This window comes from Lotus japonicus, chromosome 4 (assembly GCF_012489685.1).
Source record: "Lotus japonicus ecotype B-129 chromosome 4, LjGifu_v1.2".
NCBI classification, from domain to species: Eukaryota; Viridiplantae; Streptophyta; class Magnoliopsida; order Fabales; family Fabaceae; genus Lotus; species Lotus japonicus.
Window position 1 is genome coordinate 65,755,472 of NC_080044.1, and position 121,896 is coordinate 65,877,367.

The 121,896-nt window shown below is 36.5% G+C and overlaps 14 protein-coding genes across 20 annotated transcripts; 5 read left to right on the top strand and 9 right to left on the bottom strand.

Annotated features, from left to right (window-relative positions):
• Positions 1–9,870: 9,870 nt before the first annotated feature.
• LOC130713169 (inactive poly [ADP-ribose] polymerase RCD1-like) lies at positions 9,871–13,092 on the bottom strand. The gene is made up of 6 exons (XM_057562960.1): positions 11,853–13,092; positions 11,482–11,771; positions 11,028–11,143; positions 10,313–10,456; positions 10,137–10,232; positions 9,871–9,930 (listed from the first exon to the last, which is right to left on the bottom strand). The coding sequence occupies exons 1-6, from the start codon at positions 12,863–12,865 to the stop codon at positions 9,871–9,873; spliced, it is 1,719 nt and encodes a 572-aa protein (XP_057418943.1). The 5' UTR covers positions 12,866–13,092.
• A 13,828-nt stretch (positions 13,093–26,920) lies between these two features.
• On the bottom strand, positions 26,921–29,804 carry LOC130713170 (inactive poly [ADP-ribose] polymerase RCD1-like). The gene is made up of 6 exons (XM_057562961.1): positions 28,786–29,804; positions 28,453–28,706; positions 27,973–28,088; positions 27,352–27,495; positions 27,175–27,270; positions 26,921–26,968 (listed from the first exon to the last, which is right to left on the bottom strand). Exons 1-6 carry the CDS (start codon positions 29,802–29,804, stop codon positions 26,921–26,923), a joined length of 1,677 nt encoding a protein of 558 aa, XP_057418944.1.
• Positions 29,805–46,714: 16,910 nt separating this feature from the next.
• Positions 46,715–47,699, bottom strand: LOC130714509 (50S ribosomal protein L10, chloroplastic). The gene has a single exon (XM_057564407.1). The coding sequence runs from the start codon at positions 47,634–47,636 to the stop codon at positions 46,953–46,955; it is 684 nt and encodes a 227-aa protein (XP_057420390.1). The 5' UTR covers positions 47,637–47,699; the 3' UTR covers positions 46,715–46,952.
• Positions 47,700–52,209: 4,510 nt separating this feature from the next.
• On the top strand, positions 52,210–53,519 carry LOC130714812 (temperature-induced lipocalin-1-like). The gene is made up of 2 exons (XM_057564768.1): positions 52,210–52,710; positions 53,093–53,519. The coding sequence occupies exons 1-2, from the start codon at positions 52,339–52,341 to the stop codon at positions 53,273–53,275; spliced, it is 555 nt and encodes a 184-aa protein (XP_057420751.1). The 5' UTR covers positions 52,210–52,338; the 3' UTR covers positions 53,276–53,519.
• A 1,718-nt stretch (positions 53,520–55,237) lies between these two features.
• LOC130711675 (glycerophosphodiester phosphodiesterase GDPDL7-like) lies at positions 55,238–59,616 on the top strand. Its single transcript, XM_057561385.1, has 10 exons — positions 55,238–55,383; positions 55,685–55,820; positions 56,005–56,286; positions 56,698–56,810; positions 56,955–57,453; positions 57,546–57,581; positions 57,689–57,970; positions 58,063–58,199; positions 58,428–58,911; positions 59,117–59,616. Exons 1-10 carry the CDS (start codon positions 55,366–55,368, stop codon positions 59,407–59,409), a joined length of 2,280 nt encoding a protein of 759 aa, XP_057417368.1. The 5' UTR covers positions 55,238–55,365; the 3' UTR covers positions 59,410–59,616.
• Positions 59,617–66,284: 6,668 nt separating this feature from the next.
• Positions 66,285–69,104, top strand: LOC130711381 (heavy metal-associated isoprenylated plant protein 36-like). The gene is made up of 3 exons (XM_057560965.1): positions 66,285–66,425; positions 66,541–66,619; positions 67,751–69,104. The coding sequence occupies exons 1-3, from the start codon at positions 66,402–66,404 to the stop codon at positions 68,407–68,409; spliced, it is 762 nt and encodes a 253-aa protein (XP_057416948.1). The 5' UTR covers positions 66,285–66,401; the 3' UTR covers positions 68,410–69,104.
• Positions 69,105–69,294: 190 nt separating this feature from the next.
• Positions 69,295–70,992, bottom strand: LOC130711382 (ABC transporter I family member 1). 2 transcript variants are annotated; one of them, XM_057560966.1, is made up of 2 exons: positions 70,889–70,992; positions 69,295–70,370 (listed from the first exon to the last, which is right to left on the bottom strand). In XM_057560966.1, the coding sequence occupies exon 2, from the start codon at positions 70,238–70,240 to the stop codon at positions 69,548–69,550; it is 693 nt and encodes a 230-aa protein (XP_057416949.1). In that variant the 5' UTR covers positions 70,241–70,370; positions 70,889–70,992; the 3' UTR covers positions 69,295–69,547. The 2 variants fall into 2 exon arrangements, with proteins under 2 accessions (XP_057416949.1, XP_057416951.1); XM_057560968.1 differs by lacking the exon at positions 70,889–70,992 and adding an exon at positions 70,813–70,874.
• Positions 70,993–71,027: 35 nt separating this feature from the next.
• LOC130711380 (pentatricopeptide repeat-containing protein At2g33680) lies at positions 71,028–74,718 on the top strand. Its single transcript, XM_057560964.1, has 3 exons — positions 71,028–73,331; positions 73,649–73,731; positions 74,028–74,718. The coding sequence occupies exons 1-2, from the start codon at positions 71,117–71,119 to the stop codon at positions 73,696–73,698; spliced, it is 2,265 nt and encodes a 754-aa protein (XP_057416947.1). The 5' UTR covers positions 71,028–71,116; the 3' UTR covers positions 73,699–73,731; positions 74,028–74,718.
• A 1,183-nt stretch (positions 74,719–75,901) lies between these two features.
• LOC130712366 (uncharacterized) lies at positions 75,902–78,886 on the top strand. Of its 4 annotated transcripts, none has more exons than XM_057562201.1 (3): positions 75,902–76,042; positions 76,834–78,125; positions 78,241–78,886. In XM_057562201.1, the coding sequence occupies exons 2-3, from the start codon at positions 76,858–76,860 to the stop codon at positions 78,548–78,550; spliced, it is 1,578 nt and encodes a 525-aa protein (XP_057418184.1). In that variant the 5' UTR covers positions 75,902–76,042; positions 76,834–76,857; the 3' UTR covers positions 78,551–78,886. The 4 variants fall into 4 exon arrangements, with proteins under 4 accessions (XP_057418184.1, XP_057418183.1, XP_057418186.1 ...); XM_057562200.1 differs by having other exon boundaries at positions 75,908–76,042; positions 76,721–78,125; XM_057562203.1 differs by having other exon boundaries at positions 75,914–76,042; positions 76,916–78,125.
• A 1,466-nt stretch (positions 78,887–80,352) lies between these two features.
• LOC130714423 (wax ester synthase/diacylglycerol acyltransferase 11-like) lies at positions 80,353–84,814 on the bottom strand. The gene is made up of 7 exons (XM_057564320.1): positions 84,613–84,814; positions 83,063–83,638; positions 82,210–82,276; positions 81,967–82,076; positions 81,524–81,733; positions 80,823–80,960; positions 80,353–80,590 (listed from the first exon to the last, which is right to left on the bottom strand). Exons 1-7 carry the CDS (start codon positions 84,790–84,792, stop codon positions 80,423–80,425), a joined length of 1,449 nt encoding a protein of 482 aa, XP_057420303.1. The 5' UTR covers positions 84,793–84,814; the 3' UTR covers positions 80,353–80,422.
• Positions 84,815–90,905: 6,091 nt separating this feature from the next.
• On the bottom strand, positions 90,906–92,355 carry LOC130713487 (uncharacterized). The gene has a single exon (XM_057563251.1). It carries the CDS (start codon positions 92,251–92,253, stop codon positions 91,192–91,194), a length of 1,062 nt encoding a protein of 353 aa, XP_057419234.1. The 5' UTR covers positions 92,254–92,355; the 3' UTR covers positions 90,906–91,191.
• Positions 92,356–98,155: 5,800 nt separating this feature from the next.
• On the bottom strand, positions 98,156–106,676 carry LOC130710307 (RNA polymerase II C-terminal domain phosphatase-like 4). 2 transcript variants are annotated; one of them, XM_057559523.1, is made up of 9 exons: positions 105,756–106,676; positions 105,230–105,296; positions 104,313–104,386; positions 103,481–103,599; positions 102,818–102,998; positions 101,848–102,122; positions 100,132–100,317; positions 100,012–100,050; positions 98,156–99,878 (listed from the first exon to the last, which is right to left on the bottom strand). In XM_057559523.1, exons 1-9 carry the CDS (start codon positions 106,555–106,557, stop codon positions 99,849–99,851), a joined length of 1,773 nt encoding a protein of 590 aa, XP_057415506.1. In that variant the 5' UTR covers positions 106,558–106,676; the 3' UTR covers positions 98,156–99,848. The 2 variants fall into 2 exon arrangements, with proteins under 2 accessions (XP_057415506.1, XP_057415507.1); XM_057559524.1 differs by lacking the exons at positions 104,313–104,386; positions 105,230–105,296.
• Positions 106,677–108,903: 2,227 nt separating this feature from the next.
• Positions 108,904–120,619, bottom strand: LOC130710306 (RNA polymerase II C-terminal domain phosphatase-like 4). 2 transcript variants are annotated; one of them, XM_057559521.1, is made up of 10 exons: positions 120,527–120,619; positions 119,717–119,762; positions 117,082–118,516; positions 114,655–114,719; positions 112,853–112,965; positions 112,189–112,369; positions 111,345–111,634; positions 109,870–110,055; positions 109,749–109,787; positions 108,904–109,623 (listed from the first exon to the last, which is right to left on the bottom strand). In XM_057559521.1, the coding sequence occupies exons 3-10, from the start codon at positions 117,918–117,920 to the stop codon at positions 109,192–109,194; spliced, it is 2,145 nt and encodes a 714-aa protein (XP_057415504.1). In that variant the 5' UTR covers positions 117,921–118,516; positions 119,717–119,762; positions 120,527–120,619; the 3' UTR covers positions 108,904–109,191. The 2 variants fall into 2 exon arrangements, with proteins under 2 accessions (XP_057415504.1, XP_057415505.1); XM_057559522.1 differs by lacking the exons at positions 119,717–119,762; positions 120,527–120,619 and adding an exon at positions 115,458–115,524 and having other exon boundaries at positions 117,082–117,265.
• Positions 120,288–121,650, bottom strand: LOC130710308 (uncharacterized). Its single transcript, XM_057559525.1, has 3 exons — positions 120,968–121,650; positions 120,722–120,841; positions 120,288–120,640 (listed from the first exon to the last, which is right to left on the bottom strand). Exons 1-3 carry the CDS (start codon positions 121,517–121,519, stop codon positions 120,629–120,631), a joined length of 684 nt encoding a protein of 227 aa, XP_057415508.1. The 5' UTR covers positions 121,520–121,650; the 3' UTR covers positions 120,288–120,628.
• Positions 121,651–121,896: the final 246 nt, after the last annotated feature.

The following is a 121,896-nucleotide window of genomic DNA, read 5'->3' on the forward strand; positions in this document are numbered from 1 at the left end:
CGCCTTCAGTCATGGTCAGTTATATGCAGCTCTCTCTAGAATACGCTCAAGAAAAGGTCTTAAACTTTGCATACTGGATGAGTCGGAAAAACAACAGACCAGTATTTAAGGAAGTTTTTGGAAATGTTTAATGTAAACAACACAATTTCATTTATTTATTTCATTTTTTTCTTCATATATTTTAACATTGTTGACTTATATACGATTGACATATTTATAATTTTAAAATACATATATATACTACTTTATTTATTAAAAACTTCAAACACAAATCGCACTAGTAGACTATAGTCTTCTGAAGAGGATATATTATTCTAAAATGAATTTAATAAATTAAAAACTACGAAGAATGAATATGTTCTAAGTCAAAATAATTTTAAAGATCATGGAAAAAAACATTTTTAGAAAGTGATTGTAAAAGAAATTTGTTAAGAGATTGATTAGCCAGTTTGGTTTGTCTCGCTTGTTTGGACATTTTTTTTATAATAAAGTTTGATTTTCAAAAAAAAAATTGTAAAACATAAAATTTAGAAAGAATTTGAGTTTAAATTTGATTTTAAAATTTTGCAATTGAGAGATTTTTTTTTTGAAACTGAGAGATTCTTATTCTCATATAATGTGTGAAATTTACCATGCAATGAGAGAAGTGAGATGATGTGAACTATAAAAGTTCAATGTTGATATGGTTATAATAGATAATTTTAACACAATGAAAGAACAAAAATTTGTATTGAAATAATATTTTCTTATTTAGAGCATATAAATATTCATTGGATAATTTTTTATTATTTTATTTCGGCCTCCAACAAAATAATCATGGATACACCCCTATACGTAGATTACCTTTTATTTTGTTGGATGTCAATAGAAATTTGGTGATGACTTACATCATTTGCTAGCAATAGGGATCTATAATTTGGAAGTCTCGTGCTAGCAAGCAAAACCCTTAACTTGGAGATACTATAAGCATAATAACTCCAAGTCAGGAATATTGCTTGCCTCAGCCGAGAGTGACCAAACTAGTGCTTGTAAACTGTGAACAAAGGATTGTACCTCATTGTCAATTTTGCATTGACAGCCAATATTAGCATCGGCCATGGGCGACATAAACATTATGATTCTACATCACACATAGTGTTGATCAGTCTATTTGACCAACGCTAGTGTTTATGAATTTGCTTTGGCTGAAATGCCAAGTGGGGTGCATCAGTTTAGAATCAGCTAAACTATGATGATAGACTCTAAACCTTTAGCTACAGTCCATTTAACGTGAGTCACGACACTGACACTAAGTCAACGCTAATTAGCGCATTTCTTGCAGTATATATATAATAAAAAAATGAATAATCATAAATATGAAAAATCCAATATGAATTCATTATTTGTTACTTAGACCAAATGCAATGGTGGCGTTGAGAGGGGAGTTGAGGGTAGTTGAGAGGGTGTAGTGCTGTTGAGAGTTGTGTTGAAGATGAGGTGGAGGAGAGAAGGTGTTGAGAGTTCTCAACATGTTGAGAGGGGTAACCGGTGCCACGTGGCACGTTCTGGTTCGTTGTCCGGATTTTTATCATCTTAATCTTTTGAACTCAATTATTTCATTGCAAAAAAAATTTTCTGGAAATTATTTTTTCACCAAAATTCATGATTTTTTTCCTCTATAAATAGAGACTTGGTTCGTTTGATTTGGACACAGAAAAAAAAAAACCAAGTTTTTCACTATTTTTATTATCTTTCTATTAGCCATTGTTTTGAAATGGATCCCAACAATAAAATAAAATAAGTTAAGGAAATAAAATAAATTATTGTCTATATTAAAAAAAAAAATTGTTAAGTGTTTATTGTTTTAATTTAATTTAAATCGATAATTGTAATTTTATGTAAATCATAAAAATAAAAATATAAAATTAAATAAAAATATGAAATAAAAAAGTGGTGGGGTAGGGTGTTGGTGTTGAATGAAAATGGGTAAAAGTTGAATGAGTGTTGAATTGGAGAGAGAAAATGATGTGGAATATTGGGAAGAGAAAAAGCGGTGTTGAGGGTGTTGAACCATTGTAAATGGTCTTATAAAATGTACACCCTCCAGTCACATATATAAGTAAAAATAACTTTTTAGGTTCATTCATCTAATGAATGTATCTAGTCATTATTGATGAGTAGATACATTCATTAAATGAATGAATCTAAAAAATTATTTTTGCTTATATATGTGACCGGAGGGTGTGCAGTTCAATATTCTAATAGTTTAAAGAATTTGATGCTTCTGGTTTAGAATTCATAAGCAGTTACTTAAAAAAGTTATCTCTGTCAGGTACATATATTTCAGTGCTTACTGGAAAGATAAAGACAGTATTGGAGCCTAACAAAGTCTATTAATTAAAAGTGAGAGAATAAATCATAAAAAGAATGCTATCAATTCTGCAATTTAGTGTTAAAACTAAAATCTAAAATCCTCTTCTTAAAAAGAGTCATACACAGAGTAGAACAAAAATTTCTAGTTTTCCAAATAAACAAAAATTAAACAGTCCTTGGATTGCATGTACATTTGTATGAAAATTTGAAATAACATTACAAACATCAAGAAACAAAGCTCGAGTATTTGTATACAGAGTATTGCATTCATAGCATTCCTCTAAACCTTAATACATAGAATTGGTTGTATGTTCCATAACCAGAATTCATTTTCATGATGTTGTATCCGTGTTGACATTTTATCATGTGCAATCATGCTCAGAAGTAAGTGATACGGAATTACGAACTAGGAATTGAATTTCTGTATTTTACTTGGGTTTTCACTTTTCAGTTCAGGATTGTTTTTTATTACACCTAAGTTTTGTTGCTTTCATGGAAATATGACTGATATTACTGCTAATTCAGCTTTCTGAATCATGAAGCAGCGAATTTCCAAATGTCCTGGTAAGCTTAAAAGAGGGATGATACTCATAAGCAACAACGGTTGCATCCTCTTACAACTTTAGTTTATTAAGGATTTCAATAATAAAGTACTGGTTAATCAAGTGAATAGGGTGGGGGTGTTCTTGATCCATGTCATTTTGCTTAGACTCATAGGTATGAAGCATGTTCAAGAAAGTGGGATTGTTCATGCTATTGCTATGTACCAAGCATACTTCAAAAAGCATGCAAACACTTTGAATGTGAAGGAAGACAGTAAGATGGAATGACCTTCCTAAAAAAATTAGCCAAGTTTGAACATTTATGTTTACTTCCTATGTTCAACTCCTTCTCTCACAAAATGTAGCTACAACTGGGACAAACTCATTTGATGAGAAATCAGAACACACTCAATGACAATATCCAGTATAACATGGTACCTTTGCCAATAACCTATCAATTTGATGAGAACGACCTCAAATTGAACTTCAAAGTCCATACTTACACAAGAATGCAAGTCTTTGGAAGAGCTTATGTAAATAGCTTATTATCTTACAAATAAGTTGTTTTGATCAAATTCCCAAAACCAGCTCAAATTAGCTAATGAATAAGCGCTTTATACCTACCTATAATATATTTTGAGCTTATTTCAGTAAGTTTCTCAAATTAGCATATGAACAAGTATTTATGCGATAAACCCCCCTTAATAGTTTCCTCTACATAAAGCCTCACTTCATCAACCAATAACAAAATTATGGCAGGCTACACAAAATACCAGCACTTCAATGAACAAGGGGGGAAAACAACAGCACAATGCTCAATGCACAGAATAACTAATTATAACAAGAGAAATTGCATCATTCAGTGCGAACAAGTTTTCAAAGCATCCATCCCTAAGCTAGCAGCAAAAATTTAAACTTCGCATCATTCTAAACACATCAATGTACACATTAACAAGATAAACAAACCAGCTCAAATGCAACAAACAAAAGGGATATAAAACATTCAACTAAATCAAAACAAAACAACATTGAAAACTTATCTATTGCGCCTGTTCTTCGAGATTCTTCACATGTGCCTTGAGAACCATGACAAGTTCCCTAGCTGGTGCCTGAAGCGTGCTAACCAGAGCAGAAGCAGGGCTTTTTCAAAGAACCAAGCAAATTGGCATAAACTTTGTTCAATCATTTAATTTGAGTAAAAAAACTACCTGCTCTTCATTTTACTGCACATAACTCATGAATTGTGTACTTTATTCCAAGTAAACAAAATCATATTCCTTTATACCAACATAGAACATGAAATTTTAACATGAAGTGCGCTCATTTTGAAGAGAAAAAAAAAACAATAGCGAATATCCTACTAATGAGCTTTTTATATAAAATCCTAATATAACGAGATATAAGGGTTAAGAGAGCATCTAACACATGAGTTACAAAACAAACTACAAAATTCTTGAAGCACGCGCGTGCCGTAGTTCCAAGTAGAAATAAATCACACAAGATAGTGAAAAAACAGGAGTTTACGTATGAGCAAACAATATCGAAATTTCACATTGACAGTATGACAAGAAGTTGACGGAAGTTAACTCCCCGTGCAAAGTTCTTCACCTCCTTATACAAAGTCACCCTCAACCATCATTTTGGTTTGAACCTTCTATTAGAGTAATATAGTTACTGCTATGTTAGTGTTACTGTTAAGTGTCATTAGGTAAATGCTGACTGTGTTCTGTTCAGTTAGTTGTGCCTAGCTGGCAGGTTTGTTAGAGAGTTAGTTACATGCTTAGCTGTCAAGGTTAGTTAGAGTTAGCTTCTTCTGCAAGCTAACAAATCTCATAGTATAAATACTGTAATCTCTCATGTATTCATCACCTTTTCAATCAATGCCTATAAAAAAAAAAAAAAAACCTTTTCAATCAATGAAATTCAGTTGAAGATTTTCAACATGGTATCAAGAGCTGAGTACGATCCTTGAAGATCTCTCTCTCTAGATTTTCGTTTTTTCTTCTTTCTTCTTCATCACCATGGCTGATGAAGGTCATGCACCAGAAACTGCAGTTCCTGAAACTTCAGTTCCTGTTCCAGTTGCGGTTCTTCAACCACAATTGGCCTCTTCTTCTCTGGTTCACAAGCTCGTTCTGAAGCTTGATGATTCCAATTTTCTCTCATGGAAGCAGCACGTTGAAGGCATCGTTAGAACTCATCGATTGCAGAATTTTCTTGTTCATCCTGATATTCCTCCTCGATTTCTCAGTGAGGAGGATCGCGTGAATGCAGTAGAGAATCCTGCATATCAGGTATGGGATCAACATGATTCTGCTTTGTTCACCTGGCTTCTCTCGTCTCTGTCTTCATCAGTGCTTCCAACCGTTGTCAACTGCACTCAGTCCTGGCAGATCTGGGAAGCTGTGCTTGATTTCTTTCAAGCACAATCGCTTGCACAATCGACGCAGCTGCGATCGGAATTGAGATCCATAACCAAGGGATCGAAGACTGCTTCTGAGTTCCTCAAGCGAATCAAGGCCATCGTCAATGCTCTGATCTCGATCGGAGATCCTGTATCGTTTCGCGAGCACCTTGAAGCGATTTTTGATGGTCTTCCCGACGAGTATAGTCATCTCATGACTATCATCTACAGTCGCGAGTTCCCTTGCACGATCTCGCAAGCTGAAGCTATGGTTATCGCGCATGAAGCGCGTCTAGGGCGTTCTCGCACGCGTCAGTTGAATGCGAATCCTCCGTCAGCGCTCCTTTCTCAAGCTGCGCCACCGGCGACGCAACCTGCACCGGTGTCGTCGTCTTCTTCATCAACGTCGTCGCCGGCGACCTCTGAGGCTAACTATGCTTCAGGTTCCTCTGAAAACTCCTACAATGATCGTTCCTACGATAATCGCGGCAGTTATGGCGGTTCTCGTGGCGGTTACGGTGGTCGCAACGGCAGTAACAACTCTCGTGGTGGACGAGGAGGAAATTGAAGTGTTCAATGCCAGATTTGCAAGAAGTATGGGCATGATGCTAGTATTTGCTACCATCGTGGTTCATCATCTGGTTCTACTGGTTCTACTGGCATGTTTGGCTTGCAGCCAACTGGTTTTGGTATGCCACTGCCTATGCATTCTCAGATGATGCCTCAGTTTGGATTCTCCCCATTTTGTGGTGTTCCACAATTTGGTGTACCTTCTCAGTTTGGTACATCACAGTATGGAGGCTTTCCAAACATGTTTGGTCAATTTCCTCAAGGTTTAGGCATGGGAAATTTTGCTCAGCAGTTTGGTTTCCAACCATCTGGAGGTTCACAGTGGAACTCTTCTCAGTTTTTTGGTGGATCAAGACCTGGAAATCCTCCAGTTAGAGCTCCACAGGCTATGCTTACTGGACCTACTTCATCTACTACTGGTACTAACACTCCTGCTGCAGCAAATCTTAGCTCATGGTTTCCAGATTCTGGAGCTACACATCATGTTACCAATGATGCCTCAGTTGTTTCTGACAGTGTTTCCCTAAATGGTAATGATCATATCTACATGGGAAATGGACAAGGTTTGCCTATTATTTCTGTTGGACATGCCTCTTTTCCATCTCCTTATCATAAACACACTACACTCACTATGAATAATCTGCTTCTAGTTCCTAACATCACTAAGAACTTAGTTAGTGTAAGCAAGTTTGCTCGTGATAATCATGTCTTTTTTGAGTTTCACTCATCCTATTGTGTTGTCAAATGTCAGGAAACTTCTAGGGTTTTGCTCAAAGGAACTATTGGTCCTGATGGTTTATACAATTTTGAAGGGATGCATGTTCCAACCCTTTCTCCAGCTTCATCTGTTTCATCTACATCTGTTTCACCAGTAGCTGCTCCATCTGTCTTTTCTGCTTCAGTTCCTTTGTCAAATGTACCTAGTGCTAGCTCATCTTCAAGTGTACCTAGTGCTAGTTCATTTTCTCTTGTGTCTTCTGTTAATAATGTAGATCCTACTACCTATGACTTGTGGCATTGTAGGCTAGGTCATCCTCATCATGAGGCTTTACATTCTGCTTTGTCCAAATGTAATATATCATTGTCTAATAAAGCAAAATTTTCTAAATGTTCAGCTTGTTGTGTAGCAAAGTCTCACAAGTTACCCTATTCCTCTTCTACTACTGTTTATGCTACACCTTTAGAGCTTGTTTTTGCTGACTTATGGGGCCCTTCCTCCATTGAGTCTTCTTGTGGTTACTCTTATTTTTTAACTTGTGTTGATGCTTACTCTCGTTTCACATGGATTTATCCGCTTAGGCACAAATCTGAAACTTCCTCTGTTTTTCTTAAGTTCCAAGCTATGGTAGAGTTAAGGTTTAATCTGAAAATAAAGGCTGTCCAAACAGATAATGGCACTGAATTTAAACATTTACAATCTCATTTTGATAAGCTTGGCATAGTGCATCGATTGACATGCCCCTACACACACCATCAAAATGGTAGTGTTGAAAGGAAGCATCGCCATATCATAGAAACTGGCATTTCATTACTTGCATTTGCTAAAATGCCTTCTCAATACTGGGATCATGCATTCCTGGCTGCAGTTTTTCTTATTAATCGTCTTCCTACTGCTGTTTTGGCCAATGAGAGTCCTTATTTCAAGTTGTTCAAGACTCTTCCTGATTACAAGATACTTAGGGTGTTTGGTTGTGCTTGTTATCCTCACTTAAGGCCTTATACACACTCTAAGCTGTCACTCAGGTCCAAGGAATGTGTGTTTGTTGGTTACTCATCATCTCATCAAGGGTACAAATGCATGGATGGTGATGGTAGGATTTTTGTGTCAAGGGATGTTATTTTTGATGAAGTTAAATTTCCCTATCCTACCCTGTTTTTCTCTGCTGGGTCTGATTCATCTGCACAAGGAATCACTTCAGAAATTCCTGTTTTAGCTCCTCAAGTTCCTGTTCAGCACTAGCAGCCTTTTCAAGGTCAAGCCTCAGTTGCAGCCTCTTCTTCTGGGAATTTTTCTCAGAGTGAAGCTTCTGTTCAGCAACAATCTCCACCTACACCAGCAGCTACTGCCACTGAAGTAGCTTCAACTGGTTCTTCCTCTTCTGCTCCTATTCCTCAGCCAGTGGGAAATACTCACCCTATGCAGACAAGAGTAAAATCTGGCATAGTCATGCCCAGATTATTTCCAACTTTACTGCTCACTCAAGCTGAGCCAGCTACCACCAAGCAAGCTCTCAAAGATCCTAAGTGGTTAGCTGCAATGAAGGCTGAATATGATGCATTGCTTGCTAACAATACATGGACATTGGTTTCACTTCCCAAGGATAGGAAGCCAATTGGTTGTAAATGGGTTTTTAGGGTGAAGGAAAATGCAGATGGCACCATCAATAGGTATAAGGCCAGACTTGTGGCCAAAGGTTACCATCAAGTCAAGGGGTTTGATTATTCAGAAACCTTTTCCCCTGTGGTGAAGCCTATAACTATTAGGCTCATTCTTTCCCTGGCCATTACTAAGAGGTGGCATATTCATCAACTTGATGTGAATAATGCCTTTTTAAATGGAGCTCTTCAAGAGGAGGTATACATGCAGCAACCAAGTGGATTTCAGCATGAAGACAAATCTCTTGTTTGCAGACTTAACAAAGCTCTTTATGGCCTTAAACAGGCCCCAAGAGCTTGGTTTGACAGATTGAAGTCAGCCCTTGTGAAGTATGGTTTTAAACCAAGTAGATGTGATCCATCTCTCTTCACTTTCTACACTCCAACTTGCTGCATCTACATACTAGTCTATGTAGATGATATTATCATTACAGGCAATTCCTTGCCTCTGGTTCAGAAAGTAGTGCAGAACCTCAACTCTGAATTTTCCTTGAAGCAATTAGGCCAACTTGACTACTTTCTTGGTGTTCAAGTGCATCATCTTCAGGACAGGTCCTTGCTTTTGACACAAACTAAATATATAACTGACCTTCTTGAAAGGGCAGAAATGGGAGAGGCCAAGGGGATCTCTACTCCCATGGTTAGTGGAGCAAAACTCAGCAAATATGGAGCAGATTACTTTGCTGACCCAACTCTCTATAGATCAATAGTTGGTGCTCTCCAATATGCAACTTTAACAAGACCTGAGATTAGCTTTGCAGTTAACAAGGTCTGTCAGTTTCTAAGTCAGCCTCTAGAAGAGCATTGGAAGGCTGTTAAAAGGATCCTAAGATACCTTAAGGGTACTCTCTTTCATGGCCTGCACCTCAAGCCTTGTAGTTTGCACACTCCAGTCCCTCTTGTAGCCTTTTGTGATGCAGATTGGGGATCAGATCCTGATGACAGGAGATCCACCTCAGGCTCTTGTGTCTTTTTTGGTCCCAACCTTGTCTCTTGGAGCTCAAAGAAGCAAACCCTGGTGGCTAGATCGAGTACTGAAGCCGAATACAGGAGCCTAGCTAATACCTCTGCTGAACTGTTGTGGGTTCAGTCTCTTTTGCAGGAGTTGCAGATTCCTTTTTCTCCTCCTAGGGTGTTTTGTGATAACATGGGTGCAGTGGCTTTGACTCATAACCCAGTTCTTCACACTCGCACTAAACATATGGAACTTGACATCTTCTTTGTGAGAGAAAAAGTTCTCAACAAGTCTCTTTTTGTGCATCACATTCCTTCTGTTGATCAGCTGGCAGATTTGTTTACCAAGGCTCTATCACCACTTCGTTTTGAAACTCTTCGTGGCAAACTCAATGTGATTGAGAAATCACTTTCTCCCCCACCTTGAGTTGGAGGGGGCCAATTAGAGTAATATAGTTACTGCTATGTTAGTGTTACTGTTAAGTGTCCTTAGGTAAATGCTGACTGTGTTCTGTTCAGTTAGTTGTGCCTAGCTGGCAGGTTTGTTAGAGAGTTAGTTACATGCTTAGCCGTCAAAGCTTAGCTGTCAAGGTTAGTTAGAGTTAGCTTCTTCTGCAAGCTAACAAATCTCATAGTATAAATACTGTAATCTCTCATGTATTCATCACCTTTTCAATCAATGAAATTCAGTTGAAGATTTTCAACACCTTCCAATTCACCATTTGATGGTATCTGCAAGCAATCAGTTAAACTTTAACAGGCATGATCACATTAGAGAAGATTGTACATGATAACTCACAATTTATGTCTTAATTAAAGAAATGATAATCATAATTCTTAAACAATAGGTAATTTCATCGGGAGGTATAACCACAGTAGATACACAAGCAACATATTTCAAAGGTATATTAAATATTCATTGAATGTGGATTTTATACCTTGAATTGGAGACTTGTTATTATAGCTCTTAATATAGTATCTCCAACTATCAACCTCATCTCCTTCACAAAATTATCACGAGAAATCTGCTTTGCCTAAACCAAACAACATAATGTATTAGAGACTTCTCATCAATGAAGACAGACATGTAAGAATGGGAGCTAAGTGTACATACCTTAAATAGCTCATAATGTGCCATAATAAGACTCATTTCATCAGGAGAAACCTTGTCACTAATAGCAGCAATAAGCATAGGAAAAGGAAGCCAAGGTGATTTTGGAATTTCAAAGGTGCTAGCAACCCCATTGTTATTTGTTATCTAAGGTATCCCACATTTAAAAAAAAAACTCTTTAGATAAGCATTAAAGCTAAACATTATAGGATTTAAAACCCCATTGTTATTTGTTATCTAAAGGTATCCCACATTTAAAAAAAAAAAAAACTCTTTAGATAAGCATTAAAGCTAAACATTATAGGATTTAAAACAAGAAGAAAATTATAAAAAGCACAAAGCCCCTACAAATTGTACATCAACACATTAATATTTTCATCAAGCAATCAACCTCACACACATAAAACACTAGAGGAAACAAAATGAGATAGCAAAACAATGACGAACTTAAAGAGCTTTTTTTCCTTTCTGAAAGTAACTTAAAGAGCTATATTCCTTTAGGATCAAAAGAATTAAACGTACTCAATCACAAATAAAAAAAAATTGTATGATCATGTCTCTTAGATGTTCCACCCATAAGTTATTCCCCAAAATTAAGGCAAACACTTCTAATATTTTTAGAATAGAACAACAAAGTTTAAATTTTGGTATTAACATTGCTTTTACATAAAAAAACTTGGAAAAACATAGGATGGAAAACTCATATCAAATAACTTACATTATCCACTAAAGAGGTTGACTGAAACAAGACACAAGAACCATGACTAGTTGAATTGGCTTGAGAAGAATTAACACTAGAATCATTATTCTCTCCCACAGCTTCACGAAAATATCCTGTAATTATCAAAGTATCATGTACTATAGTGATTGAGAAGAAACTTTTTCTCTCAAAAAGAATAACACCATATAGCTTAGCAAGTTGGTTGTTTTATATTGAACCAGGGTGAATTTATCAATCTATTGAATGTAAGAGAGACCAACTATAATGAGATAACAATCTATGGATTCAAACCCTATTTCCTGATACCAAAATCTCTTAAACTTTTTTGCCAAATGGAAACAAGAAATCATAGATATAAATTAGTTTTTCCTTTGATCAACACATTGAACACTAATTATATAATACCAAACTGTACAACTTCTAGGAAAACATATGTCAATAGAAAACACACCCAAAAAAGAAAAACTAAAGAAACAATATATATTACCTTCAGCATCCCCAAAGACCTCGAAACTGACAACAAATTCTGGATAGATGTGAGTGTTTTTATTCATATTCCACACTACATAGTATCTTGGACATTGAATGTTATCAACTCCATTATCATATTCAAGGCTGCTAGGTTGAAACTGAACAGTGTCGGAGCCAGAGGCGGGATGAATAACTTCCATGTTCCCCATTATTACACGACAAAGGGCCAAGTGTCGAACACCATTTTCGTCAATATCACAATAACGAGCACTATAAATATGAAGAAAAAATAATCTTATTATTAATACGTAAAAGATAGTATTTTTTAAAGTTGATCATATGAAAACTAACCTGGCATATGGGCATGTAACAGCTGCAAGATGAACACCAACGCCATATGTGCTTTTTGTTACACATGGCGCACAATGCCCAAGTTCATACTTCATCATTGTAGATAATTCTTCTTTATTAAAAGGAAGCCAAGCATATCGAACATTTGCATCCTTGTGGATTATTTTTGTTATTTCAACTTGTGCCTGGAATAGCTTCAACCGTGCTTGCACTGATGCACCTAAACAATAGTATGTTTCCACTATCTCAAAATGAGTATTGCCAACATTACTCATTCCATTAAGGAATATCTTATGTACATAATCCAAATTTAATTTTCCTTGTACATACTTAGTGTAAGGAACTAAACCTACTTCATTTTGCATAATGGATTCACCTCGATTTCCACAGTCCAAGATGTTCATCTGATTTTCAATTTCTACTTGAGTGTCCTTAACTAACGCATTTGATTCCCTGCTACAATTCCTCAACTTGGATTCACCAACCCCAATCATTTTGATTTCAATAGGTAATTCCATACCCTCTTGTTTGCATAAATTAGAAGATTCTTCATATGAAGCAACACAGACTTCAGGGAAAAAGCAATGCCCAACCTCATCAATCCATGCTAAAGGTTGTTGCAAACCAGTATTAAAGTCCACTAGACACATGTGTAAAAAATCTAGCATAACATCATGACCATTTAACCATATTTCCACAACTGGCTTTTTTATTTCAAAATCATTTTTGACCAAGTCAACAACACATCTAGGATAGTCAAACCATTCGTCATTACGGTAGAACATAACGCGTTTAGCTCTTCCACTATTCTTGTAGTTCAAGTAATACATAAGAAAGAATTTTGCCGAATGAGGATCAACATTTGTCCTTTTGCTTTCATTGTCACATAATCTCATTTTTTTAACAACCTTGCTTGTGGGTGACACAGGTGATTGTTGTTGATATATAACTGGCCGTGAAGCTCTCTTTTGACAGGTTCGCTTTTGCTTAATTAATTCAATTCTAGTTTGCATTTCCGCGTATTAGATAAACACACAATATTAAAAATCGGATGCAACGGTCAAATAAGACCATATACCTCGAGCAAGTTTTAAAGATATGATATCCAAAAAAAAAAAAATTAAAGACATTGTGGCATCGATAGCAAAGACAATGACATCAATAATTTGGCCGTTCTAGGATGTTGAAAACTTTCGAGAACATTGGACTAATATGATGTATTGATGTATAAGGTTTTTTTTTTTGAAATTCTTGATGTATAAGGTTGATAAAATAGAAAATGAGGAGTTAATTAATAAAAGCATTCCTTGCGTGGCAAAGCAAATAATATTAAAGACTTTGCACATATCACATATGAAAATCTTATAAAAAAAATATGAAAATCGCTAAAGTACTAGCTATAGCATCTAACTTAAAGACAGTGTCACTTCATTCTAGGCAAATGCTCAATACTATACATACCAGCACTGCATTTAGAGTTCAAACTCTACGGTCTACATGCCTTTCCAGAAAAACAACTCTGCTACTAGTTATGGGATATATACCTATAAAAGTTGATTTTTGTTTTCCAAAAAATAGCACTTTGTGTAGTTAAAAAAGTCGTAGTAGTGTACTAATGTCCAACCTACACCTCAAAAAATAAAATGAACAATCCCCAGAAAATTTCCACACTCATGTATCAACATCGTTTTAAATTGCAAAATCAGCTCCCCCATGAAATGCAAAAAAAAATAAAAAATCTTAACACGTAAAATTGAAAAATGAAACAACACCAAAAGTTTGCAAAACAAAAGAAGTTGATCAAACTGTGAATGGAATAATTTAATTTAAAACCCAAGGGAACGCTTTGGAATTTTACCTGAAACTCGAAACACTGAAAAGAACACGCAGAATAAATCTAGATAAACCTTTCACCACTTACCCTTCACCCTAACTGTTTTGAATTGTTCGTAGAATCAAGGGAGCAAAGGTCGTATATTTATACAGAAAAACCTTGAGGGTGGGGTCGTCGACGAATATGCTAATCCCCTCTATGGTTATGTTATGCTAATCCTCTACGTACACTTAATTAACCTTCCAGTATAACCTCCTTTTCATTTTTTCCCTTTTTTGTTTCCCCAACTTCTTTATTTTCTTCTGAAGGATTGTTAGCAGACTATTTTTGACTTTTTGTATTTTCAAATTATCATTAACTACTATAGACTATTTTTGAAATACATTAACTACTATAGACTGTTTTTAAAATTATTAAATTCTTTTTAGAATAATATATCATTTTCAGAAGACTAGTCTATCGTAGTTAATGTATTTCAAAAAAATTCTATAGTAGTTAATGATAATTTTTAAAGAGCTATTTTTAAAAATATATTCTTAAGAAGTAATTATATTTTTTTTTTGATGACTTAGAATATATTTTTAGAATATAATTACTGCTTAAAAAACTATATAATTAGTTCTTTAAAATTTATTTTTAGAATACATTAAAGAACTATTCATTCAAAAATATATTTTAAGAAGAAATTATATTCTAAAAATAGTTCTTTAATGATTTTACGAAGTAATCATTTTAAAAATATATTCTAAGTCATCAGGGAGAAGTGCTCCTTGCCTAGAGAGAAGAAGGCGGCCAAAAGGGGACGGTCACCGGAAGGGCCCAAACCTCGTACTCTCTTCATTGACGGGCTTGATGACTATGTGTCCTACAATATGATCAGGGAGACTTTCTCAAAACTGGGAAAGACAACTGGAATCTTCGTCCAGAGAAGAAAGAAGATGCATAGGAAGAGCAAGTTTGGTTTTGTGCGTTTCCAACAGAACAAGGATGCTCTTCTTGCCATTCAAGCTCTACACGGGTCAAAGGTTGGAAATAACTTCATTCAGGTATCCTTTGCGAGATATCCCTTCTTTCACGGGGACAATCGTCAGACTAGTGGAGGAACTGAAGTCAAAGAAACAGGGGAAGCAAAAATGACTTGGAGAAGAAAGACGATTTTGGGTGCAGAAGCGAGGAGCAAACCAGGAGAACCCATCCTCTCTTCGGAAGGGATTTATCAGATGAAGGGAGAAGACAGGGAGCGCGTGGGAAGATCGATCTTAGCAACCTTACGAGGTATTCATTGCTTGCAAGAGGTGGAAGATTTCTTGCACTATCAAGGATGGATTCAAACCAAAACAGCAATGCTGGGCGCAAGGGAAGTAGTAATTGAATTTACAACCCAGGAAGAGATGTTCCAGTTCCTCTGCGATGATGGTGAACTGGGTAACCTTTTCTCTGTGTTACAACCAGCCACAGTTTACGACAAACCAACTAGGTACTTTACCTGGGTTAGAGTTTGGTTTGCGCCCCTGGGACTGTGGAGCAGGGATTTCTTTGCTTGGGTAGCGAGCTTTGCAGGAGATTTCATATGCCTGGATGCAAAGACGGAGGATCGCCGGAGACTTGACTTCGGGCGAATGCTGATAAGCTCTCCTACACCTTTCGTCGCGAAGAGGAAGGTGGATGTCACGGTTGAAGATCATATCATATCGGTGTTACTCGAAGGTGATGGTGTGGGTGAAATTGAGGCCCAACTACGTCAACACCAGTGGAACATGGAGAGCTCTAGTTGTGACACCCTCAAAGAGCGATATTCAAAAGAGACGGTGGTTGAGGATTCAGTGGTGGTTCGCGACGACGGCTCAACGAATGAAATCTCATCGGAATCCGAGGTCAACGCTTTACAGGTAGTAGGGAAGGACTGTGTAGACAGTAGAAACGGGTCAGAAGCAACAGAGCAAAACATAATCCTTTTGGGAACTTTTTTTGAAATAATGCAGAGGAGGCATGATGCTGATTGGTGCCAATATGATTTTGGCCAGTTAGCAATACTCTGGGGGGACAACACCAAGATTAAAATGGATATAACAGGGATGTCAGGGTTGTGGGAAAGTGTGGCAACAGACTTTAAAATACAAATTGGTGTTTGTAGTGGCCATAAGCTTAGCTACAAAGAAACAGGAATTGTCAGGTCTGTAGGGAACAACAAAAGTCAAACCTCTACCAACCTGAAGTGGAATTTGGCTTGGCCTTACACCCTGGGATACAAACAACTGAGCCCAATGGTACATCACAATAACAACTTTATTGGGCCGCTACCCCCTTCTGATCTGTGCTCACTAGACCTTGGGCTGCCACAACATCTCACTCTATCATCTCAATCATAAGCAGATGTTGTGTTGACACCTCTTGTGGCCTCACCAAAAAAGAAAAGGGGGAGACCCAGGAAACTCCCTGAGATAAATCCTTCTAGGTTACCCCCCTCAAGCACGAATACACCAAAGAAGAGAGGGCGAAAACCCAAGGCTCTAACCACTGCCTCAAATTCAACTGAAATAGGGGAATCAAACCAGGGAGGCCGGGTTTCCAAGGGGAGATACTTCACGAGAGCTTCAAAGGTGTGGTTGCTGGGAAAAGTGCTTGGACTGGAATACGAAGGTTCTGACGATCAAGCAATCTCTGCCCTTGAAAACGAGTTGGGAGCGTTTCTACCAAACCCAGAGTCAAGGAATGGAGAGGAGCTGGTTGTCGTGGAATGTCAGGGGGCTGGGTATGGCAGAGAAACGTCGGGAAGTCAAAGATGCTCTGAGGAAAGCTCATCCGGAGGTGGTGCTGCTTCAGGAAACGAAACTAGATGCTCAGAAGGAGAAGATCGCTCGGAATTTCGCAAAAGCCCTGAATCTTGAGTGCGTCTTTGTGCCAGCTATAGGGTCGGCTGGAGGATTATTGACACTTTGGAAACCATCTGCTTTCACTCTGATTCAAACTCAACAAGGTGACCGGTATGTGTTTATTGTTGTCAAAGACCACAACCTGAATTTAAACCTGGCAATTGGAAACTTTTATGGACCTAACAGTGAAGGAGAACGAGAAGTTTTCTTTGCTGAGGTGGGACTTTTTCTGAGTACCTGGGAAGGGGGAGTTGTCTTAGGGGGAGATTTCAACGCTACCTTAAGTCCAGAGGAAAAAAGCGGAAGAATGGGGGGAACTGAGATATCATTTGCAAATTTTGTAAATGATTGGAATCTGATTGATCTGCCTCTACAGAACTCTGAGTTTACATGGTTCAGTACTAGAAATGGAGGGGTCTCAAGTCGAATTGACAGATGGTTGCTTAATGAGCTTGCATGGTCGATCTTGGAGGAAGCTATTCAACGTGCTGAAAACTGGGGACTTTCAGATCATCGAGCAGTTTCACTGGTTATGGGACATTTTAGTTCAGGCCCCAAACCATTTATGTTTTACAATAGCTGGTTAATGGACAAGGAATTCGATAGGATGGTAAAAGAATGGTGGAGCTCCAATGTGGTTCAGGGATGGACTGGCTTTGTATTACAGAAAAAACTGAAAGACCTGAAGGTAAAAATCAAGGAGTGGAAAGGGCACTCTGCTACTCGTGATGAGGAGAAGATTAAGGAATTGGAAGGTGAACTACAAATTGTTATGGGAAGACTAGAGGAGGAAGGGGCGACAGAGGAATTGAGAAATAAAAGGACTCAAGTGCTCAGTGGTCTGTGGGAGGGTTACAAAAAAGAAGAATCCAAATGGCTGCAAAAATCTAGAGTTAGGTGGTTGAAGGAGGGTGACAAAAATACCTCTTTCTTTCACCTTGTGAGCAAAATAAGAAGATCAAGAAACCATATTTATAGACTCAGAGTTGCAGGACATGAGACAACTGACCCAACAGTGATAAAAGAGGCCATTAGGGAACATTTCCTCTCCTTTTTTACCCGAGTGGAGATGGTCAGACCTAAAGTTTGCTGTCCTAATTTGAGGAGATTAAACTCGGAAGAAAAGGCCAGACTAGAAGATTGCTTTTCTGAACATGAAATCTGGAATGTGGTCAAAGATTGTGATGGAAACAAATCACCAGGACCTGATGGGTTCAATGTCAATTTTTTCAAACATTATTGGCCCTTGATCAAAACAGATGTGTGCAAGTTCTTTGAAGAATTCCACGCGAATGGCAAGTTGGTTCGTGGTCTAAACGCATCATTCTTATCTTTGATCCCCAAAATTTCATACCCTCAAGAAGTAGCTGACTTCCGCCCCATAAGTCTTATAGGAAGTATTTACAAGCTAGTCTCAAAGGTTTTGGCAGCGAGACTTCAAAGGGTGATGCCAAGGCTGATCACTGCAAACCAATTTGCTTTCACTCCCGGGCGACAAATAACAGATTGTATCTTGCTTGCTACGGAAGTGGTGGACTCGCTCTCGAAGAGTCAAAGAGGAGGCTATATCCTCAAAATCGATTTTGCTAAAGCCTATGACACAATAGAATGGAAATTTCTCCTTGATTTACTAGCTGAAATGAATTTTGGAGACAAATGGTTACTTTGGATCAAAAGTTGTGTGACAACAGCATCACTAGCAGTACTGGTAAATGGTTCACCATCACTATTCTTTGACATTGAGAAGGGTTTGAGGCAGGGTGACCCGCTATCACCTCTCTTATTCAACATCTGTGCAAATGGCTTTTCTTGCATGTTAAATCAACTCCTCGGTGAATCAGGCATCAATCTCTTCAGTGGGGTTAAAATGGGAGGTGCGGAGGCATTGAATCATTTACAGTTCGCTGACGACACGTTGTTATTCTGTGAAAAGGATGATCGACAACTTGAGCTCCTTTGCTACACACTGTTTTCTTTTCTCTTTGCATCGGGCCTAAAAATCAACATGGACAAATCAGTTATTATTGGATGCAATACTGAGAATTCAGAAGTGGTAAGAGCAGCACAGAAGTATGGTTGGGTCGTGGGAGCTCTACCGATTACTTATTTGGGGGCTCCTCTTGGTGGCAATCCAAGAAGAATTTCCTTTTGGAGTCTAATGCTCGAGAAATTAAGGAAGAAAGGGAGGTCCTATAACTCAAAGTACATCTCCTTGAGTGGCAGATTGGCAATCTTGAAGGCTGCTCTAAATTCAATACCAGTGTTTTGGATGAGTTTATATAAAGCGCCAAAGGGAGTTATAAAAGAAGCAGAGAAGATTTTTAGAGCTTTCTTATGGGGGAGGGAAGACAGGGGAAAGAAAATGGCGTGGGTCTCATGGGAGCTGGTATGCAAGTCCAAAGAAAAAGGAGGGTTCGGTTTGGGGCACTTAGAATGGAAAAATAAGGCTCTATTACTGAAATGGGCTTGGCGGTATGGGACTGAGGAAAATAGCTTATGGAGGAGAATAATAGCAGGAAAATACCAATGGGACAGTAGAAGGTTATTCCTACACTCGGTGTTGGAAGAGGGAGGCTCTCTCGCACCAATTCTTAAAGACATTGCCCTGGTGCTTAAGGAAGATTCAATACTGACTTTGGGTTTTAAAGATCAGCTAATGTGTGGAATTGGGAATGGAAGGAACACCAGATTCTGGCTAGATCCCTGGATTGGGAACAAAGCTCTAAGCTGTCAATTTCCGAGACTTTTTGCCAATGCTACCTGCAAAACAGCTTATATTGAGGAGGTAGGTCTATTTGTTAGAAGTAAATGGGTTTGGGACATTCCTTTCAGAAGACATTTCTTTGGTTGGGAAACAGAAATATACACTGAATTTTTGAACCTGATCAATGCAAAAATCCCAGCAGCAAAATCAAATGATTTTCTGATCTGGTGCGGGAGTGGCAATGGTTATTTTACAGTGAAAGGTTTATGCAGTTGGGCTGATGAGAATCTGGCAGAAGTAGAAGAGTTTGTGATCCCAGAAAAGATCAAGAGAATTATTCCCCTGAAGGTTGGTATGTTATATTGGCAAGCCTGTCAGAATAAACTTGCAACGAAAATGAATTTGTGGAGTAGAGGTGTAATACCAGAAGAGCAGAGGATATGCTGCTTCTGCAATCTACAAGATGAGACCAATGACCACCTTTTCCTGACTTGTGTGTGTGTTCATGACATCTGGAACAGCATTATCAGAAAAGAAGGAATATCATGGGCTTGCCCAAGCACTTTGATTGCTGTACAAGAAGAATGGGATAGCTTCCCTTCAAGTATGGACAAATTAATTTGGAAACTCTTACCTTACTCACTCATTTGGTCATTGTGGCTGGAGAGGAATAACATCATCTTCAAAGGTAAAGTGGTAAGTATGCAAGAGGTGAGGGACATGCATCTAATCAGACTAGCTTGGTGGATAAAAAACTCGTGGCCTGGCTGTCCCTTTGAGCTGGATCAGATCACAAGAAATCTGGAAAGCATCATGTTCCCTTGTCCCCAACGCGCGCCCAGAACTGTATCTTGGGCTCCTCCTGAAATTGGTTTGTTGAAGCTTAATGTAGATGGAGCTTCCAAAGGCAATCCTGGCATCAGTGGAGTAGGTGGGGTTATAAGGGATTCTCACAAAAAGTTTTTGGGTTTTTTTTGCATTAGGAATTGGTTTTGGGTGGGCTCATGAAGCTGAAGTCAAAGCTATGCTGTATGGACTGCAGTTTTGCCAACAGTTCCTCCTCAAGAATGTAATTCTTGAGAGTGATTCGAAAATGGCTATTGGATGGGTTCTTTCTCGAGAAAAAAGACCCTAGAAACTGCTCAATGTTTTGAACCAAATCGACCTTCTCATGGATGAAATTTACTGTTTGGAAATAAGGCATACTTACAGAGAAGGAAATGACGTAGCTGACCATTTGGCAAACTTGGGTTGTGAGGGACATGATCCTATTTGGGTTCTGTTAGAAGAGAATAGGGATCAACTATAAATGTTTCAGGTTTTTAGATTTTAATTCCCTTTTTATTCTTTATTTGTACCTTGAACGCTGTAGATTGGATTTTGGAACCCCTTCTCATGAAGGGACGGTTCCTCTTTTGGGATAGTGCCCTGGTTCATTCTTGAACCATCTGGCACTATGTTTTTTGTACTTTGTCTCTCTTGATTCAATAATATTTGATTCTTCAAAAAAAAAATATATATTCTAAGTCAACAAATTTCGTAGAATATAATGAATTTAATATTTACGGAGAAAAAAGTTCTTAAAAACAAATTTTTAAAAAAAAAACATCATTTTAAAAATCATTAAAAAACAACCTTTTTAGAAAGTTTTTTATTTCTAGAAAGTGACTGTAAAAGAAATTTGTTAAGAGATTTTTTTTTTGAAAGTAAATTTGTTAAGAGATTTATTAAAAGTCATTTAGAAAGAGATGTAAAAATATTACGTTTAAATGTTATAAATTAATTTTAAATAATTAAACTAGAAATTTATAGTATATTATATATGTAATTTTGTTCATAAATTAAAACAATGAACAAATTATTATACTGTAAGTAAAAATCATTTAAAAGTTCTTGAATTATTTTCACCCATATAGAAAATTGTTTTAATTGAAAGCAATTCAGAAAGAGTTTAATTAATTGAAAGATTGACTAAAATTCATTTATGTAGAATAATAAAATTATAACACTTAAAACTTTCTAAATTTTTTTATTTAAGTAATAAATTTCAATTCTAAAATAATACATGTAATTTTATTACTAAACCAAAACTAAGAAAAAATTAATTATATTGCAACTCAAAATTATTTTAAAGAAGTTTTAAAAAATTAACCTTTTTAGAATTTTTTATAGAAGGTAATTGTAAAAGAAATTTATCAAAAATATTGATTAAAACCATTTAAAAATAAATATGGAATTATTACACTCATAAGGATCGCTTCACATGAGCGATCCCCTGACGTAGTTGAGCTCATTTGCAAGGATGTTTTCCGTAAGTTAGTTTGTCTTTTAGCCTTCCTCTTGTAACCAAAAAAACTTGTGGAACTTTTTTCCCCGTAAATTAATTGTAAAAAAAAATCGTGAAAATAAAATTATATTAAAGATCGTTTAAAAAAATTAAACATTCTATAAAGTTGTTTTTTATAAAGTAATTTTAAGAGAAATGTATTAAAAGATTTATTAAATATCATGTATAAGTACGTATGAATTTATTGCATTTAAAATATGCTAAATTGATTTTATAATAATAAAAATAAATTATATTTCCAATAGAAAAGAAATGTACTATCTTTAAATTTCCTTTTTGGTACCTAACTATCTTAATAATTTCAAACATAAAGAAAGTAATTATATCGTAAGTTGACCTTGAATTTTTTTTATCCATTTTCAAAACTTGTTTTATGGAAAGTAATTGTTGAAAAAAAAATCTTACAAAATGTAATTAAAATTAGGAATAAAGTAATATTCTTTGGAAATAAAGTTATGTAATAGTATTACTTTTTTTTTTGGTCAATGATGCTGGAATAAAAAACCAAGGATTACCAAACGACACTTACATCAAGTGAGAGTAAATCTCAAAGAGCAATTCGCAATACACACAAATAAACAAATTAAGAACAAGTATGCATACTTAAAGCTAAGGTTTTTTCCCACTGGGTTTTCCTTAGTAAGGTTTTAATGAGGCTTACTTGCTATGTTTGCGCGCCTACGAGAGGGTTACAGTAGTTTGTCTGTAAACTGTAATCACGATGATATATTTGGCACTTTCAATCAATAATACAGTATTCTTCTCTTTTCAAAAAAAAAAAGCTGCAACAGTCAGCTGAAACCAAGATGTAAAACCCTAAAGGTCCGTACAAAAGCCTCTAAAACCCCAAAATAACAGATAGCAATGTTTTCGGAGCGGAGAAAATTTTATCCTCAAATTTAAGCAGCGCTAGCTTCTCTTCGCGCTCTTGTTTGTTAGCAGTTCTCGCTCTTCGGGACCTTGCCCCTCCATGTTACCAAAAAAAAATATTACTTGAAAGTTATCTGTATAAATGAATTCGAAACACTTCAAATTTTATTAATATATTTTAAGTTAAGTACAATAAATTTTGTTTCGGTCGCAGGATGAAATAAAAAATAATAATTTAATATAATTATATTATTATTTTTTATAAAATTTTGTTAACTTTCTTAGATATAAAGTTTAAAATAGTAGCTTTTTCTCTTTTAAAAGCTACTTTTAAATTAAAGTTTAAAATAAGAGTTTTGTTTTCAAAAAAGTAAAAGTCGGTTGTCAATATTTATTTTTTATAGTTCAAAAGATAGTTTTGATTTAAATATTATTTGTCATTTTGTAAATTCACAACAATGACTGGTCACTCGACACGATGGTAGAAGGTTAGGTAATAGAGGTGGTGGATGTCAGTACTATCTAATGGCGGCAGCTGAAGTGGCGATGGTTACCTAGTGGTAAGGGCGGTGGTGGTTATGACAGAGGTGGTGGCAGCAACAATGGTGGTATTGGAGGGTGATAGGTAGTGGCAGCGATGATGGTGTTGTGGCGGTGGTGGTAACAAGGGTGGTGGCAGGGGTGATGATGGTGGAAGCAACAGTGATGGTGGATGCGGTCGTGACGACAATGGCAGTTGTGGAGGGTGGTGGGCTGGTGGCAGTGGTATTGATGACATGGATGGTGGAGGTGGAGGGGGCAGCGATAGTGGAGGGTGGTGTTGGAGCTACTAGTGGCGGTGGAGATGAGTGTTACCAGGTGATGACAGTGGTCGAGGTAGTGGCAGTGACAATGTTGGTGGTAGAGGGCGGTGGTCTTATTGATGGTGGCGGTGGTGGTGGCGATGGCAATTGAGGGTGAAGGTGGCAATCTACGAGGGTATGATGACGATGACAGTGATGTTCGTTGCAGTGGCGGTGGTGATGACAATGGTGCTGGTGGTGGCTATGATAATGGTGGTGATGGTGGCAACAATAGTGGCGACAATGTCGGTGTGGTGGCAGTGGTGGTGGTGGAGGACGGTGGTCTTATTGATGGTGGCAGTGGTGGTGGAGGGTGAATGTGGTGATGAAGGAGGTGATGGTGGCTACGACGGTGGTGGTGGAGGTGGTGGCAGCAGTGCTGGTGAAGGGTGAAGGTGACGATGAAGGAGGCGACAATGACAATAATGGTGTGGCAACGACAATAGTGGTGGTGGTCGCAATGATGATGAAGGAGGAGACGATGACGACGATGGTGGTGGTGGGGGGCGGTCATCTTATTGATGGTAGAGGTGGCAGTGGCTATGGTCACATATGGTGAATATGGCGATGAAGGAGGCAGTGGTGATGATATGACGGTGGTGGCAACGATGCTAGTGGTGGTGGTGGTGGCAGTGAAGGTGATGGTAGAGAGACCGCGTAAAGAAGAACACGACACTTTGACCTCCATACAAAAATAAGTTGTTTATTTTAAAAAAGCTCCTCGTAATACCTTTTTTTCTAAAAACTCATTATCATATTTTTCTTCAATAAAAATTAATTACTTATTTTTCAAATAAAAAAAAACTGGGCAAGCGAGATAAGAAACAAATGTGTTTAGCCAAACTTTTACTTTTAATGAGTTTTAAGTGTAAAAAAAAAAACTGGGCAAAACATAGTAAATTTTGTAAATTTGATTTGAGGGTACATTATATGAGTTTAATTTCTATGCCGGTGTAAATTTTTTTTACACCGTCAACCAATCAGATTTCAAGAATGTGAGAAAATCTCTCATTTTATTTAATTTCATTAACTGACGTGGCACAACCTTGAAATCTGATTGGTTGACGGTGTAAAAAATCTTTAAACCCTAAAAAAACTTTACATGTCCTTACATCATCCTTTTTCTCGCCGGGATGGTTTGGTTTGTCTTGCTTGTTTGGACATTTTTTTGTTTATTAATAAAGTTTCATTGTCAAAAACAAAATTTGTATAAATATTAAAACATAAAATCTAGAAAGAATTTGGGTTTAAATTTGAATTTAAAATTTTGCAATTGAGAGAAGTGAGATAATGTTAAGTGTTAACTATAAAAGTTCGGTGTTGATATGGTTAAAATAGCACTATGAAAGAACCAAAATTTGTACTGAAATAAAATTTTGTTATTTAGAGTATATAAAATATTCATTGGATAATTTTTTATTATTTAATTTCAGCCCCCAACAAAGAAACATCTTGGATACGCCCCTATATGTAGATTACCTTTTATTTTGTTGGATGTCAATAATTTGGTGATGACTTGCATGCTAGTAATTGGGGTCTGTAATTTGGCAGTCTAGTGCTGGCAAGCAAAACCCTTAACTTGGAGATACTATAAGCATGATAACTCCAAGTCAGAAATATTGCCTAAAGTGACCAAACTAGTGCTCGTAAACTGTGAACAAAGGGTTGTTCCTCATCGTTATTTTTGCATTGACAGCCAATATTAGCATCAAAATTTTCTAGTTTTTCAAATGAACAATAATTAAATAGTGTCATTGGATTGCATGTCACATCTGTACACAAATTTGAAATAACATTACAAACATCAAGAAACAAAGCTCAAGTTTTTGTATACAGAGTATTGCTTACATAGCATTCCTCTAAATCTTAGTACATGGGATTGGTTGTATGTTCCTTAACCAAAATTCATGTTCATGAAATTTGGACAACAATGATGTTGGATCCATGTTGACATTTTATCATGTGCAATCATGCTCAGAAGTTAGTGATACGAAATTACGAACTAGGAAGTGAATTTTCTGTATTTTACTTGGGTTTCCACTTTTCGGTTCAGGATTATTTTTAATTACACCTAAATTCTGTTGCTTTCATGGAAATATGATTGATATGACTGCTAATTCAGCTTTCTGAATCATGAAGCAGTGAGTTTCCAAATGTTCTGGTAAGCTTAAAAGAGGGATGGTACTCATAAGCAAAACCGGTTGCATCCTCTTACAGCTTTAGTTTGTTGAGGATTGAAATAATGAAGTCCTGGTTAGTCAAGAGAATAGGGTGGGGGTGTTGTTGATCCATGGCACTTTGCTTAGACTCAGGTATGAAGCATGCTAAAGAAAGTGGGATTGTTCATGCTATTGCTATATACCAAGCATACTTCAAAAAGCATGCAAACACTTTGGAATGGTGTTTGCCTGGTTAATTATCAAATCATCTAATTTCATAAAGAGTGTCTCTGATCCAAATCCTGTTGAGGTAGCTATAGCCTTATTTAGGTGGAGAATTCCGAGTGGTGTTTGCCTGGTTAATTATAATGTATTCTATTCGAATTTCTGGCAAAGTTGTTGAGTTTATGCATAGTTCATCATTCTCGGGAAAAAGTTACTGTTTCTTAATTTTACCTCTACTAGATGTTGCAAATTATGTATGTAATACAGGCACCAAGATAGTCATTTTAAGTTGGACAACTAAGGGGTCGACACCCGAAGGGAAATTTTCTTATAAATTGTGATGAAAATCCATTTACGATAAACATTGATATTCAAATTCAAACACACATTATGTAGCGTTTTAAATCAACAAGGAACAATGTTGGATTGGATGTTAGCTGCAATATAACAAGACATAAATCTATGATTGAGTGGTTAAAAAAAAGGCTTAAATACTTGATTCAGATTTCTAGCAAAGTTGTCGAGTTTATGCATATATTTCTCATTTTTCTCCAAATAAAAAAGACTGCATTTTAGTTTTTACCTCTGCATGATGTTTCGTATCTCTCTGCAAATTATATTAATAACGAAGGCACCTATTTTAGTCATCTAACTTAGACTATGATAGGATATTAAGATGTAAAATCCCACCAATGAATCAGTAAGTAGGGTTAGAAGAAATTGGCAAAAACAAAATAAAATTTGGAAATACAATGCTCAATTTTCTGGTAAATTTTATTATTCATCAACCTACACTTTAATCTAAGGACAACCATACAAGTTGTAAAGTTCTATTAACTTAAACACTCTAGAACATAAAATATAATCATTCATCCACTCTTTTTTTTTTTGACAAAGTGGATTGTTTCCATCCGAAGGGCTAAAGATCAATAACATTTTTTATTGAAAGGAACATGATTCTATTAAATCAAACTGGCATAGAAGCCAAACAATCATCTAACAACAGAGGGGCTAAACCCGGCGGACCTTCCTCAACCCAAACCTCATTGGTAAAGGTAGAGACATTACAAGACCCGATAGTGGCTCTACAGAACCATACTCTCTCAAACCCACTACATACAATGTCGTGTTTGTTCACATTGACGATAAGACAAGAAGTTGACGGAAGTTAACTCCCTGTGCAAAGTTCTTCACCTCCTCATACAAAGTCACCCTCAACCATCATTTTGGTTTGAACCTTCCAATTCACCATTTGATGGTATCTGCAAGCAATCAGTTAAACTTTAACAGGCATGACCATATTAGAGAAGATTGTACATGATAATTCACAATTTATGTCTTAATTAAAGAAATGATAATCATAATTCTTAAACAATAGGTAATTTCATCAGGAGGTATAACCACAGTAGATGCACAAGCAACATATTTCAAAGGTATATTAAATATTTATTGAATGGGGATTTTATACCCTGAATTGGAGACTTGTTATCATAGCTCTTAATATAGTATCTCCAACTATCAACCTCATCTCCTTCACAAAATTATCACGAGAAATCTGCTTTGCCTAAACCAAAACAACATAATGTATTAGAGACTTCTCATCAATGAAGACAGACATGTAAGAATGGGAGCTAAGTGTACATACCTTAAATAGTTCATAATGTGCCAGAATAAGACTCATTTCATCAGGAGAAACTGTGTCACTAATAGTAGCAATAAGCATAGGAAAAGGAAGCCAAGGCGATTTTGGAATTTCAAGAGTGCTAGCAAGCCCATTGTAATTTGTAATCTAAGGTATCCCACATTTAAAAAAAAAAACTCTTTAGATAAGCATTAAAGCTAAACATTATAGGATTTTAAACAAGAAGAAAATTATAAAAAACACAAAGCCCATACAAGTTGTACATCAACGCATTAATATTTTCATCAAGCAATCAACCTCACACATAAAACACTAGAGGAAACAAAATGTGATAGCAAAACAATGACGAACTTAAAGAGTTTTTTTTCCCTTTCTGAAAGTAACTTAAAGAGCTATATTCCTTTATGATGAGAAGAATTAAACGTACTCAATCACAAATAAAAAAAAAAATTGCATGATCATGTCTCTTAGATGTTCCACCCATAAGTTATTCCCCAAAATTAAGGCAAACACTTCTAATATTTTTAGAATAAAACAACAAAGTTTAAATTTTGGTATAAATATTGCTTTCACATAAAAAACTTGGAAAAACATAAGATGGAAAACCCATATCAAATAACTTACATTATCCACTAAAGAGGGTGACTGAAACAAGTCACAAGAACCATGACTAGTTGAATTGGCTTGAGAAGAATTAACACTAGAATCATTTTTCTCTCCCACAGCTTCACGAAAATAGCCTGTAACAAAGTATCATGTTCTAGTGATTGAGAAGAAACTTTTTCTCTCAAAAAGAATAACACCATATAGCTTAGCATGTTGGTTGTTTTATTGAACCAGGGTCAATTTATCAATCTATTGAATGCATGAGAGACCAACTATAAGGAGATAACAATCTATGGTTGAAACCCTATTTCCTAATACCAAAATCTCTTAGAACTTTTTTCGCCAAATGGAAACAAGAAATAGTAGATATAAATTAGTTTTTCCTTTGATCAACACATTGAGCACTAATTATATAATACCAAAAATGTACAACTTCTAGGAAAACATATGTCAATAAAAACACACCAAAAAAAAAACTAAAGAAACTGTATATATTACCTTCAGCATCCCCAAAGACCTTGAAACTGACAACAAATTCTGGATGGATGTGAGTGTTTTTATTCATATTCCACACTACATAGTATCTTGGACATTGAATGTTATCAACTCCATTATCATATTCAGGGCTGCTAGGTTGAAACTGAACAGTGTCGGAGCCAAAGGCGGGATGAATAACTTCCATGTTACCCATTATAACACGACAAAGGGCTAAGTGTCGAACACCATTTTCGTCAATATCACAATAACGAGCACTATAAATATGGAAAAAAAAATCTTATTATTAATATGTAAAAGATCTTATTTTTTAAAGTTGATCAAATGAAAACTAACCTGGCATAAGGGCATGTAACAGCTGCAAGATGAACACCAACGCCATATGTGCTTTTGGTTACACATAGCGCACAATGCCCAAGTCCATATTTCATCATTGTAGATAATTCTTCTTTATTAAAAGGAAGCCAAGCATATCGAACATTTGCATCCTTGTGGATTATTTTTGTTATTTCAACTTGTGTTTGGAATAGCTTCAACCGTGCTTGCATTGATGCACCTAAACAATAGTATGTCTCCACTATCTCAAAATGAGTACTGCCAACATTACTCATTCCATTAAGGAATAGCTTATGTACAGAATCCAAATTTAATTTTCCTTGTTCATACTCACTGTAAGGAACGAAACCTACTTGATTTTGCAGAATGGATTCACCGCGATTTCCACTGTCCAAGATGTTCATCTGATTTTCAATTTCTACTTGAGTGCCCTTACCTAACGCATTTGATTCCCTGCTACAATTCCTCAATTTGGATTCACTAACCCCAATCATTTTGATTTCAATAGGTAATTCCATACCCTCTTGTTTGCATAAATTAGAAGATTCTTCATATGAAGCAACATAGACTTCAGGGAAAAAGCAATGCCCAACCTCATCAATCCATGCTAAAGGTTGTTGCAAACCAGTATTAAAGTCCACTAGACACATGTGTAAAAAATCTAGCATAAGATCATGACCATTTAACCATATTTCCACAACTGGCTTTTTTATTTCAAAATCATTCTTGACCAAGTCAACAACAGGATAGTCAAACCATTCATCATTATGGTAGAACATAATACGTTCAGGTCTTCCACTTCTTTTATAGTTCAAATAATACCTAAGAAAGAATTTTTCCGGGTGAGGATCAATCTTTGTCCTTTTGCTTTCATAGTCACATAATCTCATTTTTTTGACAACCTTACTTGTGGGTGACACAGGTGATGGTTGTTGATATATAACTGGCCGTGAAGCTCTCTTTTGATGTGCAACATGATAGGTAGTCTGTTTTTGCTTTGATTCAGTTCTAGCTTCCATTTCTGCAAGATAGACGCACAATATCAAATAAGATCACCATATACCTTGAGCAAGTTTAAAGACACTGTGGCATCGATAGACAATTACATCAATAATATTTGGCAATTCTAGGATGTTTAAAACTTTCAAGAACATTAAACTAATAATATATAGGGTGATGTATAAAGTTGACATAATAGATAAGTTAAATAATAAAAGCATTCCTTGCGTGGCAAAGCAAATAATATGAAAGACTTGCACATATGAAAATCGTTAATATATACTATCCCCAAAAAGATTTGAAAAACATGTCTAACCTCCATATAAAATATACAAAAAGAGTACTCTATAGCATCTAACTTAAACATAAACAATTTCAATAAACAAGATTATGTCACTTCATTTAGCGTTCAAACTCTACATGCCTTTCCAGAAACAACTCTGCTACTGGTAATGGGATATATACTATGAAAACTGATTTTTATTTTCCAAAAAATAGCACTTTGTGTAGTTAAAAAAAAGGTCGTAGTAGTGCACTAGTGTCCAGCCTACACCTCAAAAATAAAATAAAAAATCCCCAAAAAATTTCCACACTCGTGTATCATCATCACTTTAAATTGCAAAATCAGGTCCCCCGTGAAATGCAAAAAAAAAAAAAGGATCTTAAAACGTAAAATTGAAAAATGAAACAACACAAAAAATTTGCAAAACAAAAGAAGTTGATCAAATTGTGAATGGAATAATTGAATTTTAAACTCAAGAGAATGCTTTGGAATTATACCTGAAACTCGAAATACTAAAAAGAACACGCAGAATAAATCTATATAAAGCTTTCCCCACTTACTCTCTCTCTCACACTACACTAACTGTTTTGAATTGTTCGTAGAATCAAGGGAGCAAAGGTCGTATTTATACAGAAAAACCTTGAGGGTTCTTTTCCCCACTATGGTTATTATGCTAATCCTCTACACTACCCATTTTCCAAGCAAACTAAACCGAGCAGATTCATCAAGTTTGATACACTTACCCTTCCACCATAACCTCCTTTTCATTTTTTCCCTTCTTTGTTTCCTCAACTTCTGAAAGTTTTTGAATTATTTTTACTTACATAGTAAATTGTTTTAATAGAAACAAATTATGTCGAATGAATTGAATAAAAATTATAGCAAGTAATTAATTATTATGAAACCTCACACCATGTAATTAATTATAAATTTAATTATGTTAATATATTATAGCAAGTAATATATTCTTATGAAACCTCACTCTAAAAATTATATTAGAGATACTGGAAAAACTTTAGCAAATTATGAATATTACAAATTGTGAATAAAATACTTATAGAAAGTAATTAATATATTATAAATTGTGAATAATATATTATAGCAAGTAATATATTATTATGAAACCTCACTCTAAAAATTATATTAGAGATACTGGAAAAACTTTAACAATTTTAGAAATATTTTATTCTAAAATATTATTTTGAATGAATTGAATAAAAATTATAAATTTAATTATATTAATATATTATAGCATAAAGAAAGTCATTATATCGCAAGTCAAACTTGTGGAACTTTTTTCCCCGGAAGTTCTTTGTAAAAAAAATTGTGAAATTAAAATCATTTTAAAGATCGTTTAAAAAAATTAGACATTCTTTAAAGTTGTTTTTTAAAATTAATTTTAAGAGGAATGTATTAAAAGATTTATTAAAGATCATTTATAAAGTAAATATGAATTTATTACATTTAAATTTTGCTAAATTGATTTCATAATAATAAAAACAAATTGTATTTCCAGTAGAACAGAAATGTAACTATCTTAATAATTTCAAACATAAAGAAAGTAATTATATAGTAAGTTGACCTTGAAAAAATTTATCCATTTTTAAAACTTTTTTTTATAGAAAGCGGTTATTGAAAAATATTTTCTTACAAAATATAATTAAAATTAGGAATAAAGTGAATTCTTTGGAAATAAATTTATGTAACAAAATATTACTTGAAAGTTATATGTATAAATAAATACGAAACACTTCATATTTTATAAACATTTAAGTTAAACAAAATAAATTTTGGTCACAGGATGAAATAAAAATAATAGTTTATTATAGTTTGTTTTTTAAATATAATTTTGTTTACTTTCTTAAATATATAAATTAATATAAATTTAACATTTTAGTCTGTGCATTGCATGCAGTGCACATATAATGCACGGAATTTTTTTAAAAATATTTGAAATTATAAAATATTATTAGTTTCAACTATGATTGTGGCATTTAACTTTATTTTCCTTTTATCCCTACTTCTATTGGGTTGAAGTACCTCTTGTACTCTTTCTAATATATATATATAGAAGTAGGAATATGATGAGTAACTTGAATATAAGTTGTGTATCTTCTTTGTTCTTACATGTTTAAGCTGGAAAGAATCGGGATCTATACTATGAGTACACTTTGGGACTTAAGTACTATTCCGATTTAGAATTTTTATCTATAGCGGAGGCATTCGTCTGTAAGCCCTGTATGTTTTGGGCTTCTTTGTCTTTTTGGCCATACTATAGATAAAATTTGACAGATCTGAACAATATTTATTTCCTCCGTTTAAACACTTGTTTTTTAGTGGCTTTAGTATGATCTTGTCTTTATTTCCAGCCTAAGAATTAAGAACAACCCATAACATAACTTATAATTCCAATTTAATTATCTATTTCTATGTAACCAAGTGATGGTGATGATATTAATGGGTAAGGAAGATTTATCTTTCATCATGCTATGCTCCTTCTCCAAGCTTTCTTTCAAATCTTCCCAACCCTCCTCATCTTCACTCAACGAAAATGAATCTCATAATCATTCAAAGAAAATCTTCAAAGAAGAAATTCATTTTGAAGACATTAATCAGGATCTTGATAATTGGGAAATTCCAAGAATATCTCATAACGAGATCTACAAACCAAATGGATCCTTTTTCAAAAAATCAAATTACGTCATTAGAACTGTAGAACAAAAATACAAAATTCAAAAAGAGGATGAAGAAATTCATCTGCTCTCTGAGAAAAGCATCAGAGAACATATCCTCAAAGGTTTTAACTACCTGCACATAGGTAGTGTTCAAATTGGTATGAAACCTCTTACTAGAGGTTCACTAGACGCCGTCGTTCTTCTATGTCTAAGAGATACTAGACATAACAAGTTTCACGACTCTCTCTTAGGAACTATTGAATCTAGCTTGAGTCATGGACCAATCTTCTTCAACTGTTATCCAGACTTAACAGTAAGTCTGGATGACAAGAACATTCTTGATGTTCTATTCCTTAACATCAAGCTTCATGGCTATGATATGAAGGAAGGATCTATTCCAATCACCTTAATCTACAGAGTTCAGTATAAGGTTATGAACTCAATCAAATCTCATTTCCTTAAAACAGGTTGTGAAAAGTCTGGAGAAATCACTTTGTTTCTCACTGATAATAAAAAAGCTAATATTATCGTCCCAAAAACTATTCAATGGAATGATATTACTCTACCAGAGAAATGGTCAATAGAAAGAGCTACACCGGCTCAACCTATTGTTACCCGTGACTTCCGTGATGTTGTCCAACACCAAACTGGGCAAGTTGATTTAGTCTTTGATAGGAGGAACTCATTTTCCTTACCTAGATCGATCAGAACTAAAGAAGACTTTAGATCTACTATGTCTGGAAGATCTTTTTCCATGTCTCGAACCAATTCCATTAGTAGAGCTCAACCTGAACCCTTCCATGATGGATCTACAATCCACCTTACTGGTTTTGAGACTACAGCACCGGTAAAAACAACCTACCAAATGGATAATGACGACCAGAGATCTACTTTATCCCCAACTTACTCCTCCATTGAAACCCCAAATTTCATCGGAGCAATCAATATAGAGTTCACTATTGATAAAGAATCTCTTAGAAAAGATTTCTATTCCGAGGAATGGACTCCTCAAAGAGAATGGTTCTTCAAAAACTACCGAGGCCAAAATAGAAAGAATATCCAAGAGCGATTCTATAGGTTTCTTGAACTCGTCCAACAAAATATCCCTTTCTTCAACTGGTTCCATGCTTATACCATCAAAAAAGGGATTAATTACCCTTATCAAGTCGATGTCATAACCTGGCAACTAAGCGATGGAAAAACAATACAATCAGATGTACCTCCCAAGGCACCTTTTGTGGTTAAAAATGCCCAAAACCTTCGTGTCCTAGCATCCCCGTTCAAAACGAAAAGTGAGGAAGCGTTACATGGAAGGATATCAAAGATATCATGGAACAGGCCAACCACACAAACAAATACCTTCAACAATTAGGTAATGAGGCCTATTTCCAACTTTTGAACAAAGGAAAGGTTAAGATGGAAACTCCCTCTACCTCAGGGATTCAAAAAGAAAATCACAAAGAAAAATCCTTGTTTAAACCTTACCAATTAACGAAAGGTGCTAAACTAAATCTCCAAAATACCCAAGCCAGAAAAGATGCAGATAGCAAGCTTCTTCGCAAGGTAGTTGAACAACTCAAACTTCTCAATACTGTTGTCCAAGATACACCACTAACACCAGAAGCATCTGTAAATAACATTGAAGAAGTAAATTCAACAGAATCTATTGAAGATTCACCTAAAATCAATCCTGTCATGCACAATCCAGGAAACAATTGGAGAAAAGGAACCAAACTCTATTACAATAGGGCTACTGCTCCTGACTTATTATTAGAAGAAAATGATTCTTCTAATTTCAAGAGCTTCAGTGCCAACAATATCTATGAATGGAACATAGACGGTGAAAATGAATATGGGATCACCAAAATCCTCCAAAATATGACAATGGTTGCTACAACATACTCTACTTCAAACAACTGTCCAGAAACCCTAATTGTAGAAATCCTCGTAGCAGGATTCTGCGGCCAACTCAAAGGATGGTGGGATAACTATCTTACTGACGATGAAAGACTCCAAATTCTGACAGCCATCAAACATGATGATGAGGATAACCCCATCAGGGGAGAAGGTGGAGAATATACATCTGATGCTGTCAATATTCTCATCTTCATTATAGCCCAACACTTCATAGGAGACCCCTCCTTGATCAAAGATAGGTCTGGCGACTTATTATCCAACCTTAAGTGTAAATCTCTAGGAGACTTTAGATGGTATAAAGACACCTTCCTGACTAGGGTCTACACTAGAGAAGACAGTCACCAAGCCTTCTGGAAAGAAAAATTCCTTGCAGGTCTTCCCAAATCCTTAGGCGACAAGGTTAGGGAAAAACTTAGGAGTCAACATCCAGGCGAAGAAATCCCTTACCAAACCTTAAGTTATGGTCAGCTTATAGCTATAATCCAAAAGGTTGCTCTTAAAATTTGCCAAGATGACAAAATCCAGCAGCAACTCTCAAAAGAAAAGGCCCAAAATAGAAGGGATTTAGGAACCTTCTGTGAACAATTTGGATTTGGAGTTCGTTGTGAAAATAAAGACAAACCTAAACCTAGGCATGATCTTCCCAAACCTCAGCATAGAAGAAAACCTAGACAAACCTACAACAATAGGAAGCCTAAACCTAAAACTACTCAACCTATTGAAAAGCCTTATGCGAATAATAACAATTCTCGCAATAAAACCATTACCTGTTGTAACTGTGGCAAGCCTGGTCATTATAGCAAGTATTGTAGGCTCAAAGGAAAGATTTATGAGCTTAAACTTGACCCTGAATTAGAAGACAAACTCAACAATCTCCTTTTTCAATCTTCTGATGATGAAGAATCACATTCTCCTAATTCAGACAAATCTGAGGACCTTAATCACATCCAGGATGATGATTGGTCCCAATCTTCCTCTTCTATTAATGTCCTAACCAATGAGCAAGATTTGCTCTTTACAGCAATTAATGCCATTCCTAATCCAGAAGAGAAAAGGAAATATCTTGAGAAACTCAAATCTACCTTAGAAAGCAAACCTCCTAAGGATCCTCTCACCACCAATAAATTTAATCTTAGAGAAACTTTTAAGAGGCTTGAGAAATCCAGTATTAAGCCTGTTACCATCCAAGATCTCCAATCGGAGGTCAACAACTTAAAAATTGAAGTCAAAAGCTTGAAGCAACAACAGGCTAGTCAGCAACTCATCTTAGATAGCTGGATTGAAGAAAAATCGTATGATAACCCACAAACCTTCAACATCTAAATTACCTAACAATGATGATAACAATTCTCCTGAAAATGATATTGAAGATTTCTTGCAAATAATTAATACTGTTACAATCCAAAAGTTCTATATTGATGTCAAAATCATCATAGGAGATTTTAGCTTTAAAACTGCAGCTCTTTTTGACACTGTGGCTGATTCCAGCTGCATTTTAGAAGGACTTGTCCCCACTAAATATTTTGAAAAAACTACTGAAAAACTCAGTGTTGCTGAAGGTTCCAAGCTTATTATCAGATATAAAATCTCTTCGGCTATTATTCAAAATGAAAACCTTAAAATAGAGACATCTTTCTTGCTTGTCAAAAATCTGAGTAGTAGGGTAATTATTGGAACACCCTTCATAAAAAAACTCTTCCCTTATATGACAACCAAAGATAGCATTACTGTCCAACATCTAGGACAACCTATTACTTTCAAATTCTCCAAACCTCCGATTATCAAGAATTTAAATGTCATCTCATATAAAGAAAGACAGATTAATTTTCTCAAAGATGAGATTTCGTTCAAAAACATTGAAACCCAATTACAACATTCTTCGATCCAAGCTAGGATTGAAAACCTTCTTAAAGAAATCCAATCTTCCATTTGTTCGGATTTACCAAGCGCTTTTTGGGAGAGAAAACGCCATATGGTTGATCTCCCTTATGAAAAAGATTTCAATGATAGAAAAATTCCCACCAAGGCTAGGCCAATCCAAATGAACGAAGAACTTCTTCAATTTTGTCAAAAGGAAATCAATGATGTACTAAGCAAAAAATTAATCCGCAAAAGTAAGAGTCCATGGTCTTGTTCAGCTTTTTATGTTAACAAGCAAGCAGAAATAGAAAGAGGAACTCCCAGACTTGTCATTAATTACAAACCTCTTAATCAAGCCCTCGGTTGGAATAGGTACCCTATCCCTAACAAAAAGGATCTTCTTGCAAGACTACATGATGCTAAAATCTTTTCTAAGTTTGACATGAAATCCGGATTTTGGCAAATTCAAATCAAAGAAGAAGATAGGTATAAAACCGCTTTTACTGTCCCTTTTGGACAATATGAGTGGAATGTTATGCCATTCGGATTAAAAAACGCCCCTTCCGAATTTCAGAAGATCATGAATGATATTTTTAATCCTTATTCAAAAATTTTCAATTGTCTACATTGATGATGTTTTGGTCTTCTCTCAATCCATTGATCAACATTTCAAGCATATCAGCATTTTCATTTCCATTATCAAGAAAAATGGTCTTGCTGTTTCCAGATCAAAGATTAGTCTCTTCCAAACCAGAATCAGATTCCTTGGACACAATATCCACCAAGGAACTATAATTCCTATCAATCGTGCCATTGAATTTACAGACAAATTCCCTGATCAAATTATTGATAAAACTCAATTACAAAAGTTTTTGGGTTGCCTCAATTACGTTGCTGATTTCTGTCCACAGATCAGCAACCTCATAAAGCCCCTTCATGATAGACTCAAAAAGAATCCTCCTCCATGGTCGGACATCCATACCAATGTTGTCAAACAAATAAAGGCTCAAGTCAAAAATCTTCCTTGTCTTTATTTACCCAATCCCCAAGCTTTTAAAATTGTTGAAACTGATGCTTCTGATATTGGCTTTGGAGGCATCTTGAAACAAAGAATTTTAGACAAAGAACAAATTATTACTTTTACTTCAAAACACTGGAACCCTGCTCAGCAGAATTATTCTACTGTCAAAAAAGAAGTTTTAGCAATTGTTTTATCCATCTCAAAATTTCAATCGGATTTGATAAATCAAAAGTTTCTAGTCCGCGTAGATTGTAAATCTGCCAAGGATATATTACAAAAAATGTTAAAAATTTAGCTTCAAAACAAATTTTTGCTAGATGGCAAGCTATTTTAAGTGTTTTTGATTTTGACATAGAATATATCAAAGGCTCAGCAAACTCTCTCCCTGACTATCTCACCCGTGAATATCTACAGGGAAGAGGATAATATAGCCTCCAGAACCTCTTCCTCCAGAGGAAGGGGAAGCAGCAAATCCAGAGGTAAGAATATTTCTTTAAATCAAAATGGGTCATCCACCCTAAACCAATCTGGGATATCCACCCAAAACTTTGCCCAATCCAAACAAACTAAGGAAGACTATGCCTTCCCAATCCAAACCCTTCAGGCCTTCCAAGAACAAGGTCTAACCACACTTCCAAAAAAGACTTGGGTTAGCATTGCAGATGATGATAGTTACCAAGACCTACCATCACTCCAAACAATAATCCAAACCCAGAAATCCCAAGTCATTCAAGCCAATTCCAAACCAATCCAATCAACCCTTCCCAGACAAGAATATCTCAAAAAACCAATTTCCAAATTAGTCATGTTGATAGAACCAGAGTATTGGGACCAAACTAGCGGTGAGCTCGTAGCTGATAAAACAGCTTCAAAAGGCTTTCCGACATCAAGCCACCTTGAACCAATCAGCCACAACAAAACCCAAAACTTCTATGAGTTTATTCTTGTAGATACAGATAGTGTGGCAAACAAACACTTTAGGGATAAAAATGATGAATCCCTAATAACCCATTCAACTTTCCAAATTATGAGAGTTCTTAAACCTTCAGACTTTGGTAACAATCCCAACAAAACCAAGAAATTCTCCAAGAACTTTGACCCAATAGGTTTTAATTATTGGGACTATGTCAGAGCCTGGGAAAATATCATCCTCGGCTTCCAAAATAAGAATCTCAAACATTCCTGGCTTATCTATTTCAAGAAAGCCACCAATTACTCTTTTCCAAGTTGGTTCCACTCTTGGTGGGATTTCTTTGGACCTACAAAAGATATTTTTCCCCCCGAAGTACTGGAGGGATTCAAACTTTTTTCAAAAAATTGGAATAAAGATTTAAACAACTATCCGGTTAGTTTAAATTTTTATACAATCTTTTCGCTGTCTTGGATTTTTGCTAGGCAGTACCTCATTAAAACCAAAAATCTTCCTGAGCTCCACAAGCAAACCTCAATCAAATGGTGGAAAACCTTTGATGCTTCGATGGTTTCAAAAGAAAATACTGATCTTTGGTTCAGAACAAATCAGAAATATCTGAATCATGCAAGTCCTCAATCTTGCCTCCTGCTCAACCAGAAGGCCCACATCACTGAATCACTCGCAGGTGCCTCTTCAGAGGAAGGTTTATTGAAAAGCCTCCAAGTTGCTCTTCAAATACTACAAAATAATTCAAAAGACAATCAAGCATCTTCTTCAAAGGACCCTTTGCAGAAAAAAGAAAAGCATCGGATACACTCTCAATCAGAATATGACGCCAGTTTTGTCCCAGACAGCCTGGAAGACAGTGAAGATGATCTCCTTTGATTTTCATCTCAATAATTGTACTTTTTACTGTAGCAAAGTTGACTTTTTTACGGTAGCAAAGTTGACTTTTCACTGTAGCTAGTACTGAACAGTTCCTGTCGATAACCGGAACTATTCAAACAGTGTTCGTATTTTTCCTATAAATAGAGAGCCCCTCTTATGTTAGAGGGCACACTTGAGACAGAGAGAGATAGTCAGATCCTAGAGAGATAAACTGTAAGTCTTATCTCTTCTTGCTTTCTCTTTTCAATCCGTTTCAGTTTTTCAATCTGTTTCTGTAATTTCAATCCTTTCAATCTGTTTCAGTTTTTCAATCTGTTTTTGTAATTTTAATCCTTTTCAGCTTTCAATAATATCAATCTTCTGCAATCTTGTTTAAAGGACGGCTAAGCCTCCTGCTTTATTTTATTCTGTCAATGGAAGGCTGAGCCTCCTTTTAATTTATTTACTTACTGCGCTTTTATTATTCCAGTCAATCTATATATTCTGCAGTCTGGCTGCATCCTACTTCTCTTACCAGCTTTAATTCTAACCCCTTAAATCTGCTTCCGAACCCATCTTGGTATCAGAGCGTGGTGGGGAAGTAGGAATATGATGAGTAACTTGGATATAAGCATGGCTTATAAATAAAAAGTTTCAACTATGAATTTTTTTGCTTTTCATTGAATTTGATTTAGGTACTATTTGGTCCAGCTTTTTCTCTCTTAAAAGTTAATTTTAAGTTAAAGCTCAAAATAAGATTTTTTTAATAAAAGTAAAAGTCGTTTGTCAATATATAATTTTTTATAGTCCAAAAGCTACTTTTGATTTAAAGGCTATTTGTCAGTTTGTAAATTCACAACAATGAGTGGTCACGCGACACAATGGTAGAAGATTAGGTAACAGAGATGGTGGACGTCAATACTATCTAATGGTGGCAGCGAAGGTGGCGATAGTTAATTAGGGGCGGTGGTAATTATGATTGAGGTGGTGGAAGTGATGATGGTGGTGGCGGAGGTTATTGTTATCCTACGACAATGGTGGTTGTGCGGTGGTAGCAATGTTGGTGTTAGTGGAGGGTGTTGATGGTATAGGTGGTGGTGGTGACAATGGTGTTGTGGACGTGGTTGTAGAAGGTGGAGACGACAGTGACAACGATGACAATGGTGGAGGGTGGTGGCAACAATGGTGGTGGCAGGGGTGATGATGATGGAGGTCGTGATGAAAGCAATGGTGGTGGTGGGTGCAGTCGTGACGACAATGGAAGTTGTGGAGGGTGGTGGTGGTGGCATTGATGATGGGGATGGTGAAGGTTGAAGGGGCGGCAACAGTGGAGGGTGGTGTTGGAGATAGAATTACTGGTGGCAGTGGTGATGAGTGTTACCAGGTGGTGACCGTGATCGTGGCAACGACAATGTTGGTGGTGGAGGGCGGTGGTCTTATTAATGGTGGTGGTGGAGGGTGAAGGTGGCGATCTATGAGGATGTGATGACGATGACAATGGTGTCCGTTGCAATGGTGGTGGTGACGATAATGTGTTGGTGGTGACTACGATAGTTGAGGTGATGGTGGTAACAATAGTGGCGACAACGTCGGTGGTGGTGGCAGTGGTGGTAGCGATAACAGTGGTGGAGGATGGTGGTCTTATTGATGGTAGAGGTGGTAGTAGCGGTGATGGTGGGCGATGAAGGAAGTGATGGTGGTGGTGGAGGAAGGTGGTCTTATTGATGGTAGAGATGGTGGCAGCGATACTCGTGAAGGGTGAAGGTGACGATGAAGGAGGCAGTAGTGACAATGACGGTGTGGGAACAGCGGTGATGGTGGTGGTGGTGGAGACGACGGTGGCAGTGACAATAGTGATGAAGGAGATGGCGACGATGACGGTGGTGGTGGAGGGAAGTAGTCTTATTGATGGTAGAGGTGATGGTAGCAGAGGTTGAATATGGCGATGAAGGAGGCAGTGGTGATGATGTCGGTGGTGGTGGTGGCGACGACCGTGCTAGTGGTGGTGGCAGTGACGACGGTGGTGGCAATGGAGGTGATGGTAGAGAAACCGCGTAAAAAAGAGCACGACACTTTAACCTCCATACAAAAATTAAGTTAAAAAAAGTTCCTCTTAATACCTTTTCTAAAAAGCTCATTACCATCTTTTTCTTCAATAAAAATAAGTAATTTCTAAGAATTTATCATCAAATGTGTTTGACCCAACTTTTACCTTTAAGGAGCTTTTAAGTCAGAAAAAACTAGGCCAAACGCTACCTTAATAAATTTTGTAAATTTGATTTCAGGCCAGGGTGCCTTATTTGGGGTGGTTTGGAAGTTTTTGGTCAATTTGGTTTTTCTCGCTTGTTTGGACATTTTTTTTACATCGAAAAATGATTTGGACATTTCTTTTTGGCTTAATTGCACATTTGCTCTCTCATCTTTTACCATTGTGCGAAGTCCCTCAACATGTTTAAAATGAGCAAATTTCCTCTCTCATGTTTTAAATTGTGAAAATTGGGTCCTGTCGTTAGCTTTCCATCAAATTGCTAACGACGGTTTCTATTTTCACCCCCTTTTTACTATCTGCACCACCTACACTAAATTTATTAAAATAAAAGAAATTTTCCATCTTCAATGTAATTTTTTTTTTTACTAATTTCGTTTTTTTTATAAAAATATTGTTTTCTTTTTTTTCTATTAATTGTATTTAACTTATTTCATTTATTTTTATTTATGATCGAGGGGTGTGGTTAGTAAAAGAAGGAGGTGAAAATAGCAACCACCGTTAGCAATTGGATGGAAACCTAACGACATCACAATTTGAAACATGAGGGGGGAAATTCGCTCATTTTAAATATGGGGGGAGACTTCGCATAATGGTAAAAGATGAGGGAGCAAATGTGCAATTAAGCATTTCTTTTTGTTTTTTTTTTTGTACATCAGAAAATTAAAAAAGCGAGAAGCAGAACTACAAGGCTAACAAGTCCCTAGCCAAGATGGGACAATGCTCTGGAGGAGGAACCTCTAGATAGGTATAAGCGCATTGGAGACGACTACCCAACCCAGCAAGACAATCCGCAGCGGCATTAGCATCCCGAGAAACATGTCTGAGCTCAACATCCCAATCACGATCCAACAACAACTTAAGCTCAAGCAAGCTGGTGGCTTGAGCATGGAATTGATAAGTACTGTCTACTAGGGCCTGGACAATATCAAGGCAGTCCACTTCACAATCAACACATCTCATATTAGCATCCCAAAGCATATTCAAACCCATCATGAGAGCCTCAACTTCTGCCAAAAGCGGGTTAGCACTAGAAGCACCTGCATAGAAGCCGCACACCCAAGAACCAGAAGCATCCCTTACGAGACCCCCCAATCCCGCACGCATGCCAGCTTGATCAAAAGCTCCATCCGTATTTAGCTTGAGCCTTCCAGTAGGGGGAACGCTCCACCGCGCCACCGCCCCACTCCCTGACAAACTCGACAGGTCTGAAGACATAAAGGTAATGTGCTCATGGTGATCATGGAGAATTCGTTGGACTGCACTCAACACACTCCAGCTATTATCACCCAAGAGGGCATTGTTGCGCCATCTCCACTCAGCACAAGCGTTTCTTTTTGTTTATTAATAAAGTATCATTTTCAAAAAAAAAATGTATAATTATTAAAACATAAAATCTAGAAAGAATTTGAGTTTAAATTTGAATTTAAAAGTTTGCAGTTGAGAGAATCTTATTATCAATGTGAAATTTACCATCCAATGAGAGAAGTGAGGTAATGTTAACTATAAAAGTTCATTGTTCATATGGCTATAATAATAGATAATTTTAACACTATGAAAGAACGAAATTTGTATTGAAATAAAATTTACTTATTTATAGTATATAAATATTCATTGGATAATTTTTTAGGCTTAGTTGCATTTTTCGTGCCTGAAGCAACACGATTGTGTGATTTGACTCCCTGATCTTTAAAATGAGCAATTTGCATCCTGCAATTTTTAATTTGTGCAAATCAAGTCCCTCCGTCAAGTTGTCGTCCAATTGCAAACAGAATTCGCATATGTGGCGCTTACTAATGATGTGGCGCTTACTAATGATGTGGCTCTGACGCATTCCACTTGGTCTGTCATGCCATTAATAAAATTAAAGAAAATAAATAAAAAATGAAATAATAATAATAATAATAAAATCCCTACCTAGAAAACTGATTCCATAAAACAAAAATCCTTAACCCCATCCTCAAATCTGCTAGACTCCCACCACCAAAATCCCTAATCCAATCTTCTTCTGGACGATGTCGGCGAGGTCAAGACGGTGACGGGGTGTCGGGGCTCATGAAAGGGAAGAATTCCGGGGAGCTGAAGGCGAAGGAGAAACCATCGCGTGCGAAGGAGAGTGAGTTGGTAGTGCAATAGTTGTGGGGGTGCGATGGAAGAGGAGTATGAGGTAGAAGAATTGGTGGTGCAGTAGTGGTGGTGGTGCTGCCTCGTCGGCGCCCAATCCAGCTTCGCCGTCGACCATCCTTCCCAGATCTGAAAAATTCTTCCCTTCCCAAATATCCTCTTTTCCCTCTTCACCATTGCCTTGTCTCTCTCTCCCCCATTGTTGCTTTTATGGGTTTACCCAGATGATGGTGATGAGATGGCGAAGCTTGCATCCATGGTGAAAAGAAGGAGCTTGGTGGTCGGTTGTGTGGTGAGGAAGTTGGTTTTGTGCTGGCTGCTGCAATCTGGGTAAGGGGATCGGGATTGTGGGGTTGGTTTCTGGGTAATAGGAAGAAGGAAGAGGTTTGTAGTTGATGTTAGATTTCTTTTTCTTTCTGAATAGTTTTGTTGTTTTTGGATTTGGTTGAAGGAAGGGTAAATGTTGATTTTTGCTTGTGGAATTTCTATTTTTTCTTGTTCATGAATTTCTTGATCTTCTGAATCTGTTTCCAGATTTTGTGTTGTTGATTCATTGAAGATGACTATAGTTGAAGATTAGATATTTTTTTATTTTTTAGAATTATCATTGATTTTATTCTTTATTTATTTACTTACGTGGCATCCTAGTGGCAAATGCGTTAGAACCACATCATTAATGAGTGCCACGCATGCATATTCCGTTTGCAATTGGACGGTAACTTGACGGAGGGGACTTGATTTGCACAAATTAAAATTTTCAAGACCCAAGTCGCTCGTTTTGAAGATCAGGGAGTCAAATCGCACAATCGTAATACTTCAGGAAGGAAAAAAATGCAATTACGCCAATTTTTTATTATTTAATTTCGGCCCCCAGAAAAACATCATGGATACGCTCCTATATGTAGATTACCTTTTATTTTGTTGGATGTCAATGCAAATTTGGTGATAACTTACATCGTATGCTAGCAATTGGGTCTGTTATTTGGCACTCTCATGCTAGGCAAGCAAAACCCTTAACTTGGAGATACTAAGCATGATAACTCTAAGTCAGAAAATTGCTTGCCTCAGCCGAGAGTGACCAAACTAGTGCTTATAAACTGTGAACAAAGGGCTGTTCCTCATCGTCAATTTTGCATTGACAGCCAATATTAGCATCGGCCATGGGCGACATAACATTATGGTTTTCTACGTCACTAGTGTTGACCAAGCGTACACATTGTGAAGTTGGTCTATACGACCAACCAATGCTAATGTTAATGAATTTGCATTGCCTGAAATGCCAAGTGGGGTGCATCAGTATGCATCGATTCTAAACTGTGATGATAGACTCTAAACCTTTAGCTACAATCCATTTAACGTTAGTCACGGCATTGACACTAAGTCAACGCTAATTAGCACATTTCATGCAGTATATATATAATTAAAAAATGAAAAATCTAATATGAACTCATTATTTGTTACTTACAAAATGTACAGTTTAATATTCTAATAGTTTAAAGAATTTGATGCTTCTGGTTTAGAATTCAGAATCAGTTACTAAAAACAGTTATCTCTGCCAGTTACTTATACTTCAGTGCTCACTGGAAAGATAAAGACAGGATTGGAGCCTAACAAAGTCTATTAGTTAAAAGTGAGAGAATAAATCATAAAAAGAATGCTATCAATTCTGCAATTTAGTGATAAAACTAAAATGTAAAATCCTCTTCTTAAGAAGAGTTATACACAGAGTAGAACAAAAATTTCTAGTTTTCCAAATAAACAATAATTAAATAGTCATTGGATTGCATGTACATTTGTACGCAAATTTGAAATAACATTACAAACATCAAGAAACAAAGCTCGAGTGTTTGTATACAGAGTATTGCTTACATAGCATTCCTCTAAACCTTAATACATGGAATTGGTTGTATGTTCCATAACCAGAATTCATTTTCATGAAATTTGGACAACAATGATGTTGTATCCGTGTTAACAGTTTATCATGTGCAATCATGCTCAGAAGTAAGTGATACGAAATTACGAACTAGGAAGTGAGTTTCTGTATTTTACTTGGGTTTCCACTTTTCAGTTCAGGATTATTTTTTATTACACCTAAATTTTGTTGCTTTCATGGAAATATGATTGATATGACAGCTAATTCAGCTTTCTGAATCATGAAGCATTGAGTTTCCAAATGTTCTGGTAAGCTTAAAAGAGGGATGGTACTCAGCAACAACGGTTGCATCCTCTTACAGCTTTAGTTTGTTGAGGATTGCAATAATGAAGTCCTGGTTAGTCAAGAGAATAGGGTGGGGGTGTTCTTGATCCAAGTCATTTTTGTTAGACTCATAGGTATGAAGTATGTTCAAGAAAGTGGGATTGTTCATGCTATATACCAAGCATACTTCAAAAAGCATGCAGACACTTTAGAATGTGAAGGAAGACAGTAAGATGGAATGACCTTCCCGAAAAAATTGGCCAAGTTTTAACATTTATGTTTACTTCCTATTTCAACTCCTTCTCTCACAAAATGTAGCTACAACTGGGACAAACTCATTTGATGAGAAGTCAGAACACACTCAATGACAATGTCCAGTATAACATGGTGCATTTGCCAATAACCTATCAATTTGATGAGAATGACCTCAAATTGAACTTCAAAGTCCATACTTACACAAGAATGATTAACCTCGTTTGGAAGAGCTTATTTGAGCTTCTCTTATAGCATTAGTGCTTATGCAAGTGTTTGGAAGAGTTTATGTAAATAGTTTATGATCTTACATATAAGCTCTTTTGAGTTTTGATCTTTTCCCATAAACTGCTCAAATTAGCTAATGAATAAGCGCTTTATACCTACCTATAATATATTTTGAGCTTATTTCAGTAAGTTTCATAAATTAGCTTAAGAACAAATGTTAATACAATAAGCGCCATAAGCTCCCTCTACAGAATGCCTCACTCCATCAACCAAAATCAAAACTATGTCAGGCTATACAAAATCCCAGCACTTCAATAAACAAAGGGAGAAAAACAACAGCTCAATGCTCTGTGCACTGAATAACCAATAACCAGTGAAATTGCATCATTCAGTGGGAACAAGTTTTCAAAGCATCCATCCCTACTCTAACAGCAAAAAGTTAAACTTTGCATCATTCTAAACACATCATACACATTAACAGGATAAACAAACCAGCTCAAATGCAATAAACAAAAGGCATATAAATATTCAACTAAATCAAAACAAAACAACATTGAAAACTTATCTATTGCGCCGCCTGTTCTTCGAGATTCTTCACATGTGCCTTGAGAGTCATGACAAGCTCCCTAGCTGGTGCCTGAAGCGTGCTGACCAAAGCAGAAGCAGGGCTCTTCAACGATCCCAACAAATTTGCATAAATCTCAGCACGAGTAGGCAATGTTTCAAGCTTCTTGAACTCATTAGGACCATAGAATTTCCCTTCAAAAACCGCACCAGTGAAATCATTCTCATCAAGCTTCTTCTCCTTCTGGAAATCCCTGTAGGGTTTAATCGCCTTCGGAATCTCCTCCGTGTGAACAAACAGCCACACATTCATCCCCTTCATACACGGCTTCAGCGTCTCCCACTCGGTTCCCTCCACCGCCTTATACACCAGCGTGTTCTTCGCGACAATCAGCGTCGTGGTTTCGGGGAGCGTTTTCCGAAGCTCCTGGAACTGCTTGACGGTGAAGCCTTTGTAGTTGATTCCGGCGAGGAGGTAGCAATTCTCGAGCTGCTTCCTGACGCTGTCGACTGTTTCCTCCTTCTTGGTGCGGGGAATGGCGGCGGTGATTGATGAGAAGCGGTGGCGGAGGGGTTTGAAGGTGGGTCCCGGGTTGAATGGGTTAATGGGTCGGTTGAGGATTTGGAAGGTTTGGGACTTGGGGGAGGGAAGAGCAAAGCTCAGTGCACTGGCTGTGGCTTCCATGGTGGTGAAGGGAAATGAGAAAAGAAGAAGAAGAAGATGACATTGTGGGTTGAGGTTGGCTTATCTTATCTGGATGATGCTTTGCTTGGTTTGGGGTAGGAAATGTATTATTCACTGATGTCAAAATTTAAACTTTGATCAAATTTGGGAAAATTTTAACTTTGGGTGGATTTTTTTTTATAGGGTTAAAAACTATAACCGTCCCTGAACTTTGAGCGAAATTTGAAAATCGTCCCTCGCCGGAAAATTATCTCAAAACCATCCTCAGACTATTAAAAACAATTTGGACCCGTCCCTCCGACCACCATAGGTCCGACCAGCTCCTTACGTGGCCGTCCACGTCATTTAATGAGGATTACATGTAATTTTTTTATTTTTTAAAATTAAAAAAATTCCTAATTTCTTTATTCCTAAATCTAAACCTTAATCCCTAAACATAAATCCCTAAAGATACACATATTCATGAGTTACGGTTCAATCTTCTTCAAAGATCTTCATCTTCTCAACCCACCCAGAAACAAACCGTGAACATCATCAACATACTGCAGGAGAAAAAAATCAATTTCTTCCTTCTTAAAAGCTCAAACCCCATTTCCTCACCTCATCTATCCTCTCACTGTCTCACCCAAAACCTTCCCCCGACAAGAAAAATCAAATCTAGACAAACAACATCAATATAAACCCCAACCCAGAAAAAACTCATTCACAATGAAACCTGCATCAAATCAGACAAGGGAAGACAATTAAAAAAAACCCGCCACTGTAACTCCCACTCACCACGGAAACCCATTCACCACCGCACTACTGTGGATGCAGATCGAGCACTGACTCCGGCGACTGAGGAGGAGGATCTAGGAACGGTGGTTATGGTGAAAGGGAAGGAAAATTGGGGTAACAGAATTAAGCATCGATGGAGGAGAACCATTCCATACAGATCTGTTTTGTGAGCGAAATTGAGGTGAGTGAAACTCAAACCTGTAATGAAACCCACTCGAAGAGGCAAAGAAACTGAGAAGAACATGTCACAGCAGATCTTTCTGCAATCCCAGCGGATCTCTTCCTCTTATCTCCAATCTGATGGGTGGTGGTGGTTAAGGTTGAGGTTTAGGAGGAGGTGGTTAAGGTGAAGGTTAAGGTTATTTTAGGGGGAAAAAACTAGGGATTTAAGGTTAATTTGGGGATTTAGGGTTAATTTAGGATAATTTGGTTAATTCAGATAATTTGGAGATATTTTTTAATTTTAAATAATAAAAAAATTACACGTAATCCTCATTAAATGACGTGGATGGCCACGTAAGGAGCTGGCCGGACCTATGGTGGTCGGAGGGACGGGTCCAAATTGTTTTCAATAGTCTGAGGATGGTTTTGAGATAATTTTCCGGCGAGGGACGATTTTCAAATCTCGCTCAAAGTTCAGGGACGGTTATAGTTTTTAACCCTTTTTTATAAATATTGCATTATTTTAAAAAAAGATTTCATTTATATAAGTTGTGTGTAATAAGAGGTTAGAAATAGAGTTTGATTGTTATCAATTCGAACAAAATTGTCTTTTATGAAGGGCATGTCTTACACAAAAATGTAATAAGTTATATTTCTTTTCTGTTTTTTTAATTTAATTTGTTTATTTTCGTACAATGAAATAACAAGACAGGTTCGATAAGAAATAATATTTTTTTGAAGGTGATAAGAAATAATATTGCTCAGCCTCATAGTCGTAACATAAGCATGTTTATTTCATTAATCATATGTCTATTTTATAATGAGGACATTAATTACATAATGAAAAGTAAAATACAATTACCCTGCCCCTAAATGTGGCTTCTAAATGTGTCATTTGATGTGATGAGCAATTAACTCCAACGATCATCTCCATTTAATTGATAGGTCGCATGCTCCTAGAATGGTTTGTCAACTCTGATGTGAGAACACAAGCCCCCGAACTCCCGAAGCATCAACTCTTCAAGCAAGACGAAACATGCTTGAAACATTGGATGTGACTCATCTAAAGTGAATCTCTCACTTTATGGGATAAGATAAGTTATCATAACTATTAAGAGTGATTACGTACTTTCAAAAAATGAAGAAACTTAATCAACAGTAAGAATGACTTATTTTACCCTATAAAGCGAGTCATTCACTTTAGAGGAGTCAAACCCATAAATTTTTATCAATGACTCGCGCGACTTGGTTGGTCATCCTTCATGTAAGAAATAGTTGTCACCGAATGATAGCTCTAGTGATAAGAGCTAGGGACATAAGGGTTGGGTGGGTTGAAGGGTGAAGGGTGAAGGGTCCCGGGTCGAACCCGGATGAGGGATTATTTTACTAACATTTCTAACAACTAACATTTGTCTATAAAAATAATGTGAGAAACAATTCCTAATATGGTAAAATAGTTAATTCCGATTGAATGTCTTTGTAAAAGAAAAAATGATATTGTTAGTATATAGTTATTAAACTACTAATAGCAAGTGAAAATTTAAATTATTGAAATATTTAAATAATTTTAAAAAATAAACACAATGACGATTGTAACATGAGAATAGGAAGGAAGTCAACCTTTTCCCAAAATTCAACACAGTTCTAGCAATGCAATTTGGTTGGACTCTTATGTCGATCGAAATGAATGCTTTCACTTTAAGTCTATTCAGCTAAACATTTAGGACTTGGAGGGTTGTGTACCTCCTGAGTTTGAAAAACCCCAAAAGGGGGAACCTCGACCTAGAGAGCAACCCTAACAAGTGGACTATGGAATGCATAATAAAGTACCAACTTTAAGGAGTCACTTGTCACCCCACGACCATTAAGACTGTCATTCAAGTAATCATTAAACCATTCAATGGACATATAAAGTATCATATAATCACAAAGAAATCAAGAACCGAATAAGCAATCCCAAACCTTATAAAGACCCAGACATTGAAGGGGAAACCATGTTCACTCATCACTAGGTTCTTGAAGCTAGGCTTTGCATCGTTTGTGGCTCAGTAAAACGTTTACAGTCACACTCCTCAAAGTATGTGTTCATTGTTGGAAAAGTTAGGAAGAAAATTGTGCCGTTGACGAACCAATGCCTTGAAAGTAAAAATTTTGGCAGACCTCTAGTGCAATCCAGTGCCGGATTTGCTCCTCAAGGTTAACACAACTACATATAAGGCACTGTGCATTTAGAACCTAAACATGTTGAAATTTCTACAACAATGCTCAAAAAATCATGAAAGAGAGGAATAATCTTTTTTATTTTGTGTGTCCCCCTCACTTCTCTTTCTCTGTCCATACTCTACAGTGGTTCCATCTCCTTACTCTCCCAACCGTTTCTATAAGATGGTCATATGTCTCCATAATATTCCAAATGTTACATTGCCGATCACCACTTTCAAAAAAAAGAAACATTGCCGATCACTTGAATGCAATAAAACAGGTGATAAAAGCCATTAACACTGGTTTACCACACTTGAATGCAATGACACTTGCACCATAAAAGAGAGTAACGGATGTGTCTATAGTAACAGTGGAAATCACTATGCCATTTAACCTTCGTCCATTGCAACCTAAAGTCATAGGTGAAGGATTAAACTCAAAACTTCTTAACTCACCACTCAAGATAGCCTTTGAACTTAAGAAACTCAACCAATCACTCAAAAACTAGCTTACGGATGCAGTGTCGACAAAAACTTCAATTTCCATATAAGTGAGGGATACAACTAACCCTTATTTCCACTATTATTATTGCTATTATTACAACTATTTATCATGAAAAATGGAAAGCAATTTCTTCGAATTGACCGGTGTCCTCAAAGCCCCAAGCATTTGATTGAAATGAACTTACAGGTCCACAATCCATTTCTTGATCACTAAGCATTGTCTCTTGGGCTCCAAGGCTTCACACTTGAATAGACATGCTTTTGTCACTTAGCAATCAGGCCATTTAGCTTGGCTGCAAAGGATTGGACAAAAAAAAGTAAGAATCATTTGAAAAGAAAAGATAACAATATCCATTTAAATTTCCGTTAAACTCAACATAGATTTACATTGAAATTTTGCTGAAGGATTGTTTAGCCAGACCTTAGTTTTTTTCCTCATGTTTTGTTGTTTTCCGAGGAAAAAAAAAAATTAAAATCTTATTTTTCAATCCATTTTTTATTTTGATACATCAAAAAGATAAATTACACGCATCAATAATTAATCATTGTACCTCTTCCTTTCAACTCATATGTCCCCTGAATTTTCGTTGAACTCAACGTGGATTCACATTAAAGTCAACATGTTAAAATCTGATTGATCATTGGACCTCTCCCTTCCAACCCATATGTCCCTAACTAATTCAAAGACCTTTCCAATCTATATTTAACTCAACCTAACAAATTCTAACTTATCTATTACTAATATTTTGAGATATGTAAAATTACGCTAACATTAACTACCCCAACAATGCATGTTGATCTCTTTGAGGGTAAAGTCCAACTGAAATTTTGACAAGTAAGGTACGAGAGCACACTAGAAACAAGTGGCAAGTTGATACGTGTAAGGTAAAGACATTGCCACATGAATGCTCCAAACCCACGTTACACACAAAATCTGATTCCTCTATCCACCTCAGAACCCAACCTTATCACCATATAAACCCTCACATTCTTCTGCAAAACCCCAATTCTCTTCTTCTCCACCATCAAGCGTGCGTTACCGAAATTCCAATCCCGAAATGGCGAACAAAGCGATGGAAGTTGTGAGAGGTTTGGACTTGAAGCGCTACATGGGTCGCTGGTACGAGATAGCGTGTTTCCCATCAAGGTTTCAGCCCAGTGACGGCATGAACACCAGAGCCACCTACACTCTCAACGATGACGGCACTGTGCACGTTCTGAACGAGACTTGGAGCGGTGGGAAACGAAGCTTCATTGAGGGATCTGCTTATAAGGCTGATCCTAACAGCGATGAGGCTAAGCTCAAGGTCAAATTCTATGTTCCTCCATTTTTGCCCATTATTCCTGTTGTTGGGGATTACTGGGTTTTGTTCATTGATCATGATTATCAGTATGCTCTCATTGGTCAACCAAGCAGGAGATATCTTTGGGTAAGTATATATCTTCCTTATACTTTTCATGTTGAATATGTGAAATTTGATTGATTATTATATTTATGGGGTTGGTAGATGAAGGGATCAATTTTTGAATTTCTTTATGTTTCAGAATCTCTGTATTTTAATTGATTCTTTAGGTTTGTTTCTTAGGGGGTTTGTGCCTTATTTGTATAGTGTGTTTGGGGGTTTGCATTAAAATATGTATTGGAATGTAGAGTACTTTGAAAAAATGAACAATAAGTTTATGTTAACACTTTAATTACACTTACAGCTTAGGAGAAAGAAAGAAAATGAGAAAGAAAGAGATGTTTGAATATATCAAAACTAAAAAATGACATTTGATGATTGGCTATATTTGGATCATTTTGGTCCCTAGATATTATGCAGGAAGCCCCATTTGGATGAAGAAACCTACAATGAGCTTGTTCAGAAAGCTACGGATGAGGGGTATGATGTGAGCAAACTCCACAAGACTCCACAGAGTGATACTCCACCCGAGGAAGAAGGCCCCCAGGACACCAAAGGCATTTGGTGGATCAAATCCCTTTTTGGGAAATAGAAATGGAGAACATGTAAGTGGCTGAAGACTGAAGTAGAATTTCAAGTTAAAAAATAATGCGATCAAGAACTCTAATCAGAGCATTTTTAGTTTGGATGACTGTAATGCATGTATTGGCTTGTTATGTAAATAGACTAAAGGTGTGAACTTAGTAAAGTTGGTGTTTGATGCTCTGATTGTGTTAACTCTTATTGTTTTGGGGTGATTCCAGTCTTTGATACTACAGCCATTTTCTTTTTGTTTACTTTTTCTTTGTTGATTTTTTGGCTAAGCTATAAGGATCCCATGATTTATCCTCAATCTGGATGACACTAGACATGGTCGATGTGTCACTGTCACTGTGTAGTGTCTGAATCAGATCATAAATCCCTATGACTTTTAAGAGGCCAACTTCGAAGAAAAATATAAAGGTGTCTGGTTCTTTGTTGATTTTCGAATTGAAAAATAATCTGGCGAACAACTAAGCATCAGTGACCCTTGTCAAGTGACAATAGCATTTTTGCGGCTAGTGTAACTTGATCAAAGCTCTTTCTTAATTAAAGTATGCATCCAGCATCTATGCCTGAATTGTTGGCTATCTATCATGAGGAAATATTTGCTCATATAGCATTAGAGACCGATATTTAGCATCATATTTTTTCGTGGTCGAGACTGGAGAACAGAAAAGGAGAAGGTTCACAGAGAGAGAGAAGCTAGAAGTACATGACAGCTTAGCTTGTCATCCTCCAATGACCTCCAATGACATGTTCTATCCTGATATTATCTTCTTCACTAGTCTTATTTTTTTTTGATAAGCCAAATTACTAGTCTTATTCATTGTATAAATATCAGTCTTGAATGCCTTTGCAAAGATAGTTTCATCAATTCCGTGCCAAAAATTGAAACAGGTTTTTCAGTTGTTCCTACATTTGTATTTGGGTTTTGATATTCATATATTTCTTTCTCTTAATTTCTTGTCACATTATTCATTTGTGTATTCCTTTCGATCTCTGAGTGTATGTGGGTCTAAACACATGGACAATGCTCACATAAACGCCCGGACATGTAAACACGTTACACTTTGCTGGAGCTCAGCCTCAAGCAAGGACGGAAGCCAATCTTTTTTTTTCTGATCGTAGGGATGCACATGTAACTTTTTTGAGTGAGGGACTCAAACCAAAACTCACCATATTTAGTGAGACTAAAAATTTATTTATTTACTTTTATTAGATAACATAGATATGCCTGTGTTGAAAATTCCACAAAAAAAATGAGTATTTGTATACTATAGAGATATTGCACCACAAATTTTATATCTTATTGTAATGTAATGTTAAAATTAAACTAATTATATATTTTTTTTTATAGACAAATGTTAGGTGTCAAGTAAATTAGTTTCTTCATCAAGGTTTGGACCCTAGTCCCTTCACCCTTCATTCCTCCAACTCTTATGTCTCGTAGCTCTTACTACTTGAGCTAACCCTTGGGGACAAATTAATTATATGTCTAATTTGAAGCATTAATTAATTCATTAAATATTATTTTTTGGGATTAATTAATCCATTAATTTAAATTAAATTGTAAATAATGTTCCTCTTGTAAACAAAAAAAAAATTGAATGGGAAATATGTGACAAATAATATTTTAACAGTGCCACGAATTAACAAGTCAATTACATGTGATAAATAGCTGTGTATTAAACAAACCAAGGAGTTTCACCATTCTTTTAAATGTCAAAACAAGGCCATGTTGTGTTTAAAAGGTCAATCCCATGGTAAGTATGGTCTGTATCCAGCGATTAATATAGACAAGACAATCACGATGACTTTGTTTTGATGTAACAAAACAAAACAAAAGTAACCAAAATCAACAAATAAAGGAAGTTAGATTAGATTTCTAACATCAAGTTTTCATTGGTTGTCCCTTGAGAGGAAATGCTGACCAGCTATTTTTGCGGGAAAGTATGTGGAAATAAATAGAAAAAATCTTATTTACGAGCCAATATTACTCCTCAATTTGCTTCCTTTTTTTCCAATCGCATTCCCTTTTCAGTTTTCCACAGAAAAACTGCGACAGGGGATGCTTGTTTCATCCATCCAATAGATCAACACATGAACATCAATATTTGGGTATGCATGCTTGTCATGTTTGATAACCTTTCTTGTTTCTAGTTTCCTTTTTGGACTCTGTTCTTTTGATTGAATGTAGATGAAATTTTATAAAGGAGGTGAATAATAAGAGCAATGTTGATTTATATATTCCAGTATCTATGCACCACCCTAATGAAAAAAAAATCAAGAACAAATAAATAGATACACAAGTCTGGGAATTAAAATACAAAATAAGACATCTATAGAATCATTTGCTATCCAATCCACTTTGTAATTCTAATTGTTTGTTGTGACTGAAATTGAGTTTGAATTGTGACAGGAAAAGAACAAAATGATCAGAAGCTTGTTTCTGATTTCCTTGTTGCTTCACACAATTGTGGCCCAAAAGCATGCACATCCACATCCAAATCTCCCTGTTGCTCCTGTACCTATCCAGAAATGGACAACATTAAGCGGTTAGTGATTATAGGACTATTTTGTTTCTATAACTTGTAGCATATGTGTGGACCAACTTACGTTTCCTGAGAATCAATTTTGACACTCAGAAGCTATTCATCGCAGACAAGCTATTGGTTCTATTAGGAGAAGCTAAGCTTCTTCATTCTAATGACAATATTCAATGTTGTGATCCTTATTCAGGTAAAGAACCTCTTGTAATAGCTCGTGGCGGTTTCACGGGACTCTTCCCAGAAGGCTCCCCTGAAGCAGTTCAGATGTCACGTGACATAAGCATCTTCTTGTGCAATCTTCAGCTGACAAAAGATGGTGGTGCCTTTTGTGTTACTGGTAACACGCTTGACAATGCAACAACTATAGCATTGTTTGATCCTAAGGAAAAAACCTACAATATCAATGGGATGGATGTGAAGGGACACTTTTCTGTGGATTACACCACTGCTCAGATTGACCAGAATGTATCAAGTGAGTCTTGAATCAGTCTTCATTTTCTCCAAATTTAGGAAATATGCAACATGAACGAACTTTCATCCAAATTGACAAGAGTTTCATTCATATTTTGTCCAAAGTAAATACTAACGTCGGTTTGCTCTGATGGCAACAGATATCTAAACATAACATATAACTAGGAGCCTAGTTGCTTTGTTGTGAATATATATCCAAAAATAATGAAATGAATATGGACTATAGACTGAAATAGGTTCCATTCTGAGCGAAAAGATAATAGGAAAATGTTGTTGGCATTATTAGTGCATGTAACAAAACTTATTCATGCACAAATGTTGAACTAGTTAGGCTTCCAAATACCATACGCAAATGAAAAGTTTGATTCATTTTGAGCTTTGGAAATGATAGTATGCTCTTGTTATTCCACAGTGACCCAGGCCCTATTTACTAGACCTGGTTTCTACGATGGTGCTGGCCCAGTTCTTAATGTTGATGCGATACTGAGTCTTCAATCCCCACCAAGGTTTTGGTTGAATGTTCAGGTTTATTCTCTTTTTCTTTTTCTCTCTTTATTTGAATGATAGGAACTGCTTTGAAAATTGAAAATACTTAACCACCATGGGGAATTCTTTAATTTCTTGCCTTTTATGGTTTTGCTGTATAGTGACTGAGAATTTTTGTTGCAGAATGCAGCATTCTACACCCAACAAGGATTAAAAGTGGTAGACATAGTTCTGGATATGTTGAGAGTTTATCCAGCAATAGAGATTGTTTCATCTCCAGATATTGGCTTCTTGAAGGGTATCAGTGGGAAAACAAACAAGGCAACAAAGGTCATCTTTCAACTTCTTCAAAGCAATGATGTTGAACCTTTAACCAAGAAACCATACGGCACCGTTGTGAAGGATCTTGCAGCAATCAAGTTATTTGCATCAGGCATAATGGTCCCCAAAGAATACATATGGCCAGTTAAACCAGACAAATATCTAGGGCTTCCCACAACACTTGTAGCTGATGCCCATAAATCAGGACTTGAAGTGTTTGCTTCTGGTTTTGCTAATGACTACTTCTCAAGCTACAATTATAACTATGATCCTACTGCTGAGTACCTTCAATTTATAGACCATGGAGATTCTGTTGATGGTGTTGTCACCGATTTCCCAACAACAGCATCAAATGCCATTGGTGAGATGACAAATCTTCAACATTGAGTGTTTGATCTTTTTCTTAACAGTAAATCTCTCTTCAACCTTTCTCACCACAACTTTCTTTTGCAGCTTGCTTTGCACACAACAATACCTTGCCAAGAAAAGGTATATTAATATTACTAATCCCAAAATGTTACTCGATCATAAACATGGATATAATGTGAAAAACAGATATATGACAAATCTATAACCTTAAAAATTTGCTATTGCAGGACGAACTTTGGTCATAAGCAGCAATGGAGCAAGCGCTGTTTATCCTGGCAGCACTGATCTTGCATATCAGCAAGCAATAGATGATGGCACTGACATCATAGATTGCACAGTTCAAATGACAAAGGATGGAATTGCCTTCTGCGCATATAACGCAGACTTAAACACAGAAAGCACCGCTATGACAAAGTTCATGTCTCGATCTTCCAATGTCCCAGAAATTCAACCAAAGAGTGGAATTTTCTCATTTGACCTTGCATGGAGCGAGATTCAGACACTAAAACGTAATTTACTTCCATGGAAAAAGAGTCATACTAATAAGATTCAGCCTTTAAGATTTCGATAATGAACTAAAAGTATAAATTTCCTGTTTCAGCTCAAACTACTAACCCTATAGGAAGCGATTTTCTAAGAAACCCAGCAAACAAGAACAGTGGTAAATTTGTTACCCTCACTGAATTTTTGGACTTGGCTAAGACAAAGGCAGTTAGAGGCATTTTAGTCAGCATACCGGTAAGCAACATCCCCAACTACTAGCATATTTGTATTAGCTTCTTCTTCCTCATAATCAATTATGAAACTCATAAGCTACCTGAAACTCATAAGCTACTCAAAATAAGCTTCACCCTAGAATTGATTCTGACTTTAAAATCAATTGTAGAAAGATTTTCAAACATGCACTACCTTAGAATGCTTCTATATGAAAAAATTCTATTACAGCTAACTCTATTTTCTTTACAGAATGCTGCTTACCTAGCATCCAAGAAGGGTCTTGACATTGTTGGTGCTGTGAGCACTGCTTTGAGCAATGCCACCTTTGACAAGCAAGCCACACAAAAAGTCTTCATCCAATCAGAGGACACTTCAGTCCTATCCAAGTTCGAGGATATCCCATCTTACAAAAGGGTGTTGTTGATCAATGAAATAGTAGGCGATGTACCGCTACAAACGGTTGGAGAAATTAAGAAGCACGCAGATGCAGTGAATCTTCCAAGAACCTCTGTTATCAAATCATCTAATTCCTTGTTAATAGGAGTAACAAATGTTGTCAAAGAGTTGAAAGATGCAAACATCACAGTATTTGTCCACGTTTTCAGAAATGAATACATGGGCCTGGCATTCGACTACTGGTCAGATCCTAATATCGAGATGGCTACTTATGTCCATACTGTTCAGGTTGACGGGCTCGTGACTGAATTTCCAGCCACTGCAAGTAGATTTTTGAGTAAGTAATCCAATCTCTTAGCTTTCTTAGAGCATGTCTGAATTTGCTTCTATTTCAGAACCTATACACAGCCACTTCTCTTAAGAATTGATTATGGCTTCAGAGTCAATTATAGAAAGGTTTCCAAACCATGTGCATCACACTGTATGAGTAAAACATTAGTTTGCATATGCAAAATTCAAATAAACCATTTGATAAATTGCAGGAAGCCCATGTAGCCATCTGAGGCATGTCCCTACAATTTTACCAGTTAAGCCAGGTGAACTTGTGAGCACTGTTCCACCTGAGGTACTACCACCGGCAGCTGCGCCACTTCCATCACTTAAGGCTGCAGACGTTGTTGACCCACCACTTCCAGCAGTGGCTAATCTAACACCACCACCTCAGCCTGATGCTGCAGCTCAAGCACCCTCTTCGGCTGCAAAGGCAAATGTTGCCGACGTTGTTCTGTCCCTAGCGGCAATCTTGGTGCTTGCAATGCTTTCTGCTGGTCATTAATACTTGCCATGAACCTCCAGATCTTCAATTTTCCACAAACTCTTATATCTTAATTTGTACTATAGAATGCATAAGACATTAGTTCCTCAAAAATTTATTGGGACGAGACATGAAGTAATCGTCAACTAGGAAACCCCCATTAGCCACTATTGTGTTCGGAATGAGAAACATTTAATTGATGAAAGAACGATGTCATTTATGCTTTAACACCGAATCCATACTAAATTCTTTGCAAGCTTCTGCACACCGCCAAAACCATAGAAACAATGTGAAAATTTGGAAGAGTAGATAAGAACTTCAGATGATTTAAACAAATTGAGATGCACAATAGTTATTTAATCTCACACCCTCATGTGTCTTAGTTAATGTCCCAACAAAAAAGATGGAATCGGATAAGTGAATCAAACTTTTTTAGAATCACCAAGTGAGATTGCAAAATTCACAAGGGTTTCTAAAAGGATTGCAAAGTCCAATCAATTGCTAACATTATTATATTCAATGGAAAAATACCATAAAACAGGATACAAGAAACAATCTAAACTGAGACCTTCACAAGAAGGGTTTCTAGAACATCTAAAACTACCAAGTGAGATTGCAAAACCATTCCTTGTTTAGCTATGGAATCAGCACCTTCATTATCTTCTCTAAACATGCTGCAACATGATATTAAAGTCAAGTCTCTGTCCAACATTTCTAGAACCATAATAAGCTCGGAGGCAAAGTCATGCAGCTGGCTCAACTGGTTTGAACTAAGAATCAGCTCCGCGCAGTCCAGTTCACAGATAGCATCTCAGATATTTAGATTCCAAAGTAGAGCAACACCATCCTTAAGAAAGCCCAAGAGTTCAACTAAGAAAAGAGCATCATTCACTGCTGAATTCGCGAAACCTTTCACCCAGTTTCCACATTCATCTCGAATCAGACACCAAATACCATATCTATTTTACAGGTTCATAACTTCCATGTACATTCAATGAATGAAGCTGAAAAAAATGTGCCAACTATCAATTAATTTTGGGAACCAGATCAATCTGAAAAGGAAATGAGACATACAAAAACCAGCATGACAAAATCATTCTAAAAATCAAACACACAAATATGGTCAAAGGAAAAGTAAATTTAAACAATTGAGACATGCAAAGCTTAAAATAGGTTAACACTATGTTCGCTAGATGACATGTGGAATGAGAGCGAGGAAGTTCATTGGAACAAGATCCAAAAGCTCTTTCCCTTCTCTCACTCCATAAGCCTCTACCAAACACTGCACTAAGATAACTCCAGATTCAGCATCGGTTACACTGCAAGGCTCAGATTTCACACACAGATTGGATCGATCGTCGAAAAAGCAATACCGCCATGGATGGCTGCAACAAGATTCGGAAATTCCGATCAAGTTGCCTCGCCACCGGAGGCATTGTTTGACGGCGACCGATCCATCCGTTCCACACTCCGAAACCATCGTCATTGCCTGAGAGAGAAAGAGAGAAGCGGAGACAGAAAGAGGGACCAAAAATATATTTAAGATGAAAATGAAGGACATAAAAAATGAGGTGTGTATATATCATTGTTGCCAGGAACAGGTAGCGAGATGCAGAGAGAGAGAGAGAGAGGGAGGGGCAGTTGATTTTTTTTTTTTTTTTTTTTTGGTTACATCGAGAGATTAGGGTTTGATGTTCCATCATAGAGAAACCTCAGCAAGGAACGGAGTGTGTGTGCAAACCCCAGATCTACTCTGAAGTTGAGTTTCACTGAGATTTATGTTGGAGACTCAACTGGTGCTTTTTCTTAATTTCCAATTATACCCTTCTTGTAGTTACCATGATGATGGGAATGGGAACAAGGAGAAATGGTAGTATTGTCTATTTGGACTTGGGCCTTTTGACCTCACTTGAACTGGTTCTGCTCCACGACCAGCAAGAGGCTAAATAGCTGATAATATTGAGATTAATCTTTATCCAGAGTCACCATACTAAGAGGTTGAGAACTCACCAATGATACCATAAAGTGTGTTTGAAAAATCCAAATGAATCCAAATCTAGGTGTGATCTAAATTTAGTAGAAGCAACAAATGGTTTGGAAAGATGGATCCACATTTATGAAGCACAGACTCTGACACAAACACGACATGACACCGTTACCGCGACACGGCTCAAGTCTAAAAAGAAAGACACGAGGACACCGCATATATATATATATATATGTGTGTATTTTTTATGAAACTCTTGTCATAAAGCTTAGGAAATTGCTTTGATGTTTTCCTTGTAAAAAAATAAATTGTCTAAAAAAAGAACTAATCTATCTACTGGTTTTCACTCATTTATTGATCATCATCATTAAAAATGTATTTGACTCTGGTTATTCAAGTGATAAATTGACAATTTCTTTCATGGTTCACTCTTAAAAATTATGTGTTTTAAATATACAAGTGTCCTAGAGGTGTCCAGCCAAAAAAGAGGTGTCAACTCACATGTTCGAGCCGTAAAAAAAATACTTTTTTAATCAGACACAGTGAGGAAGTGTCTGACACGTGTAGTATATGTGTCGTACAGGTGTCAGTGTCGTGTTGGTGTCCGACATCGGGACACGACATATGTAAGAGTGCTTCATAGATCCACATCCAAAAGTGTTAGAATTGAAACCAAACATGCACGAAGTGTTGAACCACTATGTCGACCTACAAGGTTTGAAGTACTTGAATTTCATCGATACTTATTTTTTACGACAAATTACCTATGGTAAGAAACTATAAGTATAGGCTTTATGGGTAAAAATTACAAACTACCTTTGAAGGTCTCAATTGTAATTTTATATGATCCTATCTATCGGTAAATTTTCATAACATTAAGCGGGAGGTTTGCCTAGATTACCAATGGTTAGATACTGTAATAGCTTATTGATTGAACGCTCTTGCACCAAAAATGAACAAGGATAAACGATATGTCGAAGTTGTGCGATGTAAAAATGAATCGGCAGAGGAGCATTCCGACTAAGAGAGAAGTACCCGCACGAGTGGTGGTTGATGAAGCGAGATGAGAATGTCGAACTTTGAGTAACCATTCAAATAATTAAAAATCATTTTACCTTTTTAGTTAGAACTTGAGGGGGCTCACTAAAAAAGATGGCGAACAAAATGGCCTTTGCTAGGGGAGAAACATTTAATTGATGCAAGAACAATGTCATTTATGCTTTAACACTTAACACATACTAAACTCTTTGCAAGCCTCTGGACACCGGCACAACCATCAAGACAATGTGCAAATTTGTATGAGTGGATAAAAAAATCGGATGATTCAATTGAATCATTAAAAACCTGAACTTGAATTTGACATTTACATTAGTTATTGACATGTACAGGAGTTTCTAGGCAAACAGAAGTAACATAAACTACCAAGTGATATTGCAAAACTATTCTTTGTTTATCAATCACTAAAACATGCTGCAGCTTAATATTCCAGTCCCTGTCAAACATTTCCCCAACAGTAATAAGCTAAGCTCTGAGGCAGCTAGCTCAACTGATTAGAATTGAACTAAGAATTTAAATCAAATCCATGCAGTCCAGTTCATAGATCGCATTTCCAATAGGAGAGGAGCGACATGCCCAGATGAATTCACAAAACCTTTCACCCAGTTTCCACACATATATGAAAGCTGCAAAGCTGAAAATTATACCACCATATTATACCATAATCTACTTAACATGACCATACTTCCATCTACATTTAATATATGAAAGCTGCAAAGCTGAAAATTTGTAAACTATCAATTTTGGAAACAGATTAGTTCCTATACAGCTCTTTATCAGCAAAAAGGAAAAGAGACATCCAAAAACTAGCATGGCAAATTTACAACAAAAACCAAAAGCAGAAATATGATTAAAGCAAGGGTAAATAACAGGGAAGAGTTCTTGTTAAGATATCCAAAACAACAGGTATTACACAATTAAAACATGCAAACTTCAAATAATTCCTACATACACTGATAATTGAGTAACATAAAAAACTACCAAGTGAGATTGCAAAACTTTTCCTTGTTTAGCAATCACATTCAATTTCTTCTCTGTAAAACATACTGGAGCTAAAATGCTAAATATTCCAGTCCCGGTCAAACATTTCCCAAACAGCAATAAGCTTCGGGGACTCAACTGATTTGACTTGTACTAAGAATCTGAATCAAGTCCACGCAGTCCACTTCACAGATAGCATTTCAGACAAGAGAGGAGCACCATTCTCTGCTGAATTCAACCCATTTTCCACATTCATCTCAAATCAAACATCTTAAGAGCTAATTGTTCAGCTAAGAGAGGAGCACCATTTTCTGCTGAATTCACAAAACCTTTCACAAGTTTCAACATTAATATCGAATCAGACCACCAAATTATCCCATAATCTAACATACATCCACCTACATTTAACATATGAAAGCTGCAAAGTTTAAATACTATGCCAACTATCACTTAATTTTGAAAAACAGATTAGTTGCTAACATCCACAAAAAGGAAAAGAGACATGCTAACACTAGCTGGGCAAAATTATTCAAAAAGCTAAAATAGAATATGATCAAATCAAGAGTAAATAAACAAGAAAGAGTTTGTTAAGATAACCAAACTCATACTTGAGTACCCTACATTGTGAGGCTGCAAAAAAAAAATCCAGGTTTTCTGTTAATGTATATAAAAAGTCACAATTTCCGAGTTAAAATCTAGGAATTTTGAGTTGAAATAGAGGAAGCTGAAACCAGATAGAATGGTTAATACTACGTTTATTGGACGACATATGGAACAAAGGAGAGAACGATCAATGAACAGAATAAAAAAAAGTCATTTCTCATCTTTCATTCCATACTCATCCTACAAACACCACATTAAGATAACTCCAGCTACAGAAAGAGATTCAGCATTGTTTACAGTCACTCAACAAGGCTCAGATTTAGCACACAGATGGGGTCGATCGTCGAAAAAGCAACACCGCCATGAATGGCTGCAACAAGATTGAAAACCCTAAGTTGCCTCGCCACCAGCGACATTCTTTGACGGCGACCAACCCCTCCGTTCCACACTCCGAAACCATCTTCATAGCCTGTTTGGGAGAGAGAGAGAGATTGATAGAAACACTGATTCAGGTCGAGGATTCGAAATCCAAAAGAAAAAGAAAGAAAGAAAGATCAGGGACATGAACAGGTAACGAGATTCAGAGAGAGAGAGAGAGAGAGAGTGAGGGACAGAAGCTAGCGTTGTTGTTGTTGTTGTTGTTGTTGTTAATTGTTTTGTTTTGTTTTCCCCCAAATTGAGAGATTAGGGTTTTATTTTTCATCAATGAGAATTCAGAAATCTCAATTGGGAACGGAGTGTGTGTGCAAAACCCTAATCTGATCTGAAACTGTGTGTTCCTCATAGTTATGAAGGTGACTCAACTGGTGCTTTTTATCAATTTCCAATTCTGCCATTCTTACTGTTACCTTGATCACTTGATGGGAATAAGGGTAAATGGTATTTTAGTCATTGTGAAATTCGGACTTGGGCCTTCTGCTTTTGGGCTACCATCACTAAAAACAGATTCTGCTCCTTGTCGGTTTTGGGAAGATTAGATAATGTTTACAATTACAATCAAATATGATGTTAATTGATTTGAAATATTGAAGGAAAGAATTAAGTAAATTGAGAATAGTTGATTGAGCAATTATTTAAAAATGTAGTAATTAATATGAATTGGATTTTAAGCGGATATGAAAGATATGTACCTAAAAAACTCTTGATATGAAAGATTAAGAGGAATGTGGCACAACATGAGGATAAGTATAACTAATGACTTTTGTGAGAAGATATACAATAAGGTGGCTTAGTGAGAGTACAAAATGAGGACTTGATTTAATAATTAACGGTGAATTGATATTTTTGGTACCTTGGAAAGATAAATTACACTTTCTGAGTTTGATTTTTGGATTTTCTTCTTCCCAATCCATATATTACCCAGCTCTTAGAACTTGAACTATCATTTATCATTGTAGAAGAAATTACAATTTATTATAATCATGATTTGTTTTGTTGTGTACATGAACCTTGCCAAATGTGTGTGACGGGATAATTCATGTTGATTTATTTATAGAAGAAATAGTTGATATAGCATCTAATCATAAATAATACTAACGGAGATTTGGAATTGCCTATTTTGACAAATCAAAATTAAAAGTCACCAAAAATAAATATGGTAAGATGTGATTGGATGTTTGTATAAAATTCTTTGCACAATTTTTTTTAAAAGATCATAAAAATTAAATCATTAATTATAATTATACTTGATTTATGTACTGAAAACGGAGAAATAAATGATTTAAAAATAAATTAATGATTTTTTCCATTGTAACCAAGAAAAATATAAGGAGTTTTTTTTTATAATTCTTTTTACATGAATCATCATACTTGAATCATTTATCCAAAAACGGTGAAATTAAAAATCTACTAGGTTTGAAAATTCCTAATATAAGTATGATGAGTCGTAATTTCAAAAAAGTTAAAAAAAAAAAGTATGATGTGAATGGAAAAAAATCTCGCTGGAAGAGTTAGTCTCACCATGATGTGGATGTTTCTAGCTCGAACAAGATTATCTCCGAAAGAGGACACCTGTCTTAAAAAAAATGATGAATCGAAAAATAAACTCTTTTCCTTATAATTTTTATTAATTTATTAAGGAATCGAATATAATGAAACATCAAGGTAATTTGTGTTGAAAAAAAAAATTACTAAAACGGTGAAATTACTAGGTATGAAAACAAATGAGTCTAGAGCAGATAAATAAGTATATATATATTAGACAATATTTCCTTTCTATATATACTAGACAATAACAGATTTGATTGAATATCTCCTATGCTACATTTTGCCTTATATAAGGTGGCTCTACTCTTTCTGCTATTTGGTCCACAAATCAAACTCGTTGTTTCTTGATTTCTCATTGTTCATCAGCAAGAAGTTTTTACTGCTTGAGTGCTATCCACTAATGGAGGACAATCTTGAATCTCCGGTAAGCATGATTCATCATCCCCTTCAGTTTAGTCCATCAAAAGTTTCTTATGTTTCCTTCCCCTGTGTTACTTCCACTCTCATTTTAATTCTTTTCGTTATATACATACCTTCAGATCTCTACTTTGAAAGTTGATTTTGGCTGCTCAAAGAATTGTCCAAATGATGTGAAGATCATGTTGCAACAACTAAAGGGTATTTGATCTTCAACATTTTACTTTTTGTGTAAACTCCTATATTTCAATGTTGTACTGATTTGGATTAATCACGTCTGTTAATTGTGGAAACCCTATTTTCGAAAAAAAAAATCTTATACTGATTTTGGAACCATTTATTAGTCTTTCTAACATTTCTTCATTACCATATTGTTTGGTTAGAGTTAGAGGGGTTTTTTAAAATTTATCATGTTTGGTTCAATTTTTAGGAAGAGAGGGGACCAAAATCTCTCATAGCTCAATTTTATGTCCCTAAAATATGAAAAATGGGAGGAGAAACATTTTATTGGACAGAAGTACTCTCATTTGCTATCACTTTTCTATGTCCAAAAGGCTTTAACCTAGTTTTGTTTTTACCGTAGTATTTCTTACCGTAGTCGAACAACACCACCTGCTGCATTGTTTTAACAATAGTCACAAACACTTTTTGATCTTTTATACACACGTTCTTTATACCATAAGAACCTTCAAAGCACCTTTTATTAAACCAATTTCTTCTGTAGCAATGTTAATACTGACAGCCTGACAGGAGAGGTTATAACCAATGAAGTAAAAAATATGTTTTACAATAAGGGTCAAAAAAGTAATTATATTTTTTGAACCAAACACTGGTTTCAGCTTCCTTTCAGGATATATTTTTCAACCTCACAATGTAGGGTGCTCAATTATGAGAGCATAGGTGAATTATTAAAGGTTTGCATGTTTCAATTGTGTAATGCCTGTCATTTTTCTTATCTTAACAAGAACCATGCTTCTATTTACTCTTTGCTTAGATTATATTTCTGTTTTTGGTTTTTGGAATAGCTTTCTCATGTTGGATTTTGCATGTCTCTTTTCCTTTTCGTGGATGTTTAAGGGCTTCATAGCAACTAATCTGTTTTTCAAGATTAAGTGATAGTTGGCACAGTTTTTAAACTTTGCAGCTTTCACATGTTAAATGTAGATGGATGTAAAGGGTATTTGATCTTCAACATTTTACTTTTTGTGCAAACTCTTAGATTTCAATGTTGTACTGATTTAGATTAGTCACGGCTGTGGCTCAGTGGCTGTCGGAGGTGGAAACCTTATTTTCAAAGTCTTTCTAACATTTTTTCATTTCATACAAAAACAGGAGTGAAATCAATTTCCATTGATCCAAGTGAAGGGAAGGTAACAGTTGCTGGTAATGTTCATCCCATGGTGCTGGTTAAGCTTCTTCAGAAGATGGGGAAAAAGGCAAAACTTTGGTCCTTTGACCAAGGACCAATGCAAAAGAGATCCGGTTCTTCTCATTCAAAACAGAAAGACACTTCCCATGGTTGCTGCGAGGGTTGTCACTCGGAGAACGATTCTGACACTGATTCTGATCATGATTGTGTGCACAGGACACGGCATGGTCATAAGAGCAAGAAAAAGCATAGCCATAAACATAGTTTTGGTTATGAACATGCAGCACCACCACCTGTCCAAGGATATCATCATCCACCCCCACCACCACCACAGGTCTCAGGATATCATTATCCACCAATGCCAGGGTATCCCCAGCACCAACCATTCTCAGGATATCATTCTCATCCACAGATGCAGAGGTTCCCACCTATGTCATATGCAGGACCACCACCACCAATGTATCCAGGATCATATCCAGGATCAATGCCCATGTATGGTGGTGGTTACTATGGAAGGGGTCAGCCTGCCGGACCCGCTTATGGAAATTATGGCCCAAGGCAGTCAAGACCCAATCCCATGACCCATTACCGCAGTTATGCAGACAATTATTATCGCTATTAGATGCAATTGTGAGATTCTAACTCGAATAAGATTGCCTTAGCACAGGATACAATTGTTACTATCTATTTGATCCTGCTGCTCTGGTTTAAATCCAAGATATTATTAGAAATTTTGGATTTACCAAATTTTTCCTTTTCTTTATTTGATGCAATTCTGCTATGCTGCCATCAATTTCATTTGTTAATGCTACTACCATGCTTATAATATAGGACTACATTTTGCAAGTTTCAGTATATGCATCATTTCTCATGATCAATATCATCAGTCAGTCCCTCCCTCTCCCTGAGAAAAAATTATGCATATGATCCAAATCCCTCTCAAGTAAAAGAAAACCAGTTGTGCCAGCACTCGGCACAATATCATAAAATCAAGGAAATTCTGACTTAGAATGAGTATGATTATTTCCTACATAAAAAAAAGGAATAATGCGAATCAATTTTTGAAAACTGTCATAGTTTGCGTCCCACATCGTATTAAAAACTTCCCTTTTTTAAAAGTACTTTCCCTTTTTGCATTATTATCCTATGTGGGTGTTTTGGATAGTGCTGGATTTCCAGCTGCTGTAACAGCTCATTTTGTGCCCATGGAAGGTCAACGACGGCCACGGATGACAATTCTTATAAAATTCACTGAGGAGGTTGATGTAGAGAAGCAAGATTAGGCTGATGTTTATACCATGAATTTTCAAGATATTTATGATGCTGTACACCACTAATATAGAATGATGTGGAGCTTTCATTTTTTGCATTCTAATGTATTGCTTTGAAGTCAAGAATTGTCCTTGCTGTCCTGAATTATGATGTACAAAAAGAAAAAGTTTGGTGTTCTTTTAATTAATTTCATTTCCTCCCTCACCCCGTGTATTGATTGACAATAAGAATGTGATAGAGATCAGAACAATTGTATTATCTGATGCCTGAATACCCATTTGAAATGTGGTTCTCAAGGCTCTTAAAATGTTTCATAGAAGATGTACACGAACCCATCAGACTGCAAGTCTATAAGCATGATCAATAAAAATACAAAATAAAGACAACTAAGCAATGAATCATGACTAAAATGTCAGCAATGAAATTTTGCATAGATACTGATTCCAGAACTTAATCTAGTCTTGAGGGAATGTGAATTAAAATAGGAACTAACCAACATAATCTGACCGGTCAAGCATATCCACTAAAGTCATCCTCCTTGGAAACCTTGGTGGCAGCCTCAAGATCATGGAATCTTCTATCTCAATAGGTAAATGAGTCGCCACAATCACAATGCCTCCTTGTTTCCTGTGCTCTGCAATAATGTACTCAAGTAACCTCACACCTTCATCATCTAATGCAACTGAAGGCTCATCCAGCAACCATATGGGGCGATCAATCGCGAGCAATCTTGCAAGTTGCAGCCTTTTCCTTTGTCCCATAGATAGCATCCTTGGCTTTTCGTTGGCCAATCTTCCCAGTCCCATCAACTCAAGTGCAGGCAAAGCCTTCCCGTACTTGTTTTCCAGAGTTTCAAACCATCGGACATTTTCAACAACTGTAAGCCTACCATCGATGGCATCCTTGAGAGAGAGCCAGTTAAGCTGAAGCTTATACTGATGGAAGATTCCAGAGTCTTGAGTGTTATGGCCATTCCAAAGGATTTCACCTGCAGAAGGACGGGAGAACCCGGCTAACATGCGCAAGAAAGTTGACTTTCCAGAACCATTTGCACCGGTTAGCACGAGGGCTCCTCCATCATGAAGAGAGACATTCACATGACGCAGAACTTGCTGCGCATTTCTCATGCAAGAGACATTGTTAAGGAGGAGCCGAGGGAAGGGGGTGGCTCTAGCAGACATCTAGTTTAACAATTCAAAACAGGAACCCACTGTCAATATGCAGAAATTCAGATAAATGATCTCTGATCCTTTACTTCCCGTTGATGATGCAATTAGTGCAACTCATAGAGCATCCTTGAGCACAATTTTACTGTAAAATAAAATAGAACAAATTATTAGAGAAATGAAACCAATCAAAGATGTAAAAAAGAAAAGCCAATAACCTAGACAAGTGTACAGCTTTGTATGAACTCATTCAACTATCAGTATTATCTCACTGATCATAATTTACAATAGAAAAGCAGCACAAGCACTAATACAAATTTTACGAAAGTCTGTGTCTCTCAGCTTGATCACAAGTGGTTCAAGCATTTCATCGAACACTAAGACTACAAGCATACCAAAACAAAATGGTACTCATCCTTAAAGTGGTTCTAGGAGACTAACAGCACCCATTACAAATCTTAAAGCCCCAAAATGTAGAACCCAGGAAGCATGTTAAAAATATTTAAAAAAAAAATCAAAATGTTGTGAATTAAAGAAGACTAGAAGAGTAACATTCTATTCCCTACAAATCCATATTTCTGTCTCACCTCACACTATAGCTACAGCAACAACAAACGAAAACTGAACAAATGAAAGTGAAAGCAGCAGGAAGAGACAACGAACCTGGGGTGTTGGGGAGAAGGAAATAGCTAGAGGAGCTTTTAGCTTCATTCCCTAACCCTATGAGAAGAAAAAAATATAGAATGAAAAAGTAAAAAATTACATTTATATATTACGTACCATAATTTAATTTAAAATAAATATTATATATGGGCATGTGAAAATTCAATGGAATAACACATAGCAATTTTAGTATACTGAATACTGATTAGGAGAGTTTGTGAGTGAGTAATGCTAAGGGCGAAGGTTTTTGACGAAGGCATAGCCGTAGCAACATCATCGGCAGCATCATCATCATCATCATCATCATCATCATCGTCACGACAAATATTGACAGAACTCATCAACCTCACAAACCTTAAAGACCTACGCAAAGGTCGAAAACTCCACGCTCACATCCTCAAAAACGGTTCATTCATCTCCTCCACATACCTCGCCAACACCCTCCTCAACTTCTACGCCAAGTGCGCTTCCCTCTCCGACGCCAACCTCCTCTTCCAAACCATCGTCGGCCACCGCATAGACGACGTCGTCTCATGGAACTCCCTCATCAACGCCTCACAACACCGCGCTCCTTCCTCCGCCATCCACCTCTTTCAACGCATGATGCGCTCCCATAACGCCCTCCCCAATGCCCACACCTTCGCCGGCGTGTTCTCCGCCGCTTCTAGTCTCTCCGATGTCGTTGCCGGCCGTCAGGCGCATACCGTTGCAGTCAAAACCGCCTGCTCCGGTGATGTGTTTGTTGGGAGCTCCATGCTTAATATGTACTGCAAGACGGGTCTTGTCTCGGAAGCTCGCAAGCTGTTCGACAGAATGCCGCAGAGGAATACTGTTTCTTGGGCTACCATGCTTTCTGGGTATGCTTCTCTGGGGCTTGCTAAGGAGGCGATCGAGCTCTTTGAACAAATGCGTTGTGAAGAAGAGGAGGGTGAGAATGAGTTCGTGCTCACCAGTATTCTTAGTGCCTTGAATAGAACTGAGTTTTTGGATACTGGTAGACAAGTTCATTCCCTTGCCATGAAAAATGGGTTGCTTTCTATTGTTTCTGTTGCCAATGCTCTTGTGACGTTGTATGCGAAATGTGGGAGCTTGGATGATGCGCTTAGGACTTTCGAATTTTCGGGTAACAAGAATTCGATCACGTGGTCGGCCATGGTTACTGGTTATGCACAGAGTGGGGACTCGGAGAAAGCGTTGAGGCTGTTTCACAGTATGCATTGCTCTGGTGTGTTGCCTAGTGAGTTTACTCTTGTTGGGGTGATCAATGCTTGCAGCGACCTTTGTGCTATTGTGGAAGGGAGACAGATGCATGGTTATTCCTTGAAGTTGGGGTTTGGATTGCAATTGTATGTTTTATCATCATTGGTGGACATGTATGCAAAATGTGGTAGCTTAGCGGATGCTCGGAGGGGTTTTGAGTATGTACAACAACCTGATGTTGTTTTGTGGACTTCTATCATAACCGGGTATGTACAGAATGGGGATTTTGAAGGTGCTCTAAATCTGTACGGCAAAATGCAGATCGAGAGAATTATCCCCAATGAGCTAACTATGGCTAGTGTCCTTAAAGCTTGTTCCAGCCTAGCTGCTTTAGATCAGGGAAAGCAAATGCACGCCGGGATTGTTAAGTACGGTTTCAACTTAGAAGTTCCCGTTGGAAGTGCACTTTCTGCTATGTATGCTAAATGTGGAAGTTTGGATGACGGTTATCTTATTTTTTGGAGGATGCCTACCAGGGATGTAATTTCCTGGAATGCAATGATATCTGGTCTTTCTCAGAATGGTCATGGTAACAAAGCCTTGGAACTGTTTGACAAGATGTTGTTGGAGGGAACAAAGCCTGATACTGTCACATTCGTGAATCTTCTCTCCGCTTGTAGTCATATGGGACTGGTAGACAGAGGCTGGGATTATTTCAAGATGATGTCTGATGAGTTTGACATTACTCCAACAGTAGAGCATTATGCTTGCATGGTTGATATCCTGAGCCGTGCCGGTAAGCTCAATGAAGCTAAAGAGTTCATTGAATCAGCAGAAGTTGATCATGGTCTATGTTTGTGGCGCATATTATTAGGGGGCTGTAGGAACCATCACAATTATGATATTGGTGCTTATGCTGGTGAGAAACTAATGGAGTTAGGCTCACCAGAATCATCTGCTTATGTATTGTTATCAAGTATATATACAGCCTTAGGTCAGTGGGAAGACGTAGAGCGTGTAAGGAGAATGATGAAAGCTCGAGGGGTAGCTAAAGAACCTGGTTGTAGTTGGATTGAGTTGAAGAGTTTGGTTCATGTATTTGTTGTTGGAGACAGTATGCACCCACAAATTGATGAAATACGGTCAGAACTAAGGTTGTTAACCAAATTGATGAAAGATGAAGGATACCAACCCCATTTGGATTCATTGCCTGAAAGTGAAACTACAGGAGATGATTTGGGAGGTATTATTTGACTAGTGTTCCCATTCTTTACCTGTCAATTTTTCCAATTAATCAGTAGAGTGATTTTTCATTTGTTGTATGGGTTAGTGTATGGTTTATACTGTTAAGAAAAGCGTCTTAGGCTCTTAGCAACTATCTTGGGATAAGTACAATGAGCATCTGGACCACCATCTCTTGTCTTTAAACTTATTTGTGCCTTCTGCCTGCTTGCATTTTCTTTAGGAATATATATTGGTTTTAATAGAGACAGTCTCAACTTTTGTTATAATTCTTTACTTCTTTTTTCCCTGTATTTTCATGTTCTTTTATTCATGTAGACCAAGAAGGCAGCCACGAGATACAACTTAGAGTTTGTGGTGGCGTTTAGCAATAATGGGGAGACGATCCACGCATGCACAATGTAAGACTGTAATGTTCACTCTAATCAGAAAACCCTCTATCAATTCTTTGACTGAGATTCTGGGAAGATGACTCTTTTACATTTTTTTTAAGAAATTCATAATCTAAAGTGCATTTGATCATTCTTTTTCTTAGGTATAGAAGTAAGCTTGTGTTAAAGAATAACTGGATGTTAGTCATGTTACCAATTCCAATGCTTCCTCTTATAGAAAAAAATCCTGAAATTTTTGTTACCGAATTCTTGTTTTCTATCATTTGGTAAAACTATATTCTTACCTGTGGTATATTCCTTTTCAGGATGCCATTTCCCCAGAGTGTTACACTAAGTGTAGCAGTGTTGCTATCTTATATTTTTTTGCTGGCTAATTAGCTATGAGAGGATTGCCACCCATCAAGAAGGAATGTTTCAAAATCTAGCCAGCAGCCAAAATATTCAAGCTGTGATGGACATGTGCATGCGAGTTCATTAGTCATGCTGTTTTTGGGTTTGATACCGGCATGAATCATGATCAGTATCCAAACAGTGGTCAGAAGTCATTTAATCCGCTTGTCCCAGTGAGAGGGAGTGGACAACCAGCTAACAATTATATGTACTTGCTTGAATTCCGATTAGTATTGCGTTTGACTCATTTGCACTTCAGAGTTCAGACAACCTTGTGTGTTCGCAACATCTTAGACTCCAAGGTGTTCTTTTGGGTTGCAGCCTCAAGATGACAAGGGGTAGTTGCACCATCATAGACCATAACATCATAAGACGTAAGACACAGGGAAAACTTCTGGAAGTCAATGATTCAATGGCATGGACAGAGTTCCAGAAGTACACATGAATTGGTTAGACAAAGCTAAAATTGGGTTCCTTGACTTTCAAATTGCTAGGTTTAAATATCAAGTTACTGAATGAAGGAAATATTCATTTTGCGAAAGTCTACTACATTGTTTGAATCCATGGATCATTATTTTATTTATTTTCAATATTCACTTGCTGTCTCATTTTTACTCTTGGTCTTCTCTAGTAATAGCTCTCTCTTCATACTGGGTTTTGGCATGTCCTTCACTTTTTCTTTGATGCTTTTATTTTCGAGACCTAGCTGGTTTTGTCGGAGATGCTGTGATGGAGGTCAACCACGGAACAAGCAGTTGTTGTATCATTGTATGTAACCAAAGCCCTGCAATGTAGACTAAGGTTAGTCTAAATTCATGGATCGGTTTCCGTGTTTTCTTTCCTCCCCTTTTCTTTCCACCCAACCAAACATAGCCGAAATAATTGGGTTATTAGATGTCACGGTCCATCAATTAAACTCATTAGACAAACACAACATGATATTTACACTTACAAATAAGTACAAACAACAACAAAAGCCTTATGCTTGTATGAACCATGTTGTCATTCAACTTGATCAAAAGCTAAATTATAAGGTATACTATTGATAATGAGATAATTTTTAACAATACGTTTTAAAGTTCTTTTTTACATCCTTCTTCCTCTCTCTAAAGGACTAAACATCACGGTATCAACCATTCTCATTGGTGGCTTCATAGGTCTTCTTTTCATTACAAATAATTATAATTATAATTACAATGCATCAAAATTAAACTAATTTTTTTAAGTAAAATTAAACTCATTAAGCAATGCGGTTGCGGATTTTCTAGCTCGTCATGCTTCCTCTTATCCGGGGTTTGTCTGGTTAGAAGAAGTACCAAACGGGGTTTTACCGCTTGTGGACTCTGATGCGTTGGCTTCTTTGCCTCATTCTACTTAGGCCCAGTTTGGAATAGCTTATTTGAGCTTATCTGACAGCATAAGCTCTTATGCCAGTGTTTGGGAGAGCTTATGCAAACAACTTATGGTCTGTCATAAGCCATTTTCAGCTTATTTTCATAAGCTACTCAGGATAGCTTATGAAAAACAGTTTATGCTTATATACAGCTTATTTTTAATTTATTTCAATAAAATTTTAAAAATAGCTTATGAATAAGCGCTTATGAAATAAGCGCTTATGACCATAAGCGCTTAATTAAGTTGTTTTTCCAAGCGGGGCCTTAATCTACCTATTAGTGGAATTTCAAAAAAAAAAAAACTTTGGGTAAAAGCCTAAATACCAAAGAGTGATATCCGGATCCAATGGATTTGGAGGCCCAAATATCAAAAGAGAAGCAGCATCTATCGTGCTGGAAGGAGAGAACTCACTGGTTAAACGAGGGTTTAACGTTGTTCGTGTTTCTTTCTCTCGAAGCACGGTTTCATTTTGCAGTTCCACCACCTCCACTCCACCACCAGAAACCGTTCTCTCACTTTTCTACCCTCTGCTCTGGTAACACTTCTTCTCTGTATCTTTGCTTCCCTCTCATTCTTTTGTTTCAAATGTAAACCTTAGCTGCCATTTCTCTCAAACTCTCCAAACTGGATTTCAAGTTTCATCAAGTTTTTATATACTTTTGCTCTGTTAGATTGTTTGATTATTCACTAGCCCTTTGTTTTTTATGCATAGATGTGCTCTTATTAGATCTATTTATATTTTGCATCTACTTTATGTTTCAATTTTAAAACGATTTCACACCCAAGAATACATTGGTAGTAAGAAATTTGGAGACATGTGACTAAGTAGTTAGCTGATAATAGATTTTTGTAGCTTGTATGCTTATTAATTCATTCATTGTTTCTCGAACTTGCAAGCTGTGTTGTCAAATAGCGGCGCTATAGCGTAGCGCTCTGAGGGCTCAGCGCACTATTTGCCGCTCTGAGGGCTTGACATAGCGGATTTTTGGCTTTCCACTATTTTCCGCGATCCGCTATTAACAACACTGCTTGCAAGATGAGAAAAAAAAAACCCAAAAACTGGAGTTAACAGTTTCAGATGAATTCATTAAGAACTGATGAAAGAGAAATTACATCGCTAGCTATGTGTAGAAACTAGAAATGTTTTGAAGGAATCTCTAGTGTAGCTTAGGGTTTGTTTATTGTTGTATTAATAAATTAAACTGTTGTTTAGGTTTATGCATCGTGCTGATGTATTTGGTTTCGCCATAGTTGTTCCCTGGCCTGGTCCTTTTTCCAGGTTTTTGGGCATTCTGGGTTTTGAATTGCTTTCTACGGTTTTTCCAGCAATATTCTTATCACTTCTAAAAAATGGAAAGTTCAGATGCAACACTGACTAGTTCATCCCTGCCACCACCACCTCCATTAGCTGCAGAAGATCCAGAGCCCAAGAAGCTGAAGATGTCTACGGCTACTTCCGATGATGAAGAATGCACAACTGCCACAGGCACCAAGATAAGACCCAAGCGTCGCAAGATAGCTATTTTCTTTGCTTACTGTGGTGTTGGCTATCAGGGTATGCAGAAAAACCCCGGTGCAAAGACCATTGAAGGTGACCTAGAAGAAGCTTTATATGCGTCTGGAGCTGTCCCTGACAATGATCGTGGATATCCTAAACGGTATGACTTTGCTCGCTCAGCTAGAACTGATAAAGGGGTTAGTGCTGTTGGTCAGGTTGTCTCCGGCCGGTTCTATATTGATCCACCTGGCCTTGTTGACCGCCTTAATTTAAATCTCCCCCCTCAGATCCGGATCTTCGGTTTCAAGCGTGTGACAGCTTCCTATAGTGCCAAGAAGTTCTGTGACAGGAGGAGGTATGTCTATCTCATCCCTGTGTTTGCCCTTGATCCATGTTGTCATCGTGATAGAGAGACTGTCCTGGCTAGTTTGGGGTCTGAAAATGAACTTGTTAAGTGTTTGCCGTGTTCTGAGAGAGGCCGGAAGGTGATAGGGTTAGTTGGTAATGGTAAACATAATCTGGAACTTGAAGGTGTGGATGTTGGGGCTGGTCTCTCGTCAAACAGAAATGACACGCTTACCTCTGGAGTTACAGAGGATGCGGCGGATCCTTTAAGCAAAGGTCATAATCAGTTAAATGAGGAATTGAGTAATGATAATGAGGGTAAGGTTTCAGCGGATGACATGAAAACAAAAACTGATCTTGAGGCTGTAGTTTCTGGTCAGGATGAGGGTACTCCATTGAGTGGTGGATCTGTGAATAATTCAGGAATTATTGAGGAAGAAAAAATGAATGGAGAGGATGAGCCTAACCAAGGAAGTAGATTCTGTTATGGCGAGAAGGAGAGGGAGAGATTTAACAAGATTTTGAAGTACTATGTTGGGACTCATAACTTCCATAACTTCACCACCAGAATAAAACCTGAGGATCCTGCTGCACAACGCTTCATTATCTCGTTTGACGCAAACACCACTGTTGCAATTGAGGGCATGGAATTTGTGAAGTGTGAGGTTGTTGGGCAGAGCTTCATGCTTCATCAGATCCGGAAGATGATGGGGCTTGCAGTGGCAATCATGAGAGATTGTGCACCAGAGTCACTTATCGATAAAGCTTTGCAGAAGTGAGTCGTGCTAGTTTAGTTTGTGTTGTCTATAAATTTCTATTTGAAATTCAGCGTGATTCTCATAATCTCATCTGATATATTTTTTACTTTTAATCTTTTCTCCTAAATTTAGGGATGTTAGCATCATAGTGCCTACTGCCCCTGAAGTTGGATTGTATCTAGATGAGTGCTTTTTTACTTCTTATAACGACAAATGGAAAGATACCCATGAAGAGGTGTCAATGAAAGCGTATGAGAAAGAAGCTGAAGACTTCAAAATGAAATACATATATTCTCACATTGCTTCCACAGAACGAAAGGAAGGAACTGTCGGTCTTTGGTTGCATTCTTTGAACCATAGAAATTATCCAGATCTGCGTATCCTTGATGAGGAAGGCATCACCGATAACAAGAGATCTGAAACTGAAATTGTGACTGAGTGAAAATTTTCCTACCATTGAGTGTAGAACTATTTCTTTTTGATTGATTTATGGCTTTATGCTACAAACTTTGACTACTACAAACTCATTATATCTACAATATACACAAGCGGTGTCTGTTTGTGTTCATTACATGGTAAGAGAGGAAAAGGAAATGAAAGAGTATTTTTGTTATACTCATTTTCATTCAATATGATTTTTCTCGAGGTTGAAACATAAATGACTGATGGTCATTCACATGTGCTGCAGATTCCTTTGTGAATCAATCACCTGATGATATGTATTTTTTTTGCAACTTCAGATATATTTTAGTTGATATGACTCGTGAATTTTGCCCCATTTTTTGGTACATCATATTTTATATGTATCTCTGATATTCTATTTATAGCACTTGCAAATTTCATCTACTATTCATCCATCTTTTAGGTTGATCTACATTGTGTTACAATGTTGACAGATGATTTCAACTTGCATGCTTTCATTTTCATTTTAATTTTTTTCTATGCTTGGAAAAGCCTTTTCGCCTATTTAGATGTTCTCTTGTTAAGGTTACAGAGCGTGGGAGGGAAGAGTTGTGAGAAAAGGTAAATGAAAGTGAGAATTAAATTTGAATTTATAATTTAAATCAATTTTAGCGTGGGCTACGGCCGACGTTAACTGACAAAATAACAGAATGTCAGTTTATAGGGCTACAGAGTAGGCTAGCCGTCGCTAATTAGCGACACCCACACTGTAGCTAATTAATAAAATGAACTGGCTCAAATAGCTTCTGCCTTCTGGATACATAATAAGTAAAAGTAACTTAGATAAATGAATAATTAATTGAAGGTGAAATGAATCTTACTAAAGAGTTCAATATCTTGCATTTAAATGATTTTAAGTCCAAATGATTGGACATTCGAACTAGCTAGCTAGTTGAATATTTACAAAATACAAATTTAAACATACAGAAAATTGTTAAACTCAGCGTTGAACAAAGTTATCTGATGATGAACTATACTAAGAAAGTATTGATGGAGTAGTACTTTTAAGATGTTTAAGTAAGAATGAGACTTTAATCGACTTAGCAAAAATTCATGAAGGCATATATGGTGTTCATCAAGCAGGAATAAAAATGAAATTAAGCTTTGTTCATACTTATATTCACCATCAAGCAGGAATAACAATGAGTGGGTATATTCAACATGTTCCTGCAAGTGATATTCATTCTATTGATTATTATGCCTTGACCATTTCAAGGTTGAGTTTTAGATAGGTCAAATACGTCCTCTCTTTTCAAAGGAACATGAAAGTGTATTATGGTGGGTGTTGATTGTTTTACAAAATGGGTTGAAAAGTATACCTTTAGTCGTAACTCAAAAGGAAAAGGATATAATTAGCTTTATAAAAAATTATTGTTCATTTTGGAATACCTAAAACTTAGGGATGATAATGGGTAGGTAGTGGTTGGATATTTTTGTACTCATTCTTATATTCACGTTGTCAAAAAATATTTGCACATGTTTCTATATAAGGAGTGGGTAACAACTTGAACTTGAATAGTGTGCGCATAAATAATAATAATAATTATATATGTGGGTAGCAAGAAGCGGATCGGATACTATAATATTCATATTTCCTCACTACTTTTTAATTTTTACCAATTTTTATCCATATCAAACCTTATACCTATTAAGTGGATTTTTATCATACTAATTTTGGGCACTATTTGCAAGTATCCAATGAGTGGGTTTAAGATCCATTACCATCCCTACTGAAGTCATTGCAATTGATCGAGGAACAATTTTTACTAGAATGAACGTGGTTTAGTATGGTGATTTGAGAAATATCAAATTTATTACTTTAAATCCGTACATATATAATTATCTATAGTCGTCAAATTATATTTTCAATATTGATCTTTCTTTGCACAGCATCACGAATGAGTTTGAATGATTCTTTTAAATCATCACATAAGAGGTATGGATTTGAAATGATAGTTGGATCCACTGATAGAGAAATGGTCATCTGGTTAGCATAGCTAAGAAGATGGAACGTGAGTGCCTGTAAAAAAAAATTAAAATAATTCATCATTATTTTGATGTTTGAAATTTATCAATTTAACTATATTGCAGGATTGATGGTAAAAAATTAGGAGTGCAGATAATTATATCTATATGTATGACATAGATACGTCAACACAAAATTTAATATGGGTCAAGTCATAGATTACCATGGGAAGCATGAAATATATTCCCTCCTCCATTAGTTTAATTGTGAATAATTCAACACTTACATGGGGTTGTCCATATACACCAGGAGCAATGTATGCTATAGGATGGCCATAGAAGCTAATTTCTTCCATCGGACCAGGCACGTTAGAGAAGACCAAAGTTGTATTGAACATATATCTTAGAGATATGGCTTCAGCGACCTGTAATGTTTTTTTTATAAACAATATATATTATATTGAAATGAAGCATAAGTGGTACTTCAACCCAATGTAATGTAGTCTTAAATTGTAGAAGATTAAAAGTACAATAACTAACACCTAGTACTTTACTTGATCAAAGTAGCTTTAACTTCTCAACATGCTATTTAATGAAAGTAGAATTTTTATTTACAGCAAAAAAGAGTTTTTTTTATACCTAATCAATTACTGAAAGCCTACCGATGGATCAACCTCAGTAAATCATCGATGAAAAAAGTCATCGTAAATTACCAACAGAAGAACATGTTGGTAAGTTACTGGCCTATACCATTGGTAATTACTGGTGATTTTTTAATAACGTAAGAGATGAATTACCAACGAGGCCAATGGCCACAATTTTTTAACCGTCGGTTGGTCGTCGGTAATTATTAATTAAACATTACTGATGATTTTTTGATTACTGATAGTTTTTAGTCCTTGACCATCAGTGTTTTCTTGTTGTGTTTAGTTCAAAAGTTAAGCTACAAATCTAGCTACAAAGAAGTTAAGGTATTGTCAATGCATACCTTCATTCCAAATAGATTCAACGCCAAGTTTGTACAAAAATAAGATACATTAGCTTCCAAAGAGTGTTTTTTCCTGTCCATTTTGGCCTTAGCATGACGAACATATTCTAATGGATCCTCATGTAAAGCGATGGAAAAAGGGAAGGTTACAAGTCCAACCACATTACCCCATCTAGCTTTTGATTTCTTAGCCAACATATCTGACATATTCTAATTAACAACATGATTAAGTTAGTTAAGCACAAAAAGTGAGTCATTAAGCTATGAGAAAGAAAAAAGAAGTGGAGAGATCTTATATATATTTTCATGTATATAATATAAATTAAATCACAAGATTTAAAAGGAGAAAATAATTTTCTGATCATAAATGCTTAACATCAAATAGACATTGCCTTATGAAAGACCCTTTATCTCAAAAAAATAATATTTGAAGCCAAATTTACCTGGATTCCTGGTACACGTCTAATATTCATGGCAATTCCTGCCCTAAGGCGAATGTTCTTAAAGACATGACTTATTCTTTGTTTTGTAGCACCACTATCAGCATCCATACCTATGGGCCAACATGAGCAATAAAGCATTAAATATCGAAAAGAAATTATTTGAAACATTATATATGGTTGTTTTTCAAATAATATTGGAAAAAAAAATATCAAGAGTCGGACCACAACAAATATGCAACTCACCATATTCGCGACTCAAGTAGCGAGTCAGACCAGCTTGTGTTGCCCCCAACAAAACGTCATTAATGGTCTAATTAAACAAAATTTAACAGAAATACGTCAACAAAGCACCTCATTACTTGATGTTTCTATGGGAAATAATCAATTAACAAAGTTACAAAGACAACCCCATATCTTAAATACTACAAAGTTACACATTAACAAAATGCTCTCATATGATTTTCATAGTCCGATAGAGTGTAATATTATCCTCTCACCTAAAATTAAGACTTAACTTTAACTCACTTTACTTAAAAGTTAAAACTACAAGATATGTATTAGGACTGGGCTAAGAGTATATGGATCTTATAATAAATAAATAAAATCCAAAATCTTCCTTAGTACTTCATTCATCATGTTAAAATTTTGTATCTATATCAATCTATCTATTTGTTGATGTTATAGGTTGGACCCTACGTAAATTTGTGATGAGCATTTATGAAGATGAGAATTAACATGCATTCCCATCTACATGAAATCACATAACATGAGAACAATTAAAAGATGTTTAAAGGTATACATGGTATAACAATGAGGAGAAATAATAGAGCTGACTATTCAATAGAGCTTAGCATTGTGTAAATAATACTCATATATTTTTTAAGTTAAATACTTGGTTAATGATCGTATATGATATCTAGACACACAAATAGTACAAACACCTCACTTAACACATCATCTTTCTCTTTTTTTGTCACATTTATTATATATCACATTCTCCCGTCTCTTTATTTCTCACTCTCTATATTCATAGAGCATTTGCAATATTATGCAAATGTGTATAAATTAATGGAAAGTTAAATAAGTAAAGAGGTACCGTTTTCATTTCATTCTTCACGAGCTTGATGTCATCCATATTAATTGTGTAGTGCACGAACCGCTTTGCTTTAAGTTGAGTCCTATGTGGGCTTTTCAGAGGGGTATGAGTGTCCTTAATGAACAAAATGGTCAAAAGAAGAAGCACCGTATCCACCATAGTGTGCCAAATCAGGCCCAACCACCACCAAATAGCTACGAAGACCCGACAGAATGTGTTGGAACAATGGTACGAGCTAGTGCTCTCTCTCTTCAGTGATGGCACTGTTGGTAAAGCTTCAGGGTCAGAGGTTTTTCGTGTAGCAGAAAGGAGGAGTGATACAAGAGAGATACCATCCCCAAGTGAATGATGGATCCGAAAAAAGGCAACTGCTTCTGCATCTGAGGTTTTAATGTTGAGAATGTGAAGTTCCCAAAGTGGCTTGGATAGGTCCAATGTAGTTTGGGTGAGATTGGAGATGTAGTCTTCAACAAATCTATCTGGAAATTCTATATTAGAGTCTATTTCAGGAACTATGATATGGTCATCTAAGTCAATTTTTGTTGGGGTCCATCTAATTTTCCCTCCCTTTTGTACCTGGTAGAATATCCAAAAACCATTACTCAAAAATGGGACAATATGAGAAAGACAGAGTCTCGACTCATCTCACATTCAATTAAAATATACTTTATTTTCAGTAATACTATCTCCGGACCTATTTATAAAAACAAAAAACTAACATCATATAGTTTAAAAAAAGAAGTTAAAGTAGTTAAATGTAATAAATTTGTAATCTATTAATGTTAAATTTTCAAAATATTTGAATATTAGTATAAGGATATGTGAATAGGCAAGAGATGCATTCATGATTTCATATTGAAAATGTAATTAGTCTTGTTGAGTGGAATGCGAGAGAATATACTACCTCTAATCTTATTTATAAGAACCAAATTAAAATTTGTGTCACATTAATTATTTTAAGACATAATTGCTCTTAATAATTTTAAACTAGTAAAATGTCTATTCATTTATTATATTCTCTCTCATCCGGTCATCCCACTTATCAACACTAATTACACTTTCCTATGTCACTTACAAATAATATGACAAGAGTAATTTTAGAAGTTTAACATTAATTTAGAGAAAATTTAGTATACAATTAACTACTTTAATTTCTTTTCTTAAACTATGCGAGGTAGTTTTTTGGTTCTTATAAATAGAACAAAAGTTCTAATTAATTAGTATTTCAAAATGATTAAAGACAATAGTATCAAAAAAAATTAATATGACATAAGCTTCAATTTGATTCTTATAAATAAGATCAACATAAATAGCTCTTTTAATTCTTATAAATAAGACGGAAAGTAATAACACCTATGATATTTAAAAAAAAACAACTATAATATTAAAACGTTTAGGTGAATTCGGCTCTAACTAACCACCATTAAGAATTAGAGCATGCTTCAAAATTATATATTATTTATAGAATTACTCACAATCACTCACAAACATTATTGACTGTGGGAATTGAATGCAGAAGTTTAATTAAAGGGTAGGATAGAGTGATATACCAGCTTGCTGGTGAACCTAGGATGCGCAATCGGAACTTGACGGAAACCTTCTTTAATAACTTGAGGATTTATGCTTGTTTTGCAACCCATTATGGCAACCACATAAACTGTTAAGGATGGCACTTGGAACAGACGCGCCACTGGGCTCAGTGGTGGTTCACCATCTCTCAGTGATTCCATGTTTGCTTTTCAAGTGTGTATATACTGTAGTGCACTTCTCTCCTTGTCCTTGGTGCTCTCTCTCTCTATATATATATATGTTGTTTCTGACATGCTAATTAACTTCACATAAATTTTTCTTCCAAATTTAATGCTACGTGTTATGCGAAGGAGAGTAAGAAAGAAATGGTTGTGTGGTGAAGTTGCTTTCATGGCTAGTAACTCATGATAACAATAGTAGATATTTTGAAGCGAATCATTTATGTTAAAATTTCCAATTTCAAGAATATAATTTCACGTCAATAGACGGTGAGAATGTTTGTAAAACTAAAGAGTTTACATAAAATGATTCGGTTTGTAAACTCCACCTCATACAAAAATAATATTTAAAATCCACAACAAATACAATGATGCAAATACTAATAAAATTTAAAATATAACTAAATGGTCAAATCATACATTGAGAAACATATAAAAATAAGTTAAAATCATACATAGAATACGAGTTCATAGTAAAAAAAAATTAACACATATTCATAAGATAACAGACTATATAAACTTCAAATAGGAGCTAAATCTAAATCAAACTAAACTTTAACTATTTTATAATACTCTCAATAATTGATTATCAATAATAATTTTAAACTTTAAGGAATTTATATAACATAAAAACTCAAGGTTCGTAGACAATTTTAAAAACATTTTTGGCTAGCCGCAGCTTACTCTTTTTGCGCAATATAATTTTTTTTTTAGAGAAAATAGGAAAATAGACACAATGTGAGAGAAATTTGTAAAAAATAAAGATAGTATATTGCAAAGACTATCATAAAATGTTATCGTTTTGGAATATAATTGATTTTTCTCCATTTTTTCCTGAACTCGTGAAGTCGACACTAAACTCCCAAGTTTATCGAGATCATATGAATTTACAAAAAAAAAAAAGTTGACATGTGATATAACTCATTTTAGATATTTACAATCATAAATTCGTAAGAGTTTAAAAGTTAAAATTAGAGCTTAACTATTATCACGGTCAAGACTAAAAAAAGATATCAAATTATTAATATATGTTGACTCAATTGGTAAGGACGAATCATTTTTCTCAGAAGATTTTGTGTGTTCAATTTTTGCCGTTGATGTGATAGTTATGTTGAGAATGATATATAAGTACCTTACATATGATTTCAAAGACATATCCTAATTCACTGTAGGTAACTTGAGCGGCAATGACAGAACTTAATCTTCAAAAAATAAAGATAAAGATATATTATATAAGAGTTATTGAAAGTAGTCAGAATTGGTAAGAATTCAAGAAACGATGGACCTACTTGGTCAGTATAGAGTTATTGAAAGTAGCAGGAATTGGTAAAATTTCAAGAACCGATGATCCTACTTGCCGCCCATTACTAGTTGGTTGAGTGTTGAGAGATGGAGGTTGATGGATGCGAGTATGCGACTCCGTATCCATATTAGGTTAATTTAAGCATGAAGTGAGGTTAGAGTCATCATTTTTTTTGTACATCGGAAAGATAAATTGCACCCGTCAGAGATCGATTCCTGGACCTCCCCTGCCCAACCTTTATGTCCCCAGCTCCTACCATTTGAACTATTCTACGGGGACAGGCTAGAGTCATGATTGGCAAGAAAAACAAAAAGGTTTTTTTTTTTTCTTAATTCAATTAAGGGTGTGTTTGGTTCAACGGAGGGGAAGGGAGGGGAGGGATTTTAATGGAGGGGAGGGGAAGGAAGGGGAGGGGAGGGGAGTGATTTTAATTCTTATCATGTTTGGTTCATAGAAGGGAGGGGAGGGGAAATAACTTTTTTTTAATTTGGTTCATGAAGGAAGGGAATGGATTTTACAATTAAATTACTTTTATACCTTTATATATATACTTGTTATTTTGAAAAAAGTAAAAATATGTATATTTTCACTAACACTTCTATTAGGTCATTTTATTTTCAAGTTTTGACAAAAAAGAAACTTCAAAAAAAAAAATTTGAAAGAAGAAAACGTATGTTGTCAGTACTATTCAAAAAAGAGCGGTGCTATATGGTACGAGAGCCAAAGCACGAAGACGCACGAGAGTAGTGAAACACACCGTCTTGGCCTTCTTTCTCCTCTCTGCACTTACCTCTACTTTCTCTCCACACTGTTGAATCCTCTCCTTCAAGCGGCGAAGACATCGCCGAACCGAACCAGCGCCACCGCGAGCCAGAACCCTCTAAAGAGAAACCACCAACCTCCAAATCTAACGCCGCTGCCGCGCATTCAAACCTTCACCGTCGCACTGTTCCTCCACTTCCACCTACGATTTTCACTACGCAGAACCACCACTGCATCATCAAAATCAACACAGGCACCGCACATCAAAACAGGGGAGACATAAGCTAGAATCGGTTTCCCACTTTGGAGATTGAGATTACCTTTGGTTGAACTTGAATCCTCTATGAAATACCCAGTTGGTGCCAAACCCAACAGCAAAGAGGTGGTTGGATAAGTTCCCAATGTTGGTTTGAGATGCTTAGAAGGTGCAATGGTGAAAGTCATGCAATGCCCACCTAGATTTGGATACTCAATAACTCAGGGACAATAACCAAAGCAAAAGAGGAAGAAAAGGGAGAAAGTTTTACTATTTCCGTTCTTAAATTGAAAAGGGGTTGGGTGAAAAGCATGACCTTACTTTTCTCATTTTTCATCCATGGTCAATTGACGGGGAAGGGCAAGAGGAAGACACCTGTTTCGGGTTATACAACTTTTTTCATTTTTTTTAAAATTAAACATGGTTTTTGATACTCGTGTTGGCTCGTGCACTAAAACTCTCGTGCCTTTAAGCATTATTCTTCAAAAAATCATATATATAGGAATTAAATTTGAATGAAGAAAACGTTTAATGAGTGATTTTTACAGTAAAAGAAAGATATTGGTTAAAGTGTATATGTTCTAGAAGACTAGAAAGGCTCTAGCTTATGGCCTTATGCACAGTTAGTAACAGAGATAGCCAACAAAAAAGGGGAACCGTATGTACAATCATTCACGGTTCACCCATATATCTGCTTTCAATTTGGACAACCAAATTTTCAATTTGAGCAATCGTAGCACATATGCAGCACTACGAAGAAATAGACATTGAAAAATCCTAGAAGAAGATGAGAGTTTTGCAGAGAAACGTAAGTATGGACGAAAAGATGTGCTCAGATAAATTTGGAATATTAATAATTGTAGGATTATTTTTGTCCAAGAAATTATTCCCCCTCCAAATCCCCCCACTTTTGGAGGGGAGACAAAATTGAGTTATGAGGGATTTTGGTCTCCTCCATTCCCCTTCCCTCCCCTCCTAAAAATTGAACCAAACATAATTAATTTAAAATAACCCCTCCCCTCCCCTGCAATACCCTCCAACCAAACACTATGTAAAGGTATCTTGTTGTAAAGATACAACTAGCTCCTATAACGCATGATGCCAATTAAAAGTGATAATGCATAGCTGCCAAGGTAAAAGTGGGTCACCTTGTGGACCTAAATAATTTGTTGTTCGAGGGCCTAAATAATTTTTCTTTAGATAGCTAAAGAAAAAGTGCAAGTTTTGGATTCTATATCTATATTAAGCATGGTTAATTTTACCATGTTTAAAAAGAAAATTACCAACGATTTTAATTTATTTAATTCATTTTTCTCTCCATCTCATTTATTCTTGAGTAAAATACACTTACACTCCTCAAAATTTCACAAAATAATCTATTCAAAAAAAAAAATTTCACAGAATAGTATTTCATTTCATTATTTCCCAAAATCTACACTTTACCTCACTCCCTCTAACTAGTTTTTTTTACAAAGGAAAGAAACTCCCTCTAACTAGGTAACCTCATCTAAAAATATGTTAACGAAATATTCTCTTTAATTAAAATTTATTTAATACATATATTTAAATTATAAATGAAATTTAAAAAAATAATTTGGTTCGAGTAATTTATAGGAATGCAATAAAAATTGTTGTGATTTTTTAAGCTAATTCTTAAAAGTCAAAATTTAAGCGAAGTGATGAAGAATTTATTTTTTATTTGAATTCTGATTTTAACTTCATTTTCTTTTGATGTTTTATATATAACCCTTTTTATTTTATTTCAATAGATCATCTAATAATATTTAAAATCAAAACAAACAACAAAAAGTGATTCATCCACACTCTCACTTCACATGCACTCCGCTTAGTATCAATTTATCTCTCTTCTCTTTCAATCATATCATATATTATATCTCTTAATTTTTTTTTCTTACTATCCCTCTCTTCTCTCCACCTCTTTCCCACTTTTTATGAAGTGTGAATGAAACAATATTCAATATAGAGATTTCACCAACATTTAAAGGTTTTTAAATGTGTAAAAGAGTCATTCAGTTGTGAAGTATTTATACTTTGATCTCAATTGTGAAGTATTTATAATTTGTTCTCATCAGAATCACTTTCGGCCATCGCGTCAATGTTACCAACAACAGCACTACCACAAACTTAGCCCAGACACAACAATCTTTAGCCACATATCCATATCAGACTTCCTCCATGAAACCACTAGAACCAATCACTTCCCTCCACCGCACACAACAATGGCTCCTTAGAGGTTTGACGAAGAAGGGATGGAGGTGAGGTGGGAAGGAGAGGCGTGACAAAGCTCTGACTAAATTGCAGGACGTTCACCCAAATAGGCAAGATTATCGAGCCAATTGGGGCAAGGATACCTACATTAACGTGAATAACCTCACAACTATAGCCAAAGGGGTTAAACTAAAAGAAGAAGGTGGTGTTGCTGGTCCATTTTAGGTCAAAAGTGATGATGGTGCAAAATTGATTATGAATGATATTGACGTCGCGGCCGTTGAACCATTCGCACCACTGCCACACAAGTACACTTTCTAGAGAGTCTCCTCCTTTTCATTAACTACACTGAGTGCAACTGCTCCGGCTAATCACATGGAACTGGAATCAAGTCTAATGAATTTGAAGATGAAAGTAGCAGAACAAAGAACACCAACAAATAATTGTGAGTTATGTTGCAGTACTTTTAGAGGCCATTGTTGTTTTGAACCTCATCGAGCAAGTGTTCAACGAAATGCTTAAACCATACATTCCCTCACTAATCTGAACCGTGAAGAAGCTTTCCCTTTTCCAGAGGCGGAGATTATGACAAAGGAGAGTTGGTTTGGGAGGTTGATGGAGGTTTAGGTACGTACTTTTGATGCAGTTTTCCCGAATAGGCAAGGAGAGGTATTCTAATGAAATGTATGTTTGGAAGAGAGGTTGTGCTTAGGAGAGGGAGGTGGGTGATCTTGGTGAAGAGAGGTTTTGGGCAAGAGATGATCGACCATGAAAGGGGGAGGAAGAGGTAAGTTCGGTGGATGAGAGTTTTGGAACATGGGCAGTAGGAAGTGGCAGTGATTTTTTTTTCTAGGCCAAATATTGCATTAAAAGGAAGTGGCGGTGATGATGGCACATGTGGTGATAGGAGTGACTAGAGAAAAACAATTAGTTTGCAAATTACAAAACCTTTAAATATCAAATATTACAGATAAATTTCATAAACACTTAGTTTGCGAATTACAAAACCTTAAAATATCAAATATTACAGATAAATGTCATGTTAATTTATATTATATTGGTCAAATTACAGATAAAGAAACAAAAATGCAGAAGCATCAAGAAGTATTCCATGCCATATATTTTTTAGTTTTTAATCAAATGATGTAAATGAGGTGACTTAAGCACATAGAGTAAATGTGACCATTAAAGCACTTAGTTTTTGTATTTTGGAGACAATACAGAGCATAACTTCTTGGCTACATTATATACTTTGTTCAGTTCAGACTTCACTATATACTCATTTTCCTAGGGAATAGTTGAAGCTGGCAACTACCTTACCTATTTGTAGCTTCCTCAAGTATAAGATAAGTTCAGACTAAAAATTAAGGTTGAATTACATGCTTCAAACTAGTTCTAGGTTATGGACACGACCAACCTGCATAACTATTGATAATCAGAATAAAAATATAGCAGATGGACCATAACATGTCTCATACAAGCAAACAAGTTCTGTTCTAAACTTGCCCAACAACTTATAAGGGAAAAAGCGAAAGGAGAACTAAATACAGCGTAAACCTTTAAAAAAACATGGTTTCCAGGGTGAAACTTCAAATAGAACAAGTGAAATGACTAAAATCTACATCTTGAAAAAGAGGCCAAACACTAGACATTATTCACAAAACCCCTTCTAGAGTAACATAGATTAGTGATGATATATGATAGGAACAAAACAAGTAACTATGTCTATAACAATACTACACAAGATCACAGGAAAAGCCAATCCCTTCTATAATCATGAACTAAAATTCAATGTTCAATGTAACAGTACACACTTGCATACATACCGCAATCAGTTTCTTCCAAGTGGTAGAGATCTGCAAGAGTATGTTTCTTTAAAATCAGATTTTCTGGATGAAGTGAATATGGAGGCATAGACTTCCTTGGTAGCATGTGCTGGGGCCACATCAATTGCCTTGAAACGCTTCGCAGCACCACCACCATTAGAAACCTTCCCATTTACTTCCACTTTAGCTGAAGCCTTCTCCACAGCAGCCATAACATGCTTGGTACCACTCAACCTTGACCCTTCCAAACTCTCACCCTTCACCTTCTTATTCTTCTTCCCCTCCCTCACCCTGGTCTTCTCCATCTCCATCCTCTCCCTCAAAGCAGCAACCTCATCTTCATTCCCATTAATCACAACCTTATCCTCCTCCCCATAATCCTCATGGCAAACCAAACAACTCGACGACCGAACTTCCTTCAACGCCTTTGCACTCAAAACATGCCCACAATTCCTCAGAGCAAAAAACCTATACTTCCCATTCAATTCAAGCCCCGAAATAGGACACTGAAACTTAGCCCCATCTTCAGCTCTAGGAACCGAAGAAAGCCGAATCGTGATCATATCCTTCAAACCCTTGATATACCCAAACTCCTTGGGAAGCTTCTTCCCGAGCAAAGCCTCCACCAGCGCTTCCTTGTTGAAGATATTCCCAAGCTTGTCGATCACGCAGGGTTCCCTCAAGGGCTCGTTCGAGAGCGCGCAGTTCTGCCACTTTGACAGCCTCTGCTCGTTGGGGTCCACCTTGTCCGGCTTCTTCTCCGAGTACATCTTCAGGTAGCAGTCGCGGGACTCGGCGCCCGTCGCGCCGCCATCGCCTCCGCCGCCGCGGAGGCGGGATTGAAGAACGAGGGTGGAGAGAGGGGCGATTTGGGGGATCGAGAGAGGGGTATCGTCGGGGAGGGGTTTTCCATGGAGGGTGAAGTAGAACGAGGATCGGTGGTTTGATTCCGGGAAGAGAGAGCGTTTCAGGTCGGCGAGGGTTTGATCGCCGGTGACGGATTCGTGGCGGATTTGATGGAGGTCCGGCGATTGGATGAAGATTTGGAGCGATTTCTTGCGATTCATTTTGGAATTTGATTCTAGGGTTTGTGAAGTGTGATTGTGAAATCGGAGATTGAAATTGAAGGAGTTCTGTTCTGACGATTGAGGATTTGGGAACCTAGTTTGACATCTGTAGGGAACCGATGTTGAAGATTGCTTCAGTTAGATGGGCTGGGCCTGATTTGCGATTTGGGATCATGATAGGTGAGATTGGGCCATCTTAATCTTGACCATGAACCTCATCTTTTTTTTTCGATAAAAAAAAATTGATCAAAAATAAAAAATCGTGTAACCATTTTTTAGTATTTGAGAAAATGTAGTAGCATAAACTGATTGAATGTTTGTGGTAAAAGAGTTTTACACTGTATGAAATTCAGAGAAGACTTGAAGAAAGGAAAGAGAGTGAAATCTTGATTCAATTGAATGAATTGTAATGTACAGAGTATTTTACTTTTATACAAAGAGTAAAGCAACTAACCATATATCTAACTAACTATAGTCTAACTAACTCAGTTAAGTGTAAAAGTAATTAACCATAGTCTAACTAACTCAGCTATATGGTTAACCAGTCCTAACTAACTAACTAACTACTTAGTTACTGAAGTAACTAATCACAACAGTAACAGTAAAGTAATCTAATTTCTATTATATGTAATAGTCCCCCTCAAACTGGAGAATGGATGTCTTGCATTCCCAGTTTGGAAAAAATGTGCTTGAATGGTGCTGGAGTCAAAGGCTTGGTGTAAATATCTGCAAGCTGGTGAGAAGATGAAACAGGCAGAAGATGCACTAAGCCTTGGTGGAGTTTTTCACGGACTATGTGACAATCCAGCTCAATATGTTTGGTTCTCTCATGGAAGCTGGGATTGTGTGCTATATGCATGGCTGACTGATTGTCACAATACATTGACACAGGTGACTTAGGAGGAGCTTGTAAATCATGCAACAGATAGCTTAACCACTGAATTTCACAAACTGCAGCCGCCATTGCACGATATTCTGCCTCACAAGACGATCTTGAAGCAGTGTTTTGCTTCTTAGATCGCCAAGATATCAATGAAGTGCCAAGGAACATACAGTAACCTGTGATAGATCTGCGAGTGTCAACACACCCTGCCCAATCAGAGTCACTAAAGGCTGTCAAAACTGAAGAGGGTGAAGCAGAGTAGAATAAACCACAACCAGGATTTCCTTTGATGTATCGAAGAATCCTATGTGTTGCTGCTTCATGAACATCAGTTGGAGCTGAGAGATACTGGCTTAGTTGATGCACAGCAAATGATATGTCAGGTATAGTGGTGGTTAGGTACAAAAGTCGACCTATGAGACGACGATAAGAACTGATATCAGAGAGTGGTGTCCCTGTGGTAGCACCAATCTTTTGTGAGTTATCCATGGGAGTTGTGGCTGACTTGCAAGCTAAGAGTCCTGAATCTGAAAGCAATTCAAGAGCATACTTCCTCTGATTCAGAATGATGCCCTGAGTAGACCTTGCAATCTCTAAACCAAGGAAGAACTTGGCTTCTCCCATGTCTTTGATGCGAAATTTATCATGAAGAGATGTCTTCACTGCCATGATCTCTGTCATGTCATTGCCTGCTAACAAAACATCATCTACATAGAGTAACAAGGCAGTAAATTTCCCTGAGTCTCCTGTTTTGATGTACAAAGTGTGATCTGCTGAGCTTTGGACAAAGCCAAGGTCAATTAGAGCAAGACACAAAGTTGTGTACCATTGCCTGCTGGCTTGCTTGAGCCCATAGAGGGACTTTTGCAAGAGACAAACTTGATTTGGCTTAGAAGGCTTGAGTCCCTGAGGTAATGCCATATAGATCTCCTCCTCAAGACTAGCATGTAAAAAGGCATTATCCACATCCAATTGGTGAAGAAACCAATTGTTAGTAGCAACTAGAGCCAATAACACCCGAAGTGTTGTCATCTTAGCTACTGGAGAAAAAGTGTCCATAAAGTCTATGCCCTCTACTTGTGTATAGCCTTTGACAACTAGGCGTGCCTTGTACCTTTCAATTGTCCCATCCTGTTTGTGTTTGACCTTGTAAACCCATTTGCACCCAATTGGAGTCTTATCTAGTGGTTTGTCTACAAGTATCCATGTGTGATTTCTTTCCAAAGCCTCTATCTCTTGGTCCATGGCCTTCCTCCAGCACTCATGCTTGACTGCCTCTGAATATCTGGTTGGTTCACTGACTGTGGTGATATTCATGATAAAAGCTCGATATGCAGGTGTCAATTTATCATAGGAAACAACTTGAGATAATGGATGAGTGATACCTGTACTAGAAGAACTAGTTGGCACAGCAGTTGTAGCAGCAAGAGTACAATGATAATCTTGTAAGTAAGTAGGTGGCCTCCTTTCTCTGGTAGAAATCCTCTGAGTAATAACCTCAGGATTATGAGAAGTGCCTGAAGCTATAGGTTCTGTATTAGGTGCAGAAATGTCAGGGGTAGTGTAGTCAAAAGGTTCATCTAACATAAAGGTAGGTTGAGGGAAAGAACTAGAATCTGTGTTTGAACCAGAAGTAGTGGGAAGGAAATAGGGAAAGATTTTTTCATGAAACACCACGTTTCTGGAAATGGAAATACTTTTTTGTCTTTAGATCAAAGACAATGTAACCCTTGGTTCCTGATTTGTATCCTAGAAAAATGCACCTTTGAGCCCTAGGATCAAACTTTGTCCTATGACTAACAAGAGTAGATGCAAAGCAAAGTGAACCAAATACTTTGAGATAAGACAAATCTGGGACTTTATTGTGTAAGAGCTGGAAAGGACACTTGTTTTCAAGAACAGGTGTAGGGAGTCTGTTAATCAGGAAAATAGAGTGAACAATAGCATGAGCCCAAAAAGTTTTTGGTAAATGTGCTTGGAACAACAAGGCACGAGCTACATTTAATATATGCTGATGCTTCCTCTCAACAATAGAATTTTGTTGAGGGGTTTCAACACAACTTGTTTGGTGAATTATCCCTTTACTAGCATAGAATTGACTGAGTGCAAACTCTTTTCCATTGTCACTTCTTATGCTTTTGACAGTTGTTCCAAATTGATTTTCTACTAAAGTACAAAAATCCTGAATCAATGTCTTAACCTCAGCCTTAGACTTTAATAAGTATATCCAAGTATACCTAGAGTAGTCATCAACTATGGTTAAGAAATAAGAGAATCCATGCAAAGAAAGAACAGACATTGGACCCCATATATCAACATGAATTAAATTGAAAATTGCAGAACTAGAAGATGTACTCAATGGAAAACTCAATTTCTTTTGTTTTGCAATTGGACATATATCACAAATGTGTTCTTTAGTACAATGAACATAAGGAAAAAGATCCCTTATTGACTGCCCTTTTACAAAAGAAGGGTGTCCTAACCTATAGTGCCACAGATTGTGTACATTGGGATCAAAACTACAAGATACATTGACAGTGGGTATATCAACAAGGGGAACAGAAGAAGACACTGAATTACACTTGGATAAAGGATGAATTGAAGACTTATTGAGGATGTAAAGTCCCTTGACTGCTTTAACTGTGTCAATCGTCCTCCAAGCACTGGAATCCTGTATTACACAAAAATCATCATCAAATATTAGCTTGTAACGAAGGCTCTTGACTAGTTTATGAACTGAGATCAGGTTGAATTGAAAATTAGGCAGAAACAGGACATTATGAAGAACAAAAGTTGATGTGAGATGAATGGAGCCTCTAATCTTTGCTGTCTCAATGATGCCATTTGGTAGAGAAACAGGAGTTGATCCAATATGGCTATATGAACTAAAATAGGCTAGTGTGTTACAAATGTGGTCTGTAGCACCAGTATCCATGACCCAAAAAGTATCAAGAGGATGAGATTTACCATTCTTTGTGGATATGGCACTCGAGCTACCATTACCATGTTTGCTGGGGAGAACTTGAGTACAAGAATTCACACTGGCACTATGCTGTGAAGAAGAACCCTTTGAATCTGAAGTTGGAAGTAGAGCAAGCAGATGCTGATATTGATCAGCTGTGAACCCAAATCTAGTGGTTTCTTGTCCTGTGGATCCATTCTCAGAATCCTGATCTTCATCATTAACATGAACACAGTTAGCAGATTTATTGGCATATTTTGAATTCTTGAACTTGAATCCGGGTGGGAACCCATGCTTTTTGTAACAAACATCTACAGTGTGTCCCATCTTCCCACAATAAGAGCACTTCTTTGATGAATATCTACTCCCTCCTGAGTTGGAATGATATCCTCCAGAATTTGATTGACAACTTGAACCAGTCTGAGATTGAGAACCTCCAGAATGAGATTGATAACTTGTTGATGCTCCTCCTCGATTGTCATGTGAGTTATCCCTTGCAGCCATCATGGCCTTAGAACCAGAAATATTTTCAGCAGAAAATTGTCTTTCTTGCTGAGCAATAAGGGCAAACACTCAATTCACATTAGGTAAACTATCTAGCAACATCAACTGTGACCTAACTCCTGAATATTGGTCATTCAATCCTCTAAGAAACCTCACAACCTGGTTCTTGTTCCTCTCATCCTCTATGTTCTTGATTGCTCCACAAGAACATCGAGGATTACAAGTACACACAGGCAATGGATTCAATACATCTAATTCATCCCAAAGAATCTTCATGCTAGTGTAAAATTTGGATACAGAGTTATCACCTTGTTTCAAACAAAAGATTTCTTCTTGGAGTTCTGAGATCGTGAACAAATCTGCTTGAGAAAACCTTTCCCGAAGCTCCTTCCAGACATCGATAGCCTTGTCTCGCCATAGAATTGATTGAGCAATCTCGACGCTCATGGATTTGATCAACCAGCTCAAAACAAGCATATTGCAGCGTTGCCAGAAAGGATTCACTGGGTGATCTTGAGGTGGTTCAGCAATCGTTCCATCCACAAACCCTAGTTTGTTCTTGGTGAGGAGACTCATCTTCATCGCCCTCGCCCAATTGTGGTAGTTTCCTTCCGATAGCGGCGGCGAAACCAGAACGGTGGAAGGGCTCTCGTTAGGATGTATGTAGAAGGTGTGGGATGCGGTTTGTGCATCTTGCACGGTGAAGGGATAAGCGGCGGCGCCGGCAGGTTCAGCCGCCATGGTTGCAGCGGAAGAGCTCTCTCTCTAAGAGAGCTCTGATACCCTATGAAATTCAGAGAAGACTTGAAGAAAGGAAAGAGAGTGAAATCTTGATTCAATTGAATGAATTGTAATGTACAGAGTATTTTACTTTTATACAAAGAGTAAAGCAACTAACCATAGATCTAACTAACTATAGTCTAACTAACTCAGTTAAGTGTAAAAGTAATTAACCATAGTCTAACTAACTCAGCTATATGGTTAACCAGTCCTAACTAACTAACTACTTAGTTACTGAAGTAACTAATCACAACAGTAACAGTAAAGTAATCTAATTTCTATTATATGTTTTACACTGTCAATGCATGAAAATTACATTTGTGATTTACATGTTATGAAGGTGTGTGATAGAGGACCACGCGATTTTAGAGGTTGTTTTTTTTATAAAGGCCACAATTAATTGAATAAACCACGACGGCGTCAAATAATAAAATATAATGACATATCAAATATTGAGGTGGCTTCAAATATTGAGGAGGAGCAAATCTGTTAGCTCACATCTTTTTTAACAAATGCTAACATCAAGGAGACAAGGACTAAAGTCTCTCACTATTTTCAAAAATCTGAGTTGTAAAATTTTGAAATGTAGCTTGAAGAGTTAATGCAATTTTTTTCTGTTTGGTGTAGTTTGAGTATTGCAGCTTAAAGATAACATTATTATAAAATAAATATAACTATATTAACGCAAAAAATTATATATATATATATTAATTATATACGCTAAAGTGATTAATCTACACTTATATAGTAATATAGACAACAATTAAAACAAGTTGAGTTCAAAACCATGAGCCATTGATATGTAAATTGCTTAACTCATTTTCATAGTCAAGTTTAACAAATTGTAGAATCGCTTCTCCGTGCACGAATACATGCTATCCTAGTTTTATAGAGACTGAAAACACAATTCAAGGACCAACTTGGCTATTTACCCATGCATCATTATGTTGAGCTGAGCATAGGCCGGGTTTGTGCCCAAAAATATAGAACTGCCACAAACTGAAATTTCAGTCCAATCAGCCGCCTTCAAGTTGGTCCCTAAACTTTAAAAATCCATCACGCGATCCTTGAATGTGGCAAATGTCATTCAAATTAGTCCCTGAGGTTAAAACCATTGACGGACGTTAACGTAAACGCTGAGATGAATTTTTTTTCCATGTTGGAGTGTCCACGTGTAAAATGAAAGCAGGGTAAAAAAATTAACCTCCATTTAGTCCCTCATTAAATTAACATAATGCATCATCTTTCTTTCAACCAAACCCATCAAATCAAAACCCAATCCTGAGAAAATCAAACCCATCCCACAAAATCAAACCTTTCAAAACTCTACCGTGAGAAGCAGAGAAGCAGATTCAGATCAAAGAGGATGGAGGAGCAGGCATCTCATATTCAAATCTGCGTACACATGACAGAGAGAAGAGAAGATGAAGCGGAAATGAGAAACGAACTGAGATGAAACGACGAACTGAGATGAAACGGCGGTAGTCTGGGTCGGAGGTTTGAATTAGGAAGGAGGTTGGTTGGTTCAGTTACGAAAAGTGGGTGTCGGTTACGAAAAGTGGGTGTGGCTACGGATGTTGGGTTTTCAGTGTTTGGTGAGAAAAGCTTCAGATCGGTGAGATTGATTTGGCTTGGAGATGAGGAAATGAGGAAAAGTTGTAAGCTTTACGGTTGTTTGTGGCTTGGATGGAAATCGTTTGGTTCCATTGCAGATCTGTGTATCTGGGCTACCCATGGAAGTGGTATATTATGGACAAGAAGATTCTCTTTGTGCCTGAATTGGGTCATGATGAAATTGAACATAAAGGACTTTTAGATTGGATCGGTGTGTGCGGTTTGTGTATTTGATTATGCAATTGGAAAAGGTAGATTGGATCAGCTGATATTCCTTGGCCTATAAAAAAAAGGTAAATTTCTGGGTTGAGAGGGAAGAATTTCTGGGTTTTTTTTTGTTTAGAGGGAAGAATTTTTTGGTTGAAACTGAATGAGGAGAAGGAGAAAGAGAATGAAGTTTTTAATTTTCTGGGTTTAAAAATGGTGAATTTTACATTGGGGACTAATTTGCCACATTCAGGGACCAATTAGAGTCCAAATGTTTTACCAACACTTCAGTTCCACGTATGTAGTCCAACTAGGAATAAAAATTAAAAAACAAAGATTTTGTTAACGTCCCGTTACATTTTTTAACGTCAGGGATTAATTTGAATGACGTTTGCCACATTCAGGGACCGCGGGATGGATTTTTAAAGTTTAGGGACTTACTTGACAGCGCCTGACACTTTCAAGGACCAACTTGGCTATTTACCCAATGATGCATGTTACTATAATTAGCAATCTTAATTCCCATAAATATGATGATGAGTTGATGACCTCTCTATTTGAGTCTAGATGATGAACATGTTATGTTATTCGTGAAAGCAGTTGCTTGCTCCTCCCTGTTGATCCGTCCTGCACCCGCGTAAGACTTCACTTGAAAGTTCGAAGTGATGATAAAACCTGTAAAAAAATTGATTGTAAGAACCACATTAACAGAATCTCACATTAGGATTAGAAAACTAATCTTTTCCACTAACACAAGCTAAGAGTTAAAAAAGACAAATAAATATGAGCATCATAAGTTCATAACTACCTTCCTTACATCTCGATCAATAAGATCTTCTTTAAGTACCTACAAAAGGATCCCACAACAGAATTATAGCATGATATCAGAAATAACTAACTTAGATGAGATAAAGAGAAAGTGATATACGTAAAAAAATATGTAGTGGACTAGCTTGAGCAAAACGAGAATTCTTTTAAGTGCTCCATCAGTTTCATTTTCATCAGTCTTCAATTCAGCAAGTGATTCGAAATTCAAACCAAACTGCCGACGACTCCGAGCAAAAAAATGGTATCTTTCAATCAGTATCAGATTATCTTCATGCTTCGTCCATACCTATAATATTTGGAAGCAACATTTTCATACAAACCATTAAAAGAGCGATTTTAGTCAATAGGTTCCCAAATGACAGAGAATGACATCTGAAACATTAAATGGATGGATCTTAAAACATTTCAAACTCTGAGCTCACTATATACAGATATGAACTTTCTGTAAACTACTACACCAAAACTGAATAGCCCCTCACAAGAGAAAGAAAAGAAACCAATAGAGTAGTAGTTTAAATATTATAAATGGATCGATCATGCTTAGTCAAAATTGCAACATAGGATGGTTTTCAAAGCCATGCTGCCACATCTTCAAACACTTAAAACATTGAAACTTTTAATCATGTGAAGATTGTCAGAATAAATAAGACCCAAAAACCAGAATGGAACAGAAAATCTGTTAACATAGTCCAATCTCTCTCACGTATGCATATGCATAAAACTATAAATGGAAAGTGGAAAAAGAAATACTTTATTTCATAAAATAAAATAAAATAAATACATAATTCAAGACACTAGTAACTTCGAATGAGTCAAGGGCCATATTTCCTAATCCTTGTTATATTTACAGAAAGCAATATAGTAGAATAAAGCTTATATGTAAACAACTAAAACAAAACTAAATATTTTTCAAATTTTAAATAAACAAAAAGTTTAACATGCTTTGACATTTTGATGCATACAACTTCATAAAATGGTTTCCAAATGAGGACTCAGAATAAGGATGCTGGTATTGACACGCTCGTATAAAAAACTAGAGCCAGCTGATAACAATTGCATTGTTGCACTCTTAATTCCTAAGATCATCAAATGAAAATGCAAGGACTACTAATTTCTTCCTTCTTATGCCCTATTCCCCGAATCATAAATTAAAGAGTAGTAACTTTCTTTAATTAACATTATAAAATTGCACCCAAACTGACACATTTTCAGCAGAGTAATCCGACCAAATTTGTGAGTCCTATCATACTACAATAATGGGTGAGTGATAGACTGAATGACTTTCAATGCGACCTACCATTGAAATCATATTTTTCTCCCCTTATATATAAAAAGAAATTGACTTCAAGTTCAAGACACATAAACCAATCCACAATGGTGGTTTCTTATTTTTGTAGCTTAACACAATTCCCGTGGGTTCAAGATGACACAAAGGGTTTATGTTTGGGTCGCACAGTAGACCCCATGTATTTATGTTTTTTTAATTCCACTTATGAAAGAAGGAGAATGAAATGTTGATGCAGGAAAGAGAATTAATTATTTTTTAATAACAAACCACCTAAAGCAATCATTGCTTCTGGAAGCAACATCTCTTATTTTCAAGCACCCAAACTTTCACCTGGGCATGCTCCAACATCTCTTATATGGCTAAGATATGGTGTAAGCCACCTCCATTGTAGATGCTCTTATGTTCATACATATGTAAAAAGAAAAATATTCTAGGACTGTCTTCAATAGAAAATAACTACCATCAAACAAACATTCCAATTAGGTAATTTAGCATTACATGCAAGTCAGAAACTAGCAGTGCACTCACTTTTTTTGTGTCATCAAGAATAAGGACGGCACTTTCTTGCCCCAGCACAACATCAAGACCCTTTTGATGCTTTTGCGTGTTATCGTCTCGAGAAATCACCTTACGTTTGAAGTATTCTGCTTGAGGATCAAGCAGCTTAGCCATCTTCTGTGCATAGCTCCGATTACCCATGGTGTATATGTACATCTCAAAGTATTTACTTGCTTCTTTGAGAAATGTGCGGACAAAAGGCCTCAACTTGGTCATCATGTCGGTGTCTGATTTGAAGAGGCTATCTATAGTTTGATTATATACAAGTTCAGAAAGACAGCACATGTAAGAACCACTAAAAACCCGAAACATCAGCGGTGAGATCAAGACAAGGTTGGAGTGAGTCAGAAAGGCCCTAATTCTAATAAAATGCAAAAATTGGTGTTATCATACAAATCTATTCAATGAACTTTGACCAACGGAAGAGTCACACTCTAAGGATAGTGTAACTCCAATTTTTATCTTTATAACATATGCTGTTTTATATGATGATGCAGTGATGCGACATGCAGCATGGTCCAATAAAACTAAGGATATTTGTCTTTTAGAATTCAAAGAAACATCAACAAATCAATCTCTTTATTCAGCAAACTTTTCAAAACAGAATCATGGACAAAGAGTGCATAAAACCTGTTCGAAACTTTCAAGATGCAAATAATGAATACAAGTGCAAGATCAGAATAGACTCACTCTACCACACTTTTGCTACATTGTTTTAAAAATTAATAAACCAAGAGAGTTATATAATGCCAAATTGCCAACAGATAATCATCAAAACATAGTAGCAGTATGTGAGAAAGAGTTTCACCAACAAAACAAATTAGTTGATATGTGAGAAAAACAGAGATGGGGAAAATACTAAATGCGTTTTAAGCAAAACTGCTAATTTAAAATATAGATGCTAATTACAAGAAGCAAAAGAACAATGGTCAGCCTGTACCTCCTAGAGAATCTGTATGGGTAAGTAAATACAACTCTTTTGAGCTCAAACGATCAAAGCGAACGGAATTTAGCAATGTCTGATCGAGATCAAGAACCAAGTATAGCTTTTTATGACATAAAAAATGCTTTGTCTCTTCATTCCGCACTCTAGAAATTTCCACATCATGAAGTCTCAGTCCCTGCAAACACAAATTTTCCCACAGATTTAATAAAAATAATAACTATTACTCGGCTAAATTGCATAAATTGATGAGGTTAAGTGCACCCACCCAAACATCATTCTAACCAGATTATCAAAATGATATATGACTTCGATATTAAATTAAATATTAGAGGATATGTTATAACTATAAAACCAAGAGAGCCTCATCAAACTATAGTAGAGTATATAAACCATTCAGCTGTATACTTATAAATTAATGCGCTGCAAGTTACAACAGTATAGTACTCCTTACACTAACAATTACTTCCAAAGGAAAGAAATATCCCAAGTGAGTTTTGCACTTTTGCTATACAGGCTCACCACTACACTTTTTGGTTAGGATCAAAAACAATGAAATTGATTTAACTCAAGTTACTTGAAAACTGACATGCAGCAGGAACAACAATCAAAAGCTAAATTGGTAATTCCACAAGATACATTTCTGGAAAATATACATACCTCATGTATGTATTCAAATGGTATGCCATATTTCTCATCCAGATCTTGCTCACAATCCATACACATACCTCTAAATGAGTAAGGATGTATACATCCATTTCCCACAGAGGCCTGTGCAACTAGAAAAAAAAAATGAGAAAGTTACAACACTTTCCAGAATAATGATAAAAACTGTAATAACAATTGCACAAACATCTATTAAGAATCTATTAAATCTGAAGTGCAAGAGCTTCCCCATCAAAAAAACTCAACTCCCATTTCAAGCCACAAGCAATTTTAAACCATTGGAACACTCTCCTTTATTAACTTTTAAACTTCCAGAGGATCATTTTTAGTGATATTTCCAACCATACCATTATGGTTTCCTTATTATAGCTTCAATTAGATAATCAAAAAATAATTAATGATTTAACTCATGTTATGCTCCATCAACATATAAGACGTGCGGGTCTACTAAGTGTGAAAATATTGTGCAGAGTCATTACAAATAAATTTCAGTAAGGAGTAAGGACTAGTAGTTATCCTGTTACTCATAAGAGAAGTCTGTTTATTCATGTATCATTACTTTGTAAGAATGTCCACCTTCAGTAAATAGCGATCAGTACATGTCATAGAGAAGGAGGGAAATGGTTTAGTAAAGCAAATTACAAAGAGCAAAACAAATTTAATAAGCATAGACAGAACCAGTTGATACTTCAAGAGGGCTATAGAGGCAAAACTAAAAAAGATGATCACATCCTTTTGTTCTAATCAGGTTGTGTGTGAATAAATTCTTGAAAATTACACCCTGCTGCATATGTGTGAGATGATTTTGGTTCCCAGTAAAGAATACCTAATTCCGGTCCCATAATTCCTTCCAAAGTAGATCCCTCAGTTTCCTCAGTTTCAACTTTTCGTCTTTTGGTACTGCTTTAATACATAAGTTAAAGTGTAAGTTATAACAGTCAAATTTAACAAAAAAAATTGAAACAAGAAAAAATTAAACCAATACATAATTATCTCTCCAAAGAAACCAAGAACACAAACCCTAAAGTCTTAGTCTTCCAGTCAGGTTAATTCTAATTGGTTAACAATTCCACAAACCAGAAAAATAAGTTATCATACAACAGTGAAGATATTGAAAACAAGACACGGTTAAGGTACACAGTAATATGAGTTGTTAAGTAAGAAGAAACGATATATACTATTAGCAACATTTCTTCTATAACATGATTGATGGAAAGAAGGCTAAAGTCAAGATCCCTTATCCAGATTATCATTTTAGTCTGCCTCTATCCATAGTAAAAGTAATGCCCTAAATGTGATCAAACCCTGGAGGCATGATCTATCATGATTTTTCAGAAGTTATGACTCCATAATGATCTGTGATAAATGAAAATTAATTCAAAATGCTACAAAAGTCTGAACTATAACTGAAGCTGATGTCTTGCTAAACTATTAGTGAAGTCTGTAGTCTGAACCACCACAGTACCTGATGATAACACCAACAAAACTTTGTCCTAGTAGATGGGGTCAATTACATGTATAAAGTACAAGCCATTGCACTCAATTAGAAACCAATTTTCCAATAGAACTATTTATTAAAACACCACATATCTTTGTATCTAGACAATGTTTAAATCTGCACTGGTCTCATAAATCATAATCAGATATCTGAATATGTCAACTCATTCCTAATAAACTTCAAAACATTTGAAATTCCAATTGGCAACAGTTTAACTCATATAAGGAGTCAGAGGACACAATCACCTCCCACTCTCAGCCTCATCTATGTTTTCAGCTTCTTTATCAGATGATGAGCTGGATGAGCTTGCATCTAGTGCAGCATCAAGAAATGCAATGAAGTCAGCCATCCAAAAAAGCCAAATTAGGAGGAAGCAAAACCCATAAATGAAGAGATTATACAAACCACAACCAATTAGAAAATTAAACAAAGATTATTAGCGGTAATTTAGCTTTAACCAATTGAGAATCAGATGAGCAACAAGTTAATATCACGAATGTCGACCCCCGACTTATCTCCAAGATTACAAGTGCATGATAATCAAGTTGATCTTCATATTGCAGCAAACCTCAGTTTTTTTATGAACAGACTAAACACATCAATATTCATAGTCATTTTATTTGCTAAAATTTCTTGGTCAAGACAATGACATGTGCATTCCAACCTTCAGCTTGCAGACATTTTCACCATGACTTCGATAAAGAAGCAGTTTGAATTGATAGTTCGCAACGAAAAGAAAGAATGCGAAAGTAGGAAGAACAGAGAACCTACCTGTGTTCTTCACGTCTATGGATTGATATGAGGGATTCATCCTGGTCTTCTCCCTCAAAACAACAACCTCACCTTCACCTTCACTCCCATTGATCAAAACCTTATCAAACTCCGCAAAACCCTCGTGGCAAACCAAACAACTCGACGAATTAACCTCCTTCAAAGCCTTTGCACTCAGAACATGCCCACAATTCCTCAGAGCGAAAAAACTATTCATTCCATTGAATTCAAGACCGGAAACAGGGCACTGAAACCTAGCCCCATCTTCATCCCCAGGAATCGAAGAAAGCCAAATCGTGATCAAGTCCTTCAAATCCTGTATGTGCCAAAACTTCTCAGGGAGATTTTTCCCAAGCAAAGCCCCCTCTAGCGCTTCCTTGTTGAAAACATTCCCAAGCTTGTCGATCACGCAGGGTTCCCTCAAGGGAACCTTCGAGAGTGTGCAGTTCATCGATTTCGACAGCCTCTGCTTGTTAAAGTCCACACTGTCGGGGGTTTTCTCCGTGTATATGTCCAGGTAGCCGTCGCGGGACTCGGCGTCGTTTGCGACCCCGCCGCGGAGGCGGGGTTGGAGGACGAGGGTGGAGAGAGGGGCAATTCGGAGGGTTAAGAGAGGGGTTTCTTCGGGAAGGGGTTTCCCATGGAGGGTGAAGTAAAAAGAGGATAGGTGGTGTGATGCCGGAAACAGAGAGCGTTTCAGGTCGGCGAGGGTTTGATCGGCGGTGACGGATTCGTGGCGGAGTTGTTGGAGGTGCGGCGATTGGATGAAGATTTGGAAGGGTTTGCGATGCGTCTTCTTCATCTCTTGCTAGGGTTTAGTCAAGACTCGAGTGTGATTGTGAAATAAGGATTGGAAGTCGAGTTTGGGTATTTATAGTTTTTGAACTCGTAATAGGCACATGCCGCGATTTAATAATGATGCGCGTGAGGGCGCATTATATAATTAGTTTGACCTAGTTACACTCCCTAGACATTTTTAAACTCGGTCGGGTGATCGACTTGGTTAAGACACTAGGTTAATGAGCCACTGGTCTGACCATTGAGTCATTGTTGACTCGGTTAACACTAAAAAAAATTATTATTTTGGTAAAAGGCTTCAATTAATATATTGAAAGAGGGCACTAAAGGCCATAAATACAGTAACAAAGCTCAACCTACAAGGATTTGACGGAAAGAACTAGGTCTATAAGCTAGTATTAACTTGCTTGAGCTGAGAAGATAGTGAAATCTTTTAAAAACTCATAACACAAAGTTGGGTCTGTACAAAATAAAAAAGCACGAAGCTTTATCACACACTAAGTTGGGTCGAGAGAAAGAAAAACTAAGCTGGACCAATACACTAAAATAAAAATTCCACTAGAATTCCCTCACAACTGCCTAACACATGACAAAAACCCTAGAATTGCCTCCTCTCACATAGCCATCACACACTCAAAGAGGAGAGAGATCAGAGAGCGGGTGTTGCGTTTGAGATATCGACAATGATGGCTGTTGTTGGCGTGCCCGAGTTTCTCGGCGATGGTTGGGGTGGCCGGAGTATGTGCCGATTGAGCATCTTCGCGACTTCATTCTCCTCTTGGATCTGAATGTCAATGTCATGGTTTGAAGATGAGGAGTTTGGTTGGCGAAGGTCGAAGCACAAGAAGGAGTAGTCGCGGTGATGTTTCGTGCGGTGGTAGGTTGCGTCTGACGGATCTGAACATGGAGGAATTTGGCTACGAGGTGGAGGACAACAATGTATTCAACTTGCAACCATATCTTATTGCCTCTGATATTTTGTTTTTTCACTATACCCTATTTAGTTTTTTTTTCGATCATGGAATCATTCATTTTTTCACTATACTCTATTTTCCGATTCAATGTTTTAATGTGCTATGTTTTCTTTATCAGAAAAGTAACAATGACTATTTGTTTGATTCTGGTTGTGAGATAATTTGTAAACGATCACAGTCATGTGATATAATTTTTTGTGAGATCATTTTACCATGAAAATCTGCTTTAAAATCAAATTTGTCAACGTTGGAATTTGAAGTTTTTTTTTGAAAAAAACTTACCGGTCCGACCGTAGCTCTAGGTCACCAGTTTTTACACCGATCCGGCCGGTTCAAGATGAGTCGATTGCATCCCCGATTCGTTGCTCGACTCAAATTGATCAGGGTCCGGTTCTCGATTCAACCGGTCGGTTCGAGCTGAGTTTAATAACACTGCTTATAATTACTCTTTTATTGAATAATTCACAATCCTTTTAAAAAAATCACAATAACATTCATCTCTTGATCACTCATTGAGGAGGGAATCACACCAACATATCTTAGTCTTTATGACTCTTAAATGACCAACCTCATGCTTGTTCGCAAGATTGGGTCTTCGAGTCACCATGGCCTAATAAGTCCAACACGCCTCAAAGAATCTAGATTAGTTCGTTGCACTTGGGGGCTAAATACTAGAACGGGTTGTATTGGTTGATCGTGTTTTAATTGAGTGAGACACTTGGTGCATCCATGTTCACGTTGTATTTCCCTGAGTTGTATGATGCAAAAACATGCTTAAATGAAATTTGTTAAGAGTAATGATATATAGACTTTGAGTTTCCACAACATCCATTCAACAAATGGATTTAGCGATGATTTTCGAACGTCGCTAAGCGCAAAGGGTAAAAGCAATATTTAACATAGATTTTTGCCCATCTGCCAATAAATGCACAAATTTTAAGACGACCACAATAACAGTTACAAACCGCTAGAATATTAAAAAATAAATACACTGTTAATTGTGGTGGTTTCTAACTGTCACAATCTGCATATGTCGGATGAATGTCGACGCATTTGTATGTCCATCCCCCATTACTCTTCCAAGTATGTCAAGATCTTCACACATTACTCTTCCAATTTCTCAACGACCCGTTTCACTTCTTATCAGCTTGTGTCCGGTCTTGCTCCAAATCACATTTTAGCATTTTTTTTTCTTTGTAAGACTGTTTGGAAATATCTCTTTTCTCGAACTGAAGCATAATTTGTTGGCGTAAAATAATGAGTTGAAATATAATATAAAAAAAATTAATGTTTCTTTATCTCACATTTAAATTTTTTGAGATAAGGTGTAATATGAAATGGTTAGAGCTTTTATGATCAATGATCTATAACTTTATCCTTATTTTGCATTCAACAATCTTAACCTTAACACAAGCAAATCCATCTCGGTCTGGGTATACCTTTCTCACCCATTCATCATTTGTCTAATGCTAAGCAGCCTTTATTTCCATCCTATAAGACTTTGGTTTTTAACTTCTATTACATCAGAATCAATTCTGTAACTTATAAGCTAACGTTAAACCTGGTTTTAAACAGAACTACATAACTGATGGAACTAACTATTAGTATTTAGTAACTAACCCAAACTGGCCCAATTACTAACTAACTACCCATAACTGATCCAGTTACAAACTGTCCATAACTGCTGTAGCAGTTTGGAGCCCCTCCTGCCTAAGTTCCCTTGGCTGTGCGGCTGAATCACTGGCAGTAATGGTTGTCGCACCACCCTCTGTGGTGGTGTCTGGCCCTGTTTTCTTCCTTTCCCTATCAATGTTTTTGCAAATGTAGTTCGTCTCAGGTGGCTTTTGCCAAAAACAATAAGCATCATATATCCATTGAGGATGAACCAAGAACTTATTTTCTTTCTCAGCCCACTGGAACTTCTCAGTTCTAGCCTTAGTAGAAACTACATGTGTGACTGAGGGGTCAAGTTTCTCCATACAAGTGGCTCCCATCTGCATTGCAATCTCCTGGAGAAATGGTAATGGTGCAGGCTTAGTACGGAAGAAAACGATCACACACCCGCTTAAGACTTCACTTCGAAGTGATGACACAACCTGGAAAAAAAATTGAGTGTAAGAACAACATTAACATAATCTCACATCAGGATTAGAAAACTAAGTATTTCCATAAACAAAAGCTAGAGTTAAAAGGACAAACAAATATGAGAATCATTAACTACCTTCCGGACATCTCGATCAACATAATCTTCTTCAAGTTTCTACAAAAGATCCCCACCACATAATATAAGCATAATATCAGAAATAACTAAATTGGAATGAGATAATGAGAAAGTGACATACGTCAAAGAATGTGAAGTGGACTTGCTTGAGCACGTTGAGCATTCTTGCAAGTACTCCTGTAGTTTCTTGTTCATCAACCTTCATTTCTGCAAGGGATTTGCAACTGAAACCAAAATGCTTCAAATCCGAAGCAAAATAATGGTATCTTTTGATCATTATCAAATTATCTTGATGCTTCGTCCAGACCTATATATTTGGTAACAACATTTTCATACAAACTATTAAAAGAGTGATTTTAGTCAATAGATTCCCAAATGACGAACAATAGCATATTAAAATTAAACGGATAGATCTCTAGAACATTTCAAACTCTTAGCTCACTTTATACAGATGACCGTTCCACAAATGATTAAATTTAATTTCAAATAAAAATAAAAGCATACAAATATACCATATGTTTATCAATGATCAGATAACTACTACACCAAACTTGTATAACCATCACAAGAGAAAGAAAATAAACTAAGATAGTAGAAGCAGTTTAAGCATTATAAGTGGATTGATCATGCTTAGTCAAAATTGCAATGGAGGCTGGTCTTTAAAGCCATGCTGCAACATCTTCAGACACATTAACATTCAAACTTTTACTCATGTGAAGATAGTCAGAATTAAAAGGACAACCACCAGAATGGAACAGAAGATCTGTTAATATAGTCTGACCTCTAACCTATGAATAAGCATGCATAAAGGTATAAATGGAATGTGGAAACAAAACTATTTTATTTCATAAATAAATACATAACTCAGGACACTAGTAACTGGAAATGTGTCGAGGACCATATTTCCTAATCTCAGTTATATTTTACAGAAAGCCATAATGCAGAATAAAGTTGATTTGTAAACAACTCTGAAGAAACTAAAATATTTTCAAAAATTTATACAAACATGCTCTGATATTTTTTATGAGACAACTTCGTAAAATGGTTTCCAGAAGATCTATAGAGCCAGGATCCTAGTATCATGAACACACCCATTTTATTTCTTATAAAAAAACTTGAGCTGATAACAATTGTATTGTAGCACTGTAAATTCCAGAGAACACCAAAAATGCAAATGCAAGGACAACAAACTTCTTACTTTTTATGCCCTATTCCTTGAATCATAAATTACAGAGTAGTAACTTCCTTTAATTCACTTATACAATTAAATTTCTTTTATTTGACCTAAATTCACACCTTTTCCGTCAGAAGTAATCCAACCAAAGTTGTTAGTACTATCAGATTGCTTTAATGGATGAACAAAATACTGAATGACTTTCAATGCGACCAACCATTGGAAGACTATTTTTCCTTATAAACAAATCGATTGTATATATTAAAAAAAAATTGACTTCATGACATATAAGCAAATAATGTCCATACAAATATAAAAGAAAAACATTCTAGGGCTGTCTTCCATATAAAATAGCTACCATCAAACAAATATTTCAATTAGGTAATTTACCATTACAAGTCAGAAACTAGAAATGAACTTACACGGTGCGTGTCATCAAGAATTAGGATGGCGCTTTCTGGCCCCAGCACAACATCAAGACCTTTCTGATGCTTTTGAGTCCCATCATATCGAGAAATCACCTTATCATTGAAGTATTCGCCTTGAGGATCAAGGAGCTTAACCACCTCTAGTGCATACCGTCGACTAGCCATGGTGTATATGTACATCTCGAACATCTTGCTAGCTTCTTTTAGAAATGTTCGGACAAAAGGCCTTAACTTGGTCATCCTTTCCACACACTCCAATTTGAAGAGACTACCATTGGAGATATCTATTTTTTTAGTATATACAATTTCAGAAAGATAACACATGTAAGAAGACATTAAAAACCCAGAACATCAAAGGTGAGATCAAGACAAGGTTGTAGTGAGTCAGAAAGGCCTTAATTCTAATAAAATGCAAGAATTTAAATTAGCATGCCATACAAATATACTCAATGAACTCTTACCAGCGGAAGAGTTGCCCTCTTAGGATAGCATGACACAATTTTTTATAAATCACATGCTGTTTCATAAGATGATGCGGTGATGTGACATGCAATGATTTTGTCTTTTAGCATTCAAAGAAACTTAACACAAATCAAACTTTATTCAGCAAACTTTTCAAAACAGAATCACGGACAAAAAGTGCATAAAACCTGTTGGAAAGTTTCATAATACCAGGGCCTTCCATTGTATAGGATAAAGTTTCACCAACCAAACAGATTAGTTGATATATGAGAAAAACAAAGATGGGGAAAATAGTAAATGCGTGTTAAAGCAAAACTACTAATTTAAAATATAGATGCTAACTACAAAAAGCAAAAGAACAATGGTTGACTTGTACCTTCTTGAGAATCTGTCTGGGTAAGTAAGTGCAACTCTTCTGAGCTCAAACTACCAAGGCGAGTGGAATTTAATAATGTGTTATCGAGATCAAGAACCAAGTAAAGCTTTTTCTGACACAACAAATTCTTCATGTCTTTATTCCGCAATCTAGAAATTTCCTCATCATGAAGTCTCAATCCCTGCAAATACAAAATTTTCCAACAGGTTTATAAAACTATTAACCATTATTAGGCTATATTACATAAATTAATGAGGTTAAGTGCACCCAGTCACACCCACCATCATGCTAACCAAATCATCCAAATGAATATACGATTTCTTTTCTATATTAAATATTAGGGATATGTTATAAGTTATAACGTATATGAAACCAAGAGAGCATCATCAAACTGGTAGAGAATATAAACTATTCAGCTGTATACTTATACATGATTGCCCTGCAACAGCATAATACTCCTTACAGCAATAGATAGAAATATATCCCAAATGAGTTGGTGCTATGCATACAGGCTCACTATTACACTTTTTGGTCATGATCAACAACAATGAAAACCGCTAAATTCAAGTTTGTTTAAGTGAAAACTCTGACATCACGCAGCAGGAACAACTATCCAAAGCTAATTTGTTATTCGACACGGTACATTACTGAAAAAAATGCATACCTTATGTATGTATCCAAATGATACGCCATATTCCTCATCTAACTTTTGCCCACAACGTATACACAAACTGCCAAATGACCCAGGATGTGCGCATACATTCTCCACAGAGACCTCTGCAACAAGAAAAATAAAGAGAAAGCTACAATACTTTCCTGAAAAATGATAAAAACTAAAATAATTATTGCACAAACATCAACTAAGAATCTATTTAATCTGAAGCGTGAGATGAGGAGCTGCCAACATCAATTTTTTCTACTCCCATTTCTTGAGAACTGCCTTTCTTGAGTTTTCAACCTCCAGATGGTCATTTTTAGTAAAATTTCCAATCATGCCATTATGATTTCTTCATTAAAGCTTCAGTTAAATAATCAAAAAATAGTCAGTAGTTTAACTCGTGTTATTTGAAAAAAATTGAAACTTTAATGCTCCACCATTATTCAAGACATGAGCCTCAAATAAGAAAAACATTCAAGATATGATAAAAGAAGTATAGTTTAATCTTTCACTTGACCCCTCTATAAGATACTTTGCACACATTTTGAAACCACCATAATCTATTATAATATGTAAAAGCACCAGCACAAGTTACATATATAATATTTAAGCTTTTGAACCTTTATTTTTTCCACGAAAGAAAGTTCTTAGTATTCTCACTTTCTAATCAAGTGTTTCTCCAATTTCTTTTTAACTCATTATTTGTATTTTTCATTCACTATCTTTCAATTCTTCTTCATATATTGTAAATTTTCTGTATTAATTAATAATCATTTGTTACATTAAAAACTCAAACTAGATATAAAGAATCGGTTCACATCAGGAGTAAATATTTTTTAAATGGTCAAAATACTTTTTGATACTAAATTAACTTCTTTTATTATATGCACACATTGGTACAACGTAGAAAATACTTTGTGAGGGTGAAATTCATTCCTCTTGACCAGGTTCTGTCGAGTTACCATACTGTCTATCATAGTGCTATTGTTGTTATTTCTCATTTCTAGGCTAGATTGTGATTTTACTGCTGCGTTGTGTATTAGATAGAAAATGAGGACTCAATTTCTATCCTCAAAGAAAATATTTTACTTAATTCAAATAGTGTAAGATATTTGAGGAAAGCGAAGAGTGGTAAGAACAACTCTTCTGATGATAATGAGAAGACTAAAGTTGCAATATGACAAAAGAATGAGTGCACTCTATTTTCAAAATATTTTTGTTTAGAAACTTGATGTCTAAGTTAGTACTGATAAAAAGAATAATATGACAAGCAACTTTTATGCTTACACTTACTGAATAAACCAACAAATTAGAGGAAAATCAAGAGGTAGAGAATCAAATTATAATGATTTATTTCCATGTTATTGGCACAACCACTTTTTTTTAAGAGTTGGGTTTGACCGTTTGACATTTTAAAGTCAACATAGATATATAAAACTTATTTCACATTCAATTACATGCATATTTTTTATTTATATGTTTAAAAAATTAATAATATGAAGAAATTGCACTGGTCTACCATCTAGTGTATTGGGCAAATCATGAGTAAATAAGCAATCAATACTTGGTGAAGTGGAAAAAAATGGTTTAGTAAAGCAAATTACATATAGCAAAGCATAAGTAATAAGCTTTGGCGGGACCAGTTAAATACTTCATGAGAGCTTTAGAGGCAATAAAACTAAGAAAGAAATTTGGTTATGTGTATGAATAAATTTTTGAAATTTACACCCTGATGCACATGTGGTGATCGAAGGATTCTGTTTCCCACTACAAAAAATGAAAGAAACAATTAAAACAATCAAAATTACCTGAATTTTGTCTCAAAGTAGATTCCTCAATTGCCTCAGTCGTTTCAACTTTTCGTCTTTTGGTTCTGTCAAATTAATGAAAAATATAAAAAATTAAACCAATATATAATTATCTCTCCAAAGACACAAACCCTAAAACCATAAGTCTTTCACTCAAGTTAATTGTAATTAGTTCACAGTTCCACAAACTAGAAAAATAAGTTTTCATACAACAGTGAAGATACTATTAGCAACATTTCTTCTATAACATAGTTTGATGATAAAACAAGGCTTTAGTAAGGATCCTTGTTCATATCATCATTTAAGTGTGCCTCTAGGCATGGTAAAAGTAATGCCCTAAATGTGATCAAAACCTTGAGGTATGATCTTGATTTTTCAGAAACCAGTTATCACCCCAATACATAAAAAAAAATGTCAATTTTTCATAATGATATGATATGTGATAAAAGAAAATCAATTCAAAATACTATGAAAATAGCTAACGAGTCTCTTACTAAACTGTAACTTCAGTCTAAACCACAACAGTACCAGACCACAAAAACAACAACAAAACCTTGTCCTAATGGATGGGATCAAGTACATGCATAAAGTACAACTCAATGCACTCAATTAGAAACTAAACTTCGAATAGAACTATTTACTAAAACACCTCATAACTTTGTATTTAGACAATGTTTAAATATCCACTGGTCTCGCAAATCATAATCAGATATCTGAATATATCATCTCATTCCTAGTAAACTTCAAAACATTTGAAATACCAATTGGCAACAGTTTAACTCATATAAGGAGTCAGGGCACACCTCCCACTCTCAGACTCATCTATGTTTTCAGCTTCATTATCAGATGACAAGTTGGCTGAGCGTGCATCTAGTGCAACATCAAGAAATGCAATGAAGTCAGGACAAATTAGAAGGAAGCAAAACAGAGAAATGAAGAGATTACATAAACCACAACCAATTTGAAAATTAAATAAAAATCATTAGCGGTAACTTAGCTTTAGTAATTTAGATTTAGCAATATTCCCCCATTATGTTAATACCGTTTTTGAGCAGCAATAGTGGCAATTTTCAGCCACAATATCTACTGTAATTTATTGTAATTATTATGTCAAGACCAGCCAAATCATACTTCCTATTGTCCTTATGTGTAGCCTCCTCCAATTTGCTGTCATACTGCTTCACTCCACTGCAATGGCTTTTGTCTGGTTGGACTCATCTTGGCAAAGGAGGGTAACGACAGCCGCAAGAACCTTAAGGTCACCAACCCCCATTCCACTTTCTATGTCCATGCTTCGACAATCCCGGGATCATGTTGACAAATGTTATGTTGTGTGGTGAAGAGAATTATGGCATTTGGGCGAAGGCCATGAAATATGCTTTGATGGTCAAAAACCTAAAGACAAAGACTCTGATGAATCATTCACTTGGCAGGGGTATGTAATTGGATGATCAATGGCTGGATTCATATATCATGATCCAAACCTTCAGCCCTTCCTTCCGTATTTTGAATCTTCCAAGGCATTATGGGATGATCTCAAAGAGAGGTATGCGGTTGAAAATATTCCAAGAATGCCAACTAAAGTCTGGGTTGCCATCTGTGAAGCAAAATGACACGAGTCGTATTACACTAGGGTGTGCGGTTTGGGATGAATTGGAGAGCAGCTGCTCCGTTCCTTCCTGTCCAAGGGGGGCATCCCGTGGCTAAGTATTTATTGGAAGAATCTGAGAAAGACCATGCGTATCAAATTCTCAAGTGCTGCAACCTATGCCAATTCTACTATTTCATCATGGACCCCCGAGGTTGAGCCATCTAAGTCAATGTTCAAAAACTCTCTCATAAGGACCCTTATGGTAGGGCGTCTAGATGTGATGTCAAAATTGGAAAACATAATGCCTTCACCTTATGTCCTGGCTGATGGTTCTCAAACGACAACTCTCAAACGCAGCTCACCTTATTGGCCATTTATTGACTCCCTTAATGATTTACGTATGTCTTTACCTAACTCCTTTCCCACCTATGAGGAACTCCCTTAATGATTTATGGATGTCTTGTCTTTACCTAACTCCTTTCCCACCTATGAGGAACCCTTCTTAAGTGAGATTCAGATGAGCAACAAGTTAATCTCTCACTACAAGTATGGAAGGCAGGGGGAGTGGAGAAATCCAGGGAGCTCATGAAGTAAATGGGAGTTATGAATTGTCGCCTACAAATCTACTTGAAAGTAAATGGCAATTTGTAGCCACAATAACTACTGTTTTATTCCATCAACATTCTAATGAGCCTCTACTGTACATCTTGTATATGGATTTGGATCATCTCATGTGTATATGCCTACTACTGTTTTTATCACTAATGAAACAAGAAATTTCATATAACAACAAGAAAGCTAAGCAATATCTCTAATAAAAGGATGTATAAAGGTACCTGTGTTCTGCGTGAGTATGGATTGATGTGAGGGCATCAACAAGTGCAACCTGTTTTTCCCCTCCCTCATCCTGAATCCTGTTCTTCTCCTCCTCCTTCCCCATACTCTCCCTCAAAACAGCCTCCTCATCTTCATTCCAATTGATCACAACCTTATCATCCTCCGCATAATCCTCACGGCAAACCAAACAACTCGACGACCGATCCTCCTTCAAAGCCTTTTCACTAAGAACGTGCCCACAAGTCCTCAGAGCGAAAACTTTATACGTTCCATTGAACTCGAGTCCAGAAACAGGGCACTGAAACCTAGCCCCATATTCAGCCCCGGGAATCGAAGAAAGCCGAATCGCGATCACGTCCTCCAAACCCTTGATGTGCCCAAACTCCTCTGGGAGCTTGTTCCCGATCAAACCCCCAACAAGGGCTTCCTTGTTGAAGACATTCCCGAGCTTGTCGATCACGCAGGGTTCCCTCAAGGGCTCGTTCGAGAGCGCGCAGTTCAGCCACTTAGACAGCCTCTCCTTACTGCTGGGGTCCACCTTGTCCGGCTTCTCCTCCGCGGATTTGTTCGGGTAGCAATTGCGACGGCTTGCGTCACCACCACGGAGGCGGGACCGGAGGAAGAGGGTGGAGAGAGGGGCGATTCGGAGGGCCGAAAGAGGGGTTTCCTCAGGGAGGGGTTTGCCATTGAGGGTGAAGTAGAAGGAGGATAGGTGGTGTGATTCCGGGAAGAGAGGGCGTTTCAGGTCAGCAAGGGTTTGATTGCCAGTAACAAATTCATGACGGAATTGTTGGAGGTGCGGTGATTGGACAAAGATTTGGAGTGGTTTGCGATGCATTTTTTCTAGGTTTTCTCAAATGCGTTAGAGGGAAATAAGAGACTGAAGAATGAGTTTGTGGTATTTATAGTTTTCTGCTGGAAACTTTTTTTTGTTGGTAGTAGAAGATGGCTTCAGTGGCTGGGCCTGACGTTCAATTTTGTATCACAATAAGTGAGATCTTGGCCCAAATTAGCTATTTTTAGCTTCTTATTGAACTTGATTTAGATGTTGTGAGTTACAACAGTGGAATTAACACAAGGTGGGGTGTGTTTGAATATACATTTTAGTCATGTAGTGAATATATTTGAGTGTCTATTTCAGTGTTGGAAGTTGTATCTTTTTGCTTTTGGTGTGAAATCAGTACTCCTTCCATTTCTTGATATAGTGATAGATTTTGATTGAAAATCGTACTTAAATAGTAACATTATCTTTAGCATTTAGACCTTGGTCCAACAAAGTTTATAAAGAATCATTCATGCTCTTGAGCTTGAATCTTATAGCAGGACATGGATGGTTCTACAAATTCAGAAGCAGGTGCAGGATGTTTTGCCAATCGCTTGGTGTGTAAAATTACCTTTGGTAGTCCCCTAATTGAATCTTCTTTTGTCACAAAACTGCATTATATTCAATAAAGCTCAAAGCTCTGAAACTAGAGGTTATAAGAAATGCTCATTAAAGCTGCATAAATGTGTATAAATTGATGATTGTATATATAAGTGGTGCATAAGCCAATACTTTTACAATACTTTTTTACATTAACCCCATTCAATGTAGTATTTGTCCATTTTCTGTTTTGATCACATTTGTAATATTTTTTTCTATCAAATCAAATGGCATGCTCTTTAACCAACTTATGATTACTTCAAGTTGTGCTTCCTAGATTCTCCTTATTAAGTAAAGTCTCAGGTTAGTGTATGGATAAAAAAACTCCACCAAAAGAACTAATTAACACCACCAAGATTTGGAAGTTCCCAACTCTAATAATATAACATGCTCGTTGATAATTTATCATAGCTAGACTTTGTTGCCTCACATGTGCTACTCTAACAGATCATTTATTGAGCTTCAACACATTCCAAATTATCTCAAGATCTTCACACAAAAATGGCCATTACTGCATCACCTAGGGGTGGCCCTGCTTGGTTAATGGTTAAGTAAGACCATGACATGTATTGCACTAATCATGGTAGCCTCGATCAATGACCGATGCCACGGTGGGTAGGCCATCCATTTTTATTTTGAATAAAGCAATGTCGATGAAGTCCATATCTACTTTTTTTGGAGGTTTATAAGGTCATCTCAAAATGGTAAAGTGCAACGACGTGAAAGTGGTCCTCAACCACAATCACCATCCACCAAGAAATGAAGGTAGATTATTGCTATCAACCACGCCTTCAGCAATAAAACTAGTGGGGCTCTTTGTAGGAAGAGCACCCCTCAGCGCATACTGGTATCTCTAACTAGGCAACTACCGCTTTCTTTTCTTGTCAGCTTGTGTCTGATCTTGCATCAAATCACAGCATAGCATATTTTTTCTTTATAGAGTAAAACTGTGCTTGGAAATTATCTCTTGTTGAATTGAAGCTTAATTTGGTGGCATTTATGTTATTAGAAATATAATTTAAAAATAACTCGTGTGTCTTCTCATTTCAAGCTTTTGAAATATTTGTTTCATTCATGAAATTGTATAAGAGTGTTTATATGATCAAGTGATATAAAATTTGACCCTTTACTTCATCCAAAAATTTTAACTTCTAGAATAACAGCTTCATGACAAGTATAACACAAGCAACTCGATCTCAGTCCAGGCTTACCTTTCCATCCCACTCATCATCTGTCTAATGCTAACCTTAACTCTACCTGCAAAGCCATAATTACCAGCTTAGACACAGTGATGAACCAATCAGCCAAAGTTTATTGCCCCAAAGTGTTATAGCAAGCTATGAAATTAATTAGAAATAGCTTCCCTTTAACAGAATAGAGCATAGACTGTCACCACTACTGCTATCTCATAAGAAGTTTATTGATTGAAAATAGTTTATATTAACAATGTAATGTTTTGATTTTTTATGGTACAAAAAATAGTAGAACAAAGAAAAACACATCCAGACTACCGGGCAGGAGGTCAGTGATATGCTAAGGAGACCAACAAAGGCTCACTTCAAGATAGGAGTCTGGATCTCCCTGAGGAGGGTTGCCAACAACTGGGTTGGGAGAGTCGTACTGTAAAAGTTTAGAATCAATAAATTAACACTCATTCAAGCACTACCATGATATCTTGGTGGTTGCCTTGTACAAGCTTCACAAGCAGGATAAGTTTAGCACTATATAAGGTGCTAAGAAAGAAGAAAGATAAAATGATCCAACAATAACAACAACAAAAAATAATTAAATCAAGTTTTGCTATTCACTTCCATTCATAACAAAGAAACTTAACATATTAAACTATTTTGATCAGCTCCTGAATAATCAGAATCAATAGCTTAATCCCTATAATTTTGAAACTTGATAATCAATTGTAGAAATATTTTCAAACATGCACTTATTCAAATACACACGGATTTGCAAGCATCAAAAGGCCCATTCAAAACAGGATATGCAAAATTCAGTAGGGCAGGAATTACATTATTTAAGAATTACAAACTGCTCTGCCGCCCATGAAAATGGCCAATAGAAGCTTCTCTGTCATGAAATTTCAGTAGAACTCTTGTCTCAATTCAAATCAATCACTCAGCAACCTGCCAATTACAATGCCGTGTTAGACATTTTAACAAACAAGTAGAAAGATGAAATTGAGATTGTAAAATCGAGAAGCTTACTTGATTAAGAGGATTATCTGGCGATTTCTTCCAAAGCTTCCATATCATGTCTCTATATTGATTATAAGTGAGCCCTGGTTTTTCTTCCTTCAACTTAGGTAGCTCAGCTTCTTCAAATGCCTGCAATTCAATTGCATTCAATGAGTGAGTATTGGATAATGATACATTGATGTATGTTTTTTTTAATACGCAAATGTTAGTTGTTAGTAATGTTAGTAAATTAGTCTCTCCCCAGAGAATACAGACCTTGAACGCGGCTTTGAGGCGCCGCTCAGGGTGCCGATCAGGCGCCAAATTGCTGTTATCAATACTCATCTGCGCGATTGCATCATCCAGATTCCTAGCTTCAATTATTGAATCATCGCGATTCGTGTTGGAAACCAGAACCATCTTCTCATACTCCTCCTCCGCAGCACTCCGCTTCTTACCCTCATCCGCCTTCTTCGCAAGTTGGCTCTGCTCCTCCTCACGCCTTTTCCTCAGCTCCGCCTCCGTAACCTTCGGTACAGGGATCGAAACCCTGCTCGCCTTCTTATCAGGCTTCTTCAATATCTTCTCAAGCTCCTTCTCCTCCTGCTCCGCTAACCGACGCGCCTCCGCTCGTTTCGCCGCTGCCTCCGCCTTCTTCTCGGCCTCTTCCTCCTTCTTTTTAGCGGCGCGTGACCTTGAACCTTCCGCCTCTTTCCAGAACTGATCCTCCTTCTCTTTAGTCTCTTTGTTCTTCTTCTCCGATTCCGCTGATGCCTTACGAGCACGGGCTTCCTCCGCCTTGGAGTTCACCCCCATCTTCTTCGGCATCTTTTCTACTGTTCTATTCTATTCGATTAGGGTTTCGATTGTTCGCTTTCCTCTTTTCTCTTCTGTTGTTTTGATCTGGATGGATCGAGATAGATTTTGTTTTTTTTTGAAATTGAGATAGATTTTGTTGTGGAACTGGAATTCACAATCACTTACATGTCACTCAGACACGGGTTATTGGATTACGTCATATCTTTTGATAATCTTTCACTATAGCTAACTAGGCTACGGCACTTCACAATGATCCATGGGGCATGGGCCAAGGCCCCATTAACACAAGTATGAATTCTTTTATTGTGAAATATGAGCATGATTTTTTTTATTAATACACATGAGTTGTCTTAACAAACCAATATATCCCACGACGATAATTGTGA

Excerpts from the sequence above, each read along its gene's own strand:
- LOC130713169 (XM_057562960.1), bottom strand. The coding sequence starts at position 12,865 with ATGCAAACTAGAATTGAATTAATTAAGCAAAAGCGAACCTGTCAAAAG. Across the intron at positions 10,233-10,312 it reads CACATTATGAGCTATTTAAG|GCAAAGCAGATTTCTCGTGA; the intron begins GTATGTACACTT and ends TGTTTGGTTTAG. Across the intron at positions 9,931-10,136 it reads TAACAAGTCTCCAATTCAAG|ATACCATCAAATGGTGAATT; the intron begins GTATAAAATCCA and ends GATTGCTTGCAG.
- LOC130713170 (XM_057562961.1), bottom strand. The coding sequence starts at position 29,804 with ATGGAAGCTAGAACTGAATCAAAGCAAAAACAGACTACCTATCATGTT. Across the intron at positions 28,707-28,785 it reads GTTACATGCCCTTATGCCAG|TGCTCGTTATTGTGATATTG; the intron begins GTTAGTTTTCAT and ends CCATATTTATAG. Across the intron at positions 26,969-27,174 it reads TAACAAGTCTCCAATTCAGG|ATACCATCAAATGGTGAATT; the intron begins GTATAAAATCCC and ends GATTGCTTGCAG.
- LOC130714509 (XM_057564407.1), bottom strand. The coding sequence starts at position 47,636 with ATGGAAGCCACAGCCAGTGCACTGAGCTTTGCTCTTCCCTCCCCCAAG.
- LOC130714812 (XM_057564768.1), top strand. The coding sequence starts at position 52,339 with ATGGCGAACAAAGCGATGGAAGTTGTGAGAGGTTTGGACTTGAAGCGC. Across the intron at positions 52,711-53,092 it reads CAAGCAGGAGATATCTTTGG|ATATTATGCAGGAAGCCCCA; the intron begins GTAAGTATATAT and ends TTTGGTCCCTAG.
- LOC130711675 (XM_057561385.1), top strand. Across the intron at positions 55,821-56,004 it reads GAAATGGACAACATTAAGCG|GTAAAGAACCTCTTGTAATA; the intron begins GTTAGTGATTAT and ends ATCCTTATTCAG. Across the intron at positions 58,200-58,427 it reads GCATTTTAGTCAGCATACCG|AATGCTGCTTACCTAGCATC; the intron begins GTAAGCAACATC and ends TTTTCTTTACAG.
- LOC130711381 (XM_057560965.1), top strand. The coding sequence starts at position 66,402 with ATGGAGGACAATCTTGAATCTCCG. Across the intron at positions 66,426-66,540 it reads AGGACAATCTTGAATCTCCG|ATCTCTACTTTGAAAGTTGA; the intron begins GTAAGCATGATT and ends ACATACCTTCAG. Across the intron at positions 66,620-67,750 it reads CATGTTGCAACAACTAAAGG|GAGTGAAATCAATTTCCATT; the intron begins GTATTTGATCTT and ends ATACAAAAACAG.
- LOC130711382 (XM_057560966.1), bottom strand. The coding sequence starts at position 70,240 with ATGTCTGCTAGAGCCACCCCCTTCCCTCGGCTCCTCCTTAACAATGTC.
- LOC130711380 (XM_057560964.1), top strand. The coding sequence starts at position 71,117 with ATGCTAAGGGCGAAGGTTTTTGACGAAGGCATAGCCGTAGCAACATCA. Across the intron at positions 73,332-73,648 it reads TACAGGAGATGATTTGGGAG|ACCAAGAAGGCAGCCACGAG; the intron begins GTATTATTTGAC and ends TTATTCATGTAG.
- LOC130712366 (XM_057562201.1), top strand. The coding sequence starts at position 76,858 with ATGGAAAGTTCAGATGCAACACTGACTAGTTCATCCCTGCCACCACCA. Across the intron at positions 78,126-78,240 it reads ATCGATAAAGCTTTGCAGAA|GGATGTTAGCATCATAGTGC; the intron begins GTGAGTCGTGCT and ends TCCTAAATTTAG.
- LOC130714423 (XM_057564320.1), bottom strand. The coding sequence starts at position 84,792 with ATGGAATCACTGAGAGATGGTGAACCACCACTGAGCCCAGTGGCGCGT. Across the intron at positions 83,639-84,612 it reads CTAGGTTCACCAGCAAGCTG|GTACAAAAGGGAGGGAAAAT; the intron begins GTATATCACTCT and ends ATATTCTACCAG. Across the intron at positions 80,591-80,822 it reads GTGTATATGGACAACCCCAT|GCACTCACGTTCCATCTTCT; the intron begins GTAAGTGTTGAA and ends TTTTTTTTACAG.
- LOC130713487 (XM_057563251.1), bottom strand. The coding sequence starts at position 92,253 with ATGAATCGCAAGAAATCGCTCCAAATCTTCATCCAATCGCCGGACCTC.
- LOC130710307 (XM_057559523.1), bottom strand. The coding sequence starts at position 106,557 with ATGAAGAAGACGCATCGCAAACCCTTCCAAATCTTCATCCAATCGCCG. Across the intron at positions 103,600-104,312 it reads AATTATGGGACCGGAATTAG|TTGCACAGGCCTCTGTGGGA; the intron begins GTATTCTTTACT and ends TTTTTTTTCTAG. Across the intron at positions 99,879-100,011 it reads TTGATCGAGATGTAAGGAAG|GTTTTATCATCACTTCGAAC; the intron begins GTAGTTATGAAC and ends ATTTTTTTACAG.
- LOC130710306 (XM_057559521.1), bottom strand. The coding sequence starts at position 117,920 with ATGCATCGCAAACCACTCCAAATCTTTGTCCAATCACCGCACCTCCAA. Across the intron at positions 114,720-117,081 it reads CATACTCACGCAGAACACAG|AACCAAAAGACGAAAAGTTG; the intron begins GTACCTTTATAC and ends TTAATTTGACAG. Across the intron at positions 111,635-112,188 it reads CCAGACAGATTCTCAAGAAG|ATATCTCCAATGGTAGTCTC; the intron begins GTACAAGTCAAC and ends CTAAAAAAATAG.
- LOC130710308 (XM_057559525.1), bottom strand. The coding sequence starts at position 121,519 with ATGCCGAAGAAGATGGGGGTGAACTCCAAGGCGGAGGAAGCCCGTGCT. Across the intron at positions 120,842-120,967 it reads GCCTCAAAGCCGCGTTCAAG|GCATTTGAAGAAGCTGAGCT; the intron begins GTCTGTATTCTC and ends ATTGAATTGCAG.